General features: G+C 36.3%; 3 protein-coding genes, 1 long non-coding RNA gene and 1 pseudogene across 5 annotated transcripts; 2 read left to right on the forward strand and 3 right to left on the reverse strand.

Annotated features, from left to right (window-relative positions):
* The first annotated feature begins 44310 nt into the window (after positions 1–44310).
* Positions 44311–92634, forward strand: LOC132286947 (vacuolar protein sorting-associated protein 41 homolog). Its single transcript, XM_059789390.1, has 19 exons — positions 44311–44765; positions 57727–57996; positions 58102–58314; positions 58515–58775; positions 59324–59456; positions 59522–59612; positions 66767–66869; positions 73704–73807; positions 73881–73974; positions 74080–74235; positions 74324–74386; positions 74553–74618; positions 74861–75061; positions 77659–77736; positions 77822–77941; positions 78030–78110; positions 78219–78304; positions 91813–91894; positions 91987–92634. The coding sequence occupies exons 1-19, from the start codon at positions 44496–44498 to the stop codon at positions 92410–92412; spliced, it is 2898 nt and encodes a 965-aa protein (XP_059645373.1). The 5' UTR covers positions 44311–44495; the 3' UTR covers positions 92413–92634.
* On the reverse strand, positions 79447–82668 carry LOC132286948 (uncharacterized). The gene is made up of 2 exons (XR_009472902.1): positions 82356–82668; positions 79447–79870 (listed from the first exon to the last, which is right to left on the reverse strand). It is a non-coding gene; the product is annotated as an uncharacterized LOC132286948 (long non-coding RNA).
* A 4996-nt stretch (positions 92635–97630) lies between the features above and the next one.
* LOC132284139 (protein GAMETE CELL DEFECTIVE 1, mitochondrial-like) lies at positions 97631–102350 on the reverse strand. Of its 2 annotated transcripts, XM_059786210.1 has the most exons (5): positions 102137–102332; positions 101686–101816; positions 100804–101528; positions 98372–98561; positions 97631–98143 (listed from the first exon to the last, which is right to left on the reverse strand). In XM_059786210.1, exons 3-5 carry the CDS (start codon positions 101493–101495, stop codon positions 97925–97927), a joined length of 1101 nt encoding a protein of 366 aa, XP_059642193.1. In that variant the 5' UTR covers positions 101496–101528; positions 101686–101816; positions 102137–102332; the 3' UTR covers positions 97631–97924. The 2 variants fall into 2 exon arrangements, with proteins under 2 accessions (XP_059642193.1, XP_059642192.1); XM_059786209.1 differs by lacking the exon at positions 101686–101816 and having other exon boundaries at positions 102137–102350.
* A 7390-nt stretch (positions 102351–109740) lies between these two features.
* Positions 109741–110412, forward strand: LOC132282210 (MDIS1-interacting receptor like kinase 2-like; annotated as a pseudogene).
* Positions 110413–117321: 6909 nt separating this feature from the next.
* LOC132282211 (MDIS1-interacting receptor like kinase 2-like) lies at positions 117322–132809 on the reverse strand. Its single transcript, XM_059783821.1, has 6 exons — positions 132120–132809; positions 131323–131617; positions 122566–128285; positions 122043–122410; positions 118044–118962; positions 117322–117878 (listed from the first exon to the last, which is right to left on the reverse strand). Exons 3-6 carry the CDS (start codon positions 124727–124729, stop codon positions 117511–117513), a joined length of 3819 nt encoding a protein of 1272 aa, XP_059639804.1. The 5' UTR covers positions 124730–128285; positions 131323–131617; positions 132120–132809; the 3' UTR covers positions 117322–117510.
* Between the last annotated feature and the right edge of the window lie 11370 nt (positions 132810–144179).

The raw sequence follows: 144179 nt of genomic DNA on the forward strand, positions 1-144179 counted from the left end.
CCTTTAGACACATGATCTCTAAGGAAATGGTATCGAATTTCAATATGCTTGGTCTTTGAATGCTAAATAGGATTTTGGAGATGCATATAGCACTTGTGTTGTCACATTTGATAGGAATTGATCATATACCAGCCCAAAATCCTCAAGTTGCTTAATGTAGAGCGTTTGAGCACAACAGCTTCCTGCAGGCACGTATTCAGCTTCTGCCGTTGATAGAGCCACTGAGTTTTGCTTTTTGCATGACCAAGAAACAAGAGATTGACCAAGAAGATGACAGATGACTAGTTCCACTGGTGCTTTTCCTATCGATTTTGTATCTAGCAAAGTCCGCATCGGAGTAACCAACTAGTTCAAATGAAGTGTGTCTAGGATACCATAAACCAATATTAATAGTGCCACATAGATATTTAAAAATGTGCTTTACAGCACTTAAATGAGATTCTTTAGGACATGATTGAAATCTAGCACATAAGCATATACAAAACATAATGTCCGGCCTACTTGCCGTTAAGTATAAGAGGCTACCAATCATTCCTCTATACTTTTTGATATCCACTTCTATGCCTTTCTCATCCTTATCAATTTTCAAGGAAGGACTCATTGGAGTTTTGGCATGTTTGGCGTCCTCCAAGCCAAATTTCTTTAGCACATCTTTAACGTACTTGGATTGGCAAATGAAAATGTCATCAAGTGATTGTTTGATTTGCAATCCTAAGAAGAAGTTAAGTTCTCCCATTATGCTCATTTTAAACTCGTTTTGCATGATTGAAGCAAACTCATCACATAGTAAACTATTAGATGATCCAAAGATGATATCATCAACATAAATTTAAACAATCAACAAATTGCTTTCAATGGTTTTGGTGAAAAGTGTATTATCAAATTTTCCTCTAACAAAACCATTTTGAAGTAAAAAACCACTGAGTCTTTTATACTAAGCTCTTGGAGCTTGCTTCAAACCGTAGAGAGCTTTGGATAATTTGAATACATGATTAGGCCAATCAAAGCTTTCGAAGCCCGGTGGTTGTTCTACATAAACTTCTTCATCTATGAAGCCATTTAAGAATGCACTTTTTACATCCATTTGAAACAACTTAAAGTTCTTATATGATGCAAATGCAAGGAGCATTATAATAACTTCAAGTCTAGCTACGGGAGCAAATGTTTCTTCATAATCAATGCTTTCTTCTTGATTATAACCTTGAGCAACAAGTCTAGCCTTGTTCCTTACAATGTTTCCCGACTTATCTTTCTTATTCCTAAATATCCATTTAGTGCCAATGATGGTCTTTTCTTTAGGTGTAGGCACTAATTCCCAAACTTTGTTTCTTTTAAATTGGTTAAGCTCTTCTTGCATTGCTAAAATCCAAGACTCGTCATTTTTAGCTTCATGAATGTTTTTAGGTTCAAGATGAGAGACAAAAGATACATAATTGCAGAGATTTTTAAGTTGTAACCTTGTGCCTACCCCTTTGGATGGATCACCAATTATTTGATTAATGGGATGATCATTGACAAACTTCCATTCCTTAGGAGGGTTATCAATAGAGATATTTTCACTTGCATTACCTTTTTGGGGATTATCAAGTTTGAGATTTTCAATGTCAATGTTGTCAACATTTTTGTCAATGTCAATCTTCTCATCATCACCATCCAAGGGGATTTTTGGCCATGGAAAATCAGATTCATCAAAGACTACATGAATTGATTCCACCACAACTTGTGTTCTTTTGTTGAACACTCTATAAGCTCTACTTTTAGAACAATAACCAAGGAAGATGCCTCCATCCCATTTAGGTTCAAATTTTCCTAAATTATCTTTATCGTTAAGCACAAAACATTTACATCCAAAAACTTTAAAATAGGCAATGTTGGGGTTCTTTTGATTCCTAGGGAGTTTTCTTGAGAATTTTTCTAACAATAACCCTATTAATAACAAAACATGAAGTGTTAACGGCTTCGGCCCATAGAGATCTAGGAGACAAATGCTCATTAAGCATAGTGCTAGCCATTTCTTGAAGAGACCTAATTTTCCTTTCAATCACTTCATTTTGTTGAGGAGTTCTAGGTGCCGAGAGGTTATGATCATATCCATTTTTGTCACAAAACCTTTCAACATCTTGGTTGTCAAATTCTCTTCTTCTATTACTTCTAATGCATGTGATCTTACATTCCTTTTCATTTTCCACTCTTCTACAAAATCTAGAAAAGATTGGGAAGGTTTCATTTTTGTGTGTAAGAAAAAATACCCAAGTGAATCTAGAGAAGTCATCGATAATGACATAAGCATATCGCTTTCCATCAAGACTAGCAATTCTTTCCGGCCCAAATAAATCCATATGGATTAACTCAAGTGGTTTAGAAGCAGTTACATCCTTTTTCTTTTTGAAAGAAGACTTGTTTTGTTTTGCCTATTTGACAAGCACCACAAGTTTTGTTTTTGACAAAGTTAGTCTTTGGGGGGCCTTTGACTAACTCAAGTTTAGACAATTTTGAAATTGAGTCCATGCTAGTGTGACCAAGTCTTCTATGCCATAACCAATTATTGTCACTAGATGATACAAAACATTTAACATTTTGGTCATGCAATTCACATAAGAGCAAAGTGTATAGATTTCCATTTCTAAGAGCATTGAAAATTTGAATTCCATCATTTTCAACAATGCATTTATCCGATTTAAATATCACATTAAAACCTTTGTCACATAGTTGACTATTGCTAAACAAGTTGTGTTTGAGACCTTTAACAAGAAGCACATTGTCAATGGATAGGCTTGAGGATATACCTATAGTTCCAATGCCGATTACCTTTCCTTTGGAGTTGTCACCAAATGTAACATTTCCCCCGTTGTGAGGTCTTAGTGCTGAAAATTTTGAATGATCACCGGTCATGTGACGAGAGCAACCACTATCGAGGAACCATTTGTCCTTGAAGGTGGGAGAGGACTTTATGCACACCTCATCGTCATTTGCCATAAGGCAAAAGTTAGCTAAGTTGTTTGTAACAAAGTTATCATCACTTCCGGAGGTGAGAGAGTCGTCATCTTCCCATGAGGCTTTCATAGATTTCTTCTTGGATTTTTCTTCCTTTTCCTTTTTATAGAGAAAGCAATCAGCTTTGAAGTGCCCCGGTTTTCCACAATGGAAGCATGTGGATTGCTCCTTTTGAGAGGAGTCACGTGATGATGATGAAGAACTCTTTCTAAGATTGCCTCTTTTATTGTATTTCTTCTTTTGAAGATATCTTTTGTTAGAGAGAGTGGCAAGGGTAATCTCTTCATCATTTTCAATAGCTTCTTTAGACACTTCTTCATTTGTGTAGGCTTAGAGAGCGGTTGTCTTGGATTAAATGGCTTCCTTTGCTGATTGGTCCTTCATAGTTATTTCATATGATAGGAGGGACTCAAGGAGCTTGTCTAGAGGTAGCTTCTCAATGCCTTTGGCTTCTTGAAGGGCGGTAACCTTTGAGTTCCAACCTTTTGGAAGTGCCCACAAGATCTTCCTAACATGATCGGAAGAAGGATATACCCTACCAAGATTCTTCAAAGGGTTAATAATGTTAATTAGTAAAACGAGAAAACATTTCACTAATTGATTCATTTTCATTCATGCTAAAGAGTTCATGTTGATGCACAAGTCTATGAATTTTAGTATTCTTGACTTGACTAGTTCCTTCATAGGTGACTATGAGTTTGTCCCAAATTTCTTTGGCCGTGTCACAATCACAAATTTTATTGTACTCATCTTTACTTAATGCGCAGTAGAGATTGTTTTTGGCCTTGGAATTACATTGAACTAGTCTACGGTCATTAGCATCCCATTCGGATTTTGGTTTGGGAACTTCATGTCCTCCTACTATTTTAGTTGGAACATTGTTTCCAAAATCAACAACATCCCATACTTCAATGTCAACATTTTCAAAAAAGACTCTCATTCTATTTTTCCAATTACCATCAAATAAGGGAGGTCGATTGTTGGACTGTCCTTCTAAAGAAGACAATGAGCCAATGTTGGACATGGTCGTATTCTAAGACGCTTAAGTCGTATTGATAGAATTTAGGCTCTAATACCACTTGTTGCCCTAGAATGGACTATTTGGGTTTGGGGGGGTGGGGGTAAAGAGGAGAGATTGAGGAATTGCAAACATAGACACAACGATTTTAGCGAGGTTCGGAAACTCCTACTCCACGGCTCAAGATCCCTCTTGAGACTTCCCAATCCAATATGGCTCCTCCTTACGGGTGCAGAGCAAACCTTGAATAGAACTGATTCCTTTCTTCTTCTAGCTAAGAGACAACCTCTCTTAGTCTTTACTTAAGGCTAAACCAGCCCTTTACAATAACCTTGCTAAGAGAATTCCTTCTCTTAGTCTTACAATGAAGTATAGAAGTGTTGTACAAATATCTCACTCTCTCAACTTGTAATTACAGTGAACACTCTCTAGAGAATCAAATGATACAATTGAAGCTCACTCTCTTTAAATGATGTAAGTGTGAGAGAAAAAATATCAGAAGTTTAGCTTAGAGAATCAATGAATGAAGGATGGCCAAACATTTTACTTTGCAATATGGTATGAATAGCTCGTTTTAAATTGAGGCTCAAGCACACCTTTGCAGACAACTAAACTCAGCGTATATAGACATCTTCCTTGGTCAAGAGCCGTTGTAAAACCTCCTCTTGATTAAGACATGACATAACAACATTTGGCAGAGAAGCTTCTTATGATAGAGATACCTTGTTTGACAGAGGTGCTCTGTGCATTGGGCAGATATCAGATTTAGAATCATGTGTATGGCTCTTTTATAGATAATATAGTTGTTGACCTCAAGACAAGAACATTAACACAGCTAGAAGACAGTCAACATGTCAGTATACACGTGAATCAAACTGCAAAATCATAAAGTGAAGCACGGGTTGAAAGATGAAGGATTTCTATAGCATATCTGTTTGACCAACAAAAGAAGTCGACTTAGTTGAGAATTGAGTCGGCTCAGTTCAAGAACAATTCGGCTCGGTTAATAACTTTGTCGGCTGAGTTGTGTATTTTCAAGGTTCTGAAAGTGATAAGCCTCGGGCTGATTGAGTCAGCTGGATTGTTAAAGTGAGTCGGCTCAGTTGTGAACTGAGTCGGTTGGATTGTTAATTGAGCCGGCTGAGTTGTCTTTTGAACTTGATGAGCCTCGGCCTAATCAATTCGGCTGGATTGTTAATTGAGTCGGCTCAGTTGTGAACTGAGTTGGCTGAGTTGTCCCTTAGCTTATTTTCTTGCTGTTCTGTGATGCCTCAGTATTTGGATGCTTAGTGTGAATGATTGGCAACTTAATTTGCATGAATGTGATGATTTGAAGTGTGTGAGTGATGTATGATCTTAGAATGAGCTTAAAATGATCTCACAGATTCTTTACATTGTTCCTAAGTCACTCACCATCCTGTCTACCCCATAGGCAAGCTTTGCTGTTCTTTGAAGTTGCATAGATTTCCTTGTGCCAGTTGCGTTTTGCTTTGGTGACAAATTCCAGAGTGATTTCAGATTCAATGAATTGGAATTATCCTTCCTTCCTCACGATGATCCTTTTGATCTGGAATTAAACTTCAATGTAAACATTAGTACATTGAACATCATTAATGGTTTCTTATCATCAAAAGTACCAGATTGCCCTAAGGAGAAATCCGTAGAGTCAACACCTTGTATACATAAAATTGATACCTTGCAGCTGGTTGTGAACCTTGAATACTTTCTTTTTCATTCTTCTCTTTTTATTTCTTGGAAGTAATTAAGCTCTTAACTATAGTTTATAACATTAATATGGTACAGAATTAATGCTGGTTTGTAGGGTTCTATGCAAAGGCTTCGCAGTGGTACAGAACTCATGAATGGTTGTGCTTTGGAAGGGTTTCTTGCAAAGACTATGCTCTGCTCTGTGCTTCTTTTTTTTTTTTTTTTTTCCTTTGTCAATTCTCCACTTACAGTGCCATTCGTAATTCTGCGACTTTTGGGCTTAGTGCATTTTCGTTACACAAGTGGTTCCAAAGAGGAGGGTTGTGGTAGGATGAGATTTTGCTTAAAGGCGGTATAACATTTTGATGGAACTTGTCTGCTTATGGAGAGTTGCCTTCAGTTATTTTTGCACAGTGTTAATGCTGTTTCTCTTCTTGACGTCTGCATGGTTTCTTGCTCAAGTACTTTGGAATTTTCTTTTTAATAGGGGTTATTTTTGTGATTTCTTGTCTGTTTTCTCCTCTCTTGATTGTAGCCCCTTACTTGAAGGCGGTATAACATTTTGAAGGAACTTATCCAGCAGCAGTTTGCGCGTAGGGAGTTGGAAGTTATTTATGCAGTGTTAATGCTGTTCTCTTTCTTGGTGTCTGCATGGCTTCTTGCATAAGTATTTCAGTATTTTCTTTGATAAGGGGTTTGTTTCCTTATTTCTTGTATGTTTTCTCCTCTCTTGAAATGTACTTGCATGTTGCAGAAGGACCATCCCATTATCTTTATTGTAGAACGTCATTCCTTATTCTTGAGAGGAAATAAGATTACTTTTTATCTGAGTATTTAAGAATAATTTCAATGGAAAGGCAATTAATTGTAAGATTGTATATCTCATCTCATTTTCTGTGTTTTTTTTGTTTCAGTCGATAATTTTAGCGTTGGAGTTTTTAGCTTTAGAACTTGTGTTTTTTGTGGAATTATAATATAGAATTATAGAATTCTAATAGCAAATGGATCCATAAAATCATCAAATTAATTAGGCTATGAATTCTCTTTCCCTTCAAGTTTACCTACTACAGTACCGGAGTGAATATGGTCTCCACTAGACATACGTAACGCTTTAGCTACTCCCTCTTGAATGCATTACAATAGCAGTAGCCACTAAAATGGCTGGTAGTTTCAAAAAAGCGAATCGGTGGAAATCGGGGACAATGGTTTTGATGGTGGTAGATTCCTTCGAATCAGAGTTTTGGCTGATCTTCTTAAGCCTCTATGTTACGTCGTGCAATCCTTCTGAACCTGAATGGGAAAGAGGTATGGTCTTTATTTATAATAAGTGTGAAAAAATGCCATTGTTTTGCTAAAATTGTTGTTTTCTTGATCATATCATCAAAAACAGCCGTGAATGACGTGTTGCAAGAATTAGATCTTCTTGCAGCTTGTCCTTTGTGAACATACAATCTCTAGAATTTGTTTTGGAAGCGGTGGAATTGATGGGAGTCCATTGAGTCTTTCGATGCCCCACAATTGAGAGTTTTTGTATGTATGGTTGCGAAGAATCTTTTTTTTGATAGTACGGGTTGACGGGCATCTTGTTTTATGGGAGCGTTGACTCAGGGTTTATACTGTAATTTCAGTTGTTGATTCTTGAAGTTAGTGTTATGTCATTCTTCTCCTTGCAAAAGGTCTATCATTTTAAGTGAAGATTTAATCCTTTCTTTGCTTTTTTAATTATCTCTGAGTTCGTCCCTTTTTGATTGATCTCTGGGTGATATATCTCGTATTCTTCCAATTATATAAATTTTTCTTTTCTATGCTAAAACATACATGTCTCTGTATGTGCATTTATAAGCCTTTTATCAATACTTTCCTATTGTATGCTAAAGCTGCAGCTTATTATATCAATTCTTCTCCTTGCAAATGGTCTATCATTTTAAGTGAAGTTTTGATCCATTCTTTACTTTTTTAATTATCTCTGAGTTCTTCCCTTTTTGATTGATCTTTGGGTGATATGTCTCGTATTCTTCCAATTATATACATTTTTCTTTTTTATGCTAAAACATAGCCGTCTCTATCTGTGTATTTATAAGCCTTTTATCAATACTTTCCTATTGTATGCTAAAGCTGCGGCTTATTTTTTTGTTTGCAGTTCCATTGTAGAACACATGCATGAGCAATATTTGTAGAACTTTCCGGGATTTGTTTTGCTTCTTATTCTTTACTGTCTGTATTATGTCTAGGAGTAGGATATTAAAAAGAAATGTATAGAGTTCGTACTGGTCATAACTGTTTTCTTTGTGCCGTTAATAATGATACTACTGTTATTTTTATTTGTCCATATGATTGCACAATCTTCATTTATTTGTTTATGTTGACTGTAGGAATTTCATGCAACAATTTGGTTGTTTGGCAGCTATTTTAATTTTTGTTGAGATCAACAATTCTATAAGTGAGGCATAAGACGAGAGAAGCGTACGGATGAAGATGTCCCAGGAACTTCACATATGAAAACTGTGGCACGAGAAAAGTAACTCCTCTTTTTCTTAGGAGGTTTGAGTTTTCTTGCCTTTACCCTCTCTGTTGGAACCCTGTGTTTCAATGTTGTGGTCCACCAAGTTCGGCCAGCTCGGAAGTTCTCTCTGTAGGGACTATCATCTTGCCCGACTGATTAGACTGGCACGCTGTAGGTTCCCCAATGTCCTTACTTCTCTGGTCTCTGCTGAAAACGCCCTAGCCTTTACCTAGCTAATGTGTCTTTCATGGCTTCTCCAAATTCCTTAATATTAATAGTTTCATCTTCAGCTTGTGCATCCTCATTCTGTCAAAGGCCATCTTCAAACTCGCAGCACAGGAAGGCAGGGAGAGTTGCCAAAATCAAAGTCTAACCATCTCCTCCTTGCTTCTACTGGAGCTGCATAAGAGGTATCTCGAGCTTGAAGTTCCATTCACTCACATTTCTTGCCCTTGTTTATATCTCCTGGATTTGTTTTGCTTCTTATTCTTTGCTGTCTGTAATATGACTACGAGTAGGATATAAGAAAGAAATGTATGGAGTTCGTGCTGGCCATATCTGTGTTCTTTGTGCGGTTAATAATGATATTACCGTTATTTTTACCTATCCATATAATTGCACAGTCTTCATTTATTTGTTTATGTTGACTGTAGGAATTTCATTCAACAATTTGGTAGTTTGGTAGCTATTTTTACTTTTTGTTGATCTGTTGAAAAAATAAACACAATATTAGCTTTAAAATAAAGCAAAACTCCGCGGTATTTTTTTTAAAAATGATCTCAAGCACCGGAGGTTCCACTGCATGAGTAGCTTATAGAAAGTGCGAGTGCATTCTCTTCTCCTCTTCAATGGCGATCGCCATACCCTGCTGGTGGTATTCTCTCTCCTCCAAACGCCTCTTTGTCAAGAGCCCTAATCTGTGTGAAAAAAAACCAAGGTTTCAAAACTATAGTTTAAGATGATGCTCGCTCAGAGAGATGGGAAGTTTCTTAGGGTGGTTGTCCCCCTCTGTCAAGCGGATGATCACCGAACCATATCATCCAGAGCCGCTGATTTCAGACCAGCGATCGTCAAATCAACTACCCTCTTTTCTTTTCTTAAGCATATATATTAAAGTGGCTATAAAACGCCCTTTTCTCTTTCTCTTAAACTCTGTAGCTAGGCTGTGATGATACGTATTCTAAGAAATCAGTTAGAAATCAGACGTTATTAATTGAAAAGTATAATCAATTTTGATTCTTTATATTTTTGACTATTTATCTTGTTTGTTTTGTATCTATTTGTGATTTCATTATTGGAAATTGTGTGTATTATCACTGTATTGAAGGTGATTGGGGGAAAACTAGGTTATTAGATTTCAATGATTTATTTTGAAAATTTTAAATTTCATGGATTTGTTGTTTTTCGTTGCTTATTATGAGATTAGTAGAGGGGTACATTCAATCCCTGTTTGTCTATTAGTTCTCAGAACTTCGCTTCAGTGCGGAGTAGAGCAGTTTGGTAGCTTGCAAGGTCATCACCTCTCCGCTACATTTTCATTTTACTGTTAGTATATATTTTTCCACCAGCAGGGGAGTTTTTTTGCCCTCTCTCCCACTCTTTGAGTAGGTGGTGGTCGCTCTTTGCTTTTTCCATTGTTTGCAGTCATGTTGATGAACTTGCTGAAAGTTAAAGAGCCTTTTTGTGTGGCCGTACTGCATAATGTTATTGGACTATATCCTGTAATTAATTGCAAACAAAATAGAGAATCTAATAATCTAAGTGGATGTAAATCGTCATTCTCTCTCTCTCTCTCTCTCTCAAACTGTATAGCGAGGCTGTGATGAACTGATGATATGTATTCAAAGTAATCAGACGCTATAACGTATATTGGCGAGGCAACTCTGAGGGTCTGTGAAAGATTGGTTCTTTCTTGTCCTTTCTTTCACTGGGCAATTGTTGTTTGAGCCATAGCGGTGTAGCACATTCTCTGATCAAAGGCGAATCTGAGCCACTCCGCCTCTCTCTCTCTCTCTCTAGAAATGCTTTTTATTTTTTACTTGAGAATAGATTACTCTGACCTCTCCTCTCTTGATGAATAAATTACTCTGACCTCTCCTCTCTTGATGGTTTGATTTAATTACACTCGAGTCAAAGTTATTCACACCAAACAATCCGATCCTCTACAACCCCAATTCATGAAACCATACCAAATAGCAGAGTGCTTGCGATTGCACGGACCCAACTGCAGAGGTAAACCCTAAACCCTAATCTCTCTGTGCATCTCTCTTATACAATTGTGTGCCAAACGACCTCTACCTTTTCTAGCTCTCTTGTTAAAACGCCCACCACCACCACTGGAAAATGGAGCAGTCATTCATCATGATAAAATGGCCCAGCCACGCTAGGTTAGTGTTAGTGTTCCCTTTCTTCTCTATAGACACATATACCTATATATATATATATATTACACACGCACAAATCTGGATATGAATATTTGTGTGTTCTGTCCCTTACCAATTATGAATATGCCACTGTTTTGCTTTAATTATTTTAAGATTTTCTGTTGATTTTTTGAATTTACCTCAGTTTTGTACATTAAGTTCTTCGAACATGTATGTATATATGTGTATGAATGTATGGATTTGTACATACAGCCACAACTTTAATACAACTTCTTGGGAAATTTCCATTCGCAATTTTTTCAAACAAGATGAATTTGATATTCGAATTTTCCATTTTAGGTTGGTGAGATTAAGGCGTGAATCACTTGCAGTTAGGCTCTCATGCAGTTTCTAGTTGTAACTTTTAAGTGGTCCATATTTGGTCACATCATTCTTCAGCTTACGGACACTAAGGCCGTGTTTGGCCAATTACACCACTATTTATAAGTAACATTTCACCACCATTTATAAGTAAGATCACATAGTCTAAAAAATAATGTCACATATAAACATAACTCAATTCAACATATCATTTATGTTATTATTTGAAATTAAAAGTGGTGATATTTCCTTTTACAAATGGTGATGTTACGTTTTAGATTCTGTGATGTTACTTATGTAAAAATAGTCTAAAAAGTAACATTAACACCATTTATAAGTAACATCACAGAAGTCTAAAAATAATATCACATAGTCTAAAAAGTAACATCACCACGTTTTGAGGGTGAAAGATATTTATAAATGGTGGTGATGTTACTTTTTAGACTATGTGATATTACTTTTAGACTTCTGTGACGTTACTTAAAAATGGTGGTGAAATGTTACTTATAAATAGTGGTGCAATTGCCAAACACAGTGTTAGTGTCTATTAAGTGGAGTAAAACGTGGTCAAACCAATACCACTTACTGCTCACTATAGGAAACAGCATGGGAATTGCACAGCAGGTGATTTGCGCCCGGTGAGATTATAATCAGATTTTAGAAAAAGGGTTTCTCACCGAAAGGTATAATCAATTTTGATTCTTTAAATTTTGGGTTAATTACAATGACTCCTTAAGATTTGTTATAATGACAACCATATACAAATTGGCTCACTTTTGAACAATCACACCCCTTCAGGTTTGATCCCTTCACAAAGACACCCCTTGAGTGTCTGACACATGGTAAAATGACCTCAATAACCTTTGACTTATGATGGGACACTGAAATTACCAATTTACCCATTTTTTATATCAACAACCTACCCACAGAGCCGTCGCCGCTATCACCACCGCCTCATCTTTCCTCTCTTCAACCTCTTTCTTTTACATACACACACGTACACATTCATACAATTGTAATCCAATCCATTCCTACACTACCCAAACCATCCCCAAATTAATCACAATTTTTTTTTTTCTAAACCAGTTTTAATGGACACCATTGCCCCGTTTGGCAACAAATGGGCCACCATTGCCCGCCTCCTCTTGGGTCGAACTGACAAGGCCATATATATCCACTGGAACTCCATTGACGAGGAGATGTACTTAAATCAGCAGCCATTGAAGAGATTGGAGAGTGCGGGTTATCCCTTTTTAGTTTCGAGTTTATATTTCAGACCGGGTATGATGTAAGTGAATCGAGCCTTCGGTGAAAACGCAAATGGATTTGGTGATGATGCAGAATCAGATATGGGCTTAATATCTTCATCATCGAGGATATCGATCTCTACTCAGCAGGAGCGATATGGCGGAATACCAACAGCGGAGGCAACAGTGGCACCGTCGCTGTAGAAGACGGATGATCTGTTTGGGCCGTTCAACAAGGAGTTCGTGGCAGGAATACAATCGCCGCCGGTGATGGCCTAAGCAAGGCGTTGGATTACACGCTCCGAGCTTCGAATTTGTTCGACTGGTATGCTGTCGGCAGTGAGCATCTGCATTATCTCCGGATCACGATTTGTATGGATGATAGAATATTCTTCTTCATTCCAGAAGTTAGAGAGAGTATGTGGAATGAACAGACACGCCATTTGTTTAGGGTTAGGTGAGATCTTGATAGAAGGGTAAATGCGTTTTTTAAAAATTCTGATATTTTGTCATTAAAATCAATTAAATACTGATGGGCAATTTTGTCTTTTCAAATCATTTAAGGGCCTGTTTGGATAAAAATTGATCAAAATTCTGACAAGGGGGTGTCATTGTTCAAAAAGGGCCAAACTTATATTTGACTGTCATTATGACAAACCTCAGGGGGTGTCATTGTAATTAACCCTTAATTTTTTTACTATTTATCTTGTGTGTTTTATATTTATTGGCAATTGTGTGTATTATCACTGTATTGAAGTTCACTAGGGTTTCAGGGGAAAACTAGGTCCAATGATTTATTTTGAATTTCATTGATTTGTTGTTTCGCGTTGCTTATTATCATAGTAGTAGAGGGGCTATGTTATGTGGACTCAGGTACGTTTGTCGGATACAGGTTTGTATCCATTTGTCGGACATGTCAAATCTCCATATAGAACACAAGAACATGAACATGGCTAAATATTTCATTTAATTAATTATTATTTTTTTATTTTCTAGAGTAAAGAAATGTTTTTTATCTAATAAAATGTTCAATATAGACATTTAACTCATTTTAAAGTAATAATATAATATGATTGAATGATTGGATGCGCTTTTTAAGTATATGTCCAACCAAAAGTGTTGGATACATTCCATACCCATGTTCGAGCATTACGTGTCTTGAGTACTTCATATTTTTGAATAGTTCATATAACATGGTAGAGGGGTACATTTAATCCTTGTTTGTCTATTAGTTCTCTGTTCTTCTTTTTAGTGTGGAGTAGAGTAGTTTGGTAGCTTGCAAGGTCATCTCCTTAAGATCACATGTTTAAATCCCTTCTCCGTTACATTTTCATTTTATTATCAGTTTCTAATTTTCCTCTAGCAGAGGAGTTTTTTTTTTGCCCTCTCTCCCACTCTTTGAGTAGGTAATGGTTGCTCTTTAGTTTTGCCATTGTTTGCAGTCACGTTGATGAACTTGCTAAAAGTTAAATAGGTTTTTGTGCGGCTAGACTTCATAATGTTATTGGACTATATTGTGTGATTAGTTGAAAATAGAAGGTAGAATATAAATATCTAAGTGGCAGTAAAATGCCATTATCTCTCTCTCTTTCAAACTGTATAGTGAGGCTGTGATGATATGTATTTGAAGAAATCAGACGCCAAATTGTAAATTGCCAGGCAACTCTGAGAATTTGTGAGAGATTGGTTCTTTCTTGGCCTTTCTTTCACTGGGCAATTGTTGTTGCAACCATTGCAGTATAGCACATTGTCTGATCAAAGGCGAATCTGAGGATCTATGAGAGATTGGTTCTTTTTTGGCCTTTCTTTCACTGGGTAATTGTTGTTGCAACCATTGCAGCACATTGTCTGATCAAAGGCGAATCTGAGCCACCCCACCTCTCTCTCTCTCTAGAAATGTTTTTTTATTTTTATTTATTTTTATACTTGAGAATAAATTACTCTGACCTCTCCTCCCTCGATGTTTTGATTTAATTACCCTCGTATCAAAGTTACTCACACCAAACAATCCGATCCTCTACAACTCCCAATTCATGAAACCAAACCAAATAGCAGAGTGCTTGCGAGTGCATACCCCCAATTACAGAGGTAAACCCTAATCCTCTGTGTTACACTTGTGTGCCAGCATTTTCTAGCTTTCTTGTTAAAACGCCCACTACTGGAAAATGGAGTAGACATTTATCATAGTCAAACGGTCCAGCGAGGCTTGGTTAGTGTTGGTGTTCCTTTTCTTCTTTCTATATCTATGTATTTCCTATATATATATATATATATAATTGACAAATGGTTGAAAATATACTTTTCTTTCATATATTTCAAGGATATTTATACAGAATACACAAACCTATTTAAGGTAAGTCAACTATACAATTAAATTGAAAGCTAATACATTAAATTCTAGATAAATAAGGAAAAATCTAGATATGTAGATATTTATATAGTTGTACATGCTAATTCTCCCCTCAAGTTAGTGCATAGATATCGCACATGCCCAACTTGGATAGTGATGTATGAAACGAACCATTAGTAACACCATGAGTTATCATATCAGCCAGCTTATCCGCACTCTTAATGTAAGGAACCTCTATCACACCAAAATCCAGTTTATCCTTGATGTAGTTTCGGTCAAGTTCAATATGCTTAGTTTCATCATGTTGCACTGGATTATTAATAATATCAATAGCTGCCGTGTTATCACAAAAAATCAACATAGGTATTGCATGATGAAGAGCACGATATTCAGCTTCTGCACTAGACAACGATACCACATTCTGTTTCTTACTCCTCCAGGTCACCAAATTGCCTCCAACGAATGATATATACCCTGAAGTAGACTTCATATCCAACTTGGCTCCCGCTAAATCAAATTCTGTATAACCCACAATGTCTAGGTGTCCATGCCTGGAGAACATAATACCTTTACCTGGAGAGGACTTTAGATAAGCCAAAATACGATTCACTGCATTCATGTGTTGGTCATTTGGATTGTGCATGAATTGGCTCACAACATTAACTGTATACGACAAGTCAGGCCTAGTGTGAGTCAGATAAATTAACTTCCCCACTAGTCTCTGATATCTATCCTTGTTTGTCGGAATCTGATCAGGATAGACAGCTAAGCCATGATTACTTCAATAGGAGTGTCTACATGAACACACGCAGAGTTACCTGTTTCAGCCAAGAGATCTAATGTATACTTTCGTTGAAAGAGAAAAGGCCCTACTTGGACCGAGACACTTTAATGCCCAGAAAGTATTTCAGAACCCCCAAGTCCTTCATTTTAAATTCCTTGGCCAAATAGCTCTGAAGCTTCTCTATCTCATTAGTGTTGCTACATGTAACAATCATCTCATCCACATAAACGATAAGCAAAGTAATATCATCACCATCCCTCTTATATAAGAAAGTGTGATCTGCCAAAGCTTGCTTAAAATCATACTTCTTCATTGAGTAGCTCGACATATTAAACTATGCTCTTGGTGATTGTTTCAACCTGTATAAAGCCTTCTTTAGCTTGCATACCTTACCTTCTTCAGGTGTAAACCCCGGGGGAGAATCCATACACACTTCCTTTATCAAATCACCATGAAGGAAGGCATTCTTCACATCAAACTGTTGTAATGGCCAGTCCAAATTAGCTGCAAGAGAGAGTATAACTCGAATAGTGTTCATCTTGGCTACAAGAACGAAGGTCTCTTGATAATCAATCCCATAAGTATGAGTGTATCCCTTAGCAACTAGTTTAGATTGTCCCATCTGACTTATACTTCACTGTAAACACCCACTTACATCCCACTGTCTTCTTTTCTTGAAGTAACTCGACCAACTCCCAAGTAGAATTCTTCTGGAGATCCTTCATTTCCTCTACCATAGCAACCTTCCACTTAGGATCTCCAAGGGCATCTTGAAAATGACTAGGAACAGACACAGAAGATAACTGAAGGGTAAAAGTTAAGTGAGTCTTAGACAGACGGTGATGGGAAACAAATTAATATATATGATAGACAACATTTTTTTTTTTTTTTTTTTTTGATAAGTAAAGATAGGATAGACAACATTAGAAGAAGATTTGGAAAAACCCAAGCTATTAGGTTCTTTACGATCACAAAAAAAATACCTCCTACCCTGATCGCTAACTTGTGGATTCAAGGCAGCAGTCTCCACAGAAGTTACAGGGATATAATTAATATCTGAAGTTGAAGTTAAAGGAGAAGAAACATGTACTTCAGAGTTAATCCTAGATAAGGATGGTAATTTGACCCGCCTCGTTTTTGGCGATTTTGGGGGACCGTTTTGCTTATTTGGGTGGGGATAGTTTGATACAATAAAAATCCGCGTGGGTTTAGTGCGTGGGTGCGGGGAGGTTGCCCCATCCCGTTTAGATAGACAAATTACTTAAGTACCCTTATTTCATTAATATATATTTCCCACTATATATTAAGTACCCCATATAACAACATTAAACTAACAAATAAATTTTATTAAAAGGAAAGTTGCAATGATGAAGAATTGAAAATGAGGGGGAAAAAAAGAAGAAGAGCAAATTATGGTCTTAAACGGAGCGAGGCGGGTACCCATGGGGTAAAAATGTTAAACGGTTACGGGGATGGGGTGAAAAGTTCTCCTATTTTTGCAGTTTTGCGCGGGAACGGGGGCGGGGTTTTTAAACGGTTGCGGGGGCGAGGGAGGGTACACCCACCCAAACCCGTCCTCGTTGCCATCCCTAATTCTAGAATGTTCATCTGATGGCACGGTAGTATCATCAACAGGGGTACTAGAGTTAGAAGGAGGCGGCATGACAGTGGCATTCTTGTTCCTTCTCACATATACTTCTTTGAACAAATGGGCTGGTCTTTCACTTATTTTTTCATTGAACTTAGTCTCACATGATCAAGAGTTTCTAAAGGTTCTCATTTTTTCATAACAGCTGAATCCTCCACCTTACCTGAAATCCACAACCTCTTTTCTTCCAGCCATAACCGTTCATCTTCCTTACTACTAATCTCCCCCTGAAGAGGAATCAGAGATACATCCCCAGAAAAATAAGACTCTCTTTCACTAAACTGAACATCCATGGACACATAGCATTTACTTGTAGGAGGATGTAAACATTTATTGCCCTTTTGTGAACTAGAATAACCAAGGAAGACACACTTAAGAGCACGAGGGTTAAGCTTATCCCTATGAAGAGAATGTATAGGAACATAACACACACAACCAAAAACCTTAGGACAAAGATTTAATGCAGAAGGAATATTGTGAAATCGGGATAGCATTCTCAATGGAGTTTGATATTTAATTATATGAGCAAACATTTGGTTGATAAGAAAAACAACAGTCATGACAACCTCGCCCAGAAACGTTTAGGAACATTTATAGTAAAGCATAAGGCACGAGCCACCTCTAAGAGATGACGATTCTTACACTCTATTATGCTGTTTTGTTGTAGCGTGTAGGCACACGTTGTCTGGTGGATGATGCCATGTTGTTTGAAGAAATCAGTAAGAGATTGATATACAAACCCACGACTGTTGTCAAAATGGAAAACCTGAACCTAAGTATGAAATTGTGTGACAATCATTTCGTAAAACTGAGGAATAACATGTATACTATCACTCTTAGATTTCATCAAATAAACCTAACTCACTCAGTATAATCATCAATAAAAGATATAAAGTATTTATGGCCTGAAGCAGAAGGAGTAGAAAAAGAACCCCACACATCTGTGTAAACACATGAAAAAAGAATAGGACTTTTATTGAAACTTACTTTAAAAGAAACACGATGGTTTTTAGCATAAATGCATTGTTCACACCCTAAACTAGAAGCAGAAATATTGTAAAACAACTTAGGAAATAAACGTTCTAAATAAGAGAAAATGGATATCCCAAACGACAATCCCATAAAAATATCTTCTCTCTGTCAGACTCTCTCTCTACTTGAAAACCACGGCTAGGTTCAGATTTCAACTCCTTTACCCCATTCTCTAAGTAATAAAGACATTATCTCCCCTTACCAATGCCAATCATTATCTTCGTTAGATTGTCCTGAAACACACAATGAGTAGAATGAAATGTTACAAAACAATTAAGATTTTTGGTAATTTTGCTAATGGAAATAAGGTTGTCAAAGAGATTAGGTGCAAGTAAAACTGAAGACATGGAGAATGTAGGAGAAAGTGAGACATTCCCAGCCCCTGTAATTGGCATATGAGTCCTATTAGCAATCTGAACAGACTTAACATGTGAAGGTATTAGAGAGTCAAGTATGGAAGAGTTACTAGTCATATGATCAGTGGCCCCTAAATCAATAACCCAAGTGTTAAAAGCAGTAGAAATAAAGGCCAAACCAGAATTACCTTCTTGAGAAGACACTCGAGATACATAAGAAACAGAAGATGGAGTAGTGTTGGTGATAACAACTTGAGCAAATTTCTTGTTGTTCTTCTCAGCTTGCTTAAGCTTGAATCACTCTGGATAACCATGATTCTTCTAGCAAACATCAACCGTATGTCTCGTACTATTGCAGTGAGTGCAGAGACGAAAAGTAGAGTCGGTAGAAGGGGGAGCTGATCGGGAACTCATTTGGACTATAAGAGCTGAGGCCTTTAAGTGATCCTTTATTGCCATGGTGACATGTCTATGTGCTTCACGATGAACTAAAGAAAATGCTTCTTCCAGGCTTGGTAAAAGAGAGGTAGCTAGAACACGACTACTAACTTGATCCAAACTGTGATCTAAACTTGCAAGAAACATATAGACCCGATCCTCAGAAATACGCTTCCTCTGTTTCTCAATATCATTTGGTCTTCGACAATCAAGTTCCTTGAAGATTGACTTCAGCTCATTATAGTACTCTATAAGAGGCCGACCATCCTGACGCAATTGAAATGACTTCTTCATCAGTTCATAAACCTGAGAAGAATCAGAGACATCAAGATAGCTTCTCTCTACTGTATCCCAAATTTCATTGGCTGTTCCACACTACACAAAGCGGGACATCAGATTAACAATCATGGAATTGATAAGCCAAGACTTGACTAGGGCATATTCAACCTCCCATTCATCATAGCTTGGATCATCCTTTGCAAATGCAACCTTTCTCCCTGTGATATACCCATTTTTCTGTTTACCAGCAATATGTATCTCCAAAATCTGAGACCAAACACGATAATTAGCACTATCCAATTTAATAGGAATGGGAGAAGAAGTTTCATGAACAGTCATCGTGGAGGACTTCTTGCTGTCAGATGAAATCCCAGTTAAAGAAGAAGAATCAGTGGTTGTTTTGGCTGCCATGGATCGTGGCTAACACTGATTATTCAGAGGTATTGAAGACAAGTAGCAGCAGCAACACAAAGAAGATTGATGATGTAACGACCCACTCCACCACATGGTATGATATTGTCCCTTATGAGCCTGAACCCGCACAGTTTTGTTCTTGGGCTTTACCCCCAAAAGGCCTCATTAAAATAAGAGTGGCACACCTATATATAAGTACTTCACCTTTCCCTTTCCTTTTCCCAGGCGATGTAGAATTGTGCACCCGTAGCTCGCTAGTGTGGTAGCTTGTCAGTGTCTCGCACCCGCCCACGGCACACCCGCCCACAGGGTCATCACAGATGACGGCTGTTGCAGGTCTTTAGAATTAGGTTACAAAAAAAGAAAAGAAAGTAGCGAAAATTCCTTTCTTTTTGCTCTGATACCAAATTGACAAATGGCTGAAAACATACTTTTCTTTTATATATCTTAAGGATATTTATACAGAATACACAGACTTATTTAAGGTAAATCAACTATACAATTAAATTGATAGCTAATACATTAACTTTTAAATAAATAAGGAAAAACCTAGATATATAGATATTTATATAGCTATACACATTAACTTATATATATCACACACAAAAATCAGGATATGAATATTTGAGTGTTCAGTCCCTTACTAATTATAAATTGGCCACTGTTTTGCTTTGATTAATTTAAGATTTTTTCGTTGATTTTTTGAATTTATCTCATTTTTGTATAGTTAGTTCTTCGAACATGTATGCATGTATATATTTGTACACACATATATATATAGTGTACATACATCCATTAGTTTAATACAATTTTTGGGGAAATTTTCTTGCGGAATTATTTCAAACGAAGATGAATTTGATAGTCGAATTTTCCATTTTAAGTTGGAGAGATTTTAATCAGTTTTATATAAGTGTTTCTCATTGAAAGGTATAATATATTTTTATTCTTTATATGTTTTACTATTTATCTTCTTTGTTTTATATCTATTTGCAATTATATGTATTATCTGTATTTGATGGCAACTAAGGTTTCAAGGGAAAATAAGGGATATTAGATTCCAATGATTTATTTTGAAAAGTTTAAATTTCATGGATTTGTTGTTTCTTGTTGCATATTATTAGAATAGTACAGTCAATCCTTGTTTGTCTACTGGTTCTTAGTTCTTTTCTTCAGTGCGTAGTAGAGCAATTTGGTAGCTTGCACGGTCATCACCTTGATATTATAGGTTGAAATGCTGTCTTTGTTACATTTTCATTTTATTATCAGTTTCTATTTTTCTGCCGGCAGGAGTTTTTTTGCCTTCTCTCTTCCACTCTTTGAGTAGGTGGTTGTGATACCCCTAGATTTCCGGATGCGGGTTGGCCAGGCCCACACCCGAATACCCGAGTATATAAAAAACAAATGGTAATAATCGAACACAGAATACAAACATGATAAATAAGAATAAATAAAATTGTTGAAAGAAAACTAAAATGATAATCAATTAATGAAATCCTCAGAATAAATTTTTATAAATAAGAAAATATTCTGATACATCCAATCCTCCATTACTAATACAACTCGAGAATCCATACTATGTGGACCCCTAGAAAATCCCAACTGAATAAACGACTATATCAGAATGCTGAAACATAAAGAAACTCCTAAATAACATAATCCGGAAGAATGAAGTAGACGATCCCTGCTCAGCACGAACAATCCCTACTCTTGACGAATACCTGATAAATGAAGGTGGGTCAGGCCCACATGCAACTTTTACTCTACTACAATCCAAGCAGAGACCTGATACATAGATACATCCTAGATAACTCAGCAATAACTAAAGTAGTCCATATATGTATAAATACACACTATAGGACGCTCACTAGCCTATAGTGTAGTCTCAGCCTGAATAGAAGGTAACATGTAAATCGCACATCACGGTGGCATGTATACCTAGACCTACCAGGGAACATCAACTATGTCTAGTTACTCATCCTAGGCGATATACGCACTCTAACCATGATCCTGAGACTCAAACTCATATCACGGTACCATAAATATATATATATAAATCATTCCTAATACAAAAATATAAAACAAACATCCAATATGTCGTTCAACTATTTTAGTTGACAAGACATGAATCTATGTAGGATTTAACTGTTTTAGTTAATCCATATCGTATGTATGAATAGGTAGGAATTAACGCTTTGATCTAATCCATCCCTAATATGCCACCGTCCTATACCGATGCATATAATGCATATGATCTATAAATGATGCAACATTTAAAACAATACATCAAATAAAATCCATATAATCCATATAGTTGATAGAAATATAATTTAATGGTTCATCAACCAAAATCCAGAATAACATCCCTGTTATTGATAGAACAGTATTTAATGGTTCATCAATTAAAGTCCAGAATAACATCTATGTAATTGATAGAACAGTATTTAATGGTTCATCAATTAAAGTCCAGAATAAGCATAATAAAATCTAATAAGTATATGACCCTATTATGCATCTAATATAGATTTAAAAATCATATTTCAGTCATTTAAACTGCTAAAAGAAGATGTAATGTTTGTGTCAATATATATATATATATGTGTGCATATGTGTATATATTTGTATGTGTGGTGTAATTTAAAACAAAAAGAAAAAAGAAATTTGGTGGGACCCACATGCACTTAAAATGGTCATGAGACCACTTTTTGTTCTAATTTTTTTTATTTTTCCCGTAAGCTTCTCTCTCATTCCAGAAGCTCTCTACTTTTTTTTTTTTTTTTTTCTTTTTTTGGTTTCAAGCTTCAAGGCTTGATGGCTCCCTCATCTCTTAGTATTTTTAAGTGCCGTTTGAGGCAAAACGAAGCCCACGACGAGCTCTACGCATCCATACCATCAATTTCAGTTTTTGTACACCCTTTGGATTTCGAAATTCAAGACCTACTTTTAAGGGTTTTGTGCAAATTTGAGGTAGGGGCTCTTAATCCACAAGTTTCTTGCTCCTATGTGAATTACATCTTCTAATTTGATGCTAGACATGTTTACTTATGCTAGTTGTAGTTTAAAGAAATTATAGCATGTGTATGTGGTTATGTGAGAACTTGTTTTAAATGTTTTATGTGAAAATTCATACTTATGTGATGATTTATATATGTTCATTGTGCTAGATGCATTGTTGTACAAGAGCATGTTATAATCCCTTGAGAAATTTTGCGAAATTATGTCTTGCTTACTTAAATAGAGTTGAATGTGAAATGATGATTAAATTCATGGTATTGATGCACTCATGCACTTACATTGGGCATGAAACGGGAAGAATGAGTTTGAAATGAAAAATGAGATTTTTGGGAAAAATGATTTGATGAAACGGTTTTGAAAAAAACCCGGTCGCCGTGGGGGTACCAAAGGGTCGGAGTGTTAATATAGCCTAGAGGGGACTAGGGAGTCGCCCTAGCGTGGTTGAGCTAGCTGGGCCCCATAATGACGCCGCGGGGGTACCAAGGGTCAGGGACACTAGCCAATCCTTCTCTCGTGTCGCTGTGGGGTCACCAAAGGGCGGGTTATATTAACAGTTTAAAAGTGATGTTTGAGAACAGAAAATGGGGAGTGACATTGGCATGCATTTGCATTTCATGGCATCGTGTGGGTTGTACTTGAGTTTAGTTGGAATGTTGTATTATTTTCCGACATTGTATGATCCTCATTTCCTATTGGCCTATTCTTTGTATGGATTTACGGGGACACAAGAAAAGTGTCTTAAGCGTCACCTACTAAGCATATTTGCTCACCCTACTATTTATATTATTTTTTTCAGGTCTTGGAAATGAACCGGTGGACGACAATCCACCTCAAGCTTGAAAGTTGTTAGAAGGTTGTTTGCTATTTTGTATTTTGACCGTTTTATGTATATTCATAGTTGTGGGGATGTAACTAAGTTAGAATTCATAGCCTTGTAACTTAAGAACGAACTTATCTTTTATTTGATGTAAATGAAACTAATGGAATTATGGTTTATGTTTCCATGCAATTGTATCATGTAACGTTGTAAGACAGGGACTTTAAATATTAATCTTGTATTTTGGGACTGTAATTATGATAATTTAGATTAATTGGTGTGTGGATGTTCCACCATGAGAGGAACTATGTTGAGGTATAATGAACGGATGAATGGGATACTGGATGATTTTATGTGTTTTGTGTATTGGGATAGGTTGTTGAAGGCCCATTTTTAGGGGAGGTTATGCCGATTTTTTTTTTTAAAATTTGGCATTAGCTAGGGTCGTTGCAGAAGACAAGACGATTAAATCATTTACATCCGTTAACAGCATGTAAAAATTGTTTAAACTTTCATACTGTTAAATCCACTAGCATACAGATGTTAATTATGCTATTTGAGTTTTAATATATCATAAAACACAGTTTCGAATCCTTATTAACAATCCAGAACAGTCCAAGAACTAAAAAAAAAAAATACCAAAACCATACTTTAAAAAAAATCCCGCAAGTTATTATGCAAGAGAGTTTGCTCTCAAAATGAGAGAACAAGCTCCTTACACAAAGGAGCTGGCTCCCTAACCTTGGGAGCTGGCTCTGTGCTTAGGGAGCCAGCTCCCTAATTCCATGGAGCTGGCTCTCTCTCTCACAGAGAGCTACATCCTATTTTCGGTGCTCTTCTTCGCCTTCGGTGGTGTTTAAACCCTCTGTAACTATTTTATTATGACTCATAGGGTTCAATATATGTCCCATAGATTATATAACTTTATTATGCATCACCAACATGAATTAAAACAAGTTTATATTCAAGAAAAACAAGATTGAATCAAGAACATAAATTAACCGTAACACAGTTTTTAATACGATTCAATTCAGTTCAATTCCATTCACTTCAAACATGATTAAAAGATCAATTTTAATGTCGATTTAAATCCTAGAGACTATATAGGCATGCACAGAACACAAGTCAAGGGGAGAGAGTAAGAATAAAACTTGCATTTGATTTCAGTTTTGAAACATTAACGTCGTCTTCCTAATTTCTCTTCGGCGATCCTTGGCCGCTGTCCAAGCCTCCTATTGCTTTGGTTCTAACCCTTGAAGAGCCTTCAACCTTCCTTTTTGGTCTGGCCTACAATCCTTGACCAAAACCCTAACTTCCTCTCTTAGTTTCTTTATTTTTCTTTCTCTTTTCTCTTTTCTTTTCTAAGTATAAAATAACTCCCGTATAAACCTAGCCTCCTTTTCGACCGACTTAAATACATATATATAGGCAATAATATACACATACAACATAAAACCCTAATCCTAGTTTAACCCTAAGTCGGCTTATACAGAAAAGAAGAACAAATAATCCTACTATAGTAATACTAATACTACCCTTACATACGACGTATTTATATATAAATATAGCCATTATAAATATAATATAGTTATATATAATATAATTATATAATCACCTTATCATTATATATAACTAAATCCTCCTTATCATTATTAATTAGAATAATAATAATAATCACCTCCAGTACCCATGGGTCATACTCCCTACCCATGAAGGTCTATCCAAGTAGTCCATGTGACCCATTTAGTTGGTCTATTACTACTATCCAAAACCAACTTTTTTTTAAAAAATAAAATTAAAATAAAACATAAAACAATATATCATTTAAACCTAACAACTTAATCATTTAAGCCTAACAACTTAATTACAATTAAACCACACAATCAAACAAGCAATTTACACACAATTAAATCACACAATTAAATAAACAATCAATTAAACCACACAATCAAACAATCAATTTAAACACAATTAAATCACATAATTAAATAAACAATCAATCAAATACACATATAGCCACATAATCAAATAAAGATGCATAAGAAATAAAAATTTAAAATTTCAATTATATCCTTTTAAAAACTAGGGTATTACAGGGGTGGATTCTCTTTACTTTTTTCCTTATTTGCAGTCGCGTCGGTAAACTTGCTGAAAGTTAAAGTGTCTTTTTGTGTGGCCCAACTTCATAATGTTAGTGTGCTATATCCTGTGATTTGAAAACAGAAGAGAGTACCTATTTATCTAAGTGGCTATAAAATGCCCTTCTCTCCATCTAAAACTGTGTAATGAGGCTGTTTGAAGAAATCAAGCGCTAAATCGTATATTGGTGAGGCAACTCTGAGGGTTTATGAAAGATTGGTTCTTTCTTGGCCTTTTTTTCACTGGGCAATTGTTGTTGCAGCCGTTGCGGTGTAGCACATTGTCTGATCAAAGGCGAATCTGAGCCACCCCACCTCTCACTCTCTATAAATGTTTTTTTATTTTATACTTGAGAATAAATTACTCTGACCTCTCATTTCCTGATAGTTTGATTTAATTACCCTAATCTCTCTGTGTTTCTCTCTTATACACTATTGTGCCAAACGTCCTTTACCTTTTCTAGCTTTCTTGTTAAAACACCCACCGCAAACACTGGAAAAATAGCAGAGTGCTTGCGAGTGCGTACCCTCAATTGCAGAGGTAAACCCTAATCTCTCTATGTTTTTCTTTCATACACTTTTGTGCCAGACGTCCTTTACCTTTTATAGCTTTCTTGTTAAAACGCCCACCGCAAACACTGAAAAATAGAGTAGACATTCATCATGGATCATGATCAAACGGTTCAGCGAGGCTTTGTTAGTGCTAGTGTTCCATTTCTTCTCTTAATATCTATGTAGACACATATACTATACGTTGGCACAAAGATGACTCTAGCTTGCACCTCTTACTGTTTTGATGATAACAAACAAAGAAGAAAAATGTATTTAACTTGTTTTTGTAAAGATGCAGCAACAGGAATAATCTTAAGCAAATGCAAGGATGTACTTTGAAATAGAAAGCACAAATGATAGCCATTGATCTCATCAAAAGGGTAATATTAGAACGATGAGAGTTAGATAATGTATAAAGTAATTAGTCTATACCTTTGATTCAAAGCTCTGGATTCTTCTTTGCATGCATCATATAAATCGGTTTATTACATAACATATGGAACTAAAGTCTCTCATATATGATCTAACCGAACAGATGGCTAATGTAACCAATAGGATGATCTAAACCAGAAACTATGTTCTCAGCACTGACTAAGTGATCGATTAAATCATCATGTAACTGATCAGTTGCTGTCAAATAACCGAACATATCAGCTATCCTATTGTTTAGATGGGAATATCAGAAAGATGTATTTTTTATCCTTTCCATCTAATCACACATATCAACTTATATGTGAAAACAGTTCAACACAAAGTGACCGCTCAGATCAGTCCATTTAACCGATAAGATGAATAAAACAGAAAACTAACATTTTTTATGAAGTTCATCAAGTAACCGAACACTTCACCGATCTAACTAATCAGATGAGTCCAAGTGACCGATCAGATGATTCATGTATCCGATCAGATAGAGTATTTTAATCAAGCACTTGAAATTCTAGGATCTGAACCTATCGATCACAACTCTGATCTAACTAACCAGATGTACTAAATGACCGTATAGATACTATATGTTACTGATCAAACCAAGTGATCGCATAGATGACTGCATGTAACCGTTCAGATGAGCAAAAAGTCAAATCTTACCTTCATATCAAACGGTAATATTGGCCTTAATTCACATTCTTAATTTAAGCCATCTTGTCATATTTCTCTCCCTCTTCGGCCGCAATTTTTTTTTTTTTTAGATCTATTTTTTTTTTTTCTCTTCATTTTGGTTGCCTTTCTTTGAGATTCATCTTTCGTCGTATAAGACTTTTATGTCGGCCTTGTTAATGGCCTTCTTTTTATCCGAACATTTTTTTTTGTTTTGACCATTTTGGAGTTTTGGGTTTGAGCTTGGGTTTGGATTTTGGAGTTACTGGAAAAGGATTAGTTGTTCTCCTTATTGTCCCCGACATAACCCCGAAGTTTCATCGCATTTGGAGTGGCTCTGTTTTGATGTCATTTGAGATTTTCATCTCAAATTGAGGTAAGGGTGGCTTATGCTTGAAAGTTACATTTTCTTTGGGTCTTTTGGGATGTGGGGAATTGTAAAGCATGTATACTTGTTATATGGAAATGTGAGCCTAATTATTTACTTAGTGTATGTTGATGTTTATAATATTTATGGCATAAAATTGTTATTATTTTGTCATGGACTTACATTGGGTTTTGGAAATGTTAAGCATGATAGGAAGAGGTAAATTTTGGTATTTGGTTAATATATATTTGCCTAATTATGTTTTGTGTGTAGATGATATCATTATGGATATTTTTGTGCATATGTGTTTGTATGTCTAACGACTCGAATTGGGGGTCCGAATCGCTAATCGGGTCCTTAACCAAACCCGAGGACACACTAGGGGTAAAATGGTCATTTTATAATATAAAAAGGATAATTTATCCTTAAACTAGTCAAATAAAGTTTAAAACAATCAATCTAGTCGTTCTATGATGTTCGAAGATGTTTTACAGTCATTGGTTATAATTTCTCAAAAGTGCCCTTACTCGGTTCAAGGGAAATTCTGACACTGTTCCACTAAAATAGCCATATCTCTCAACGTGTATGGAATTTGAAGATGAGGTTGGTCTTACTAGAAAGCTAACTCAAAATCCTTAAATATGGACTCAAGAATGACCTAATTTGGGTTTTGAAAGAAGAAGTTATAGCCGCACGAAGTCAAGTGATCTAGGCTGTCAAACTGTGAAAGCTAAATAATGTACTGGGGGACTTGAACAGGTTCAATGGGGCTGACCTGGTTCCAGATGACCAGAACCTAAAAATTTTACCCAGAAAGGCCTAAAACTGAGACACATACATATGGGCACCCCCTAGATCCATTGGTGACCTTATTCAAAGTCCAAAACTGTCCCAAATCATAAATTTGATGATGAAAACAACACAACTTGGTACCAATACATTCAAATGAAACCATACATGAGTCTATTACGACATTTAAAGTTAATCAAGTCCGTCATACATCAAAATATGGCCTTAAGGCGTTACATGGATTTCGAAATTATAATTAGACCACGAGATACAAGAAGATGGTCTCAGAACCATTTCTACCCATGAATTAGATACAAAAGGCACCTAATACAATTTATAACAAAAGGGTATTATACACATCAAGAACAAAAGAGTCCAAGTCTCCGTCAACCCGACTAAACTTGTGGTGGGTTGTCGTCCGCCACTTCCCTTCCGTGTCCTGAAAAATATTATATATAAAGGGGTGAGCCAGCCTCTCAGTAAAAGGTGCCTAAGACACACTTCTTGTGACCCCGTGAATCCACATAAGAAATAGAACACAGGTGAATGGGATCATGCCTCAAGAATCAAGTACTATAATATAACATCAACACTTATATATAAACAAGTCATTTGACTACCAAGTGCAGAATATACCAATGGAATGTCATGCCATGCAATGTCACTCCCTCTTTTTCTGAAACAATACCGTTTCACCTTTCAAACTGTTAGTGCAGTTCGACCCATGGCTACTCCATGACGACACGAGACGAGGGTTGACTAGCTATCCTCGACCATATGGCAACTCCAAGGTGTCGCGGGTCTAGGTAGCTCAACCTCGCTAGGGTCTCTCCCTAAACTCTCTAGACCACACTAACACCACGGACCACTAGGCGACTCCTAGGCGTCCGGGTTTTCATAAACACATTTCGAAAATACATCCCCAAAACAATTTCATTTGTTTTACAAAATGGTTTTCCCTTTTTCTTTCCCAATGATTGTATAAATGCATCATGCTTCACAATTCGCTAACCAACAATAAAATCCCACATAAATTACAAGTTTTCAACCACATACTTATATATCATGCTTTATAATAGGACATCTTAAATATATGAAACATACCATAGCAACTGTGCGATTCTTTTTGGTGCTAGGGTTTCCTAAGGTTTCAGGAAAGAAGACATCACGATAGAGGAGGGGCAACCCTCCTTTCTAGCGGGAAGTGTTCCACCTTCGGCCAAACCCACTGTAAGTCGCCCTTTATGGAGTTCTTTGTTGTTGAATTTAGTTTCTACTAGATTTACTCCGTTAACTTATTATAGTGAGTGTCGAGGAAAGGATTATGTTACTGTTGAAGACGAAGATATTGTTGAGGAGTTAAAGTATTGGAAGAATTCCGTGGTATGTTATGTTCTTGGGAGCAAACCCTATTATCCATATTTTAAAGTGTACGTTCAGAAGAGATGGCATAAGGATGTGGTGGTTGTGTCCATGAAAGATGGTTTTTTTCAGGTACGGTTTCCATCAGAGGAGGATTTACTTCAAGTTCTATCGAGATTCCATATCTTCCAAGGTCGTGCCATTATTCTAAAAAAGTGGCATAAGAGTATTTAACTAGAAAGAGATATTCTGGCTACTGTCCCTATTTGGATGAAATGGGTTATGAAGAACTAGCCATTAGCATAAGGGGTCACGGATTTGATTACTATCCAAGAAGTGGAAGTTCCAAATGATGCCCAAGAAGATTTGGAAGGGTTTACTATACAGAAGAAATCAAGAGGAAAATCAAAGTTGGAACAACCAGTTATTCAAAATCAGATTATTTCAAAGAATGTTTTTCAAGTGCTTGAGGAAAGTGCTTATAGAGAAGAGGTGGTTTTGATAGACCCACTACATGAGACATCTAAGAAGCAATGTTTTGATGCAGTTAGTATAACTTCCCCAGAAAATGTGGGAAAGATTATTGATGATTGTGTTGTATCTTCTCAAGAGGTGGTTTTGGAGACACAAGATGATAACTGTGAAGTTGTTAGAAGACAATATCATAATGAAGGGAATCCAGTATCACATGGTGATGTTTCATCGTCAAAGAAACAGAAAAAGAAAAATAGGAAGAAGGAAGTGAAAATTGATTCTAGTGTTAGAATTACTAGGGGTATGTTGGCAGGTGGGGTTGTACCACCAAATTCCATTTCTCAATGATAGGGCTTTGGAATGTTAGAGGTCATCGTCAAAGAAACAGAAAAAGAAAAATAGGAAGAAGGAAGTGAAAATTGATTCTAGTGTTAGAATTACTAGGGGTATGTTGGCAGGTGGGGTTGTACCACCAAATTCTATTTCTCAATGATAGGGCTTTGGAATGTTAGAGGACTCGATAGGCAATCAATGCAGAAGGAAGTTATTGTTTGGTTGAGTTGTTCCTCAATTTATTTATGTGGGTTGGTTGAGACCAGAGTTTTTATTACTAAATTCCAGAAGATAAAGGATAAGATTAGAAGGAATTGGGAATGGACTAACAATTACAATGCGGATGATGGAGGCTGTATTTGGTGTGGATGGAATTCTCTGAAAATTGATGTGAATGTTCTTTCATCTAAAGCTCAATTGGTGCACTTGAAGGTTTTGGTTAGAGGGACGAATTTAATTGTTTACGTTACATTTGTGTATGCTAAGAACACTGATGGTGAGAGAAAACAGCTGTGGAAGGACTTGATTGATTGTGCTCAGACAGTGGATGGTCCATGGTTGTTATTGGGTGACTGGAATGTTGTTAGATTCAACAGTGAGAAGAAAAGAGGTAGAGTACATCCTCCTAGAGTGTTTGCAAACTTCAATAATACTATTGATAAGCTGTTTTTAACAAATATTGTACTACCCCTAGTTTTCAGAAGGATAAAATGGGAATTTAATTTTGATTTTAATTGCATTTTTTTAATTAAGTGTGAATTGTTGTTTTATTTTTATTTTTTTAATTGTTTAGTTGTTTTAAATATAGTTATTGAATTATTTGATTAATTGGTGTTAACTGTCGTGTGTTAAATTATGTTTGTATGACTTATTTAGTTTAGGGTTTTAATTTATGAAATTAGATTAGCCGATAGATGGTTAGACTGGATTAGGATTAGGGTTGTCCATAGGTCTATATATATATAGAACATTATAGGTCGGCAAGGGTATTTTTTTGGTGAGACATCTTTTTCACGTAGTAGAAAACAGAGAAATAGAGAGGTGAAGGGAAATATGAAGGGAAATTGGGAGAGGTTTCTAGCCATGGATTGAAGGTCATGTCAAGGAGGAAGGTAGGGTTACTGTAGGATAGAACTAAGTAGTAGGAAGGTTACCGGTAGTTGTCCGTTCGTCAGAAACTCCATAGACGGCGTTGTAAGGTTTCAAACCGAAACCTAAAGGTAAGTTTCATTCTCTCTTTCTTGTAAACTTGTATTCTGTGCATTCTTTTTAGTCTCCAGGGACTAATTCAACTTTTAAAATTAATGGTTGACGAATAACGTATCAGAATCTGTTTATGGTTTAAAACACTGAAATTGGTTCTTGCATAAAACTATGTTGATTAGGGTTTTAAACTTCTATAAATTAATTCGTAAGGAATCCAAGGAGTTTCTAGGATGGTTTGGACTATAATTGAACACTGGAAACTTAAAAACGGAAATTTGATACTAGATTATCAGACTGTAAATTTTGTTGTGTCTAAAAAACTGAAACCTGTTTCTTGCATAAACTATGTTGTGTTTAGTTTCGATTTTTGTCAATTGGTTTACACTTGAATATGAGGGGTTCCTAGGGCTGTTTAGACTTTGATTGAACCATGAAACTTTAAAAAAATTCAGAACTGAAGGTTAGAGTTCACCAGTAGCAGAGAGGAAGATCAGAGGAGGAGGGAGGAGGCTCTCGGGGAGAGAGCCGGCTCCTTAATGAAGGGAGCCGGCTCCCATGGAGAGAGAGCCAGCTCTCCATGTAGAGGAGCCGGCTCTAGGTGCTTTAGAGGCGGCTCCCATGATGGGGGAGCCACCTCTCTTGAAGGAAAACACCTACGGGTGTTTTCGAGTGACTTTCTGACTTAAGGGGGCCAAAGGAAATTTCTGGAAAATAAAGGGGAGTTCTAAATAATTAGAATTAACCTATAAGCCTCTAAAAATAATTAATATATAATAGTGTAATAATCTTTGGAGGATTCATGAAACATAAACTTTGTATTGGCATGCTGTGGAAGAGAGTTTAATTTGCTAGTTTATGTTAGCGAACTTAAACGGATTGCTAAGGAATTATGTGTGGGATGGTGTATCAATTATATATACAACTTAATGAAGGCTGGAAAGGTTGGTCTAGGATCTGGTTATAGATAGCTTGAGCTTTAAATCCTAAGTCACATGCTGTCAGAAGTTGAGGAGGTGTTACGTGCCAGTTGTGCTTTAACCATTTAAAATGGACTAATATGAAACACCATTAGGGTTTTATTTACGGTGCGGATTGGACTTCTGCGTGTCATAAGATCATGCACAGGTTTAAAGATGGAGGATTAAATAGACGTCATATGATGTAGTTACTAATTTACACGCCGTCAAGGATTAAGGAGAAGTTAGTTACTAACCTTTGTTATAGTAATGAACTAGTATGGAAAAGGATGGTTTGGGAATCATGCATAATGTGCTCAGGTTTTACTTCTGACAATCATTATACCGTGCTATGGATGTTAATTGATGAACTATTTCAATTGCTGTTTATCAACTGTATGGATGTGAATAATATAAATTGTTTATCAGTACTTTAACAGTTTATTTGGAGGATTTATGATTCTAATCATATATTGGATGCATGATAAGATCGTAATAATATCTGGTTTCTATTATGTTGGTTTCTGGATATATTGGATGTTCATTTGAGTGTGCATCATTTGTGGATCATATGCATTATATGCACCGGTATGGGACGGTGGCCGGAGGGACGGATTAAATCAAAACGCTAATCCCTACCCATTCATACATACGAAATGGATTAACTTAAATAGTTAACTCCTATATGGATACATGTCTTGTCAACTAAAACAGTTGAACGACATAATGGATGCTTGTTTTATCTTTCTGCATTAGGAAGGAATTTATATATATATTTATGGTACTGTGATACGAGCTTGAGTCTCCTGATCACGGTTAGGGTGCGTATATTGCAAAAGTTGAGTAACTAGATATAACTAATGTTCCCTGGTAGGTCTAGGTACTTGGCCGCTGAAAAGCGTGTTTTATATGTCACCTTCTACCCAGGCTGAACTATGTTATAGGCTAGTGAGTATCCTATAGTGTGTATATATATATATGGACTATTGTAGATATTGCCGAGCTATCTAGGATGTATCTGCGTATCGGGTTTATGTACGGATTGTAGTAGATTGGAACTTGCATATGGGCCTGACCCACTCCTATTTTTCAGGTATTCGCCAGTACCAAGCTTAGAGTTTGATCGTGTTGATGCAGATACAGACACTCACTCTTCCGGTTACATAGGTTTTCCTTGCTATTTTGGTTTTGGATTTTAATTCTGTAAATTTATTTAAGGATTTGGAATTAGGGGTCCGCTAGGTGGATTCCCGAGTTGTACGGATTTAAATTATATTAATTTATTATTCAAGGTTCGAGGATTTTCATTTTAGTTTTCTTTCAGATCATTATTATTTTATTCTTAATTCAGTTTTTATTCCTGCTTGTTTATATATTGATTGTTTGGTATCTTTCGGATCTGTGCTCGGACTTGATCACCAGTGGCTCTAGAATAGAGGGGTATCATAGATATGCACACTGCTAATGGCCTCTATACTTGGTGTAATAACAGATTTAACAATAGAAGGATTTATGCTAAACTTGATAGGGGGTTGATGAATGAAGAGTGGTCTCTCAATTTTCCTGATTCACATGTTCTTTTAACTCCCCCATTGACATCCGATCACTTGGGATTATGTATTAATATGCTAATAAAGATTGCTTCAAGTCCAAAACCTTTTAGGTTTTTACTGGTGTGGGATAAGCAGCCTACAGTGAAAGAGTTGGTGGCTTCTATTTGGACTAAGCAATGCAAGATGGATGCTATATCAAAGTTGTTATACAAGTTAAAACTTTGCAAACAAGCTGTGAAACAGTGGAATATAGAGAAATTTGGTTCTGTTTTTGTTGAAGTGATATCTTGTAGAAAGAATTTAGCTGACTGTCAAATTATTTTGGCAGAGGATCCAATGAATGAGGAACTAATTCAAAAGGAGGATAATTGTAGGCTTCAACTGGAATCTGCTATCTCAATTAAAAATATTGTTCTTTCTCATTAATCAAGGATTACATGGGTGAAAGACCAAGATCGATGCTCCAAGTTTTTCTTTCAGAAAATTAAACATCACAGGGTTAAGAACAATATGACAGTAAATCAAGATGCAGGGAATGTATCTACTGATCCTACTGTGATTTGCAGAAGATTTGTTGATCATTTTCAGCAGGCCTATTCAAAGAGTTCTTCTATGTTATTTGATCTTGATCCTAAGTATACTAGGAAACCTTTTGGCATTGAAGATAATGGCTTGTTGGAGGCTACTGTCACAAAGGAGGAAGTGAATATTACAGTTTTTGGAATGGGGGCAGATAGAGCTCCTGGTCCAGGTGGATTCACAGCCAGGTTCTTTTAACAATATTGGTCCATTGTTGGTGAGGAATTCATAGATGCTATTATTTTGTTTTTCAAGAAGCCGGTATTGGGAAAGGGCACTAATAACACTTTCATCACGTTGATCCAAAAGAATAAATATGCTACAAAGGTGGAGGATTAAAGACCTATTTCATTGTGTAATGTGTTTTACAAAGTGGTGGCTAAGATTTTAGTAGCATATTAGCTAAGGTGCTAGGAAATGTTGTAGGCAAGGAACAATCCGCTTTCATTCAAGACAGAAGGATTCAAGATAATATTATTATGGCTAATGAACTTATGAGAGGTTTTGGGGCTAAGAGGGCTAAACATACAATGGCATAGAAGATTGATTTGAAGAAGGCTTATGATACTGTGCAATGGCCCTTTTTATTTAAGATTTTGAAATTATTTGGCTTTGGAAATCAATGGATAAGATGGATTCAGGAGTGTATCTCCTCAGTTTGGCTTTCTATTTTGATAAATGGATCTCTTTATGGATTCTTTCAACCTAGTAGAGGTCTTTGCCAAGGCTGCCCTCTGTAACCTCTGTTATTCACTTTAGTGATTGATTATTTCTCAGGAATGATGGAGTGGGAAGTGAATAGAGGTAAAGTGGTTCCTTTATAGGCTGCTATACAAGCTGGAATTCTAATCACACATCAGTTCTTCGCTGATGACATGCTGTTGGTGGTGAGAGCTAACATGGGTAGTATTCTGACAGTGAAAAAATTACTGGTGCAGTTTGAAAAGACCTCTGGTTTAGCTGTTAACAAGGATAAATCTGAAGTGTTTTTGACTAAAATAGTGAGAAGAAGATCTGTTATCCTTAGAACTCTTGGGTGTAAAGCTAGTACAATGCCTTTTACCTATTTGGGAGTTCCAATTTATGATAAATTGTTAAGAAGGGTTGATTGTCTAAGTTTAATGGACAAAGTTATAGCTATAACTTCTAGATGGAATGGAATGCACATTTCCATGGCAGGTAGAGTGGAGTTAAGCCGAGCAGTCATTACTCCAATGGTTCAATGTTGGACATCTGTTTACTCTTTACCTATGGTAGTTTCAAGTATCATTGAGAGGAGAATGAGGAATTTCATCTGGGGTCATGTGGAAAATATGAAAAAAATTCATGGTTTAAGGTGGAATAAGATCACAGTTCAAAGGAGGAAGGTGGGTTTGGATTGAGGCGAATTATTGATATTGACATAGTTGTGAAAATTTGTCTTACATAGGATTTTCTTCTATCAAAAGATAAAATTTGGGTAGCTTGGTTTCAGCATTGTTACTTGAGCCGATCTACTTTTTGGAAAGTTGTTCCTAAAGGTACTAATTCATCTGTTTGGAAGAGTATTCTTGTTGTCAGAGATTTTTTACAAGTTAACTGCAAATTCAAGATTGGTAATGGACAGAAAATTAGAGTCTTCTTGGATCCTTGGTGATGAGCGCTGAAAAGTGCGCAATTAAACCCCTTAGGCTTAGGTATTTTAGGACCTTTATCTATTTTATTTTCCCGTCTTAGACTAATTTCATGTTATTACCCTTTTTAGGTACTTATTCCAAAAATGAGTTAATTCAGCCAAATAAGAGCTTAAAAGAAACAATCCCAAGCTGAATGGAAGAAATGAGCAAAGTGGAAGGAAAATGAAGCAAAGTTTGAAAATCAGCAAGTTCGATCGATCTCAACATTTCTTCGATCGATCCAAGCAACATCTATCTGGACACTTCAAGATGGATCCAAGCCTTTATCCTTATCCAAAAGATTCCACCATCTTCGATCGATCCAACATTTTTCAGATCGATCGAAAATATTCGATCTTATCCTCACCTACCACTCTTGTCTCTTGCCCAAAATATCCCAAAATATCTCAGAGATTTGTCTTTATTCAAAAAGGCGCCGCCAAGGATGATCGATCTTTGCAGTATTCGATGGATCTGACCAATGTTTAATCGATCTCAACACAGTTCGATTGATCGAAACTCCTCAAGTCCGAATTAAAACAAAGACCAGCTCATTAAAAGTTGGCTCATAGTGTAATCATTGTAAGGACCCTAGTGCATGAATCCAAACCATTAGGTGTGACACTTGAGCCTCCTATATAAGGATTTTGAGCCATTTTTTTACACATAGCTTGGAAGATTGAACATATCTTCAAGACACATATCATATCTCATATCTTGGAGAGGAGGTTAGAGACTAGAGAGCTTTTATACATCTTTGGGAGTTCTTCCATTCTTCTAGGGTTTTCATCAAGAAGGAGGTCATTCCTACCATGGAGATAGCCCTTGAGGGTTGGATGACTACTTTAATGAGTGGCTAGACATCTATTTGGGGCTAAAGTAGCCCCTAAGTTTGCTTCCTAGACCTAGTGTTTTGTATATTCTTGGGGATTTGTTTGTAATAAATGTTTTGATCTTGGATTTATATACATATCTTGTGGTTTCTACTTGATGTGTATGGATTTTAATGCTTTCAATTGATTCTCTATCTCTAACTATATGTCTATGTATGCTAGAATGGATGATTCATATGCTTTTCTCTAGATTTAGTGGAGTTTATGCATGTCTATGTGTATGGATGAAGTTAATCTAGAGATGGTCAAAACATAATGTTTAATTGAACACTCTTGTAATTTATTTGATGGTTCACACTTGTTTCTTGATGGATTGTGCCACACCTTTAGCTTACTTAGTTTAATTTTCATATATTTAGTGTAGATGTAGTGTAGTTGCTTTAGATTCATAGATAGGTGGACAATCTTTTCTTGTTCCTTGGTGTTCCATATTTATGAATGCAAAGGGTGTATGTTTTTAGATAGTTGTGTGTGCAGAAATGGTGATTTCATTGAATGGATTTTGGTCTCATTTGATAGGTTGTGCTTTCCATTTGAATTGGCTAGACAAGCTATACTTATTTGCCATCCATGCCTAGTTTCAATTAATGTCACACACACACACACACACACACACACACACACACACACACACACACACACACAAGTTACAATTCAATTTTTCCCATTGATATACAATTGCTAGTGTCTAGTGAAGTCAAGTTTAGTGGTGAGTTCTAGTATCCCAAGTCCTCTTTCTATATCTTTTACCTACATTCTAAACTGTTACCTTTTACTTGCTTTAATTTCAATTGTATTGTAGTTTAATCAACCAAACAAACCATTTTTTAATCATTTGACCTACTAACCCTATACATTGTTTCCATTGCAAGCACGCCTATAATCTCTTAGGACGATCCCTACTCACCCTAACTATATTTTTAGTTAGAGGTAGTAGTGGCTTTTATAAATTTAAAACTTGGCCACATTGCACACTCACACTCTTAGTGCATCTTTAAACATTGGTGCCCGCGACGAACCACCACTTGGTGTGATGGGAAGTTCTTGAGTGAGCTTTTTAACCACAGGTTGTTGGGGTGTTTGAGCAGAGATAAAAATATTCTTATACACGAGTTTATTAAGGATGGACAGTGGGATGAAGACACATTACGAAATACTACAAAGGAACTGGTGCAGCTGTTCAGGAATCGTTTGATTAATGAAGGTGAGGATATGGTTCAGTGGATTAAACCTTTTTTGTTTTAAGGTTGCTTGGGATGCTGCTAGATTGAGGAATCAAGAGGTTGAATAGGTTGGTTTATGTTGGAATGGAGGCCGGCCTAGGTGGTCAATGCATTCAGTTTTGGTTGCACAAAGCTGTTTTGTTTTATGATCTTATGAAGAAAAGAGGTTTTGCTCTTGCAAGTAGATGCTATTTGTGCTATACAGAAGGAGAAACTTTGGATTATATTTTTTGTGATTGTGATTACACGTGGAAGGTGTGGAGCTTTCTCTTCGAGGTTTGTGGATGGATTTTGCAAAGGGTCCATGGAATTAATGATTTGCTTGGATAGTTTACTCACCATTTTCAAAGGCAGTATACAAGGAAGATGGCTATAATGATTTTTACTGCTACTCTTTATTTCCTATGGTGGGAGAGAAACAATAGATTACATAATAAATGTGTTAGAGGAGTTAAGGATTTAGCTAAATCTATTTTTTGGGAAGTGCTTGATGTCTTGGGGAGTTCTATTTAGGATATTTTGTAATCTTTCTTGTAATGTTTTTTTGAATGTCCTTGTTTAAGGATATTGAGTGTCCTATTTAAGATTTTCGTTGTGTTTCTTATGAGGGTATGCCCTCATATTGTCCCTTGTACTATCTTGTTTATATTTTAATATACTCCTTCATTTAGGGAAAAAAAAAAAAAAAAAAAACATACCATAGCACAACTTGACAAATTTCATCATGGTAACTCAAGGAACGTGTAATTAACCAAATTCTCATATAACAAACATCATCACATAGAAACCCTAGATATCACATGATAATCAATCAAATTAAGCATTTATTGGGATCAAGTTAAAGGGATATTCACAAGAAATCAAAGAGTTTTGTGGATTAGAACACTCCTACCTCAAAGGATGCCAAAAGCCCCAATTCCAAGCCCTAATTTCAAAAATCCCAAGATTGGTCAAATAGTGATTTGCTCCGATCAAAATGAAGAGCTTGACGAGCTCTCCAACTTTGCCTCAAACGGAAATACCAAATTCTCAAAGACTTATTCTTAATCTTGATTTGAAGATATGAAGTGAAAAAAAAAAAAAAAAAAATAGAAAATTGAGGGAGAAAGAGATTTCTTCAGAGAGAGAAAGAGAGGCTGAGAAATGGTTCAGCCAAATGGCTTTAAGGCCATTAAAAACATTCCATGTGGGCCCCACAACATATATATAAACCAATTAAATCACCACCACACAATTTAATAAACAACTAGTGGGTCCCATCTTGGACCCCCCGACCTGAAAAACAGAAAAATGCCGAAATGACAACCATTGCATTTTCAAGATTCCTGAACTCAATGGAATGCCCCAACCAACTCTCAGACACACTCAGCACACCCCACAGTGTTTGGCACGCAAAACAAGAATAGACGAAAATAACCTCAAAAAATTAAAAAATTCTAGAAAATGAAAAATGGTAAAAATTGTAAACATTACAATATGTATTTAAAGGAGTTGGTTAAATGTTTGCTTGTATAGTTTAGATATCCTTGTTGCATTGAGATTTTCTTCATCATGTGTGAGTTATGGTGTGCGTGCCACTTTGGCTATGGGTTCATTGTGGTTATCATTGGGTTCATGGGTTCATAGCACGACATTCATGATATATATATTATTTGATGTATACATGATATCTATAGGGTGCAGAAGGGCACTCATTTGTTTCTAGGTGTGGAATTTGATTCTGGCACAACATCATTTTTAGGTGCGGAATATGATTCCGGCACAATATCATTTCATATCATGTTATTCATTGTGTGAGTAGAATCATGGTGAGTTTATGGGTTGTGTCGAGTTCATATTTCATGGGATTATGTGGATTTGATTATGGTTATAGTTTCGTTGTTGCCATTATGTGATAATGTGCCTTATGTGGTTTATGGTTTATTGTATTAGTCATTTTATGACTTGGTATTTTGGATGCATAACTTGATTATGTGCCTACATGAGTTGAGTCGAATTGTCATGCTACGGAAATTAGAGTTAGGGTGTATGATCCCCTTTTTTTTAAATTTTTTTTTAAAATTTTTGATTTTTTATCTCACGAAACTTAGGCTTTAAGTTGTATAACCTTTCATCCTTGGGATGCCGAGCATTTTTGCATGTCCTTGGGATTTCAAATAACGCATTTATTTGTATAATCCGTTCCTTACTGAGCGGTTGTGCTCACCCCCTATTATACAAACATTTTTTTAGGAAATGAGTCGCTTTGGACGACAATCGGAGTTAATGACATGTATGTTTTGATTTATTTGCATTTACATTTGTTGTATGTGTAATGCAATTTACAATTTGGAGTTGTACACTTAATGATATATTTTATCTTTTTAGTATGTAAGCCTATATTTTGCTTTTAAGGATGTATGTTGATAGGGTTTCAAAATAATATAATTGAGGCCAAAGGCCACTTTGTTTTCACTATGCACATTTAAAGGACCCCCTTTGTATCAAAATATGTATTTGTGTTATTTCACGCATTCTGATGAGTGTTTATATCATGCAATGCTTAGTTTTATTTGGGATTGACCTTAGAGGCCTTAGGTGTCATTTTTTTGGCAAGGGGGAGCAAGGTACAAAAAATTGGGTTTTCTCTTTTTAAATTTTTGTCATAGTTACTATTCATCATTTTTTTTTTAACAACCGAACCGACTACTCTAGGACATTTAATGGTTATTTGGGTGTATTTGGACACTACATATTCAATTTAGACCTTGGGTAACCTTTCTGGCAGCCTACTTTCAATTCTTGGGCAGAATTCGTAGCTACTGTTCATGTGTTGGACAAATTTTTCACCCGATCCTGCAACAGTCATAACTCCCTTATTTTAGATCGAAATTAGGTCATTCTTGAGTCCAAGTTCAAGGATTTTGAGTTAGATTTCCAATGGTACCAATCCCATATTCATATTCCAAACCTACTGAGAGATATACTTGTTTTAATGAGATAGTGTCGGGATATCACTTGATCGGGACGGGGTACTTTCTCGAAACCTTGACTTCGAGTCTTAGGACCTCCTTGGATGTATTAAATTGTTTAGTTTGGATTGAGATCACTTAATTTGACTTGTTTAGGGTCAAATTTATGATGTTTTGGGTAAAATGACCACTCATTTTACCTTTATTTTGGTATGTTGTCCGTTTTGATATTAGCTTTCGCTTTTGTCTTGAGACTTTTTATGAGGCTCTCTTGTCTTCCTAGAGGTGATATTTACCTTTAGTGACATCTTCTTTATTTTTGTTTCCGCATTTCTGACTCAATATTGGGTCGAATTTGGGGTTACTCGCTAGCGTTCTGAGTTCTTGAAATTCGGGCATTTACATTTGCATTAGTGCTTCTTCCGCTCTACTGGCTTAACATTCCTAACACTCTTCAAGAGTTGTGGACTAAGAATTATATATTGTATTTGCACATTTGAAAGTGAACTACACATTCAAAATGGAGTACTAGATACAATGAGATTAAGACCATTAGTTTATGAAATATCAGATGTTACTAAAACATTGAAGTCAAGTATGTACTCTAATCAAGTCTAGAAGCTGGTAGAACCTACTTCAAATATATATATATATATATATATTTCTAGAAATTAATCTACTTCAAACTTTTAAACTTAATTTTTAGTGCAAAAACACCTTTAACTCTTTAGCCATGTAAATATGGGACCACAAGTCCATTTGAATGTAATTTTTCCTTGTAATATGTTTGGCGACACTGAATTGACGCTTTAGATTAGAAAAATTTTAGTACAAATTTTAAACTAAGCTTTCTCAAATTTCAAATTTAATGTACCGATTCAGTACTCCCAAACATAGTATATTGCTTTAAAGGGATATCTGTTGGTGTTGTTTTTTTTTTTTTTTTAATTTATTTATTTATAATTTTTATTTTCGTTAACCCATCTAGCTCTTACGAGGAGAAATAATTCCAATTATAACATGACACATAAGTAAAAATATGAATAGAATTAATGCATTTACTTGCATTCCAAGTTTGCGATTTATCAAAATTATGTAGTTTCAAGTGGTGATTATTTTCAGCCTGTGCCTAATCCCATTGTCAAGTCTAATTAGACCAAAATAAAAAAAATTGATTATAAAACCAATTTTTATTTTTTTATAACATCTTATCTTGAAATACTAAATTATTAGAAAATTTGGAAGCCCCATCTGAATTGACCACAAAGAAAAGTGACCACGGTTGGTAATCCCAAACAAAGTACTAGAAACTAGAGGAGGATAAATGAAAGACAGGTGGCAAGTACCTTTCGTCATGACTCTTTTGTCTCGTTGCAAATAAATAATACTTTCTGTGACCTATAAAAAATTGTCATTTTTAGAGGATTCTAACTCTTCCAAGTTAAACCGACACGATTCACAAATAAAAAAAAATTGTCTTGTTTTTTTTGGGACTTGTTTTTGGGACGAAGACAGTAATAGAAGCAAACTGTCTAAAACTGCACCAAAGAGGCATGAAACGACTAGGTTAGCCGAAAACCTAACCGACCCAACTCCCTGTATAAATTAAACAAGTCAGCACCACAAGCTCTCCAAACTACTCAAGTGGACGGACCCAGATGTTCTATCCTTTGCTTCTCTCACTACTCAACTCTATCGGCTGCACACTAAACAGTCTCTCTCTCTCTCTCTCTCTTTCTCTCTCTATATATATACTGTATATTAAGGATTTGCTATCTTAATTTAATAGTTTATTAAAAAATTTGTCAAAATTAATTATCAATAAATAATTTTTAATAAAATTTTAAATTATAAAAATTTTTAGACTGTCACATGCTCAAATAAATTTTTTTTTTTTCCGATAAAAATCTCAAAAATTTATTTTATTCTTACTAAAACTCTGACCCTCATCATTACTTTATAATAGGAGTGTAACTTGAGTTGGGTAACCCAAACTCAATTTGAGCCTAACCCATTTTTTCACGGACTTGGACAATCATTTTTACAATTAAGGTTGGGCTTGGGTTAAAAAAGTTCAATCCGAATTTAATTAGGGTTGGGTTTGGGTTGAAGTGCTAGCAATCTAAGCCAACCCGAACCCGAATTCTAGTAGCATTTTCATATATATTTTTACTTTTAAATATATTATGTATAATATTTAAACTATAAATACTTTTTTTCTTTTTAACTTCTTTTTTTAAATTTTAATTTATTGTATGTTAATATTTAGGAGAATTAAATTTCTAAAAATTTGTTTATAATTTATTAAAAACCTACAAAAAGTCTTTAAATTTTTTCTTGTTTAAGAGTAATTTAATCTAAAATTAATTCAAGATCATATTAAATTTTCGATGTAAATATTAGCCATACGAATAATTCAAATTAACTCGAATTTTTTACACGAAATTTAAGCCTGAATTTAAAAGTAGAAGGATGGGTTAGGCTTGGGTTGAGTAGTTAAGATTGATGATAGGGTTTAACATTTCATATAGTAAATTGAACTCAAGTTATATCTCAAATCCGTCCAATCCATGCGAATTACAGCCCTATTTTATAATTTCATATTACATGCATTCAAAATTATGAATTTTTTATTTTTATTTTTTATTATTATTATTTTTTTTCAATTCAGTTTTAAATGTGAGTAAGCTTTATGCTACCTGATGTGGCAAAAAGTTTAGGTCCCAGTATAGATTCGGCTAAAATTTCGGACTTCCCTGTCGTTTTATGTAGCAACGCTACTCGTTATAACCTTCCTAAACCCAAAACAGCTTTTCCAGGAAAAAAAAAAAAAAAAAAAAAAAAATAACCTTCCTAAACCCAAAACAGCTTTTCCAGGAAAAAAAAAAAAAAAAAAAAAAAAAAAAAATCCCAAAACAGCTTTTAAAAGGAGACCCAAACCAAACCGATCCCACTGTCTCTCAATCATTCGCTTCAATTCAATTCAATTCAATTCTCTTCTCTTTCCTCTCATTCCAAATTTAACAATGTCTCCGAAGCTATCAGAGAATGGAATCAAAGGAGATGACGAGAGAGAGGAAGAGGAAGAGGAAGAGGAAGAGGAAGATTTTTCAGAAGATGACGAAGAAGAAGAGGAGGAGGAAGAAGAGCCGAGGCTCAAGTACCAGAGAATGGGGGGCAGTGTGCCTTCTCTTCTATCCAGCGATGCAGCTTCGTGTATCACCGTTGCGGAGCGAATGATCGCTCTGGGCACTCAAGATGGCACTGTCCATATTCTCGATTTCCTCGGCAATCAGGTTTATTATTATTATATTATTATTAATATTATTATATATTTATTTTGAATTTTATTTTGTACTCATCAATTGAATTGAATTGCCTTTTATTGAGGATATTATTATTATTATTATTATTTTATAGTTAATATTTGGATCCTTACATTTACTAGTTATTAGCATTGCAAATTGGACAATATAGTTTCATAGCTGGTGTTATGGATGTCTTTTAAGAGTTTCTCTTCAGTCATCACTTTGTTGCGCTTAAGCTGATTCAAGTCTCTAAATTGTTTATAGTTTATTCTGTTTGGGATTGGAAGTCTTTGGTAAAATAAGCCGGCTGTTTCACCACTCATTTGACCCTTGGACTTATTTATGACTTACTCCTGACATTGCTATTAGGTGGCCTTTTATTCTGTGGAGAAGTTTGCCAAGGCAATAACTTGGTCTCCTCAAGGAGGCTGCTGAATCATCTATTCTATCGAGTTTAGGATTTTTATTAGACTGCCACTTGATTTCTGACTTGTGTTTACCATTCCGGAAACATCTCTAATGTGTATTTGGCTTGTGTTTTATTTTTATTATATATATATATATATATATATATATATATATATAAACAGCCACAAAAGTTCAATTTTGTGCTCAACATATGCGAAAATGTCTACATTATCAAAAGTAAAAAATTAAAGAGTTAGAAACCAAAACCACCTGGGAACATATGAAATTAGAACTATTAATTGATTTATCCATATAAAGACTCTAGCACTTCAATTAGGAACATAATCAAATAGAATTCAAACCGATGTTGAAAAATTGCAAATCCGGTTGGAGAGTAGATTGTGATAATTTCTAGAAACAAAGGTTTCACAAGTGATGGGCTCAAAATAAAGCTTTAGAAATAATATAAATTGGAACTAATATAACAGTAAAATCTCTCTCTCTATATATATAAGGCAAATTGAATTAGCTTTGAACCACTAAGCTTAAAAGACTTAATAAATGAGCTATAATATATATTGCGGTAAATTCAAATCTAAATATTTCCTCAATAAAAGAAAATTATTATAGCTCATTTATTAAGTCTTTTAAGCTTAGTGGTCCAAAGCTAATTCAATTTACCTTTCCCCCCTTTCGAAAGATATTGTTTTTTCCATCCCGCTAATCTTTTTTCATACCTGTTAATCACCGGATCCCAAGTCCCCACTCTACTGGAGGAGATTCCCAAAGGTAATCCCAGATAAGGGAGTGGAAAAACACCTACTCCACACCCAAGAACAGTAGCTAAGGAGGAAATATCAGAAACTTCCCCCACTGGGACAAGCACACTCTTTTCAACATTAATCTTAAGACCAGACACTGCTTGGAAGCATGTAAGAATGCACCTCAAATACCTAAGTTGGGAAACATCAGCATCACAAACCAAGGTATCATCTGCAAACAATAAATGGGATATCTCAATCTGGTTAGCAACATCTCTGCCAACAGTGAACCCCTTTATGTACTCCAAATCCTCTGCTTTTTTCATTAATCTACTCAATCCCTCCATGACAATAAGGAAAAGAAAAGACGACAAAGGATCTCCTTGTCTCAAACCACGCGAGCTCAGAAAAAAACTAGTAGGAGAGCAATTCACAAGCACAGAGAACATAACTGACGAGATGCAAGATTCAATCCATTTTATCCATTGATCCCCAAACCCCATTCTCCGAAGCAAGTAAAGAAGAAATTTCCAATTCACGTGATCATAAGCTTTCTCGATGTCAAGTTTGCATAATACACCAGGAACTTCACTCTTCAACCTGGAGTCGACACATTCTCCTGCGATAAGAACGGAGTCTAAAATCTGTCTACCACCAACAAAAGCATTTTGTAACTTTGAGATAATTCCATCCAAAACATTTCGCATTCTAAGAACAAGGACCTTGGCAATAAGCTTATACATACACCCCACTAGACTGATTGGCCGGAAGTCCTTAATGTCAGAGGCGTTGCCCTTCTTAGGAATAAGAGTAATGAAAGATGCATTTAATGATTTCTCAAATGTGCCATGAGAATGAAATTCCTGAAAAGTGCCCATTACCTCATTATGCACCACCTCCCAGCTCTCTTCAGAAACCGCATAGTGAATTCGTCTGGTCCTGGAGCTTTATCACCATTACAACTAGATAACGCCTTGAGAACTTCCTCTTCAGAGAACGGAACCTCAAGCATATCACTATCCAACGAAGAAATAGCATCGAAATGCAAACCATCAAGTTTTGGTCTCCATTCCAAAGTCTCGGTATAGAGCTGCTGATAAAAAGAAACAATACCCCCACGCACCTCATCTTCTTTCCGCAACTCTAAACCATTCACACGAATACACCAAATGTTATTGTATCTTCCATGAGCGTTAGCAAGCCTGTGAAAGAATTTAGTATTACGGTCACCTTCTTTAAGCCACAAAGCTCGAGATTTCTGACGCTACGAAATCTCCTCCATAGTAGCAATCTCAGCAAAAGTTGTCTGACAAGACATTCTTCTAGAGCGTAGAGATTCCGTGACTTGCCCTATCTCATCAAGACGATCAATCTCAGCAATATCAGCCATGACTTTATTTTTTTGCCATTCAAGATTCCCAAACACATCTTTGTTCCACTTTTTAAGCTCAAATTTGAGAATCTGAAACTTCTTCTCAAGCACGTAGCTAGTAGAGCCAGTAAACGTTGCTTCCTCCCACTAGGACTGGACCTTCCCTTGGAAGTCCTCAGCTCTCAACCACATATTTTCGAAACGAAATGGAGTCCGTCTAGATCTCATACCTCCACAATCAAGAACTAAGGGCACATGATCAGACGTGACTCTAACCAATGCTGCCTGAGTGACATCCAGGAACTTCTCCTCCCAATCTCCAGAAATCAGGAATCTGTCGAGCCTCGATAAAGTAACTGAGTCTCTGCCGCTAGACCAAGTGAAAGTTGCCCCTTCCAATGGCAAATCAATTAGAAGGTGACTATCAATAAAGTCGGAGAACTGGGTCATCTCCGAAGACCACCTCCTCCCTGTGGATCTCTCAAATGGAGACCGAAAAGAATTGAAATCCCCGCCTAAGCACCAAGGCTATGACCACAATTCCTTAATGTAGCTAAGTTCCGACAAAAAAAAAGGTCTATCACAATCAATAACGGGTCCATAAACTCCAGAAAAGACCCAACTAAAATTATCATCTTCAATCTGAAAAATGCATGACAAAGAAAAAAGCCCTTTCCAGATATTCGTTCTGGACATCCATCTACGATCCCACATAATAAGAATGCCACCTGATGTACCAGAGGCGTTCAAGGCTTCCCAATCCATGAACCTACTTCCCCAAAGGCTTTTAACCACATCATCAGAAATAGAAGCCAACTTGGTTTCTTGCAAACAAATAACATGGGCATTCCACTTCTTCAAAGCAACTTTAAGAGCACCCTCTCTTATTTCTGTTTCAAATCTTGTGCTCTGTTGCTGAACAAATTGAAAAAATTCAGAGAGATTTTCTTTGGGGTGGAAAAGGAGAGGAGTTTAAGTATCATCTTGTTAATTGGGAGCAGGTTTGCAAACCATTGAAGTTTGGCGGGTTAGGTATCCGGAAGTTGGTCCCTTTTAATAGAGCCTTATTGGGGAAGTGGTTAGGGAGGTTCGGTAAAGAGCGTCATCGACAATGGAGAAGAGTTATTTCGTGTCGTTTTGGGGAGGAGAGTGGAGGTTGGTCCTCTTGTCTTGTTTCTATTACTGGGGGTGTTGGCGTTTGGAAGTTCATTCGGAAAGGTTGGGATGTGTTTTCCACCCATATTCGGTTCAAGGTTCATAATGGTATGAATGTAAGATTTTGGGAAGATTTATGGTGTGGTGATCAGTTGTTGTCTTTTTCCTTTCTTCGTCTCTTTAGCATTGCCGAGAATAAGCATGCTTATGTAATTGATTGTTATCATCTTGATAACAGTGGAGTTACGTGGGATGTGCGTTTTAGGCGTTTTTTTCAGGATTGGGAGATAGCAGAAGTTTGCGTCTTTTTGGACCTGTTGTATAGACAGAAGGATGTTGGCAGAGGTTGTGATGATCTTTTGTGGACCCCCTCTCTTCATGGTAGATACGAAGTTCGATCTATGTTCTTGTGTTTGTGTAATTTTATTGGACATAATTTCCCATGGAAGTGTATTTGGCGCTCTAAAGCTCCTATTAGAGTTGCCTTCTTTGTTTGGATTGCTACCTGGGGAAAAATTCTAACATTAGATAATCTGCGTAAGAGAGGTAATACCATTGTTAACTGGTACTGTCTCTGTAAAGCTGATAGTGAGTCCGTGGACCAACTTCTTTTGCGTTGTCCTCTTACATCTGATTGTTGGAATCTTATATTCAGTATTTTTGGCGTTCAGTGGGTAATGCCTTAGCACTCTTTCCAATTAATTAACGCTCGGAGAAGCTGCCTTGTTTCTGGTTATGCTCGTGATTTTTGGAGGGTCGCCCCACCCTGTGTTTGGTGGTGTATTTAGAGAGAGCGAAATAACAGAAACTTTGAAGGGAAGGAATCGTCTTTTGCAAGCCTTAAGTCTCTTATTCTTCGCTCTCTTTTCTGTTATGTTAGAGGCAGTGCTTGCTCCTCGATTGATGGTTTTTTTGTTCTATCGGACTCTGTTGGTCCGTAGGTTTCGCTTTTGCTCTTTCATTTTTGTGTATTAGGAACATGTTCCCCTTTTGAACGTTTTTCTAATATATTTTTACTTTAAAAAAAAAAAAAAAAATGCTAATTCAATTTACTAAAACATCAATGCCGATGGTTGTCTATTTAGGAATATTGGATCTATTCTTATTTTTAACTCTTGGACGCTTTTCCTATTGCGCTGCGCCATTTTGGGACAAGCAGGGGTGCAAATCTTCTACTAGTATGTAGACGATTTTGTGGATTGATGGATTTACCTAAAGAACCTTTCCTCTCTATGGCTGATTAGTAACTAATCTTTCTTGTGTTTGTTCGCTCTTTCATATGCTTGAGGATTTGTTTTTTGATTATTTTTTATATTTATTTTTTACTAACTCTCAGGGATTTCACTTGGAAAAATTGTATTTTAGTGTTTAAAGTTGTAAATACCAGTCTTTTGGCAATTTTCCACTCCAAACTTGTTTCTGGCGTTTATCACGGTCACGGGCACTTAGCTTCCTCATCAACGTTATCTTTATCTTTAAGAAGTGCTTGAAGGGCTTTATAGTCTTGTAGAGCATTTGACCGCTAGTTGTATGAACCATAAGTCGAAGACGTGGACTTAGCATCGAATCAAACGTGGACATGGTGTAGTGGACGCAGGGCCATACTGGGCGTAACATAACAGAATTGATTATCTCTATCATGAAATTTTATTGACTTTGCAGACCATCAGATGTGCAAACCATTATAACAAATATTTAAGACTTCATCTGACAGAGGGGTTCTTGTCTTATCATCAGAATGTTGTGGGGGCCACACCTTTTTCATATTTTTTCATAATAGTGAGTTGGAGCTGGTGGATGCATTCTTAGGGGCACTATATAGCTCTTATATGCATGAGGATTGGATGGACTTTCTGAAGTGGAACCTTTATAATGGTCTATTTAGAGTGAGGTTATTTTATAGGGTTTTATGTGAATGAGAGAGGTCAAGTTCTCCTCGAAGGTATTTGAAGGCTAAAGTGCCTTCTCAAGTGTTCCCCTCCCCCCCCCCCCCCCCCCCCCTCCTCCTCCCTCTCTCTCTCTCTCTCATGTGCCTTGGGCTATGTTACCTGGACTCGCCGACGACGGCTAAAGTGTCCATGTCGACACGACACGACACGGACACCAACATGGGATATGTGTCCGACCCTCTGTTCTTCAACCGGACACGGCTGATGACGAAAATAAACAAAAGGCTGTGTAACTTGATGCTTGTGACGATTAGGGTTTTTAATGGTGTTTTATTTATTAGATCTGCAGCTATACAAAGCTTCCTGGTTCAACAATGGCTCTGATTCAAATCGGTGGTCTAAAGGTTGAAGACGACTTCTTGTTTGTGAAATCGCACGCGTTGACTTTGCATGTACCTATCTGAGCGTGGTTTCATGCAATTGTTAATACCCAGCCTTTAATGGCCAGGATGATGCCACCAATTTACCTATTTATTTGGATCTGAAAAGATACAGACAATAATGGGCTTTTAATAAAAGTAAAAAATTCAATGCCTTACAGCTGGAAAGCAATACCTATAGCTGTGCGTGGTATACAGCTGTTACTTTACCTTTATTAGGAGTTATGACTGATATACATATTGTTTATATTGTTGAGCTGGGCTTCCTTGTTAATTGTGCTTTGACTTGTATAGGTCCAAAGGTCAAGACTAAGATGACAATACAGAGGCATATTAGCCCAATCCCAAACTTGCCCAAAAGGAGCCCTTAAAATTTCTGATTACAGGTTCCCATCAAATAGTAACACGGGAATGCATATATATGACTATGGCCATGCCACTAATCAAATGAGGCAAACAAATGGAAGTAATAATTATAAAATGTTTATAAAAAATTACAATTGATATATTTATTTTTTTAGTTTTATGATTGATGTCTCAAACATAAAAAAATCTTCCAATTTTTTTTTAACTTTCCAAAGTGTCCAAGTACTCGTGTCCAATATTTGGACACTTTTGAGCCGTGTCCACGTATCCTGTAAATTGATAGATTGACGAATCCGACCCCTAGACACGCACCCGTGTTCGACACCCGTACCCGAGTCCGGGTAACATAGGCCTTGGGAGGCTATCTTGATGATGGATAATTTGGAAATTAAGGTAAGATGATAAGAATTGGTGTTGCATGCACAAGGAGAATGAAGAGCCATTAATTGCCTTAAACATTCTTCCCGCTAGTGTGAGTTGTAGCACAACTTTCTTTCTTTCTGTGTAATACAGTGGATTACACAATAGTCCACGGAGGATCTTCTTTGTTGTTGTTGTTGTTCTATGACAAGATTTGGTCAGGATTAGCAGATTGGCCATTTTATCATATGTGGAATGTGCAGTGAGTGAAATAGGCATACGTTTGAGGATATGGAGATTCTTGTTTATATGACTAATTTGGACACTTTTTCTTTTAGTGCTCTCAGTGTTTTTACAATGTTTATTATTTGTAGTTCTTAGGAGACTCATCCTACACGGAAGGATTCTAGTTTAGCAGCTTCTCCCCTTGTAGTTTGTGCGTACGTAGGGCACACTGCCTCTGGTGCTTTTTTATTAGTAGTATATTCTTTTATATGAAATGTTATTTAGGACATACATAGACTTCTGTAGTCATAATCGTTGGCATTTGCAATTTGCATCAAACTACATTTCAAGTCTTCTTATTATTAAAACTATGTCTTGGTTGTTCTTAGAACTTTATCCTCAAATAGTGTGTTGTCCCCAAGGTTTCAAACCAAGTGAAACTTGGTGATTTTGACGATAATAAATGATTATGTAAGAATATAATAGTCCACTTGAGTGTGATGTAATTCAGGAAATTATTTAAGCTCAAGTACCCACTAGCATACAAATTGGATCAAGCACATGGTGAAGGAACTCTATATTGAAGATGATGTTCAAGACCATGGGGTTGTGTGGTTGGTGAGAGCTAGAATCAATGTAAAGTGATGGTATGTTGCATGATGATTCAGGCTTAAGACTTGGGACTTAAAAGTGGTCTTGAAGACAAAACTTGATTTTAACGGCCAAGCTTTTCTTGACTGTACGTGGATGTCTGACTACAATATGTAAGTTAATCACTCAAGAAGTGAATATTGTTGAATCTCTAGGTCCCATAAGAGAAAAAGAGATCAGCCCATGCTTTCAAGTTGAATTTTAAAATGAAATGGTTAGGAGGTTATTCACTTGATTTCATTTTTGAGTGCCAGAATGCTTTAATTCAAGAACCTACAAAAAGTGGAAAAGGAACATTACTTCTTTTTTCACTTGAGACCCCTCTTCTTTGGCTTTGGCTTTTGTATAGTTCTTGGGATGCGTTCCCCTTTTAACGCTTTCTAATACATTTTTACTTATCATAAAAAAGGAACATTACATGTTTGTACAAGCCTTCCTTAATCCTTGTGACGTGGCCGTGCTGATGGATAAGATCAAAAGTACACAGGACAGGCCATGGGACATCTACGGAAACCACAAGGGACGTCTTCCCCTTAACGAGCTGGCTTACAGCTAGGAACTCAGTTTCTCAAGCTAGACCAGCCAAACGGTTGCTAATGCAGAACAGACGCTTGTGTTGGAACCTAAGTCACACAATCCTTTCAAACGGGTGCCGCTTTCACGCTCTACACGCAAATTGGCGCTCTTAGAGCAAATTCTTCCATAATTCATGAATTCAATTTTGTCAATTCACGAATTCAATTTTGAATCCTTGAATTCAAAACGATTTCTCATTCATGTCTTATTTATTATTGAAGGCAATTACCAAAATTTACCTAATACTAAATAAAAACATTTAGAAATATGCAGAACTAAGAATAAACCTATAATACGAAAGAAGAATAACAAATCCTTGTCATGTTGTTCTTTCCTTTATATTGATCACTTTTGTTACGTTATTAAGTCTACAAATATTAAATGCGTGTGTATAGACATATATACATTCACAAACAAATTATACCCATAATTTTTTAGTTTTACTTTAATTTTAGTTAAGACGTTTATTTTATAATTCTTTAAAGCATTCATTTCATGCACAAAAATTTAAACAATATTTCTTTAAGAATTTAGAATAAATATATAGATTTTTGAGGTTGCATTTCTTTACAAATAAAAAATATGCTATAATTTTTGTATTTTAATTATTATGAACTTAAAGAATTCAGAGGTTGAAAGTTCAAAGAACTAGGGCTGAAATTTGGAGCTTTGATAGTAGAAATGTAGGAAATCAAGGAGAATAGAATAAGAGTTGCCTATTGGCATCACACCATCATGGTTAGAGAAACAGATTATGGTTCAAAAGAGAGAGAGAGGATTTGAAAATAAGAAAAATCCTATTGGCATCACACCAACATAAAACAATAACCTATTGGAATCACTTCAACAGGGCCTAGGTATCACACCTAGAGAAGGCCTCACCCCCTCAAAATTTGTGAATCACGCACAAAGAAATCTCAAAGGATATTTTTTTTATTTATTCATTCACTGATTCACCAAAATTACATTCTACCCCTTTTATAGCATCTTATGATCTTTCGATTACCTCATTACCCCTAATTGAGGCAATCAATACTTTACTCTAACATAATAATAGTAATCACGCCAAAAATGAGGTAATCAATTTTTGACTCTAGGATTACCCCATAATTGAGGCAATCAATTGACCCTTGGATTACCCCATAATTAAGGTAATCAATACTTATCTAATAGCATAATTAAAGTAACTAAAAGTTGACCAAGCTCCCAATTATTCAAAACTTCCATGTGGACCCATATTATCTAACCTATGCGAGCTCGAGTCTTAAAATTCTCCTTTTTGTGCCTTTTATACACCTTTAAAGATTTCTGCCATTGTTCTCCATGACTTATAGCTCAGACACATTTCTAGTGGCTATGAAATTACATTTATATTATTTCACACAAATATTGAAAACATTTTACACATATAATAGCATACAAGATTACAAGCGCTCTTGAGGCACTCCTGCTCTGACCAAATTTTAGATTTTGTCGCTTTCGTCCTTCCGATCTCGCACCCGCACCCGCTCCCGCTCCCGCTCCATTTACACCTGTTTCCAAACAGTCTTGAAGCTCTCTAACATCTAGAATCTGGACTGAGACTATATACAAGGTTCCCCTCTCATATTTATTATCACTATAGCTATCCATTGTGAACTTCATTGAAAAAGCTTTTTTGGCATTCTTGTGAAATCTTTTCAAAAAAGCTAGAGACAGATTTGAGGGAAAACCTTCGAAAAGAAATCGCAGCACTTTGAATCTTCATTGAAAATCATAAAAAGTCTTTAGATATCTTACATTAGAAGTTGAGCTTAAATCACTTGCTTCATCCATTACTCTACAGAACAAGAGTGCTTGATTGTTTATCTTTCTTTTGAAAGAAAACTTGTAGTGAGGTTTTCATTGTATTATCAGTTCAAAAATGGGACATCATTATATGAGCTGAATATTGTAATATCTTGAGAAAGATTGGATTGAAGGTCAGTGTGGCCTTCTGGAAGTCTCGGGTGCTGCTCACTCAACAAGGGTTGCTTGTGGAGCAATTGTAAAGGTTCTCTCTTAGCTTGGGAAAAGAGATTATAACGTTTTCTTCTCTGCCTGGTAAAGAGAAGTGAGATTGTGATTTGGAAATCCTCAGGAGGTGCTCCTGGAGGCAAGGATGTAGGTAGGCAGGTGCCGGACCCTGTAAAACTTGGTGTCTTGAGTTTGCAATTTCTCTATCACTAAACTCTTATTTGTTGAGCATTGCATACTTTGTTTCTGTGCTTGTTTCGTTTTAAAACTGGTAGCGCAGTATACACCCAACTGACTCCATTTCACCTTCATATTTTATTTTATGCACAAGAGTTTGAGCACCCAAATCCATACTCGGTGGACACACAAATACTCCATTGACAGACTCTGTTTTGTGCTACGAGTATTTGCCCCAAATCTCTAAAAGTTGCTAAGAATGTTTAAAGACTCAATCTTCTTAAGTCATTGTCGGGGCAACCTAGTGGTTTTGTGCAGGTCTAGAATAGAGGAGGTTTGTGGTTTTGTTAAGTACTGACATCTGCATAGAACTTCATGAGATCCCTTAAGAACATGAAACCTGAGAATATTCAAATTAATTCCTACAACCAAAAAAATCGACAAACAAGAAAAAAGAAAGCATTGGACTAAATGAATCTGTCATGTAAAAATTAAAGATAGTGTTGTTTTCATTGGGATAAAATAAGATTTTTTATTATTATTATTTTTTTCTTTCCGAATTTATAAAATAAGTTCTTCGGACACAAAAGTATAAATTTGTGATTTTTTTATTATTATTATTATTATTTTCCCTTTTATTTTTGTTAAGTTACTGATTAAAACAATTGATTTTGAGGTATTCTCTCAATACGCGAGAGCTTGCACCAGGAACAACCACAGGAATCTTTCCTGTTAGAAAAACACCCCGATCTCCTAAATAATATATATATATATATATATATATATATATATATATATATATATATCTACAAATATTGTCTATTTACATGAAAGCCCCAACTCTATGACTAATTACAATATTACCCAACACTTCTCCTCAAGCTAGAGCATATATCTATCATTCCCAACTTGTTGCATAATTCCAAAAATTAAGACTTTCCCAATGCCTTGGTAAATAAATCTCCTAATTGATCTTTGGATCTTACATAACTAGTGACTATCCTTTTACTCATCACCAAATCTCTCAAAAGTGACAGTCTACCTCTATATGTATAGTTTTCTCATGAAACACCGGATTACTAAAAATGTACATAGCAGCTTGATTATCACAAATCATTCTCATAGGCTTGTCATTGGAAAAACCATCTCTTGTAAAAGAGATTTTACCCACATCATCTTGCAAGCTGTGTGGGCCTTTGTTCTATATTCTGCCTCTGTACTTGATCTAGCAACTACATTTTTGCTTCTTACTTTTCCATGATACCAAATTACCTCTCACAAATGTGCAGCACCCAGGTATAGACATCCTATATCCATTTGGCTTCCAGCCCCATCAGCATCTGTGAACCCAACAATATCCATGTTTTTAGAAAGCTTAAAGACAAGCCCTCTACCAGGAGCTCCTTTCAAGAATCTTAAAACACGATATATTGCATCCAAATGAGGTTGTCTAGGTTGCTGCATAAATTGACTTACCAACCCTACAACAAAAGTTATGTCTGGTCTAGTCACAGTCAAATAGATTAATTTTCCAACAAGTCTTCGATATCTACCTGGATTGTCAAGAAGATTTCCCTCACCTGGACTACAACTTCATATTTGAATTCGTAGGAGTATCATTCAGTTTTGCTCCAAACAATCGTGTCTCACTTAATAAGTCACATACTTGCTGCATAAATTGACTTACCACCCCTACAACAAAAGTTATGTCTGGTCTAGTCACAGTCAAATAGATTAATTTTCCAACAAGTCTTCGATATCTACCTGGATCGTCAAGAAGATTTCCCTCACCTGGACTAAAACTTTATATTTGAATTCATAGGAGTATCATTTGGTTTTGCTCCAAACAATCGTGTCTCACTTAATAAGTCACATACTTACTTCCTTTGGGATATGCAAATTCCTTTTTAAGATGTTGATACCTCTTTCATTTTTTTTTTTGATAAGTAAAGTAGTATAGAAAGTGTTCAAAAGGGGAACGCGTCCCAAGAATACACAGAGGCCAAAGACAGAGCCAAAAGAGGGATAATCGACCCAAGTCTTTCATATGAAAATGCTTGCTCAAAAAATGTTTCTGTACTATTTTTATCATTCCTTGTCACAACAATATCATCTACATAAACTGCTAGGATGATGATACCACTTTTGCAATGTCTTACAAAAACGGAGTGATATGATGTAGTTCTTTTCAATCCATATTTACTCACCACATCACTAAATTTGTCAAACCAATGAAACCATGCCCTTGGAGACTGGTTTAATCCATAGATAGCTTTCTTTAATCGGCCAATTTTGAATATCTCCATGTAAAAAGGCATTTTTAATATCCAGCTGATAGAGAGGCCAATTTTGAATAAATTTGAGTGGTGGGTAGCATGATCACACTGCCTGTGAGCTTCCCCGAGGTCATATGTTGGCCTTTAGACCATTTAACTACTTTGTTAGCGCAATAGAACAAATGTTTTGCTATGTGTTTATCATTCTTAAGGCTGACAGTTGGTTCCATTTCAACCAGTAATGTTATTTCTCACAAAGTAAATTGATGCTTAAAATAATTGATTTTCTTTTTTACAGGTTAAGGAACTCTCTGCTCATACTGCTTGCGTCAATGATCTTTGCTTTGACATAGAAGGTGAATACATTGGAAGCTGTTCAGATGATGGCACTGTTGTAATCAACGGTCTTTTTACTGATGAGAGAATGAAATTTGAGTATCATCACCCGATGAAGGCCATTGCCCTGGAACCAGATTATGCAAGAAAATCATCCAGAAGATTTGCTGCTGGCGGTTTAGCAGGTCATTTATATTTGAACACAAAGAAGTGGATAGGCTACCATGACCAGGTTGTTCTAGGTTTCTTATATGTACCTGTATTGCTATAATGATCAGAGTAAAAAATCCTTAGTAGATTTTTTGGTTCCTGAGTACAATATTTACTTACTTTCCAGGTTCTGCACTCTGGTGAAGGTTCAATTCATACTTATCAAAAAAAAAGTGAAGGTCCAATTCATGCGGTGAAGTGGAGAACAAGTCTCATTGCTTGGGCTAATGGTGCAGGTGTAAATATTTATGATGCCGCTAACGATCAGCGTGTAACATTTATTGAGAGACCATGGGGAAGTCCACACCCTGAGATTCTGCTCCCTCACTTAGTTTGGCAGGTTAGTTGAACATTTACATCAGCAGATTATTGTGATATATGCATGCATGAATGGAGACACTGCAATTGCTGTGGGCTTGTAGTGATAGTCTAAAAGAACTGCAACAGCAGAGTTATACTATTTATTTTGACAAATCCCAAAACACTGGGGTAATAGTGTTAAATGCTTGCCATCACTTACTGTCATTCCATCACATTCAGGATGATACTCTCTTGGTCATTGGCTGGGGGACGTATGTGAAAATTGCATCGATAAGAACAAATCAGAGTAAAGATGCCAATGGGACATATAGACATAGTCAGGTGTCTGGTATGAACCAGGTGGATATCGTGGCATCTTTTCAAGCCAGCTATTTCATTTCAGGAATTGCTCCTTTTGGTGATTCTTTGGTTGTTCTGGCTTATATTCCGGGTGAAGAAGCCGGAGAGAAGGAATTTAGCAGAACTGCTCCATCACGCCAGGTAATTGTCTTCCTCAGTAGCATTTAATGAAGCATGGAAAAACGTATTTCTGACTTTACACTCTCTAAATTTTGGAGTAATTTTCAGGTTGAAAATCAGAATTTTTTTGCCTCAATGCTTTGTTTTTTGTCTTAAGACAAATCTTTTCTTTTTATCCTTCATGATTGGATATGGGCTTTTCCTTCTCTCTCTCCCCTTTACTTTTTTGGGATGGGATTAATTTTGGCACAATGGCACCTTTTTTTTTTTTTTTTTTTTTCCTTCAAAATTTGCAAAATTGACCAAATGTTCATTTTATGCATATGGCCTGCTTTCTTGCATGATTGTCTAACATTCTATCATGCTCCATATCACCTATCTTGTTCCGCACGAATCTTGATCTATTATATTTTCCAAGTATTTCTTCTACAAACCTTAATGGCACACTGTCCTTTTCTTTTTCCTATAATTGTTTTCTTGTAGAAGGCGACAAGATGCTCTCGGTGACTTTTTGCAGAATAGTGAGAAAATGTGATAATTTCTAATATGTGTGAATTTATTCTAAGCAGGGAAATGCTCATAGACCGGAAGTACGTGTAGTTACATGGAATAATGATGAGCTTGCAACAGATGCACTTCCTGTACACAGCTTTGAGCATTACAAAGCAAATGACTATTCCCTTGCTCATGCTCCATTCTCAGGTAAAATGTACTTGCATATATAAAATTCACATTCAAGCAGTGACAACACGTGTGTTTTAATGCAGGTAGCAGCTATGCAGGCGGTCAGTGGGCTGCTGGTGATGAACCATTATACTATGTTGTATCCCCAAAGGATGTAGTTATTGCAAAACCTAGGTTAGTGTAAAAATGAATTCTGTTTTATGAGCTTCTGTAGCACATGAATTTGCCATTGATAATATATTTCATTGATGCATATGCAATCTATGAAGTAAGAAAGATACTTTTTCATTTGGTAATTTTTCGCTGCTAATAAGAAGTAAGAAAGATATTCCTTTTCATTTGGCAATTTTGTCGCTGCTTAATATGAAGTAAGAAAGATATTCCTTTTCATTTGGCAATTTTGTCCTTTTCATGAGATGATTTGCATGCTATTACTGGGATGGGCACTCGGGAGCGACAATGGAAGGGGATCTGGGTATTGTTCCTTGGGATGGTTGTGAGCCTCCGGAGGACGATCTGTATGCTCCTTTAGCAGCTGTGGGTCCTGAGGGAGAGAGCGTGTTCACTGCTGATGCTGAGGGAGGAGGAGGTACGGATGAAGATTGGGTGAGGGAAAAGGGTGTGGAAGTGGGTCTTCTGCTGGGAGTGTCTTTTGAGGGAGAAAATGACATGGTTGTGGGCATGTTTCATGAGGTCCTGAAAAGCCAACAAAAGGGAGGAACTGGAAGCAAGAGGAGACTTCCTTCTGAAATAGGGTTGAGGGAGATGCAAAACCTCTTTACGATTGTCAATTATGAAGGGAAGAGTGGAGGGTCTATGTGACAACCTTGTGGGTGGGTGTGCCGTGGGCAGGTGTGAGGCATTGGCAGGCTACCACACTAGGCAGGCTACCACATTGGGCAAGCTACGGGTGTACAATCCCACATCGCTTGGGTAAGTGAAAAAAGAAGTGCTTTTATGTGGTGGTGTTATCTTCAATTGATATGAGGCCTTTTAGGGTAAAACTCAAGAGCAAAACCGTGCGGGTTCATGCCCAAAGCGGACAATATTATACCATGTGATAGAGTGGGTTGTTACAAATGGTATCAGAACTTGACCCAGCCAGAAATGTGGCCAACGAGGACGTTGGGCCCCAAAGGGGGGGTGATAGTGATGACCTTGTGGGCTGGTGTGAGGCACTGGCAAACTACCACACTGGGCGAGTTACGAGTGCACAATCCCACATCGCCTGGGTAAGGGAAAGGTGAAGTGCTCATATATGGTGGTGTTATTTCCAATTGGTATGAGGCCTTTTGGGGTAAAACCCAAGAGCAAAACTGTGCGGGCTTAGGCCCAAAGCGGACAATATTATACTATGTGGTGGAGTGGGTCGTTGCAGTCTAGGGAAAGCGGGAGAGGGAAGAGGAGAGGGAAAGAGACTTCAATTGTTTCTCTATGAAGCTACACATTTTATCATGGAATGTTCGGGTATTTAATGATTCGGACAAGAGGAAGTTGGTAAAGTTGTCTATTCGTAAATGGGGAGTGCATGTGGTATGCTTGCAGGAATCCAAACTTGCTTTGGTGTTGGTTGGATTTCTAAAAGCCTTTGGGGTGGGAGATTTGTGAAATGGAAGGCTTTGGATGCTATCGGCACTTTGGGGGGGTGTTTTTGTTTTGTGGGATAGTAGATGGGTTTCTATGGTGGATTCTTGGGCAGGACGGTTCTCTTTGTCGTGTGTTTTCTCTTTGGAGGAGGATGGCTTCCGGTGGGTCTTTTTAGGTGTCTATGGCCCAACAGAGGATAATGTTCGTCACTTGTTTTGGGAAGAGCTCGGCTATCTAAGAAGGAGATGGTTTTTGCCTCAGTGTGTTGGACGGGACTTCAATGTGGTGCGTTCTCCCTTAGAGAGGTCGACGGGGGGTCAGTGGACTTCGGAAATGGAGCAGTTTTTAGGCTTTATTGTTATTTTTTTTTTGATAAGTAAAGGCTTTATTGATGAGTTCCAGTTGATTGATTTTCCTTTAGAGGGAGCAACATTCACTTGGTCAGTGGCAAATGGTCTCCTACTCCCTCTCTCGCTTGGATAGATTCCTTGTATCCAGGGATTGGGAGGAGAAGTTTCCTGATGTGATTCAGGTGGCTCTGGCTTTGGCTCGACTTACCTCAGATCATATTCTTTTAGTTTTGGACTGTGGAGGGATGCGGAGTAGAAGCTCACTCTTCAGATTTGAGAATATGTGGCTGTGTGCTGAGGGTTTCAGTGACAGGGTCTGCTCTTGGTGGGAGGGGTATAGGCTGGTTGGCACTCCAAGTCATATCCTTGCCGGAAAATTAAGGTTCTTAAAGGAAGACATCAAGAAATGGAACAAAGAGGTCTTCGGGAATTTGGAATGGAGGAAGAACCGAGCTTTCTTCGAGATTGCAGAGATTGATTTTAAGGAGGGGCAGGGAAACCTAGAGGAGTCCTTGAGAAGTAGGAGGCTGGAGTGCCAAGCTGAAATTGCTGAGATTGCTATTATGGAAGAGATCCCGTGGAGGCAGAAGTCTAGAGCCTTGTGGCTTAAAAAGGGTGATAAAAATACGAAGTTTTTTCATAGACTTGCCAACGCTCATAGAAGGAGTAATCATATTGGGAGGATGCGGGTGGAAGGGGAGCTGTCGTGCAAAGATAAGGAGGTTTGTAAGACGATTGCTGATTATTATCAGAAGTTGTTCACAGAAACCTCTTGCTGGAGACCTTTCCTTGGGGGGCTTCAGTTTGACACTATTTTCGGCGAGGATTGCATCGGTTTGGAGGAGCCTTTCTCGGAAGAGGAAGTGTTGAAGGCTTTGAAGAGTTGCAATGGGGATAAAGCCCCGGGTCGAGATGGTTTTTCCATGCGTTTTCTCCTTGAGAGCTGGGAGGTGATGGGCACTTTTCATGCCCATGGGCGGTTTGAGAAAAGTCTTAATGCTACTTTTTATTGCTCTCATTCCAAAGAAAAAGAAGGGGGGTTTCATTCTATCAGTTTGGTTGGAAGCATTTATAAACTTATTTATGATTCCCAAAATGCCTTTGTTGGAGGCCGCTAGTTTCTCGATTCGGTGCTTATCGCAGGCGAATATGTGGATTTCAGATTGAGTAGCGGGGCTGTAGATGTTCTATGCAAGTTGGACATTGAAAAGGTGTATGACACTATGACCTTGGAGTTTCCTTCTCTCTTTGTTGGAGAGGATGGGGCTTAGTGAAAAATGTAGGAAATGGATTGAGTTTGCGTTTTTCGGTCCTTGTGACTGGAGCCCCTACGGGGTTCTTTCAAAACTCGAGGGGTTTGAGGTAGTGGGATCCGCTTTCTCCCTTTCTCTTCCTTATTGTGATGGAGGCGCTCTCTAGATTGATGAGGAGGGCGGTGGAGCTAGGATTTACGAGAGGATTTAGTGTGGGGAGGGATACGACTAGTCAGTTGGTGGTTTTTCCTTTGACGTTAGCTGATGACACTTTAGTTTTTTGTGATGCGGAGGTGTCCTAGATTAGATTCTTGAGATGTGTCTTGATTTGGTTCCAAGTTGTCTCTGTCCTGAAAGTTAATGTGGGGAAGAGTGTTTTGGTGCCGGTTGGGGAGGTATCTGATATTGCTGCGTTAGCTGAATGCCTTGGTTGTTGCATTGGTCATTTCCTATTTCCTATTTGGGCTTGCCTCTTGGATCGTGTTCAAGTAGGGTGGGATGTTGGGATCCTATAGTGGAGAGGTTTAAGAGGCGGATGGCGGGATGGAAAAAGCAGTATCTTTCAAAGGGTGGAAGGGTCACTTTAATGAAAAGCACATTGTCAAGTCTTCCTACTTATTTCCTCTCTTTTCAAAATTCCCTCTTCTGTGGTGGAGAGGATTGAGAGGTTGTAGCGATGAATTTTTTTTTTTTTTTTTAAGGGTGTGGTGGTTTGGGTATTAAAAGATTGGATCCCTTCAGCAAGGCTTTCTTGGGGATGTGGCCTTGGCATTTTGGGATGGAATGGCACAGGCTATGGAGAAGGGTGGTTACGAGTCATTTTGGGGAAGGGAGTGGAGGTTGGACTTCCTTTGAGGTACGCTCTCCAAGCGGCGTTGGGGTTCGAAAATCCATTCGGAAAGGGTGTGATGATTTTTCTAAACACATTAGATTTTGACTCAGGGATGGAAGGAGGATTCGTTTTTGGGAGGATGTTTGGTGTGGGGATCACTCTCGAGCTCTCACCTTCTCCCGTCTCTTCAGGATTTCCACGGATAGACATGCCATGTTGGTTGATTGTTATCGCCTTGATAGTGGAAGATCGTCTTGGGATGTTCGTTTCAGAAGGCACCTTCAGGACTGGGAGATTGAGGATGCCTGTAGTTTGTTGGACTTGTTGTATCGTCGGGAGATTATTGGTGGAGTTTCTGATTCCTGGAGTTGGGTTCCTTCATCTCAGGGGCATTTTTCTGCTTGGACTTTCTTTAGCTGTCTGAGTGAGATGCCAAGGGCTGTGTTTCCATGGAAGACAGTTTGGTGGTCCAAAGCCCCTTTAAAGGTGTCTTTCTTTGCGTGGACTGCTGTCCTGGGAAAGATTTTGACTCAGGATAATTTGAAGTGAAGAAATCAAATCGTAGTCAATTGTTGCTGCATGTGCCTTAGAGATAAGGAGACGGTTGATCACCTCCTTTTACATTTTTATGTGGCTAGGGATTGTTGGGACTTGTGGTTCAGATTATTTGGGGTTCAGACTGTTCAGTGGGTTATGCCTAGGTCTTCTAGAGGTTTTATCCAGGCTTGGAAAGGGTGTATAATGGGGTCAAGTTTGGGACATTTGGAGGTCTACGCCTTTGTGCGTTTGGTGGTGTTTATGGCTTGAAATAAATAGGAGATCCTTCGAATGAAAGGAAACTCCTATTCATGTGCTGAAATTCTCCATTATTACCACTCTTTTTTTATTGGGTTGTAAGGAGAAACTATAAATCTTTAAAAGAGATAGTTGATTTTTTGGACTCTTTGAGAGTTTAGAGGCCCCATTTGGCCTTGTGTAGTTCTCTTGAGATGTGATCCGCTTTTGATCGCTTTCTACTACATTAGAAATATAAAGAATCTGACCCCACACCTTAAAATATCTGCTATTGGAGTTATCTCCCCCACCTCCCCTACCGGAACAACGACACTCTTCCTAAGATTGGCCTTTACACCTAACACAGCCTGAAAACACACTTGGACAAAACGAAGAGACCTTAACTGGGCCTTATCTGCCTCACAGAAAACAATCACGTCTTCAGGGAAAAGAAGATGAGAAATCTCCATCGGACTAGAGGAATACCTGCACTCTAAAGTATCCCAGATCCGAAGTGTAATGGCGAGTCGGTTGACCATCTTCTTTTGCATTGTCCAGTGGCGGTTGAATGTTGGAATCTTTTATTAGGTCTATTTGGAGTTTACTGGGTCATGCCTAGATCTACAAGAGGTCTGATGGACACCTGGAGAGGGGGTTGGGCGGGAGCACAAGTAAGAGGGTTTTGGAGGATGGCGCCCGTGTGTCTTTGGTGGTGTCTGTGGAGGGAGCGGTATAGAAGATCCTTTGAAGGAGAGTAATCTTCGGTCATTGTTCTCAAATCTTCTGTTATTAGCTCTCTCTTTTTTTGGAGGTTCAGGTAGACTTTTTTCCTTTGCTGAGGAAACTGTTGAGTTTTTGGCTTCCCTGGTGCCTGAGGGTACCTAGGCTTTTGTGGTCTTGTAGGGACGCGTTCCCCTTTTGAACACTTTTAATAAATTGCTTATTTATAAAATAAATAAAAAAGTATCCCAGATCCGCAACCCTCTTCATCAATATGCTAAATGCCTCAATCACAATGATGAACAAAAAGGAACAATAGGTCCCTTTGCTGCAGCCCTCGTGAGCTGCCAAAGAAACTGTAAGGCACTCCATTCACCAACACTGAGAATCTCTTGGTGGAAATGCAACACTAGATCCATCTCCTCCACCTCTCTCCAAAGCCTATCCTCTCTAGCATGTATAGCAAAAAATCCCTACTCACATGGTTGTAAACCTTCTCAACCCCCTATACTTGTGGGAAGTTAAGTTTGAGATGTTTGGAGGGAAGCCCCCTATGCTTGTGGTGGACTTTGTGGTACGAGAGGAATAGGAGATCCTTTGAAGGAGAGGAAGCTTCTATTGGGTGTTAAAACACTCCATCTTGAGTTCTCAATTTTTTTGGGGTAAAGAGGTGGTATTGTAAATTTATAGAGGATGGTGTAGGTTTTGTGGATGGTTTGAGAGTATGGTGGGCCTTTCGTGTGTTCTTTTTCAGTTTCGGTCGTTCCTCATGCGAGCGCTTTTTATTTTTGGGGCAAAGAGGTGGTATTGTAAATTTATAGAGGATGGTGTAGGTTTTGTGGATGGTTTGAGAGAATAGTGGGCCTTTTGTGTGTTCTTGTGCAGTTTTGGTCATTCCTCTTGCGAGCGCTTTTTACTGAAATTTACTTATCAATATATTATATATATATATATATATGTATGTTACGTATATTTCATGTCTTCGTATGTGAACAATATTAAAAAAGGTTGTTTCAACTGTAAAGTTTCTAGTTTTTATACTTCTTGGAACCTTTATTTATTTATTTTTTTATATATATATATTTTTATAATGATACAAACTAAGAGGTTATTATCTGCAAATTGCTCGTAGGAATCATCATTTTTTGATTTTATGTACAGACAATGAAATAAAAACCTCTGGTTTAATTCTAGTTCATGTTTCTATTTGAAACTAAAGAAAAAAAAAAAGAAAAGAAGGGCAAACCCAGTGCACAAGGTACCCGTCATTGCCTCTATTGCAGGGTCTGAGAAGGGTCAGATGTACACAGCCTTACCTTCGCATGCAGAGAGGTTGTTTCTGTGTTTCGAACTTATGACCTCCGGGTCACAAAGCAGCAACCTTACCATTGTGCCGAGGCCCACCCTCTTCTATTTGAAACTCTTTTTGATAATTATATAAGATAAAACATTATCATCTACAAATTGCTTGTATGAATTATCGATTTTATTTTTATTAATTTATTAAATCGAACTAAATAAAACTGCTGCTTTAATGGTGAATTATTTTTTTAAGAGTTAGAAAATTATTATACTAATTATACAATGAAGTAGTATTTTTCCATTATTTGACGAGTTTAATGAATTCAGGTGTATATTGATTTAAAGTGAGTGGATGGCCTAAAAATTGATATCAATTTGTGTTATGCTAAGGTTACGAGAATTGAAGTGCATTTTTTATTTTTCTTCGATAGTTTTGCTGCCTTACACTGTATAAGTTGAAAGATTGTAAGTTTATGTTATTTGTAAATTTGAAGTGTTTTTGATTGTTAGGGATGCAGAAGATCATATTTCTTGGCTTCTTCAACATGGATGGCATGAGAAAGCTTTAGCAGCTGTTGAAGCTGGACAGGGGCGAAAGGAGCTTCTTGACGAGGTATTTTTGTTCCATTTTTGTTTATTTTATTTATTCTTGGTGGTGTTACATCCTATATAAAATTATTGATGGTACTAAATTATTAGAAAATAACATGTGATGAAATTACTATAAATGTTTTCAAAATGTTAAATTTTGTAGGAGATATGAGTTGTAATAGAAAAGAATGGAAAAAGAGAATTCACGTGGCTGACCTTATGGGGACTAAGGCAAGGATGATGATGAAGATTGTATTACTTCCTAAAGAAAATATATTGATATAAATACTCAGCAAATCATATTCCAACAATTGTTATAACATTTTGGTTCGGCCATCCTCACTTATAATTTTCTCCGATGTAATTTTCTCTGATGCTTTTTTGCTTCTTTATGTGCGCAACTGAGAATCATATTGAAATAAGAAAAGGGAGAATGTAAAGGAAGGACGAGGTATTGTCCATGGAGACAAAGAGAAGAAAAAAAAAAGAAAAAAAAAAAAAGAAAAACAAAAAAGAAAAGAAAAACATTTAGCTTGTAGTATATTTGTAATAAAACCAAACCTGCTAAATTAAAAAGCCCGAGGGTTTTAAGTTTTAGTGCCCTCTAAAGAGTTGAAGTATCTTAGCCCTCCTCTCGCTAAAGAATGTGCCTCATTGGCACCCGTCTACCTTTGTCTTGGTGGCATTGGGTCTTAACTCCCAAGCTTCAAGGCAAGGTTTCAAGGCTGGTAGAGAGAAGAAAGAAGGAAAAAAAAATGCTCCATTGGGCATTGGCTGACTGATGATTATTTCATTACAATTTTTCATGATTTTATATCTCTATAGTTTTTTTAATGTTTCATTACCTTGGTGTTAAGTATTAACATAAGATGTAGAACAGCAATTACCTGACTTAACTATTCAGCAATTCATCCTAGAACCTAAGGTTTGTGATTGCATTTGCTGGTAACCTATTTTTATGGCAACAATGTAACATGGTCTCTCTCTCTTCTCTTCTTTTCTTGTTGGAAGTCACTTCTATGTGAAGTATCAGTTTTGCCAATGGTCGCGAAAAAGTACCTAAAATTATAACCATGAAGCATCCATTTTATTTGTACATATATTGACGCAGGACAAGTAGTAACCAGAAAGAAAGTGATGAGAAAATAGAAGAAGAAGTAGACTAGAAGAAGGGGATGAGAAAACAGACGAAGGGGGGGTGAGAATAGAGTGAATAGATAGACATGATAGACTGAATGGTTGTGAAAAGCACGAACAAAAATGGGAGAAGGAACAGAACACACAGAAAGAACTGAGGGAAAGCAATAATCAATAATCTCCAAAATCGAATTGTTTGATTACAAAGGAGCCTTTATATAGGCAAAATCGTAACAGAACCTTAAATAATAAAATACTAACATGTCTATTGTATAGCATAAAACGGAAGCGAAGAGATGAATTAAACGAGAAAAACACAGATATTACGTTGTTTAGCCACTAGGGCCTCCATCCATGGCCCAAAGGGTCCAAAGGGCTACATCACTTTTATAATACTCTCTCAATTCATACACAATACAATAGGAAACAACATCAATTACTGAAAGATTTTCCTCCACTGATTCCTCCATTAAATCTTTAATGATGTCCTTAAAATTAAAACATTACTAAAAATAACCATAAACATAAATAAAACCCTAATTCACTAAAATCCCTAATTATATCTTTCTTTTCCTCTTCTCCAATGATAAGTGCGGGTCATATGTGGTTCTAGCTCTTGGGTTATACCTTGTTCTCCATCAATTCTCCTCACCTGAGAAGAACTTTTCTCCAAAGAGTAAAGCGGAAAGTACTGCTCTAAAAAACTCGGATCAACATGGCAAAACTCATCGGGAGTGCATGTGACATTTGAAGTTGGATAACACATCCATCGTGAATCACTCTGACGGTCGATAACATCCTTAAGCTAATTCAAATGCCATAGCTGACATAATGGGATGACAAGTGCTACTGCTGCAGAAAAAATAATGCCACCCGTAGAAGCACAAGCTAACAACACAAGAGGCTCAAAGGTACCTCGGTTAGGCATTAGATACTCCACATGAAAAATTGGACTAATACTAGTATCTGTTGACAAGTCAAATAAATATGCATTAGGTCCAGACTTATAAGTGATGTGGAAATGTTGAATGCCTTGGGCTTCCAATGCATTGAAGGAGTTATAAGGATAAGGTGGTTGTGGTGCACAAATTATAAGATAATCTCCTACCAAGAATTCATGATTCCTATGATGAGCATATGCAATAAATTTATAATTTTTATTATTCAAAATTATTTGCCGTCTTATATCGGCATGAAGCTCATGAACATACTCAACAAAGGATTCAGAAATTTTAAATGAACAAGCATATGAAGACATAGGTTTAAGGTTAATGGACTTACGAAGAAGACAATCATATATAATCTTAGGACATTTGTTAGATGACCAATTGACCAAACAAAGATAGACATACTCCATAAGAGGCAACAATGAGTTCCCAATATCTACATGTGCTCCCACGAGACACTGAATCAACTTTCCTAGACTTTGCTCAACAATTTTAATTTTTCTTTTAGTTTTGAGGACAATATGCGGAGAAAGATTTCAAATTGGTGCCCATAAATGTCCAAAGTGTTTTCCAAAAATAGCTTGCATATTTAACGTCCCTATCTGAAATAATAGTAGTGTGCGAGTCGTGAATTCTAACATACTCTACATGATTATATAGAATGGGATGATGTGGGACACTAGATTCAGGTGGTTGAGACTTGATCACATCTCCAAATGGAACGTAGACAACTTCTTTTGCCATATCTTTTGCTAACATGATTTCGTCAAGGCTGAGGAGAAGTCCTATTTGGTGCTCTAGATTCCCTTCCTAATGGCTTTGTTGGTTTTGCAGGGTTTAACCTGATAGTTTTACCATTGCACTTGAAGACATGATTATTGTCTCTACTCTGTAGTAGAATGGATCGCACCAACATTGTTAATCCGAGGGCAACCAAGTATTACATGGGCTACCTCTGTAGATAGGATGTCACACCATATGCCATCAAAATAGTCACCCATTTGAATAGGAACTAGACATCTCTCTATGACTATCAAGGAAGTCCCATTTATCCAGGCTATCTTATATGGTTGCGGATGAGGCTCGGGTTGAAGCCTCATTCTAAAAACACCTGATTTAGACATTGCATTTATCGGACTTCCTTTGTCAATGATGATTTGACAAACTTTTTCCATACATTTGAGAAATGTACAAAACATGTGTTAGAGTTGTTTCAAATTAATTAGCAATTAAATTACTACAACTCCACCTGGAGTTTTAATGAAGTTTTAAGTGAAGTTTTACTGAATTCTTAATAAAGTTTTAGTTACACCTGATCTATTAAAGCACCTTAACTAATATGCTATTTATGTGGAAATTAAGTATCGCTTCATCAATACTAAGTTAATTACATCCCCACTTCTACTAGTATAAATAGTAGGCCTGCAAATACTACAATATACACACTCAAAACAAAATAAGAGTGAGAAAAAGAGATTGAAAAAGTGTTTTTCAAACTATTGAGTTTGAGTGTGTGAGTTTTATATTTTCAGTTGATCGGACAGAGATAAATACACATGTTCATGATGAGAAGTTTAACCTTCATGAACATACATATTTTATAGAAGGATCTGTCAGGGGCTGATCGAAAGGTTATGGTAAAACCCATATGGATCAAGGCATTATAGGTAGCATATAAAAATTTTTACTGGTCTTTCATATCTGTTGAAAGAAGAGTGGTATCTTAGAACTGATCCCCATTGATATTTTAAAATGGACCGAGTATGTTGGTGGAAAATGCTACCTTATCAATTACATTATTGATGCTCATTTTGAATATACTTATGCTTATTTCTTGAAAGTTACATTGTGTTTTGAATTTATCACTTCTTCGTCCAAAAGTGATATATTTGTCAAAATGAGCTACTCCATTAATGGTATGTTTACATTTATGAAATGCTTCCCTTGCTAAGTTTTTTGATTCATGATATTTTATAAACACGATTACATGAATCTATGACCATTAATTCGAGGGATAGCCAATGGATAATCAAATAGTGAGATAAGGCTCATGTGGATCAATGCATTTTATGCAGCATGTGATATTAAACAGTTTTTCACAACTATTAAAGGACAATAATCTCATGGATTTGATCCATATTGACATATTTGAAATGAGCAAATTATTCTCGTGAAAGAAAAAAAAAAAATTGCTATGTTATCATTTTTATTGATGATACTAATTTCTTCTAAAGCTCCTTAATAGAGGCATGATAATTTTGAAAAGGCAATTATTGCAGCTGCATAAAAAGGCATCTTCAATAGATTCCACATGATTTCTGGCATCATTAGCTGCCTATAAAATTCTGAAGTTGAAATTTTGGCATGGAGGATCTTCAAGAGGCTAATGTGATTCTAGTGATCAGAATTTTGACAGGTGGTCTAACAATTTCGCAGTCCAATTAATTAAGAAGATTTTGAAAAATGTTTACTTATTTTTTAGACACTGCAATCTTTGTTCTTATTGATCCTAGATTGGAGCTAGTTTGCAATCAAGGCATTGCAGTAAATTTAATTGAGAAAATAGAAGAAGTAGACTAGAAGACGGGGATGAGAAAACAGACAAAAGAGGAGAGGAGGGGAGGGGGGGCTGAGAACAGAATGAATAGATAGGCAGGATAGACTGACTGGTTGAGAAACAGGAATGGGAGAAGGAACAAAACATACAGAAGCGTTTGGTGTGCAGGAATGAAATAGAATGCAAGTGGGAATGGAATGAGAATGGGAATGGAATGGAATGGCCATTCTCATTATCTTGTTTGGTTGTAAACATGAAATTTATAGGAATGGAATGATAATAACCATTCTAGTGTTTGGTTGGACCAATTTTAAATTTAGAATGAAATAATTTTCAAATTGAGTTCTCCAAAATATCCCTGTTAGTAAAAAATAGATTAAATTAACAAAATGACATTCTTCTAGAATTTTTTAAAAATAAATGGTGGTAGTAGCGGTGGTGGATGGTGGTGGAGGTGGAAAGCGGTAGTGGTGTAGGTGGTCGTGTTGAAAGGCGGCGGTGTTGATGAAAGGCAGTAGTGGTAGAAGGTGATGGTAAGATGGTAGTGGTGGAAGGAGATAGTGGTGTAGGTGACGATGGTGGAAGCCAATGGAGGTGAATGTGGTGGTGGTGGAAGGCAGTGGAGGTTGCGTGGTGGAAGGCGGTAGCGCTGGTGGTGATGGAAGGCGATGACGGTTGTGGTGGTGGAAGGCAGTGGCGGCGGTGGTGGTGAAAGCCGGTGGTGGAAGGCAGTGGCGGTGGCAGCAGCGATGTTGGTGAAAGGTAGTAGTGGTGGAAGGCGGTGGCTGTGGTGGAAGGTGGTGAAAGGTGATGGCGGCAATGGTGGTGGAATGCAGTAGTGGTGGTGGTGGAAGGTGGTCACGGTAACGGTGGTGAAAGGCGGTGGCAGCAGCGATGGTTGGGGCAAAGAAAGGCGGTGTCAGTGGTGAAAGGTGGTGGCGGTAGTGGAAAGCGGTGGAAGGCGGTGAAAGTTGGTGGTGGTGGTGAAAGATGGGGGTGGTTGTGGTGGAAGATGGTGGTGATTTTTGGACTTGGAACATGAGGGTTTTTTGAGAAGTTGATTTTTCAAAAAAAAATTTACTTGGGAATGGAATGGTCATTCCATAGGTTTAGTTGTGAAATGGATTTTCATTCTAATTGAATGGTCATTCCCACTTTAAATTGCATACCAAACAAAGGAATGGTTGGAATGGGCATTCCATTCCTGCACACCAAACGCAGCATGAATGGTTGAGAAACAGGAATGGGAGAAGGAACAAAACATACAGAAAGAACTGAGGGAGAGCAATAATCAATAATCTCCAAAACTGAATTGTTTGATTACAAAGGAGCCTTTATAAGGCAAAATCATAACAAAACCGTAAATAATAAAATACTAAAATGTCCTTAAAATTAAAACATTACTAAATATAACCATAAGCATAAATAAAACCCTAATTCACTAACATCCCTAATTCTATCTTTCTTTTCCTCTTCATATGTGACTAGCTCTTGGGTTATGCCTTGTCATCCATCATATATATTTCATGAGTGGCAGGAACAAGTACTGAAATAACATTTACACTACGGGAAAAGGAGATGATTTTTAAATAAGAGTTTTACGGTTCATACTGTCTAGAGTTAATGGTTTGGGTCAAGGTTTTGCCAAGCCTATTTTTTGGCTGAACAGGGTTCATATCGCTAACTCTAATAGTTGGGACAAGGCTTTGTTAAGTAGCTTAAATTTTACAAAGTTTAGCATGTTGGTGTTGCTTGAAAGTTTCACACCAAGTTTTTATTTGTGTGTTGAATATGTTGTCATAGTCAAATTTAACCTGTTTCTGTGCTTCTAGATACTATCCTCTTTTTGTTTCCCGATTTCCTTCTTGTCAATGTTTCCTGTAACCATAATGTTGCAGTTCAATGGAAGCCCGGTTGCAATTTTTGTTTGTTTTTAATTTTTTGCCTTCAATTTTTGCCTGATAGTTTGTTAGTCCATTATAATTGATTAAATAGTCCTTTTGTAGTTCTGGCTTCCAGCTTCTTCTGGTCAATCTATCTTTTAATCATGATGTTGCCATTTCGTGATTATGTGATTACTTTTCAATTTTTGAAGTTTTAAATTTTATTTTTTGTTGGAGAATGTAAAATAGCCAAATATATTACCTATTTTCAGTTTTAGTTGCATTTGCTAGTGTAGTATATTCAGTAGTGTTCCGATATTGTTCTATTATAGGTGGGGTCGAGATACCTTGACCATTTGATTGTGGAAAGGAAATATGCGGAAGCCGCGTCTTTATGTCCGAAATTGTTACGAGGATCTGCTTCAGCATGGGAGAGGTACCAACTATTATGTAATATATACTCTGCTGTAAAAATATTTTGAATTACTAGAAGTCGGTTTTTTTCACAGATGGGTTTTCAACTTTACTCATCTCCGCCAGCTTCCGGTACTGGTTTCGTATATACCAACAGAAAACCCGAGGTTACGTGATACTGCTTATGAGGTTTGCAAGCTACAGTATTTCCTACAAACTTATATTTGAATCTTTATGTCCCCTTTTTAGTGTCCCAATTTGAGAACAAGTTCTAAGTTATTTCTTAAGCTACAGGATGTTCTTGTAGCTCTGGCAAAAAATCCATCTTTCCACAAGGATCTCTTAGCAACTGTTAAATCTTGGCCACCTGTAATTTATTCTGCATTGAATGTTATCTCTGCCATAGAACCTCCGCTTAATACTTCATCCATGACTGATGCGTTCAAAGAGGTCAGTCTTAATCATTTTATTTGTCATGTTTGTTATGAGTTTTGTTTATATTGTATCTTATTAATTATGTGTTTCTTTACCATGTTAGGCACTGGCGGAGTTATATGTAATTGATTCACAGTATGAGAAAGCTTTCATACTGTATGCGGATGTAAGTGCTCTACATGCAGATTCATGCACAAATGTAGCTGTCACTAGAAATAGTTATACTCCATGAAATGAGCACATAAGATGTTCTTTGAGAAAGCAAGTTGTCGCTATATTCCCTGTTTTGAATTCCTTCTTCTTATCATTGTTTTTATTGCCTTGCTTTTCAGCTTATGAAGCCTGATATATTTGAATTCATCGAAAATCATGACTTACATGAAGTAATTTGTGAAAAGGTATGATTTTTATCAGTTCAGTTGAAAGTATTAGTGAAGCTATATGGTTCTTTTGGAGTGGTTTTACTGATATTTTCATTATCAGTAGAACAAAGTCATATCTATATCTAAAGAATTCTCAATATCATGACAATTGAAAACTCATAATATTTTTCATTCTTCCAAGTTGTTCATATTTGAAGTATTTGTTGAATCTGATTTGTTTAACACGACTCTTTGTTCTATTGCCTATGTATTTTCAGGTTGTTCAACTGATGACATTAGATTGCAAACGCGCAGTTCCATTGCTGATCCAGCACAGGGAGTTAATTACTCCACCTGAAGTTGTTTCGCAACTTTTAGCTGCAGGGAATAAGTGTGACTCCAGATACTTTTTACATCTATATCTGCATTCACTATTTGAAGCTAATCCACATGCTGGAAGGGATTTCCATGATATGCAGGTTTGAAGAAGAGACTTAAAATTTTATAATACAATGCCTTTTACATTATAGTTGGTTTTCTGTGTTTAACTTCTTGATCTTCTCTGAGTTCGGGTCATAAAGGCTTGTCATCTGTATCTCGTTTCTCATAAATATAGGGTTGAAATGATGAAAGCACCACTTATATAAACATGAAATGATGCTTTTATGAATTGACCTGCAATGGATCATGATCAATAATATGCTTATGAGGTCCACTGTTGAATGCACCTTCTAGACAGAATTCACTGGGTTCTGTTGGGTTAAGTTTTCCTTCTTCTAATTTGGAACTATATGAGCTTTCACAATTATGGTTAAAAAAATCTGTTCATGTTGAAATTTGCTCCTGTGTTGAACTGATAGTCTTTCAGATCATGAGAAACTGTTTACCGTGTCAGTGTTATCATTGTCTTGGTCAAAGTTTTCATGTCTTGTGTATTAGTGGCATATTGATATTTGGTTCATTCAATGTGAGGCACCAGTCTCTGCAACTTTGCTTTTGCATCTGCTTGGGAGATATGTAAAATAAATTTATCTTGTTAATAGTATGCTGTTCTGTTGCATTTGGTAAAATGTGAAAAAGCCCCTTAAACTATCAACTTTTTGCAAATACCCCTCTACCATGACAAAAATCTCTTGAACTATAAAAAATATACAAATTAGTCTACAACCTAAAACTACTGTTACTTTTAAGGTCAAATTTTAAACAACGTTTTTTTGTTTTCCTCTCTTCTCTCTTGAGTTCCTCTGTTTCTCTTCGGTCCTATTGCAATTTACAGTCTTCTACTACGGCGTCTTTTGAGATCTGTTTTTCTGCTTCTTTCTTCTGGTTATCTTGGGCTCTTCAATGAGAGATGGTCAGAGGTTGTCGTTTCTTGAGGCTGCAAGGCTCCCTCGTCTGGATCTGCAAGGAAAAGTGGAGAGCGTGACCACAAATAGAGGCCATGTTCTCAAGATGGACGAACACAGTACCACCATACGCAAGACGATTCTCAAATCGTGCCTTGTGGGGAGCTTCAACAGAGATGTGGTTGGAGATGGAAGTGTGGGCTACGAAGACATGGAGAATTTCGTGTGGAGTACCAACAGCCTGTAAATGCATGGAGTACCAACAGCCTGTAAAATGCCTCAGCCAAGACCCCTTTTGGCCAAATGCAATGAATTAACACACAGCCACCAAGCATTCTTCTCTAAGCTTTAAATGACACCCTTTGAAGAGATGTCAACCAAAAAAAAAAAAGACTTCAGATCACAAAATATAGGGCTGAAATTCCGAAAAAGGAAAACAACCCTCAAGCAGCATCAAAATGCAATGAGAATTCCACCATAATTACCAGAAAATTCAAGCGAGCCAGTTGGTATGGTCCTCGACCTGAATATGCTGAAGTCAGCGGACGCTGACGTCAACCTCTTCTGATTATGGGCAGCAACTGAATGCGAATGAGTTCTGGGCTTGATTTGGATCTGATACCAAGTTAGAGTTGAAGAAACTAGGCTTTGTAGAAGTAGAGAAGAAGAAGAAGAGGAGGAAAAGAGAAGAGTGTTCTGTGAAAGGTGAGAGTCAAAAGTTAGGGTTGCCCCACACCTCTCACCAATTATATATTAAGTAGACTAAAATACAATAGTGCCCTTGATGAATAATAGAAATAAACTCTAACAATATATAACAATATGACAATTATGTATACAAAAACACCTTTTAATTGTTTGTTTGTTTTTTAAATTTATTTTTTTATTTTTTATGAGAAATGCAAGTAATAAATGGTGTGATATGTTTAATTTATGGTTTGAGAGTGAAGGAGAGAGACTAGGGTGATGTTAGATTGTTGAAGGGAGAGAGACTTGAGTGGTCAAGTGGGTTTTCATAGGAAAGAAGAATACACTTGGGGAAGTGCATGATTAAGTGGCTGGAGAGTGCGAAGGCACTCCTTTTTTTATGATAATGGTTGGATGACATTTCTCAGGTGACACATTGTGGTACTGCAAGGTGTCTCACACAATGTCGTAAAAGATGGTGCTGTCTTGGGCCAGATGCACTAGACGTGTCGCGATGCTTAGTGAGATGACATAGTCTCTCTCAAATGTTGTAATGTGTTGCTTATTCAGATGGTCACCTAGTGAGGCATTAACTCTTTGGTAAAATCATTGCCATCTAGATTGCAACTTCAAAACACGTATGTGTGCAAACGCTAGACATAATAGTTCTCATGTCATGGGTGATCCAGTTCAATCAGTGCTCAAATTCAGTTGGATTGAGCTGTTCTCCTGCTGGCTTGACCTCTGATCTGGGTTTGAAAGTATTGCAAATGTTTTGCCACTTGGCACCTGATTTTCTATCACCTGATTTATTCTACAAGATGCATTCATCAGTTAGGTATCTGATTAGGATTCTTATTTTCTGATATATCGCTTTTTCATTGTTCATTTAATCCATTACACGATTCACTGCTAGTGTTACTTAAGCTTTCATTATATTTTCACTTCCTAAATTGCTCGTCTGGTGTACTTAATTGTATTTATGTGCAGTTATGTTACATGCATTATCTAACAGTTGTGCTTCTGTTTATTAACTGTAACAGGTGGAGCTTTATGCAGACTATGATCCTAAGATGCTGCTTCCTTTTCTTCGTAGTAGTCAGCATTACACACTTGAGAAGGTTTGCAGAGTGAATGGTGGTAAATTATAATCTTCCATGATTTATATTTTGTGTTGACATTATTATTCCTGAAATTTAATCTCAGGCGTATGAGATTTGCGTAAGAAAAAATCTAGTGAGAGAGCAAGTTTTCGTCCTTGGCAGAATGGGAAATTCAAAACAAGCCCTTTCAGTTATCATAAATAAATTAGGGAATATAGAAGAGGTATCTTTCATATATCCCTTACGGTTTTCTCTCTGTATTCTTGTTCTGAATTTTAGTAGTGATGGGTAAGTGTCATAACTTTGTACAGGCTATAGAATTTGTGGGTATGCAGCACGATGATGAACTTTGGGAAGAATTGATCAACGAGTGTATTCACAAACCTGAAATGGTATTGTTATATACAGATTTTGAAGATTAAATGCGCATGAAAACATTATTAGTGTTTATCCAAATGTTACTTTTAGTAGTCTTCACACATGTTTCCACTAATTGGCAGGTAGGCGTGTTGTTGGAGCACACTGTGGGAAATCTGGATCCTCTCTATATTGTAAATATAGTGCCAAATGGTTTAGAAATACCTCGGTTAGTATGATCACAAACTGTTCGTGTTAGTTCTAGCAGTTCGTATTATTATTATTATTATTATTATTATTATTATTAATTATTATTGTTGTTGTTGATAACTTCCAGTTGGTTTCATATGTTTTCCCCAAATAGAACTGCTAATTTTCTACCGCAATTTGATTATAGATCTTTCTTCAGATGGCGTTGTCTGAAATTTACAACTTATCTTTTGGTCTATAAATTATGAATGGTTCAGTATGGAATTTGTGTTCTATCATTTGGTGGTGGATATTGCCTCATTATTTTGAGTTAACCATAGTTACATAATTAGGAGCTTGATCAATGGATATTGATAGCTGTAGTAAGTACCAGACAAGTAGGTGTGAAAATGAAGGTGATAGGGTAAGGACCGGAACCTAGGTTCTAACAGAGATTATGCGCAAGGTCCGTGATCTAGACCTAGAAGGAAGGTGAATAGGTCTTGTTGGTTATCTTAACTTAATTTTTTTTAACTACTTTTTAGATTAAACTAAATTACGAAGTAATGTAAAAAGAAAAAATAACACTAAGTCTCAACTCTCAATAATCAATCAAACCATCATGCCTTACTCATAACACATCCAATCATAAGCAATATGAAGTAAAATAAACATAAGGAGACACCAAGATTTTTATGTGAGTAACCTCAAAGAGAAACTCATGGGATCCAGTCTAGTCAGGTCAAAATCCACTCTAAGAAAGAGATAAAAGTAGGCTAACAAGTCAAATACCCAGTACGCCTAGTGATACCATGTCATTTTGCTGACATGGTTTCGCCAACCAATTATATCTTGACATGCGGTGTGGGACTCATCAAAATACATGCATAAATGCATTTGAATTAAATGTCTTGTAAACAAACTACTTGTATGGACTATGGAGTGGACCCAATATTCTTATATGATGGATTTAATAAATTTGGCGAAGAAACCAAGAAAGGTGGGAGCGAGTGAATTGGTTCGTATCTAATTTTCTTTCTTGTAGAAGAATGTAACTTTCAAGCTGAATCAATCAACTAAATTAGAACACAATCAACACAAATGTTTGTAACACGGTAAAACCCCCCAAAATAGGGGAAACATCCACGAAGCCTTTACGCTTTAACAAAGGTGCACTATGAGTAAAGGACACTCAACTCTCTTTAATTCCTTTATTCTAAACGACAGTAGTTCAACTAGCGATTCACCATTACAATCAAAGATGGCACCTAACAGTACACTCACAACATTCACTACAGAGTACTGGTTGGTACTGTACAAATATCACCGAGTCTCACCCACTAAACAGCAATTATAAGATACAAAAAGAGATATCAACAGTATTCAATGTTCTGATGTATGAGCAGCTTCATTTGATGAAGAGAAGTCTTGCTCTTGAAGATTGAACTTGCAGAACAATTTATAGTTGCAGTACAGAGCACCGCCATTTGAATGAGGGTTTTGTGATTTGGAAAGCTTCCTCAATCTTCTATTGATCTTTCTGAGAGTGTCAATTTAATCTTTCAAAGAATGATAACAATTTGTCTCTCAAAGTTTCTGAAAAGATCTGTTAGAAACAAAGAGAAGTTATATAGTTATAAGTTTTAGGGGTAATATAAGAATTTGAACTAGCCATTGGTGACAACCTTTCAAATGAATGACTCACGAAATTACATAAAAACCCTTTCAATAACTGAAATAACCTAGAGCACTAAGCTTCCCTTAGATGATGATTCTTTAAGAGTAGAAATGGTATACATTTCAATTACAAAAGGAAATCCTCCCCACCCCCCCAAAAAAAAAAAAAAATCCCTAAGCACATATTAAGCTGGGGTTGGGATAAAACCATTTTGTTTTGACCACCAAAAGAACAAAGCAAGCATAGGACCAAACAGAGCTTTATCTGAATCAAGAATCTCCCCCTTTGTTTTTTTAATGGCAAGACCTCAAAACTTAAACACAGTAATTGAGCCATCAAATTTGCCTGACAAAAGAACAGTAGTAGCAAATAGAGCAGTAGTAAAAACCAGTGTTGTTAAAGGCGCGCCTAGGCTCAAGGTGCAGGTCTATGCCTATTGTCATCCCAAGCGCACTTATGTTTACTAGGCATGTGCCTCGGTTGCGCCTTGTCCTATTTGTCAGGCACGCCTCACTGTTTTTATTATTATGTTTTTTTTTTCAAAAAAATGATTATTCTATTTCTTAAGCCAAAAAGGTACTTTTGGCAACTTAATAAACAAATAAGAAAGCTCAAGCGCAGGAGAGAATACATTTTTGTTCAAAAGAATAAACAAATAAGAAAGCCCAAGAGTCAAAGGGTCAACCAAACCGAGAAAGACTGAGACTGTGAGACCAATGACGAAGGATGAAGTCACATCAGTTCTTTCTTCTTCTTCTTCTTCTTCTTGTCTCTATTCTCCTCTACTCCTCTCTTCTCATCTTTGTCTACATCTCTCTCTTCGTCTAGTTCTCCTTTTCTTTTTTTTTTTGGGCTCCGTTTTATATCCTTTTTTTCTTTAACACTTTCTCTCTTCATCTACTTCTGTCTCTGCGTTTTTTTTTTTTTGGCTCTAATATATATACTTTTCCCTTTTCTTGTTAACAGTTTTTTTTTTTTTTTTTGGTTCTATGTTTTGCTTTTCAAGAAAACAAATTTGTGCTATGTTTTATGGTTCTTGTATGCCTGTATAGTTGATGGATTTACTTTTTTATATTTGGTATTAATTTTTGGAATATTGATATGACTTACGAGATATGACTGCTTTTATGGTAGTTTAAATTTTCAATTGTGTGCCTCGCTTCACTCAGGCTCGCACCTTGGCCCTAAAGGACCTCTAGCACCTTGAGCCTTTAATAACACGGGAAAAAACTAACAAACTCGACCCCTTTTTTTCATTGAAAGATAAGGGAACATGCTGAAAAAAAATGTACCAAGAAGAGCTGAGACAAACTCCCCCTAAAAAATAGCTCCATAAACCAGAAATGTGAAATCAGAAAGGGGAGTGAAGGAGCAGTGACTAGACCTTTTCAACAACACCTAGGGCTGCCCTTAGTGTGTGAAATCTAGTGGCTGAGAGAGCTTTTGTCATAATAATATCAGCAAGTTGTGCATCATTAGAGATTATATCCTTTTGAACATAAAGAAGTGATATTTAATATCAATGTGTTTACTTCTGCAATGAGGTGCATAATTCTTGCTTATAGAAACTGCCCTTTGATTATCACAGTGAATAATATTGGGATTTTGAAAAATAACTCCTAAATCTGTTAGGATATTTCTCATCCACAGAACTTGAGAACAGGCCTGAGCTGCAGAAATATATTATGCTTCAGAAGTTGATAAAGCTACTGAACCTTGTTTCTTTCTCGCTAAGCCAAGAAACTAGATTGTTACCTAGGAAGTAACAGCTGCCTGTGGTGCTTTTCCTATCTGGGATAGAACCTCTCCCCAATCAGCATCTGAGTAGACAATTCATGAGAATTACTTTATTTATCATGATGACCATAAGACAGGGTGCCCATAATATACTTTAGTATTCTTTTAGCTGCTTGCAAGTGTGAGGCCTTGGGATTGGACTGGAATCTGGCCACTAGAGCTACTGAATGCATAATATCTGGTATAGATGCAGTGAGATAAAGCTGGCTTCTTATTATGGATCTATATAGAGTGGCATCAACAGATTCTTCATTTTCATCTAGAGTAAGTTTAGTACTCACACACATGGGAGTAGACACAGGTTTGCTCTCAAGCATATTGAATTTCTTAACCAACTCTCTAGAGTACTTTTCTTGTGAAATGATAATGGCAGACTTTTGTTGATAAATTTGAAAGCCCAGAAAGTATCTAAGCTCTCCTAGCATAGATATTTCAAAATTAGAATTCATGTGTTTTGCAGACTCTTGAGTTAGAACTTCATGTGATCCACAAAACATTATATCATCAACATATATTTGTATGATCAAGAACTGATTGTCAGTTAACTTAAAGAGCTTCATCAACTTTACCTCTAATGAAATTTTGAGCAATTAAAAAAGTGTAGAGTTTTTCATACCAGGCCCTTGGTGCGTGCTTGAGGCCATATAGAGCTTTCTTCAATTCGTAAACATGAGAAGGATGATTTCCAAGGACAAAACCTTCTGGTTGCACAACATACACCACTTCATGAAAATCTCCATTTAAGAGTGCTGACTTTTCATCCATTTGATATACCTTGACACCCAGTGAGCATGCAAATGACAGCATCATTCTTGTGGATTCTAATCTGGCAACAGGGGCAAAGGTTTCTGTTGGAAAATCTGCCAGAAGACTTCCAGCCTGTATTGGCTGGCACAGATCTGCCAACTGTTGGAAATCTGCCAGAAGACTTCCAGCCTATATAGGCTGGCACAGATCTGCCAACTTCTAGAAGATATACAGCCTGTATAGGCTGACACAAATGTCCAGCTGTAAATATTGACTATCTAGGATTTAGTTGATTTTTTCCATATTAGTTTAGTTGTCTTTCTTCCGGTCATTATTAGGAGATTGTAAAATTGTGTATATTCATATGTTGTCATTATATGTAGAAGATGTAAGAAAGTATTATCTCAATTTGAGGTTTGAATGCAAACATGGTATCAGAGCTCGAAAATTTGCTACTATAATCGTGTTCTTTCTTTCTTCTGTGCCTTGTGCCTTCATTGCCCAGGTTGTATTTTCCAGATTCATTTAAAATCAATGGTATATTTTCCAGATTCATTTAAAATCAATCTTGACCTTCATTGTCAAGACAGATTTCCTTAATTTGGCCTTCATTGCCTTTCATTTTATCCTTCATCCTGTTGATTAGGGTGATTTTCATTCATTTCTTTAGATTCAAGTCTTCCCTACGTCTTTGTCATGTCGGGTACATCAGAAGTTAACTCCTCTGTTACAAATTAGTCCACAAACCAACAGTCTTCTCCTAGTGAATTCCAGAATATATCAACCATCTTCAAACTCAATGGAGGGAACTATTTAGAGTAGTCATAGTTGGTAAAAACCTATATAAAGGGAAAAGGGAATTGAGTCATCTCATTGGACCAATGGTGAGTAAGGATGATCCTAAGTTTGCTGCTTGGGATGAAGAAGACTCTAAGATCATGTCATGGTTGTGGAACTTGATGCAGCCGGAAATAAGCCGCACTTGTATGTTTCTCCCAACAACAAAGGAAATTTGGGAATCTGTTTGTCAAACCTACTCCAAAGTGAGAGACGCAGCACAAATCTTCAATCTCAAGACAAAGATCCTTAACACCAAGCAAGGTAATCTTTCTGTTACTTAGTACTATAATGTTATAAAAGGCTTATGGCTCGAGTTAGATCAATACCAGAATCTTAAAATAAATTGTAGCACAAGTGCTGCAATGCATCAGGAGTTTATTGAAAGTGAGAGAGTTTTTGATTTCTTGGTGGGTTTAAATATGGAGTTAGATCAAGTAAAGGTTCAAATCCTAGGGAAAGAACCACTACCGTCCTTGAATGAGGCCTTTGCAATTGTAAGGGGAGAAGAAGGCTGTAGAAGTGTCATGTTAGAAAAAGGAAATTTTGTGGATAGTTCTGCCCTAACTATCTCTAAGAAAAATGGAAATGAAGGAGGCGTGGCTGCCAATGTTGCAAATTCTGGAAGATTTGAGGATAAGAAACCGATTGATAAAGATTCCCTTTGGTGTAGTTATTGCCGGAAGAATAGACACACCAAGGAGACTTACTAGAAACTTCATGGTAAGCCTCCAAATTTTTTTGGGAAAGGAAATGGAGGTAGAGGAGGAAATTCAGGCTACAAATTGTTGAGTTTGTGCGTAGCGGTATGGTTGTGGAATATAATATGGATAAATAACCTATAGGGTGGTGAATAGGTTTTAACTTGCTCCTTTATCCAGTTTTTCCTTATTTTAATTTTACCGAAACAAAACTAAAATCAAACCACAAAGCAAAAATAAAGTGCAAGTAAAGTAAATAAGGTTTGAGAGATGATACTAGGATTTTTAGCGAGGAAACCCCAATTGGTAGAATAGACCAATTGTTGCTGGAAAAACCTCGTTGGACTGTGCAGTCCAAAGATAAACGATCCACTATGTTTGAAGTAAAGTACACCGAACTTTGACTTAGGCTTACACCCTATCGTTCTACCAAAAACCAATTGCTGACAATCCTTGACTTTGCGACTTTCCCGTCCAATAACTCTCGACCTCAGGCTTACTCTTGATATTTGTAGAAGAGTTGCAGGTAGATCAAACAACACTCCACGAATGCTTTGACCCCTTCAAAGTGTGATTACTTCACCCCTTTTCTTCAATATTTGAATTTGACGAAGAACGAATGAATTCTGCTTTTCGGAATTTCTGAATCTTCAATTATGCTCCAATTCCGATGAGATAGAGAACAATACTACTAAATCACTCGTGTTTACGTGTGTGCTCTCAAAAATAAAATCAGAAAAAATCAGATTGATTTTCTGAATAAAAATCTCATAAAGATGGCTCTCAATTTGGATCTGAATTTTGTATGCAAAAGCCGTGAATAAACCTAGATGACTATCTAGGTTTATATAGAGTTTAGAATGTCCCAATCCCTCTGAAAATATAGAAAAATTCGTGCATAGGACTTGGAAAGAAGTCTAGTCCAAAAAGGAATCAAACAGAGCAAGAAAGAAAAGTTTCCAAACTGTTCAGGATGCCTTGAACCGGTTCAGGATTCTTGAACTAGTTCAAGAAGGCCAGCAAGTATTTCGAATGATATCTTTGAGTCAACTGGTTTAAGGATGCTGAATCGGTTCATGATGGCCAGACTTGAATTTTTCTCAGAATCCTAAAAGTTAAACCTGTTCAATTATTCTTGAACCAGTTCAAGAGGGACAAAATGTATTTCTTCCAAGAAAAAACTTCCAAACTCTTTCTAAGTGTTCTCATTACCTCACAAAACTTCCTAAAGCATTGTTCTCATCATCCCGGAGTCTAGTAAACCATGAACACTTGAACTTCTTCAAATTCGCATCCAATTTTCAATCTTGAATTTTTGAATCAAAAAATTACAACTCGATCGGACTTGTTTTGACAACGAAATTAGTCAATATACAAAATATATATTTTGCACATTCTCCCTAAAATATATATCTCACAATCTCCCCCTTTGGAAATTTCGTGACAAAACCCTAAAAACAACATGTAATCTACCCAAGCAGAAAAAACAAATTACAATGATTATCAAAGAAATAAACTGCGGAATTTTTCTTGAATCTCATGAAACTTCAACACATGTAGCAACCTGTAATATCCACATTAGCTCTCCAAAACTATCCGTGAAGCTTAATCAAGAAAGATAAACAATAAACATATATCAATATGTGAATATATATACATATATATATATATATATATATATCTCCCCCTCAATTCTAGAAACTCTCCCCCTAAAATATGCACACTTCTCCCCCTTTTTGTTACAAATTGACAAATAAAGCTCAACAAAGAAGGAAAAGAAATAATGTGGGAGAATTAATAATAAGAGTAATCAAAACTATCATCCATGCATAAGATATTGCAATATGCACAAAAACATGATGATATATAGTAGCAATGGAGCCAAAGACAAGTATCCAAGATAACACATGTTCCATCCACATGATAAATAAGACCAATCATGCTCAAAATCACACACATGATATCTCCATCCAATTAAAAACAAAAATTCCTAATATAAACTAAAAGGAAAATCTTTTTGGATTTTTTTAAAATTTTTATTTTTATTTTTATTATTTTTCTAATATTTGACCAAAAATTATGAGATAGCAATTTCCATGAATTTCAAGCATACATGAGATTCAAAAATTTCTGAAGAATTCAAGAGAATTTAAATACATGAAATTTTTTAGACATCACAAATTATTCTATCAATGATTCAAATCAATTCTCAAGCATGCAATTACAACATGAAATTCAACTTGCAATTTTTATAAAAATTTAGAAATTTGTCTAGCAAAGTTCATATGTATGTGTGTGCAATCCAACCTCATCAATTTTCAATCAGATCACATTGATCAACTGTCTAAACCATATTGATCGAAAAATATCAAGATAAAATTGTTTTGAGCAAATTTTACTAAGCAAGGCGGCTTTCACTCTAAAGATTCCCTATTTCGACATGTCTCTGCCTTTCTTTTTACTCAATTAGCTCCTCTTCAAAGTCTAGGAGCTTTCGATCTAATTTCAATAGGTAGCCTTTTCCTTAGCAAAGATTTTCAGTATTCTTTTGAATTTTTTTTCCTTTTCTTTTAATGCTGAAATTTCATCAATTTTTTTTTTTTAAACACATACTCTATTTTTTTTTTTTTTTTTAAACCATAACCTTTATAGCTTTTATGAGCAATATGACCTAGTCAACTTCACAATGATTTTCAAATAAATTTTTTAGAGTTGTAATAGTGCACATGAAAGATATGAATTCAAGAGACTCATCTATAAAAATAAAAAAACAAAGCAAATTGTCTTTCACCATATAGATTACACATCAAGAATCTTTTCTTCAAATAATCACATGTCCCCAATTTGCATTCAAAAATAACTAATTCAAGAGAAATAATTATCACTCATGTATTGACAAGGAAAACATGATCATCACTTTCTTATGAAAGAAAAATAATGTAAATCCTAAACTACAAGACGTGGTCCAATGGAAACAAGATATTCATCAAAGCATAGTCCATGACCATAAAAACTTTTTAGGATTTACTCTGGGGGTTTTGCGCCCAATGACCTATTGGAAACAAATTTGATAGCATCAATAGGCACATATAACCTCAAATCCTCTTTCTTCACCCAAACAGCTTTCACCTTCAACTTTTGATGAGATTTTTGTGGAACATCAATAACCTTCTTTTTCTTATGTGAATTCCTTTTAGCACGAAAATTTTTAGGTTTATTTCAATTACTTTGCTTTCTAGCATGAAACCTATTTTGTGCAAAGGAATTATAACTATGAAAATCAGAACAAGAATTATCCCTTCTCCTCTTATAACAATAGTGTTGACGTGTCTAGTTCTACCACAATAAGAACAATAAAGCACCTTGGACACTATCTTAGCATGCATAGGCTCAACAAAAAGTTTAGACTTAACAATAGACACATTCAAGTTCTTGGGTTTAACAAAAACAGTTTGATCCTCTTTACTAGATGAACCTTCATTAAAACCTAATCCAATTTTATTACTTACATGCTTACCAACACTAATCATCTTATCAAGCTTAATCTGCCCAGAAGCAAAAGAAATCAAATTTTCTTGTGACTTTTTCAATTCAAGCTCAAGAAAATTAATTTTAGCAACAAAAGATTCTCTAACATAATTAGCTCGACTTACCTCGCTCTCGAGAATTTTTACAAAGGACTGATCTTTACTCCTTATATTCCTACAAAGTGTCAGCTGGCTAATATCTTGACCAAGGGACTCTCAACTCAGTCATTTCAAACAATTATAAGCAAGCTGGGAATGAGGAATATTTTATTCACCAGCTTGAGGTGGACTGTTGGAAAATCTGCCAGAAGACTTCCAGCCTGTATAGGCTGGCACAGATCTACCAACTGTAAGAAAATCTGCCAGAAGACTTCCATCCTATATAGCCTGGCACAGATCTGCCAACTTCTAGAAGATATATATAACCTGCATAGGCTGACACAAATGTTCAGCTATAAATATTGACTATCTAGGATTTAGTTGACTTTTTCTATATTAGTTTAGCTGTCTTTCTTCCTGTCATAATTAGGAGATTGTAAAATTTTGTATATGTATGTTGTCATTCTATGTAGAAGATGTAAGAAAGTATTTTCTCAATTTGAGGTTTGAATGCAAACAGTTTCATCATAATCTAATCTAGCCACTTGAGCAAAACCCTTGGATACTGGCCTTGCCTTATTCCTGATAACCTTTCCATTTTCATCTAGCTTGTTCCTGTACATCCATTTGATACCAATGACAATTTTGTTTCTGGATGAGGCACAAGTTCCCATGTACTGTTTTTCTCTATTTGACTCGGGTCCTCCTTCATAGCTTCAATCCATTCACTTATGCCCTTGGCTTCCTTGTAGCAATGTGGTTCTATAGCTGAAAGTAGAGCAAAGTGGCTAGTGTCCCCCCATCTTCTAGGATTTTTCTTTTTGTTCTTGTCATAACTCCGGTTTCCTTATTGACAATAATGTTTTCTTCTTGGAACTTCTTTTTGAAGATTTGGATGATTAGACTGTGTCTGATCCCTTTTCTGATCTGTTGTCTGTAGAAGATAGGTTATAATTCATCACTTGCAGCCTTGGTATTTTCTTGAGGTATCTTCTTGATCATCAATTCTAACATGAATAGATTCAACCAGCTTATTTGTCCGTAGATTATAGCGTCTGATTGCTTTGCTCTGTGGAGTAACACAAAAATATTCCTGCATCAGATTTTGGTCAAATTTACCCAGAATATCTTCATTATTGTAGATGAAACATCTACTACCAAAGACTTTGCTTTCCCATGCCACAACTCATAAGGAGTCTTGGTTGACATGGGTCTAAGAAGGACTCTATTTAGAATGTGCACAGCTGTATTCACAGCTTCAGTCCAAAATCCCTTAGATATATATCCTTTAATCAAGCAACATAGTTCTAGACATCTCTTGCACCGTCCTTTTCTTTCTTTCTACCACTCCATTTTGTTGAGTTCTTACTGCAGAGAACTCCTTTTTGATTCCATGATCTGTACAATAGTCCTCAAATTCGTTGCTTGCAAATTCTCCACCAAAGTCAGATCTCAATCTCTTGATCCTGCAGTTTTCTTCATTTTCTACAATATTCTTGAATTTCCTGAAATGAGTTAGTGCCTCTCATTTATCTTCTAAAAAATAAACCCATGCCATTCTACTAAAATCATCATTTAAGAGCATAAAGTATCTGCTGCCGCCAATACAATGTAACCACACTAGGTGCTTTAACTTGTTAAATGCCCTTCCAATCTGTGAGCTTGCTATGCATTGTTAGACTTATTCCTTAACAGCTTAAGTTTCTGAGGCCATTGGTAATGTTACCGGATACATGGTATTGGAGCCTTGTTCCAGAGATGCCCTGGGTTTATGTTTCTCTGTCTAGATTGGTTAACCTGCTTTCTTTGTCCGTGCAAGTTTGCGCTCTATGGTTTCTGTTTGTTTTGTCTCTTTGAATGTGAGACGGGGTCGTATATGAGGGATGGTGTAGGAACTTGATTTTAATTGTTGAACTCATTTCATTACAGCTTACCTTTAGGGAAAAACTGATGGTCTAACAGAAGGGATGCTTGAGGGTCTTTTTACCCCTAACATCTTAAGGAAGGACCTAAAACTTAGCACCTCTCTCCTGAAACCTTCCACCACTATGTGTTCTCTTTTCTTTTCTTTTTTACCTTGTCAAGAAACTGACTCACACACCCACTTTGCTCCTTAGGAGACTTGAACCCTCAACCTACTACTTTGAAAGGTGAGGAAGTACCTCTAGGCTACAGCCCTTCATGGTCACTATTTGTTCTCTTTTCCTTTTGGAAAGGCTAACTTGTTACCAATAAGAAAATGCAGACATTGATTTCAGCTCCGAGTCTTGCTAAATAGGTATTACATGCGACATCCATCTTTGAAACACTTCGATAATTCATTATAGAACACTCCTTATCTATTGCTGCAAAATGTTAAGAAACACAAATTTTAGAGCCTCGCCATTACACCAAACAATACATAAAAACCTCTCAACCCAATATGATTACTGATAGCATTCCTAACTTTACTTATAGTCCACACTCTATTACTCCTAATGCTATACTCCTTTCCATCACCCTTCTTCACAAGCTACATGGCCTCCACGTATGTGCATTGCTTACCCAAAGATTTGTCAAACAACCTCTGCTTCCTAGTACCTACACCCCATACATTAATGGGAAAGCAAACAACATTCAATCAATCTAATGGTAGTTAAACTTTTATCATAAACCTTCCACAGGAGATGCTTCTGAAACATTTCTAATCTCCCAGCCACAGAGGGAGGACCAGTGAAGTTGGGATGGATATATATTGGCAAACTGGGAAAGGTAAAATTATGGTTAGTATATCTCCCTAGGAACTCTACTTGTCCCTTATTCGTCCTTTTTGCTTTAGAAGACAAAATGAAAGGCAATCCCTAGCAGGATGAAGTGAAGGAATTCAATCCTATACCCCAGACTATAGGCCAAGCTTTCCACATCCTTTACCTTTCCGTTGGGATTTAGTTCAATGTTGGCTAAATTTTATTTGAATCACTAAACTCCTCAAAAACAAGGTGAGACAAATGTCAATTTCCTGAGCTGTGCCACCTTTGCCCTACAGAAAATGATGGTTGTTACGACAAATATGGCAAACCAAGAACACAATCAAGAATTACGAAAGAAAAGTACACACACCACATACAAAGATTTACGTGGTTCAGCACAAGCCTACTTCTACGGACCACGGTGAAGATCCGACGGAGGAGTTCACTATGCGAAAAAGTGGAGGTTACAAGTTTCAGCCCCCCCAAACCCTAATTCTCTCTCTTTCCGGCAATTTTCAGTGTTCTCTCGTATCGCACTCCAAACCCTAAATGCCCTTATGTACTGGGCTGCAAGAGAGTTCTAAACAATGGTCCAAGACCCACAAAGCCCATTTTCGGATTGAATCCGGCTGGAAAAAAATTTGAGCCACAACATCACAATGGTGTAATCTGAAAATTAAATATTTTATATACAGTAAAAGGGACTTGTTTACTGAAATAGTAAAAGATGACTCGGAGGACAATCTGTTCTCATGTTTGTTTAAACTATTACTTCCACTTATACAGTAAAAGGGACTTGTTTATTTTAATATACTTGTAAATTTAAATTTTTTGCTTTATTATATTTTCCTCCTCTTTATAATTTTCATTCGTCTCATTATCACTTGTAAATTTTGTTCGTTTCACATCTGTTCCATGTCTTGGTTTTCAGGGTTAAACTGTAGCATTGCTCTTTGAACTGAGTACTCGGGAAATTTTATTTAGTAATTAGGAAAGATCAATACAGTGGCCGCAGTTGAACTAATTTTTGGCGAGGAACTTCTCTACCATTTACATTGATACAAAATTTCTCTATGCAGAACCATCCTTTTTCTTATTTGGTTGAGTGAAAGTTGTTTTAGTTGTTGACCTATACATTAAATTTGATGTTTTTAACTATTCACTTTTGTTAAATTATAAATAGTAATGGACTAGTTGTTTGATAACTATAATTCCTTTACTGTGATTAGAGCTGTGTATATTTTTTCTTATATGATTGAGTGAAGGTTGTTTAAGTTGCAGACTTACACGTGAAATTTGATGTTTTTAACTAATGTTTCAGAACTTTAATTCCTTTATTGTGATTAGAGCTGTATATATATATACATAAATATATTCTTCTTTCCCTGGTGAAGAGCTGTGTATAATTTATTCTGTCTTTGAGCTCCTTTCAGGCTGAGGGATCGTCTGGTCAAAATTATCACAGACTACAGGACAGAAACTTCTCTTAGACATGGGTGTAACGATATTCTTAAGGTACTCAGCTGCAGTCCCTCCTTTCCCTAATAATTGCCGAAGAAAACAATTTAAAAATGCTTGACAATTGCATTTAACTGTGAAATTGGCAGGCTGATTGTATTAACTTGTTAATTAAATACTATAAAGAAGCAAGACGTGCAGTTTACTTGAGCAATAAAGAAGATGAAGCTCGTGCTAAAAGGGATGACAATAGGGCCTCTCAGTCAACTGAGAGAGCACCTAACGTGAGAACCATGGAGGTTGAGTCGAAAACTAGGGGAGGTGGACGGTGTTGCATGTGTTTTGATCCCTTATTCATACAGGATGTGTCGATCATTGTATTCTTTTGCTGCCATGCCTATCATAGAAATTGTCTTATGGATTCCACCAATTCTGTAAGTGCCAAAAAAGAGGCAGGTGCTACTTCTGGAGAGGCGATATCATATTATTATGAGAATGGTGATTTTAACGACATCGATACCCCTTCAAGTGCCTCTCCGATGCGTTGTATTTTGTGTACTACAGCTGCAGGTTGAGAATATATTGGTTGGGGTAGGGGATGAGGTATTTTTTGTGTGTATATGTGTGCATATGTGTGCTGTTTATTAGGTCTTGTTGTTATGCTTCAATTCGTAATAGGCCTTGTATTTATTATTTATTATTGATGTCTTGTCTTGGACGTCATGATGGCTTTTTAAGAGAGCTGTTTCTTGCATGCGGATGTAGTTTTTGCAGTCCAAAAATGAAAGGTTTTTGCACATCAATTGAGTTCATAATTTGATTTCCAGTATCGTGATGGGTGAAAGGCGATGGGAGTTGTTTGAATTGTTGGTAAAAGAATGAGACTGGGGATCTTTCAGCCAGGGGTGTAATGCTTAGGCACAACATATTAACACAACATGAAATAGGTGAGTTTTGAGTTTAGTGTAACAGTGTTTGGGTGATAATCATGTCGATTTGATTTGACACTCTAATTTGACAAGTGCATGTTTAACCCTATAATTAGTTATCATTTGGTTTTAACTCAACTTGTTCGTTTTTTAAATGACTTGAATAGTCATTTGCAACTTTTATTTTTGGGACAATTTTATTTGCAATTAATGTTGGACTTAATTACCCAAACTCAGATTAAATTTCAATGCAAAATCAATTTGGATTGGGCTCTGTTAGGGGTCAGGCAGTAAATTTTAACTTGTATCTTTAGAGATGTATATATTGGAAAAGTTAACCTCCCCTCTTTTTATGGGAAGCTTTTTCCCAATTTTTGTTGGACAATAATTTAAAATACCCCACCATTTCATCATTCCACGTTCTCTCTGAGTCTCTCACTCAATTCCATTTCTGAGATCACGCATCTGCCGCTTTGCCTTCTAACCTCATCACCAATGTGAGCCACCTTGCCGCTGCTGTCATATGAATCTCGTTGTTGCCAGGTGTTAGATCATAGGCATTGTCGTTTTGTTGGAATAGTCATTTCATTGGAGTTGTGGTTTTGGGGTGGAGTGGCGGTTGGGGTTGTGGGGGTGGGATTAGTAATTGTGGCTGTTGACTTTTAACAGAGAATCAAAAGAAGAGTAAAGTATGAGAGGATGAAGAAGAAGTGGAGGAAGAGGAGGAGAGAAATAGAGAGAATGAAAGAATACTTTCATCCTTTCATCATATTCTATTTATACTAAAAAGTTTTATAAACTACACAAGCACTCTACATTATATAAGTAATAACAAATAATTCCCCCCATTCCCAAGTCGGAGCAAAAATATCTATCATGCCTATATTGACTGAGATATTTTGAAAGCAAGTCTTGCACACTTCCTTAGTCAAAACACTAGTAACTTGATCAAGTGTATTGACGGATAGAGTACAAATTAGCCCAAAACAAAACTTTTTCTTGATAAAGTGTTTATCAACTTTAATGTGCTTTGTCCTGTTGTGTTTATTGTGGTCAATGCTAATAGCAGCCCTGTTATCACAATACAACTTCATAAACTTATGAATAGGAACCCAACTCATCCAACATAGTTTGTAGCCATAATGACTTACAAACTCCATGTGCCATGGATCTAGCTACTGCATATTATTTCTTGCTTCGCCATGAAATAAGATTTCCTTCAACAAATGTGCAATATCCTAAAGTAGATCGTTAATTTGTTATAGATCTTGCCCAATCAGCATCCGTGTAGGCTTCAACACACAAGTGGCCATGACAGCCAAACAATATCCCCTTACCCCCTTGAGGAAGCAGAGAATATGATAAGCTACCTCCAGACGAGGTGTACGTGAAGCATGCATAAATTGACTAATCACACTATCAATGTAGGCAATATTCGGTTGCGTGAGAGAGAGACAAATCAGTCTCCCAACCAATCGTTGAAATCTTCCCACATCATCTAATGGGTCTCCATAAAGTGTATCGGTTTTAGCCAACATGTCTAACACAAACTTCTATTTAGAAATAAACATCAATTTTTTTGGATCTGGACACCTCGATGCCTAAAAAGTATCTCAATAATTCGAGGTCTTTATGACACACACCAATCCCATCCAAAATTTTCCAATGGACCCATCTCATATTCCATGTGAAAACTGAGTGGAAAGGAAAGGAGTGAGCTGATACATGAAATTATACATGGACAGTGCAATATTGTGACTTACAAGAACAACTTGGCAACCATCTCGGTTAATTAACCCATTGTTGGAAACATGAAATATGCTTAATTGCACTGGAATTAAAATTAAATAAATTAATTAAAGTTTTTTTTTTTTTTTTTGAAAGGAATAAATTAAAGTTTTGCCAAAGTAACAATAGTGTATTCAACCAAACAGAAAAAAGGAACAATGTTGTTGTTATAGTTAAAATACTTAAGAGGAAGAACATGAACAATGTTGTTGCACGTGGTTACCTGACAAGTGGTCCTGTTATATGTGTTTTTAATTCACGATGCAATTGTACTTCCAACATTTTAGTCATTAATTAAGTGTGTTTTTTAATAACAAGAAGAAAAAGGAAATGACATGACAGTATTAGTTGTATATTTATGAAAAAAAAAAAAAAAAAAAATAGAAGAAATAAAGCTTGTCAGTTGTCACATTTGGACATATAACTAGAGGTTGGGAAAAGAGGAGTAATTTTTCATGGCATGTTTGTAAAATACAATGGAGTGAAGATAAAGTAAATGAGATTGTTTAAAAGTAATTCTTGGTACAAGCATTTAAAGCAACATCATCAACTTACATCCAGGTGACTAGAATCTCATCAACTATATAAATCACACCCCACATTTTCTGTCATGATCTATATATTGTCGCTGTCTTTCGGTAATTCTCCTGGAAATTGGAACCCATCTTCTCTCTCTAAATTCTATATCAATAAGAGTCATCAGATTATCAGTGCATGTGAAGAAGTTCAGGCATTGTTTGCAATAATATTGCCTTTGTTCCAGCTAGGTTCATGTTTGAAGACCATGACTTCCAAGGTCTCTCTCTCTCTCTCTATCTAAATGATCAATAAATTAATGGGTTCCTAATGTTTATAGATGGTGGTGCATAACTGCATATATGCAGGTGTACGTACGTTTCACCCCTCCTAATGAGGAGATCCATGTCGTTTTCGGGTGTCGAAAGGTGTGAAGAAGTGCATTGATCAGATGATATGTCTGATGATGGATCACAAGTACTTGGAGAGAAGAAGAGGCTAAATATGGAACAAGTGAAGACACTTGAGAAGAGCTTTGAGTTGGGCAACAAGCTTGAGGCTGAGAGGAAATTGGGGTTGGCTAGGGCTTTGGTTCCAGAACAGGAGAGCAAGGTGGAAGACCAAGCAATTGGTGGAGAAAGACTATGGCCTCTTAAAAAGACAGATTGAGCTACTCAAGGCTGAAAATGATGCCCTTCAGGTTCAGAATAACAAATTTTGTTAGTATTTTTATTCTAAATGAGTGAATCATGACGATCATATGTTTTTTCATGTTGACATACTACACAGAAATTTGAGTTCCCAATTCATTTGGGTATACTTAACTTTCTTATTGTTGGTTTTTCTTCTTGAATTGGATCTTGATGACTTGATTTATTGGCCTGTGACAATAATACGAGTGTTGATATTTCAGCTTACTTATGTAGAAGAAGTTGATAACAATTAATTTTGCTTCCGTTTCATATCACAATTCGTTGGTAGGACAAGCTATTTAGAATCAAAATAATTCAAATGACAAATTTCTCACATGACTTTCTCGATTTGACTATTAGGTCTGAAAATTATTGTCCTTTTCATAAAGTGAAGAGAACATTAAATTATATAAATCTTGATTATTGGAGAATCCTTTTCACTGGTTTATTTTTTTAAAAAAAAAAATTTGATTTTAAGAAAAATGAGTTCTATGCGTTCCTAAGCTCATTTAAAGTCGATATTAATTTTTCAATTCACTTTTGTTTGGGTTGATAGTAGAGCATGTTTCCGAAAGTGTACAAAGAACCCACCATTTCTTATTGCCTTAGGCCTTAAATGGACTTTGGTTGTATATACATGTTTGTTTGATACAATGTTTTCGTATACATTTTTTATTTTTTATTTTTTATTTTTTTCTCCATTGAAAGAATAATCCAAAGTTGAGTTTATTAATTTTCTATAGGAGTTGATGCTTAATCTTATTTGGTTGGTTCAAATGCTGCAGGTAATGGTTGTAAAAGGCAGAGGATGGACTGAAAGTGGACCCATTAATCTCAATAAAGAAACATAGGGTTTTTGGAAGAATGGAAGTGATGTCAACTTAGGTGGCACAAGAGCACCGGAAGCATTATATTCCAATCCAGATAACAAACACATGATGTTCCCTTCACCACTTAAGTCTAAAGTTAAACCTTAACAAGATCAGACCTCCAATCTCAGAAAATTGATCAAATGGTTCCAGATGAGAACTTCTGTAACATGTTCAGCACCGGCATCGACAATCGGCCGGGTTTTTTGGCCATGGCCAGAGCAGCCACATGTTCATTGAACCAAATCCAACTCTCTCAAAAATACTTGATTTGTTTTGATATGTAGGTTTGTGTTGGCATTGGATGCACCTCAAGATGAAATTTTCATGGGAACACTTCGTTTTGAAATATACGCTACATTACCATCTATTTTCATGATTGAAAGAGAACCTGTAGTAAAGTCACATCAATAATGTGGTAATAAAGATTTATGTTACATGCTAAATTACATCTACCAATGACTGGATCAGGGTCTACTGTTCTGGCAGGTGCACTAAAATAAAGGACATTCTCTCCAAGCAATTTTATTTATTATTCTCAGTTTTAATTTGTTGTTAATGGTCTCAAAAATTGTATTGAAGTGCTCTACTCATGCCCATATTTCATCTTTTTGTCATGGTCTAACTTAAGCTGGTTCATCGAGTATTGGCAACTTGGTCCCGAACTTCTAATTTGGCAACGAATTTTCTGAACTTTATCCAAAAATTACCATCTCTCCATTGTCATTTGTTGAATGTTGAAGTCACCAGCATTTCACGTGACAAATTAGTATGAAAACCCTATTTATATCAACCAATATGTTTTTAAATTATCAAAATGTCCTAATTTACTATTTATATTGATCAAAATGGCCTACTTTGCCGTTTATATTCCCACTTATATTGACAAAAAGAGTCTCATCTCACGTGGAATTTTGGTCAAAAAGCATTTTATTCAACATAGTAACATTCAGAGCCTCAATTTTCATTCCTAAAACCACCAAAAATCCAAACAAATGATTTTCCATCCAAAAATTGCTTTACTGACATTAATGGTTAAAGTATCAGTTGACACATTGTCTCATTTGGTTCTGATAAAAAAAAAAAAAGTGTGTATGAATTAAAGATTGACTCGTGCATCTAATGTATGTGTGCAGGTGCAACAGCATTAATTCTAATAATAAGAGAGAACCAAGGGTATGTAGATCAGAGTGGTGCCTAATAATTCGAACCATGAAATGAACATCACCAGATTGACAAGATCTTTGAGGACCTGTGATAATCAAAACAAGCTGCCCTTCCCTCCTCAGAGCATCATGGGAGAATCTTGCGCCGACGTCGAGGAGTCTCTCTCTTCACATACATCTTCTCCATCTCATTCAGGGGCCGACTAGATCCATCTGGCACACTTATGAATTTCCATCCGCCGCCGGCTCCACGCTTACCACGAGGCCCCAGTTTCTCAACCATGAAATTCCATCCATCAGAAGGGCGCCTCCTGCTATATTTATGAACTTTGACTTTCCCTGCCATCTGTACACAAACAAGACCACATCATCTAACGTTTCAAGTAGCAAAATATAGGAAATTTTATTAAAACTTCAATCATGATTATCATAATTAAGTAGGCAGGCATCGTATTATCTTTTGATTATTATTATTATTTTATTGTTTTTTGAATAAGTAAATAAGCTATGATCGCTTGCCCGCCACATCTTTTTCATTTTCATTTCCTTTTTATTAGGGTAGAGGCAATGATACCTTCATTTTGTTAAAGTTCATCTTTTGAACAAACTCCTGATATAACATCTCATCTTCCTTCATAGAGATCTCATAGTGCACCTCGTCTCGGTCACGCGGGGTGCCATCCCAACCCTCGGGCATGACCTTGAAGTCTGGTTTGTACGGCAGCGAGGCAATATGAAATTCCCTGTCATGGGAATTAAAAAATCTGCAGAAGAAACAAATCAGAAAAAAAAAACATTAGACAAGTGACCAGACCAAGTCCAATTCAGTATCCTAAACAAGTTTTCCAACCAAGTACTAAAAACATAACATCAACAGATTCTATCAATCAATTGATCACCAATCGATTCCATAAATTATTTTATGACTAGAACAAGCATCTTTTGAGAACATTTGTACATTTCACCACATGGCATGCACTCATTACAAATTGATGATGCCAAGTACAAATCAGTACCCTAGGACAATTTTTCCAACCAAAGAATTTAAATAGTTTTCATACTTGGTACATTATGTGATGCCATTTCGCAACATTACTGTTATTTATGATGTTGTGTGTTACTTTCAGTATTGTCTCCATTCAAGATGACGAGTATGTACCCCGCATTAGGCAGGAAAACAAAATGATAGGATACCAAACCAGTCCCTAGTATAAAAGCACAATGTAAAGTTGAAAGATGATCATCCCATTCACCAGGCCACTATCCAACAAAGAATGAGAAGATAATTTATAAGCTACAAAACTTCAGAGTGCAGTATTGAGCGACAGATATTATACGTTTTCAACAATGCATTGCCCACTACTATCATTAGGTACAGATTAAAACCTACAGTTTACTGAGGTAATTAGTTCCACACGGTGGATCTACACACATGTTAGAAACATCTAGGTGTGAAGATAAATTTCAGTTGTAATATCTACCAGCTTAATTCTATTACTGTACTACCCAATGTTTGCCACGCCTATGCAGTACTAGGAGGGAAAGATTATAGATTAAGCTAATCTTTGATATTACTTTCCATAAAGTGAATGCTTTAAGACTCAAACTTGTGTCCTGTTTGTCAGCTAGAATAAAATTCAACAGGGACCTACAGAATATGACAAACTATCAACAGTACCATCCTTTTGACTCTTGGCTATTTGTGAAAGGATAAAAGGAACTCTGAGTCAAGCATTCCCTGTGGTTAGTCAGTCTTTCTCCTTATCGCTTGATATTTGAACTTCTTAGAAGTTTGTAAATAAAAATGCAAAAAAATAAATAAATAAGAGAACTTTGTGTACAATTACTTAATATACTGAATTATTTGGTATGCTTATTAGGAACATGTCCAACGAGATTAAGGAGTAGGAGACATATGACATATCTAATCCACATTTTCGAAGGATTGTCTATCAATCTCTGTGAAAGAAGGGTGCAATGGAGAATCAATATCTGTGTGCGAGACTCGGTTTAGGTTCAAAAGTGGTCTTGGTTACTTCATACATTTTAAAATAGTTCATGTAACATTATTAAATAATGGAAGAGAAAATTCCACAATAGGTTAAAAAAATACAATTTTACAATAATGTCGGAAGAACAAGGAATGATTCAATTAATTTAATCTCTAATGGGCAAACATATATCTAAATATATATACATGTTTTCAACCTGCAAAACTATTAGAAAATCAAGATTGAGCTTTTCCAACTGGTAAAAAAAAAAATTTTAAAAAAAAAATGAATGGCATGGAAATGCAAAGAAAATAATAAGAAGACTAATAAGTTTTAGATCTATAACTCTAGTAATCATGAAGCATGACAACATAAATAAATATAGATATATACTTTACACAAATGCACACATACATATAAAAATAGATACATGTGTATTTTGTACTTATGTATGTGCATGTGTGTGCATAGAAAAGTTTTGAGCCTGTCATAGTCTAATTCTTACTTTTATATAAAGTCCAACTTGCACTGTTTATTGTAGCACACCAATATTAAGTTACTTTAGACATTCCCTGTCATATTCTCATAGCAGGTTTTCAAAAGTAATAAAATCGTTGAAACATAATCTAATATGGAGCATCGTACGCGGCGCGGGGTGGGGGAAGAAGTGAAGGATGAGTCTTATTATAACTTAAAATTTTAAAAGGATAAAAAAAAAAGTAAAGAGCAAAGCCAGTACACAGAAATATGGCAGAGTGGGAACTTAAAACAAAATGCATTCTAAGCCTTCAAAAGCTTCAAGACTGACAATTCATAATCAAGATTATTACGAGTTTCTTTGTAAAGACACCAAAGAAATCAGAAAAGCACAGCTTCCATATATATATATATATATCACAGTTTCTTCCTCTAAAATTAATCCACCATCCACCAAACTAGCTGATGTTGTTGACGTTAGAAATTAATAAATTATTAACAAATATAGAAAAAGTAATGATTAGATCTAATGACTTACTCGGGGCAAGTGTCCAGCAACAGCTCCACAGAGTCATCCAGAGGGTGTCCAAGCTTTTTCTCCTCTTCTTCTTCAAGTTCTTTCAGCCACAAAATCGCATGCACCCTCTGCCTCATAATCCTATAATCCTTTGCCAACTTCTCAACCGTATATACTTCTGGGTTTTCCTTGTGAAGCTTGTACATCTCAGCCTTCTCAGAGTCCTTCAAATACATGCCTCTTGCTCCAGGCTCTCGCACCTGCTTCAACAATACGCTCATATCCTGCATCCTGTCTTGCCATCCATCAACAAACTCCTTGCTTTTGCGGTTCTCTTCCTCCAATTCCTTCAACTTATCCATCTCCTCAGAAGTCCATCTGGAGGAAGCAAACTGAGATGCGGTATTATCTCCAGGACCAGGACCAGGACCAGATGAAGTAACCTGGTGGCCAACCACCTCTCCGTCAAAATGCTCCTTGGTCAGACCCGTAGACCAAGATGATGCAACATCCCAACCCAAATCATCAGAACTAGTAGTTCCATCAAGTTTTTTCCACCATTCACCTTCTTCATCTCCACCACTGCCCGACTTACTTGAAAAGACTCGAGCACTTGGCAAAACCTTCAGATCCAATCCTTTCGTCACATTTCTCACTGTATTAGTGCTTGGAGTAGCAGATATTTTGGAAATAATATGCTGCAGAATTCGCATCTTTTGAACCTCCTTAGTACAAACAACTGTGTCCTGGAATTGCATAATCAAAAAGCAAATAATGACTAATAAGTGGAACTTAAAATCTGGCATTGAGAAAATCAAGGAAGTGACAAAAAAAACATTATATTCCCACCCATAGATTGCTTTGCTGTTTCAGTTTCAAAAAAAAAAAAAAAACATGACTCACCCAATGCTTTAAATTTGAGAAACAAAATACTTGAAAGTTGTCTACTCCAAATATTTCTCAGCAACAAAACAACATACAGAAAGTGCACCAAGTCAGCCCCGGCAGGTACGGAATTGAGTACCGTTTGTTTGCTAAGAGAAATGAAAGGAAAGCCAAAACCAATGTTTAGTGAAAAAAAGAAAAAAGAGAGACAGAATTAACTCATCTAAGTTGAGTAAAGTTTAAAATAAGCTGAGATGAGTTTTCTGCATTTTCTCAGCAAACAAGCAGACTCTATAGGCACCCAAACACCCAAATTTCAAGGCATAGAACATCTCTTGCCATTAAAACATAACACCATTGTCAAAATTCACGCAATAGATAGAATGTGAGAGAGATGTGATCAACTCAATTTGCCCCAATTTCTAGGGTTTCCTTACATATAAAAATTTCTAGGGTTTAAATATGGTACCTTTTGTGTACTTGAGGACACAACTAACGTTCGACGGTGAGAGAAATCGGTGGTGAGGGCTGTCTGACCGTCGGCGAGCTCGCAGCTTCGATCGTAAAGGAGAGGGCTGTCAAGTTTTGGAAGCAGAAAGATGATGAGTGAATGATGAGAGGAATAGGGGGGTGAGACTAACCGAGCAACCCAAGTCCCGCCCGAAATTTTTACGGGCGCTATGAAGGTATTTGACATCATAAAACGGATCGGGTCTAACTGATTGTTTTAGAATCGTTTTTGAAACGGTGCCTTTTGACTTTTGGGTCTGAAAAGTGGCTTTAGCATGGTGCAACTTGAGTTAGGCAACTCAAGCTCCATTTCGATTTTTTTTGTGAATTTGGACAATTATGGCGAACCTGAATTATAATAGGTTTATTTATATATATATTTAATTTTAAATACATTATATATAATATTTAAATTATTATTACTTTTTTTCCATTCAACTTCTTTCATTAAATATTAAATTATTGTATGTTAACATTTAAGAGAATTAATTTTCAAAGTATTTGTTTGTAATTTACTAAAAATTTAAAAAAAGTCTTTTAAATTCATTTTTTTTTTAATAGTAATTGAATCTAAAACTAATTCAAGATCATATTAAATTTTCGATGCGAAGATTAGTCTTATGAGTAATCCAAATTAATTTGGATTTTTAACCCGGAATCTAAGCCCGAGTTGCAAGCTTGAATTTAAATATAGAAGGATGGATTAAGCTCGAGTTAAGTCGTTATAGTACAGAATTATAGTCTAAATATTGGATGGAAAAAGACTTTTTTTTTTTTTTTCTTTTTGTTTAAAAGTAATTTAATTTAAAATTAATTAAGAATCATATTAAATTTTTGATGTGAAGATTAGCTATAAGAGTAATCTAAATTAATCTGGATTTTAAACCAGGAATCTAAGCCCGAATTGCAAGTTTGAATTTAAAAATAGAAGGATGGATTAGGCTCGAGTTGAGTCGTTATAGTACAGAATTATAGTCTAAATATTGGATGGAAAAAGACTTTTTTTTTTTTTTTTTTTCTTTTTGCTTAAAAGTAATTTAATTTAAAATTAATTAAGAATCATATTAAATTTTTGGTGTAAACATTAGCCATAAGAGTAATCCAAATTAATTTGAATTTTAAATCAGGAATCTAAGCCCGAGTTGCAAGCTCAAATTAAAAAATAGAAGGATGAGTTAGGCTCGGATTGAATAGTTAGAATTAAAATTAGGGTTATGGTTGGACTTGGGTATAACATTTCATATAATGAGTTGGGTTTAAGTTATATCTCAAACCCACCCGAATTGCAACCCTAATTTACAAACAATTTTAGCTAATTCTTTTCCAAAGAATTTTATTTATTTATTTAACACAATAACAAAATTAATTTCGACCATAATTTTCTTTCTCATATCAATTTTCTTTCTATTGATTTAGGCGGCATAATTTTCATTTTTGAATTATAATTTTTCAACATATACACTAAGGTTAATGTTATAAAGAAAATTATATTATAATACTCGTCTCACAAAAAATATCCACTTTTTCATTCTTGACTCCCTGAAAAATAAATATTCCAATTGAAAAATTAAAGTATTAATTTTTTTTTTTTAATAACATTACCAATTTTTATATTAAACTTATAAGAATTAACCATTAAATTCATTTGGACCTATAGATAGATTTTATGGGTCAAGTACAAAAAAAACACGTATACTTATTGTGTATATCACATTACTCCGGTACAAAAAATTTCAATTAGGTGCAATCAAATTGGTAAAAAAACAAAAAAGGACAATAAACAGTTTGTCGTTCCCATTCTGTAATTCAGTTTGGGTTAAAGGAAAGTTGAATTAGAGATACCAAAGTTCTCTTCACTAAACGGCCTTCAACCTTTCCAATACAGACCAACAAATTCATTATCGCTGACCCAGCCCATTCATCTGCGCCAGTCACCATTCCGAACCGGCCAAGTTCTGCCCACCTTGCCGCAAGTCAGCCGCAATTCATCCACAGCCGAGCTTCTCCTTGATCGCCGGCGCCGCGCCACAAACCCACTGCCGTTCAATCTCACCAAGCACCGCTGCAAGCCCACTATCGTCTTCATCCTCGCCGGTCTGCCATCGCCACCGCCGGTCAGATTATTCCATGCCGAGCTTTCCACATCCGAGCTGTCCTCAGTCGAGCAGTCCTCATCATCGCCGCTGTCAGTCAACCGCAGTTCATTCACAACTGAGCTTCTCCTTGCCAGCCGGCGCCGTGCCACAAACCCACTGCCGTTCAATCTCGCCAAGTACCGCCGCAAGCCTACTACCGTCTTCATCCTCTCTAGTCTGTCATCGCCATCGCCGGTCAGATTATTCACGGTCGAGCTCTCCACATCGGAGCTGTCCTCAGTCGAGCAGTCCTCGTCACTGCCGCTGTCAGTCAGCCGCGCCCATCATGGCCGCCATTATCCGAAGTCGAGCCCTCCACCGGCAAGCTCACCGCGAGTTGATTCCGACAAGGATGGGGAATGGCGATGACGACCAGAAATTGAGGATAGCGAGGAGTGTTAAATCCTTGGTGCTTGATTGCGCCGGCGCCAACATCTTTCTAATGGAGAGAGAGAGATCACCGGTTGGCGACTGCCAAACCGCGCCAACACCTGCATCGATGATGGAGAGCAGAACTGGATCGGTGGTGGCTTTTTTTTGGTGCCGGAATTACCCTGTTCTTCCCCACCGACAAAGAGTTCTCGGATCTTCCGGCGACTTCGAAGTCGCCAAGTTTCTCGGATCTGCGAAGCCGTTGCTGGGGACTGAGGCGATGGGTGCCAGTGAGCAAAGACAGTGCAGGGAACTTGAAACGGCAGTGAAGCGGCGGTGACGGAATGGACCGGTTGTGGAGAAGACGGGCTCGGCCGTGGATGACTCGGCGGTGAGCTCAACCCGTGGAATCGGTGGCCGGCGAGTAACGAAGTCAAGTTAAAATTTTAAAGTCCAGTCCAATTAAAATTTTAGGGCTTAAAACTTCAATCTAAAAACAATTCAATTCAACTTCCTCAATTTGGATCCTAACTGACTCGAAATTTTTGTTGGTTTAGAGTTCCCGCCATTGATTAAAAAAAAAAAAATGATCTTCCCTACGTTCGATTGGGTTTTACACAGAGTGATATTTAGGTGAGAGTGAAGGATGGGTGTTTTGGGTATACTAAAAAGGTAAAATGGATATTACATCAAATAATTTATGTCAAATTTTTAACAAAGGAATAATTTTGTACAACTTTAAAAAATTAAAAAAATACTATTTGGTGTTTTTCACTTACCTCTAAATTTTATAATTCATTTACAACAAGTACAATAAAAAAATATTAAAATTCATCTTTTAATAAAGATAGATTTTCATATATATATATATATATGAAGGGAATAATATATGGTACATTACTTATAAATAAATAAATATATATATATATAGTTGGTTTAAAGTAAAAATAAAATTTGAATTGACTTTGGATTATTAGCATTTGAAGTTAAATTTCTTCCCTAAGTTCAGGTTGTAATTTTTCAACTCAAACTCAATAAAAAATGGTTCTAATTCGTAAAAAATTGAGTTGGTTTGGGTTGTGATTTCTGAACTCAAACTCGATCCTAATAACAGATCCGTTATTTTTCTTCCTAAACCGCGACAACCTCACGCTCTGCCAGAAGATCCTCTCTGAAATTCCTCATCTAAGGTTAGCTATGCTCGTCCTTTCTTCTTCGATCCCAACCAAAACAAAACTAAGTGATATATATATATATATATATATATATATATATATATATATATATATATGTTCATATGTGTACGTCTCATTATCAGCCCTAATCTCGCATTTATTTTGCCAAAAGAATTTTTTCTTCAGTTTCCTAAGTTTTTCTGATGATTGAGCGACGCCGGTGGCCGCCTCCACTGGGACGAACGACCGTCCCATCGAGGTACTTTGATTTCTTACTCTTTTATGTTTTTCTTTTTCGGAAATGCTTAATTTTGGGAAATTCGCAAAACTCATTCAGTTGTTTATTTTAATCTTGATTTTGGATTTAATTGAGATGCCAAACGGATTAGAACATTTCCATTGTAGCAGCTGCATACCATTGCAATTTATATTTATTGCAGTATTTTTTAGCTAATGGATTTTGGCTGGCACAATGGACGGTAAAGTGGTTCTGTGCCATTCATCGTATATGCAGAGATCTTTGTTTATTGGTTAATTTACACAAATCTCCAGTGTGTTTGTTATAATTTGTTATAATTACATAAACTTTTATCGTGTTTTGAAAATTACTCAGACCTTTTTTAATTTTGAAAATATTTTACATAAACTTCTTTTATTAATTACTCAGACCTTCTCTAATTTTGAAAATATCTTACACAATACACTAATAGACTTGTCAAAATTACTGAAATACCCTCTCTTTGGCATATGAAATTACTAAACTACCCATCCGAAACTCTGGGCTCTCTGAATCCGCCACCGGCAACACCATATATTTTCGATGACAAAAAATTCACACAATTCACATACCCTTTTGGAACACAAATATAATTAAGGTAGCCCTCAAACTCCATAGCGCCCATAGCGCGTGAAATTTTTACTGTGACGGAGTCTTAATATTTTCCAAGATTTATTTTTGCGACACATTCATTCCATTTTCACGAGGAAGAAGAAGAAGTATAGCCCTAATCTCTACGGGTTTCTTGGTTTTTGCTTCTTCTTCACGACGCAATCTCCTTGAAAATTTGATAGTTGATTGCCAGTAATTTTTAATCGTTGCAATCTCTAATCTGTACGAGTTTCTGGGTTTTTGATTTCATAGTATACTGCGCAATATATATACAAATTGTGTTTTTTATTCAATGGATTATCGAAGCTTTCAAGCGACAACAATGGTGGTGAAAGGAAGGCACAATCGCCGACCACTAACAAATTCTGTTTTTTATTCAATGGATGATTATCGAAGCTTTCAAGCGACAACAATGGTGGTGAAAGGAAGGCACAATCGCCGACCACCAACCCAGACCAAGATATATATATTAATGAATTTCCACCACAGCCGACCACCAACCCAGACCAAGATATATATATTAATGAATTTCCACCACAGCCGACCACCAACCCAGACGAAGATCTCGCTGCCGTGAACCAACACCGTTGTAAACCCAGACCAAGATTATCACCGCCGGCAGCCGCGAACCAATATATCAACATCGTTACTAACCCAAACCAAGATTATCGCCGGCTGCCGTGAACCGAACCTCAACACTGTCGCCTTAACCCCAAACCTCATTGAGTCACTGCCACCATCGCCGTAAATCATGTCGGCTAGATTATCGCGGGCTGCCGTGAACCAAACCTCAACACTGTCGCCTTAACCCCAAACCTCACTGAGTCACTGCCACCATCGCTGTAAATCACGTCGCCTAGATTATCGCCGGCTGTCGTGAACCAAACCTTAACACTGTCGCCTTAACCCCAAACCTCACGAAAGTGACCACCATCGCTGTAAATCACGTCACCGGTGAGTAATAAGAAGATGGATTTGAAACCTGAATCCCAATCCCAATCACTCAAAGAATCCATCAAATCCCAAACTTTCTTTTTCTTTGATAGGTAAATCCTAATCCCAATCACTCGCGTTGGGAGCCTAGCCGGATACGATGGTTCTATATGTGTATTATATATATATATATATATATATATATATATATATATTACCTATAATATGTAGGGACGATGGTATTTTAAAAATTTTAGTAAAAATAGTAAATGACGTCGTCAATTTCCGTCGTTGACGGCCGTTGACTCTAACAAAAAGGAGGTCTGTGTACGATATTTTCAAAATTAAGAGAGGTCCGAGTAATTTCCGAAACAGGAAGGGAAGTCCTTGTAATTATGGCAAATCATAGGGGACGTTTGTTAAATTACCCTTGTTTATTTTATTAGTTGTTCATTTATTAGGCATTTTTAACTGATTTTTTTTTTTTTTTTTTTCTTTCTTAATTTCATGTACATATGGGGTTGATCACTTTTGGCAAAAGTTTAGTACATTATGGGGCTCTTTTAACTCATAAAATTTTAATGAATACATGAGCAATATGGTTTCATAAGAAATGCATTCAAGCTAGTTGGAGTACAAAACATATGAGGAAATTTGATGGTCAATGATCTGTCCCTATTTTGCATTTTCTAAATTCAGAAAAGCTTGCTACATTTACCTTCATATGCTCAAAGATGGTTGGAATTCAAGAGTCTAAATGTGCAGAATTATAGTGATTGAGAGGCTCACATTATTTTTTTATTACTACTGATTATTAATATAAAAGAAGGTTAAGGTTGGATGATCTAAGTGGCATAATATTATTGGTAGTTAACTTGTGACACAGTTACTGGGAGAGTTTGAAGTAAAATTATAATATTTGATATTAAGTTATTTATAAACAAAATAATAAAGAATATAAAATTTTGAGTTCTTTCCGGATTCTAATAGGAAGAATATTAATGAATACATATTTTTGAGTGTTTTTATTCCAGGTTAAGTGTATATAGTAGGTATTCAATGCATATATATTTTATTAACTTTTTTTGTAACTTTCTATTTCTTAACAGGGTACTAAAAATTGAACAACCCAAGCAACCGAAAAAATTTGTGAAACCCGTCGTACCAACGTGGATTGAGATGCAATGGGTTTGGACTACTTGGGTTTGAGCGGGGTTGAGGGGTTAGTATGTCCCATCTTGCGTGGGCTAACTTTTTACCCGCCCAAGTCTCACCTCTAAGAGCATAAAAACGACGTTAGAGGTGCGAGAGAATTAAAAGAGCCTTGTGTTTACAAAAATACAATGACTAGAGTCTAGAGAGAGCGAGAGGGGATAATTAGTAATGTGTTTGGTATTTGGAATTTAGGAACATTAACACTTATGGAATTCACTGGAAAAAACGTTTATGGACATAATTAAATAAATGATGTAGATAGGGAAACATAATAGCATTAATAACATGATCTCTTAATTCCAATTCTAAATTACACCTCTCCACAAACAACCTGAGCGGACCCATTCCAACTGGTATTGGGAATTTGTCTAATTTGCAAGACTTATTTTTGAACAACTATTTGAACTCTAGCATTCCACTACAAATAGCTGATCTTCAATTGCTAGCAATAATTGACCTGAGTCATAATTTGATCAGTGGAGAAACACCTTCCAAACTTGGTGACATTACTAACTTAACATTCTTGGATCTCTCGCACAATAAACTCTCTGGTAGCATTCCTCATTCTCTTATTTCCATACATTCCAGTGACTTGTTGTACAATGTATTAGAGGGTCGAGTCACAGAGGATTTTCAGATCAAATTTAATGATCAAGAGTTGTTTGTTGGCAACAAAGGTTTGTGTAGTGAGGACACCACATATTTGCCTTGCCTTCCATTTCCCACAACCAGCGGCTCCCTAAATAAAAGAAGAAACCAGTTTGTGCACTATGTCTCAAATTTTCTTCCTATCACATTTTTCATTACCTCAATTTTATGACTATGGTACTATTCTCGACTTAAGATGAAGAAAGACCCAGCCTCAACCAAGAGTAACAAAGCATGGAATTATATTCTTAATATGGAATTATGATGGAACAATTGCATTTGAAGACATCATTGAAGCAACAGAGGACTTTGACATCAGATACTGCATTGGGAGTGGAGGTTATGGGAATGTTTATTGAGCACAGTTGCCTTGAAGAAACTTCATCGTTTGGAAGGTGAAGAGCAAGCTTACGATAGAAGTTTTAGGAATGAGGCACACATTTTATCAGAAATAAGGCATTGAAATATTGCGAAGCTCTATGGGTTCTGTCTGCACAAGCGATGTATGTTTCTGGTTTATGAGTACATGGAGAGGGGAAGCCTTTTTTCGGTCTTGAGAAATGAAGTTGACGCATTGGAATTGAATTGGACTAAAAGGGTGAATGTGGTGAAAGACATTGCCCATGCTTTGTCTCACACCATGATTCCACCCATTCTTCACCACGACATTTTGAGCAGCAACATTCTTTTGAATTCAAAATCGAACGCTTGTGTCTCCAACTTTGGCATGGTTAGATTGTTGGATCCAGATTCATCTAATCAAACCGTGTTGGTAGTAAGGGTGGCAATTCATGTTGGCGTGTCGTGTTCGTGTCGACACGATTACGACATGAACAAGATTAGAGTCGATACGAACACGACATTATAATTAATCATGTCTAAGACCCTTGACACGAACACGACACGGTTATTATATGTGTAACACGACACGCGTAACCAGTTTAATAAATGATCAAGACTTAACATGAGACGAAAAAACATGTTGAAGTCATTTTAACACGAACGCAACATTTTTATTCTACACGTTTAGCTAAATGGGTTATTTTTTATATAAACACGACACGTTTAGTTAATTGGGTTAATCGTATCATACTTAGGGGTGGCAAATTACAACATGACCCGCCAACACGATTCGAACACGACACAAGATAAGTGAGTTTGGGTTGACTTTAAACGGGTTTGGGTCATAAATGGGTTGACACGATTAATCCGTTTACTTAACCGTGTCGGGTTATGATTTAGGGATTCAATCCGTGTAACCCGTTTATAACCCGTTTAACTTAACATGTTATAATCGTGAATATAACATATGTAATATGTTACTTGTTTAAACCCAATTATTATGGATAGTTAAGTCATTTCAACATAAACCTTGTCTATGGTTTATGATTTTTCTTCTTATTTTGAATATTTCGGTTAATTGTGACAAATTATTATTATTATTTATTATTTTATTAAATATTAAATGTCTCGTTTTGATAAACAGGTCATTAAATGAGTTAACACGTTTACCTGTTTAATAAACAGGTTGGGTTAGTGTTGAGGGTTCTTGACACGAATATTAAATGGGTTGGGTTTGGATTTACCTGTTTATATAATATCGTTATATCGACACGAAACGATTATGACTCACGAACACGAATTGTCACCCCTAGTCATAATCGTATTACAGGGTCAAATACGAACACGTTTAGCACAAACCCAAACTCTCTTATTTCGTGTCGTGTTCGTGTCATGTTAGTGTGTCATGTCAAATATTGTCACCCCTAATTGGCAGGCACTTATGGATATGTTGCTCCAGGTATATCAGCCTTCTTTCCTGTAAAAGGGAAACTATTTTACTTACATAAACCTTTTAAAAAAAAGAAAAGAAAAGTGCACACGGCCTTTAATCAATTTTTATATATAAAAAAAAAAAAAAAATTATTTTAATTTTAGAGTAAATGTTACAGTAACATAACTAGTGATTAACCTAACCAATTGAATTTAATTTTAGAGTACACGTTATAGTAACATAACCAAGTGATTTAACTCCAAATCAACTAGATTCTTCAAGTTCCCTATTTTTAGGATACTCTCATTGAGGTAATTGCCACTGAGATCAAGACGGATTAGGTTTGGGAAGGAAGAGAAGTTAAATTTCCCCAACTTACCTCCCAATCTAAGGCGATAAGGTAGATTACTCTCCCTAACACTTCGAGCATCATTGCAAACTATAGTATCCCATTGACAATGATCACTTGAGGTGTTCTCTGTCCCTATATCTCGATATCCCACCAATCACTACTATATAGAGCTTCCACTTCCAATTCATTTGATGGTGGTGATGATAATTTGGACGTTGGGACCACATAAATAGCAGAGATGGTAACATTAATGGCATAGTAAAAGAATAAGGTAGGGTGATCATCCTCTAATTTCAGTTCTCTAATGCTACTAATATAGTCTATAGGGTGATCATCCTCTAATTTCGTTTCTCTAATGCTACTAATATGGTCTACCTTACTCTTTTACCATGCCATTAATGTTATCATCTTTGCTATTTATGTGGTCACAACGTCCAAATTATCATCATCACCATCAAATTAATTGGAAGCAGAAGCTCTACATGGTAGTGGCTGGTGGGATATCGAGACAGAGAACACCTTAGGTTAATCGTTGTAAATGGGTTGGTATAGTTTGCAATGATGCTGGAAGTGTAAGGGAGATTAATCTACCTTAGATTGGGAGGTAAGTGTAACGACCCTAATTGATGCCAAAAATAAAAAAAAAAAATTCGACATGACCTCCGCTAAAAAAATCGTCCTACAACAACCTGTTTAAAAGCATTTTTTAACCTGTCCCAACACAATAAACATCTAATACATTCCATGGTGGCACAACCACATACTATATCATCCAAGTATCATAATTACAGTCCCAAAATACAAGATTAAGAACAAATGTTTATGCTTTACAAGCCCATAGGTATAATTATAATATTCAAAATCCATAAGTCATCGTACAAAATACATTATGCTTAGTCTTACAAAAATAGAGTGACCCAAGTACAAAAACAACAAAATAAGCTCCTAATCCATACTAAGTCTGTGGTAGAATGTCATCCGCCACTTCTTTCCCGTTTCCTGTAAAAAATGTTAAATAAAAGGGGTGAACAAAATTGCTCAGTAGGTGGTGCCTAAGACACACCTCTTGTGTCCCCGTGAATCCAAATAAGGAATAGGACAATAGGAATTTGGGGTTATGCAAAGCCGGGAAAACACAATATCAATTCTAAGTTCAAAGCAAATAAATTTCGTGCCATGAATGCAATGTTATGCATGTTACTCCCCATTTTTAGAAAAATATCATCACTTCACAATCTGTTAATATAACCCGCCCTTTGGTGACTCCGCAGCGACCCGAGAGAAGGATTGGCTACTATCCCTGACCTTTGGCATTTCCACAGCGTCATTTGGGGCCCAGATAGCTCAACCACGCTAGGGCAATCTCCCTAGTTCCCTCTAGGCTATATTAACACACTGGCCCTTTGGTGACTCCGCGGCGATTGGGTTTTTCTCAAAAACCGTTTCATCAAATTCTCTCCAAAATCCCTCTTTCATCTTTTTCAAATCATTTCACCCTTTTTATACCCCATGCCTTGAATGCATGCTTTGAATGCATGTTATATGCCTTGTTAATACCATAAAAATTTGGGAAAAATTAATGTTACACAACTAGCATGCTTCTTCATAACAATTTTTAACAATTTAATGAACACAACAAGCATAGAAGATCAACAATTAGGCATACTTTCCATGTAGAACAACAAATACACATAATAGCATGCTTAATATACACAATTAAAATCATTTTAGAGATTATCAGTTCAAATCTAGCATGATTGACAACAATTAAAGTAGGGAAACTCACAAAGGAACAAGAGTTTGAGTATTAGAGACCCCTACCTCTAAAGCAATGAAAAACCCCAAATTGATGCCCTAGATTTCGAAAATTAAGGAGTGCACCAAACTAGAAATTGCTCCTATCAACTTGTAGGCCTCGCCGTGAGCTTCAATTTGCCGCACACGGCACTTCAAAATACCAAGAGATGAGGAATTAATCAAGCTTAATTGTGTAGAAGAAAAAAAAGAAAAGCAAGCGGCAGAGAGGGAGCAAGCCAAGAGAGAAGAAAAAAGAAAAACAGTGGGTCTGTCATGACCCATTACCCATCTTATGGACTTAAAATTAGAGTGGGTCCCACCTATTTTTTTTTTCTTTTCTTTTCTCTTTTTCTTTTGCTTTTAAATTACACCTCACACACAAATATATATATATATATATATATATATATATATATATATATATGAAAAACTTAAACATTACAGTAAGTTGGGAAAATTTAGGGCTTGCTTGGTTTGTAACTTTGAAAACAGTTCTCAAGAATTCAGGAAATAGAAAACAGTTTTTAAAGAACAATAAAAGATAGTTATCTGAAAATAGGCTTTTTTATAACTGAGTTTCAGAAAACTGAACTAAGCAGAGTATTTTGTACAGTTTTTTGAAAACAGAAAACTGTTCTTAGGGTTACAATGACCTTAACTTCTCTTCCTTCCTAAACCTTATCCGTCTTGATCTCAGTGGTAATCACCAAGAGTATCTGAGAAATGGGGAGCTTGAAAAATCTGATTGATCTAGACTTAATCACTTGGTAATGTTATTATAACATTTACTCTAAAATTAAAATTCAATTGGTTAGGTTAATCACTTGTTATGTTACTCTAGCATTTACTCTAAAATTAAAATTCATTTCTTTTTTAATAAAAATTAATTAAAGGCATGTGAACTTTTCTTTTCTTTTTTTAAAAGGTTTATGCAAGTAAAATAGTTCCCCTTTCACATGAAAGAAGGGTGATATACCTGGGGCAACATATCCATAAGTGCTTACCAACACGATTTGATTAGACGAAATCTGGATCCAACAATCTAGCCATGCCAAAGTTAGAGACACAAGAGTTCAATTTTGAATTCAAAAGAATGTTGCTGCTCGAAATGTGAAGAATGGGTGGAATCATGATGCATGTAAGACAAAGCATGGGCAATGTCTTTCACCACATTCACCCTTTTAGTCCAATTCAACTTCATTTCTTCAAGACCAAAAAAGGGCTTCCCCTCGCCATGTACTCATAAACCAGAAACATAAATCGGTTGTGCAAACAGAACAACCCATAGAGTTTGATTGTGTCTCGCAACCAACTGAATATGGGTTATGTTCCCGTATATCCACGTAGGCCTCCAGCCTATGTGGATTATTCCGATGATGAGGAGTTCGGATTTAGTGATCAAGGTAGACGCAACAATCGTGAATTTCAGGTAAAACTTTATTCACTTACTTTCAATGGAAGTGTTATTATTGAATATGTCTTGGACTGGCTTGAAGAAGTTGATGAATTTTTTGATGTACTTGAAAACAGGTAAGATCCACTTGTTGTTTAAATGATGAGCTACAATTTGGTGAAAACAAATACGGATTGACCGAAGGAGGCAAAGAAAACAACCTGTGCGGTCGTGGTACAAGATGAAACGATGGCTAAATTCTTGCCACCAAATTATGAGGAGCAATATCAAAATTTTCGAAAAGAGAGTCCATCTAACAAAAAGTCTACAGAAAAAGTTTACAAAAAAAAGAGTGACATCAAGGAAGATGAAAATAATTTTGTTCAAGTAACAAGTGATGTTATTGAGATTGATCGGAAGAAAATTTGTGTTGCTCCACTTCTTGTAGTTGAAGACGATGCAGTTAATGAATTTGGCACTGCATAAGAAGAAGACGGCGACACTAACTTCCTTACTGAGAGCGAGCAATATGAATTAGTTGATGACTGGGTTAAAGGAATTTCTAAATTTCATGTCCAGGACTTCCTGAAAGAGTCGGGGCAGCATGGTGAAAATCCAAATATTCTTAACGATGATAGCTCACTTGAAGTTGTCCCGGGGAACAATTAACAAATCACCCATGTGTCCTCTGGCATTTGGAGTTGTTCCTTATAATCCCATTCATGGAGACACTCGCCATCTGTCAAAGGCCAATTTACGCATGCTGCCTAAACAGGTTTTCCATCCAGCACCAGTATCTAGCTTTCATGCCATTGATGATAAATATAATGTTTTATATATTGAGGAATGAAGGGAATGAAGGAAACGGCTGTTGAAGCCCCTAAATAAAGGTGAAAGTTATGTAATGAATTCTCCAAATCTTGTGATAAAATTATTGTCCTTTAATGGTGTTGATTGGGTGGCCCATGTCACAATCCGGTGTCAACATACTGGCCTAGAAGCCAAGCTCCCATGCCGCCGAGCAAATCACAAGGCGATTAATGGAAATGTTTTATTCTAGCAAGTTCATTGGAGCTGTCTTCAAATAGGTGGATCCAAACTTGTGAATCGCTTAAGTCATCAATGGTATAAAATTTTGTTCATACTCATATATGATTGGTCCCAATGAAACTGGAGGACGAGTTTTTTTTTTCAAAATGAAGGGACTGATGTAGGACGGTTTTAATTAATTTTTTATTATTTTATTTTTATTTAGTTTTGTAATATTTAGATTGTTTAATATTAGGTAGTTTTCCTTTTATTGTTGGTTTTCTTAAGCAGTTAGTTTTTTTTGCTATTAGTTTTCTTTACAATTTTAGGGTTTTATTTCTTATAAATATAATGTACTGCAAGAGCAAAAAAATTAATCAATTTTATCAATATTAATTCAATTGCTTTTGCAAATTTTCTCCACTTTGTAGATTCAAAGTACCTTACTTTTGTGAATTCAAAGTAATTCCATTTTTTATGAACGAATTTATCACTTCTGCTAAGTCAATATGCCGAAAAACAACACAATGAAGTTGAAATATCTAACATGAAGGCTCATTAATTCAGGAAGAGCTTGAGCTCTGCCACGTCCTATTCTTATACAGTGTAGCTTTCGGACAGTTTTTTTTTTAGGTAATTTATTAATAAAGCAATGGACAATATAATTTTTTTGCCTATCTGATACTCCGTATTATTTACCTGATAAAAAATTCTTTTATGCACACTTTTCATACTTACATGATAGAACATAAAAAAATATTACTTGCATACTTTTAAAACTACAGCGGTTTTTGCACTTCATCCTTAGATTAGTTGATCACTATAATTCAGTTTGCTGAAGAATAGTCAGCTTGGACAAATTAAGATTGATACAGAACAACCAGATTGGTCAACAAGAACAGATGAATGGTCAATGTCATGCTGTGGACTTGGTATCATTCGACAAAAATAATGCATTTTTTTTAAGCCAACCATTTCTGACTTTACAGAAAATAAAAAAGTGGTGGACCTTGACTTGGCACTAAGAGTCATCTTTTATTTTTTTTAAAGGAAAAATGAAAAAGATAATTAACAATAATAAAACGTGCTCTCTTTCCTCTGTCATCTGTCTTTCATTTTTAGAAACTGACCTACAAATTTGTACCGCAATTGGCATCAATTAGAAAAGAAAAAAAAAAAAATTGCGTTTTGAGTTTACATCCCAATTTGCGCACTTGATACATTGTTGGACTATGAGATTCTCTTTGGACGGAATTGGTATTATCATATTTTTCACCTAGAGGCAATTTTCTCGACTTCAGGTGAATCAAATTCCAACCTTTTACTCAGTCTCTAAAAGCAGCTACCATGCTCATAACCAATGCAAAACTCTGACTAGCTAGCCATGGGAGATATTGGTCTCCTCAGATTTAACTAATCTTTTTTCAATTAAGAAAACATTTAATTTGTATGTTTACAACAAACCTACTCTATCATTTCGTACATTTTATTGTGTCACCAAATATTTTTGGCATAATGGATCAATTGAACGGATAAACATCTTGATTTGTAATACAAATGCATAAAGTCCAGCAAGAAATTAACCCCATCATTCCATATTCGGTATTGACTAATACAAGGATTAATTGATCACATATTTATTTTGATTCATTAGCTGCCACAGCGAAATTCCCGGAAGAGATTTAGCTAGAGACTTGCAAGTAAGAAACTCTTGAGAAACCCGTAGCATTGTTGGGCGAGACTTTGGTTCAGAACGTAAGCAAGCAAATGCCAATGTAGCAACCAAAACAACATTTTGTGCAACCAGTCCATGTGCTGGAGCTGGGAGGCGGGCATCTAACACATCACTTAGCATTATATTTTGATTAGATGTTGATGCCAATGACCGGAGAAGTTCTCCCGGATGCTTTCCCAAGAGTGTTTCTAGTGCCACCATCCCAAAGCTATAGACATCGCATTTTTCATTCACGGCCATGGTATAGGCAAGTTCTACACAAACAATAAAATCAGCTAATCAATTGTTATAAATGGTTCATGGCGTTTAGGGATTTGATTCCGAATAAGAATGCTCACTTTAAAAGCTACTCAAGAAACATTACTAATTAAACCAAGTGATGAAAAAAATGTTGAAATTGCATATGAAAAATAGTTCACCTGGGGCAATATATCCGCAAGTGCCTGCAAGTATACTTTGGTTTGATGAATCAGGATACAACCGTCTAGCAGTGCCAAAATCAGATACAAAGGCCTCGAATTCCGAATTCAACAAAACATTGTTACTTGATAAGTCACGGTGAATAATTGGTGGATTGCAATCATGATGCATGTAAGACAAAGCATGTGCAATGTCTTTAATGGTGTTCACCCTCCTACTCCAATCCAATTCTACAGCTTCATCATCGTATCTTAGGGTACAGAACAAGCTTCCTCTTTCCATGTACTCATAAATTAGGAACATGCAACGCTTGTGCAAACAAAATCCGTAAAGCTTGACAATGCTCCGATGCCTTATACGTGTTAACATTTTCACCTCATTCTTGAAGCTCTTGTCGAAAGCTGGTTCCTCAGCTTCTAACCGATGTAGTTTCTTCAACGCAACTACTTTGCCATTTGGCAGCTCTGCCTTATAAACACTGCCATACCCACCTGTTCCAATGCAATATCTTATATCGAAGTCATCTGTCGCTTTGATCATATCTTCATACACAATGCGTCCATCATAATTCCACACTGAGAATATATCTCCGTTATTTGTTGCCCTTTCTTCAGATTGATCAGTATCTTTTCTAACCTTGTTATGGCAGAAGAAAATAGTTCCAATGATTAAGAAGGCAAGGGAAATGATGATGACAGGCAAACTCATGACTAATGATGGCTTTAATATAATATATGATGCTATTGAGATAATATTAAGGACTATCCATACTACTGCACAATATTTGAAGACCGCCATCTTTATTTGCAGAGTGGATAAATGGAAGAACGCCATGTTTATTTGCAGAATGGATAAATGGATGGATGCATTTGGTTGCTGTACGTAGAATATATATATATATATATATATATATATAAATTATATATAGATACAGGGTAGGATGAAAGCTGAGGAGACTTGTAATTAAATCCACACGGACACTAGGCAAAGGGAGTCAAACCAGAGACTTTTGGCTTCGTCCCTTCGTGGCCAATGAACTCGTTATTAAACTATTCAGAGATTGATCCATTATTCAAACTCCAACCGTCTCATTCAATTAACTCTTAACTTTGGGACATCAATTGAGGAAGAAAATTTTCATCCACAAGTTAAATGCCACAAGAGTTGGGGAGATCTAACCTTGATATTGTGGTGTTGGGATCGCCATTGAAAGGGGATGCCAAGAGCTGATATTGCTGTTGTGACCAGATCGCTGATTGGAAAGGTACCGTGGTTGTGCGGCTGGTTTAGGGTTTTGTTATGAAATAATTATGTAAATGATCTGACACAAACAATCTAACGACTCAGATAAAATTTAGTGTTGGGCTATGGGCTATTGCGGTAATGGGTTTTATTTTTTAATGGACTTTTAAATGTAAATGTGGTAATTGGGCCTGTTAAAGATTTGTGAGCTTGGGCTAAAATAGCATTATTTGATTATTTGATTTAGGGTTACACATATAAGAATTTAAACTATTATGACTTTTTAAATAAACAAGTTTGTTTATGAGCTTAACAAGTTGAGCTTACTGTTGTTCAAGTTCGACTTTTTTATTAAACGAGTTTAAAAAATGAATTTAAAGTTTAACTCGTTTACTTAATGATCGTGCTCGAATAGAGATTCTAACGAGCTGAGATTTAACTATTCGTGAACAGTTGACATATTGTAGTGATGCCAAACACTTGAATACACGTGTTGTGGATACATGGGATAGAAAGACCAATTGAAGCTTTAATGTTCCATGGGAAAGTGCATAGCTCATCAAAGAAGTGTCCCAAGAAAGAGACTTCCCTGCACATTAACCAATTATATCTTCTCATATAAGTTAAAATACTTTACTTTAGTAGGTCCAATTACTACGTGTCAATATTTAATCAAGTAATCAGAGCAATAAAGTATTTCTCCCCAAGAGACATAGCCCCCGGGTTCAATATTGCTAGAAGTGTCATAGAATTGAATATTTTAATTTTTTAGTTGGACAATTAGGATACTGTATGAACACATTTGAAACATGGCGGAAAAGTTTTGTAATTATTTTTCTTAGAAGAATGTGATCGGATGCAATTTAAAATATATTGGAATTAATTATAAAATAAAATAATATTTTAGAAAATAAAAATAAAAAAACAAATTAAGCTTTAAAATAATTTGTGGACCCTCCTTCAAAACGCTACGGTCATTAATGGCCTAAGCTATACTGTATAAAGATTGTGGTTCACATATTCCTTTTAAATTTCACATTTGTTAGATCATTTGAACACTGCAATTCGGTTTGCTTTTTTTTTTTTTTTTTACTAGGTAAACAAAATCAAATTTCTTCAACTTCTTACATGGCATAAAACCTAGCGGTCTGTAAATACTACAGTTATTGCCAGCCCAAGGCAGAACTCTAAGCAGCAATCACAATTTTTGTAAAATGAAATATCTCTTCACTCCATTGAAGATACTGATTACTGTTTGTCAAAATTTAAATGGATATAGAGCAAGGTATAGATGACCCGTAATGCGTGGCCACCGTCATGCACGGGTTGATTTTTGACCATCCCGTGATTATTGGTCTTGACTCTTGACACAGGACCATGGAGTCAGCCCAAAAATATACTTGGGTCTTCCTCTGCACTAATTGCCGCCAACGCTATTCATGATTATTATCAAGTCATGAAGAAGCTGGTCATTTCCACAAACTCAACCCATTTTGATGCTTCAACAAATATCAGATTGGAACCACTCACCTAAATTATTTTGTCAACATCTCATTGATAATTTAAGCTCAAACTCACGAAAATTAAATTATTTGGGTACCAAAATTTAAGTAAATAGGTTCATAATGGGTAACAAATGAGTACTCACTCAATTCAAAGATCAATAGTGGACTAAGAGTGGGTACCGGCTTCAACAAAATCCTATATTTTCTTCTCTTTCTTCTCTCTCCTTTGTTTTCTCTCATTTTTCTATCATACAAATATAATAAAAATTGTAACACTTGAAATTAAAAAATTAATGTAAAAACTTTTTTCTTTTTTTTTTTTTCCTGTTACTCAACAATTATAAGAGTAATAATATTACTAGAAGTGTAGGTGTTCCAATATTATTAATATTAATATTTTATGTTTTTATCTCTCCTCCTATTCTCTCTTCTCTCTTTTTTTTATCCCTCCTCCCCCGTTTCTCTCTCTCTTTTCCTTGTTTATTTATTTATTGGCGATGATAACTCTCAAAGTAAGTTGTATAGTAACTTTTTTCCAAATAAATAAAAGGAAAAAAAATGTAACAAGTGAGACCCAAAAATTAATAAATTTAATATAAAAATAATTTTTATAATTTCTTGTGGAATTCAACAATTAAAATAATTTCTAAGTATATTTGGATAATTGGGTTGCGTATGTGTTAACTAGTCCTTTTAACACCCAACATTTTTTTTACCCATCATAAATAGGTTGATAATAGGTTATTGACCCACTATTAACTAGCCTATTCATGATCTGCTCATAACCCGTCCAAACCCACCCAATTGTCACCCCTAAATCCAAGGATTAAAATGGCACAAGGTAATCTATTTAGACGGAATTTGTATTATTGCAAATTTCCACCATGTCAGTCTGACTTCTAGCCTTCAGGTGAATCAAATTTCTACCTTTTACGCAGCCCCTAAGCTTCCCTGCTCTGTAATCTGTAAATGCCACCATTACTAGCATCAAAGTTTTATAAAACATATGTCTTCACTCCCTGGGGAAACAAGGAAGCATTTAATTTGTATGTTTATCACAAACCTACGCTCTATCATTTCATACTTTTTACTGCTACTCTGCCAAATTTAATGGATCAATTGAAAACATGAAAATCTTGATTTATTAGACACTATCATACAAATGCATATAGTCAAATAACTAGTGGAATTACAAGAAGGAAGAGATTAACCTATCATTCTTTATTGACTAATACAATGATTACTGGATTAATTGATCAAATGCATATCTTGATTCATCAGCTGCGACAATGAAACTTTCGGTAGAGGTTTAGCTAGTGAGTACTTGAAAATAAGAAACTCTTGAGAAACGCGTGACATTGTTGGTCGGTATTTTGGTTCAGAATGTAAACAAGCAAATGCCAATGTAGCAACTAGAACAACATCCTGTGCAACCACTCCGCGCGATGGAGGTGGGAGGCGTGCATCTAACACATCATTTAACATCATATTTTGAGTAGATGCTGATGCCAATGATTGGAGAAATTCTCCTGGATGCCTTCCCATGAGTGTTTCTAGTGCCACAACTCCAAAACTATATACATCGCACTTTTCATTCACCACCATAGTGTAGGCAAGTTCTACACAAACAAGAAGATGGTTATTCAATTGTTAGAAGCTACTTGAGATTTTATTCCAAATTAGAAAACTCACCTCAAAAGCTACTTGAGATGTTACTAATTAAATCAAATTTTTTTTTTTTTTTCGCAGAGGAACGGATCGAAGAATTGTTCACCTGGGGCAATATATCCATAAGTGCCTGCAAGTGCAGATTGATTTGATGAATCAGGATACAACCTTCTAGCTGTGCCAAAATCAGAAACAAACGCGTCCAATTCCGAGTTCAACAGGATATTGTTGCTTGATATGTCGCGGTGAACAATTGGTGGATTGCAATCATGATGCATGTAAGACAAAGCATGTGCAATGCCTTTAATGGTGTTCACTCTCTTTGTCCAATTCAATTCCACAGCTTCAATATCATATCTTAGGGCACAAAATAAGCTTCCTCTTTCCATGTACTCGTAAATCAGGAACATGCAACGATTGTGCAAACAAAATCCGTAAAGCTTGACGATGTTCCGATGCCTTATATATGTTAACATTTGCACCTCATTCTTAAAGCTCTTGTCGAAGGCTGGCTCCTCAGCTTCTAACCTGTGAAGTTTCTTCAATGCAACTACTTTACCACAAGGCAGCTCCGCCTTGTAAACACTGCCATAACCACCTGTTCCAATGCAGTATCTAATATCAAAGTCATTTGTTGCTTCAATTATGTCTTCGTATACAATTCTTCCATCATAATTCCACACTGAGAACATATTTCCGTTCTTTATTGCCCTTTCTTCTGATTGAGTATCTCTTCTAAACTTATTACAGCAGAAGAAAATAGCTCCAAGGAATAAGTAGGCAAGGAAAATAATGACGACAATCAAAATGAAGGTCCCGGGTGACTCGACTGTGTTACAAGGAGGGAAACCTTGGACAAAACCACATAAGCCTTTATTTCCCCATAATTCCAATGGGTTGGATCGTAGTTGAAAACCTTGTGGGATTTCTCCCTCAAAATCATTGTATGACAAGTCAATGGTTGGCCTCGAATAAGAAAAGTTAAATGAACTGGGAATAGTGCCTGAAAAATTATTGTGAGAGACATCCAAGTAATTTAACTCCGCAGAAGTTTTTGCTAGAATAGATATCTTTCCACTGATGAAATTATGACTGAGGTTCAGATAGTGCAGCATAGAAAGATGACTAATCTCTACCGGAATCCTTCCCCTCAATAAATTATCACCCACTCCCAAGTACTCTAACCGTTGGCAATTCACCAGTTCTTTTGGGATGGTTCCACTTAACAAATTTTGGGAAAGGTCCAAGTGAACTAAATTTGTCAATTCTCCAATAACTGGGGGAATGGAACCGCTGACATAATTGGAACAAACGTCAAGGTAATTGAGGTTTGACAACCGTCCAATTTCTGTGGGGAAAGAGCCATTCAAATGATTTGAAGAAAGGAACAAAGATGTCAGAGTTTCAAGTTTCCCTATTTCTGGGGGGATGGAGCCATTCAAATGATTTGAAGAAAGGAACAAAGATGTCAGAGTTTCAAGTTTCCCTATTTCTGGGGGGATGGAGCCGCTGACATGATTGGAAGAAATGTCAAGCTCGAGTAGTTGGGTGAGGTTAGCCAAGGAAAGAGGTAGCGAACCTATAAGATAATTGTTAGAAAGTTGAAGAGATGTAAGTTTCCACATCCTTCCAATTTCTGCGGGGATAGAGCCACTGACATTATTGAAAGAAATGTCAAGCTCGAGTAGTTGGGTGAGGTTAGCCAGGGAAAGAGGCAACACACCTGTAAGATTATTTCTAGAAAGTCGAAGGTAATTGAGTTTGGACAACCTTCCGATTTCATACGGGATGTTTCCATTGAGCCCACAGCCGCTGAGATTGAGACTTACTAAGTTTGGAAAGGAAGACATGTTCAATGTCTCCAGCTGGTGCCCCTCTAATTCATAGTAGGAATAAGAAAGGTCAATCCCAATGACATTTCCAAGCTCATTGCAAGCTATGCCTTTCCACTCACAATGACTTGCAGAAGTGTCAACTGGAACAGTACTGTACCCCCACCAACCAGTGCGGAGAAGAGCCTCTGCCTCTGGTGATGACGATGATGGTGATGGTGATGGTGATGGTGATATAATAGAAGATGTTGCCATTAAGATAATATTAGCTGCTGCTATCCATACTGCTACTACTACAACTGTATAATATTTGAAGGATGCCATGTTTGTTTTCACAATGGATTTTTGGTTGCTATAGAATATATACTGCTTATTACAGAAGACTTGTAATTCGGCCCTCACACAGGCAAAGGGAGTCGAGCCAGAGACTTTTGGCATCCTCTCCACTAATTTCTGCCAAGTTTCCTACTAAACTTCGTGTGTATTGTGTGATAATACCAGTGGTCAAGCTTTTAGAAAGTATTTAACGTTCAACCAGTCAATCTGTAATTATATCACGACTTATTTTAGATCGACTGGTTGAATTTATCTCTGAATTGTGTTTTCATATATCGGTTTCTGCACAAGTGTCAATTAAATGAATTTTCAAACTAATTTCAAGGTCACAAACAAAAAGCTGAATCAAATAGGCCATTACATTTTGCTTTAGTTAGGAGCTGAGATTTTGGGCATGCGGTTGCTCATGAGCTTGTTGGCGTTTATTAACTCGACCATTATGATTATTATTTGAGGGTGATGGATATTGTATTGAATATCTTTTTGTATTGGGCTGCTTCTTAGAGTTCTACTCGAGAGAAACAAGAATTTTACTGAAATTAGGTTCTAAAAATCTCAATGGATATGAATCAAGGCCAATGGTTTAACTGAGTATAAGTCAAAATGAGCAAGAAGGTAAAAATGAGTTCATTCAAAGTCATATGATGACTAAATAGTTAATTGTGAGTCACAATTTTTCAAACGAGACGATTTATTTTGGGACAGAGGTAATAGAAGTTTTCTCCACGGCATACTAGACCAGGTGTTTTCGTCAACTCAAACTGATTGATGCTTATGGGCCACAAAGTATGTCTCCTTTGTGGCCGACCCATAAGCATCACCTTGAAAAACATAGAAGGAGGGAGTACCTGACAAGTCTATAGAAAGGGACTCCAATAGAAAATCATTCCTGTAAAAAACAAATCACTTGGATCAAGTCCAATCTGATCCAAATACGGCAAGACCTATATTCAATTCCATAATTCTATGTATTTTAAATTATATTCGATTTGCCAGTTAACCCAATCTCAAAAAGGATACATTTATTTTGGGTGGTAAGTAACAACACTTGAGAAATTTCTATCTCAGTTGGAAATCATCCAAATTTTGTGGTTTTTTCTTTCTTTCCTTTTTTTTTCCCTAAATAAATTATGTTATTCTTTCTAACCAGGCTATTCCATGTAGTATATGTATATGTAATCCTTTTTAATAATTTTGTACAATTTTACAGGTCCATATTTCATAGAAAAAGTGATAAGTTGATCCATCATCCAAAGTCGAACCAGTGAATCTAAGAGTAGAGTACTACTAAGTTGGTCTAATGGTCCCTTCTATGCTGTGACTCTAATTTATTTTGTTGCCTCATTGGTTCCCGATGGCCTTTTGTTTCTTTACTATAAAATATGTTTATTTACCATCAAAAAATGATATTAATAATAATCAAAGAAATAAACTTATTTTAGTTGGAAAAGCTATATGATCGAATTCACATTTAGTTGAAAAACAAAAGAGAGCATTTTCGGATCGATCAGGAAGTTCAGAGTGTTGGTTCAATTTGTCCGGCAATAATATTTACGAACTCTAGAAACCAACAAAAATATCAAAAAACCAAAATATTTTATGAAATTGGGTTCTTCCCTTAATTGTGTTTTCGTATATCTGTTCCTACACAAGTGTCAATTAAATGAAAACTTTCAGACTAATATCTAGTTACAAACAAAAAACTGAATAAAAAAGGCCATTACATTTTACATTAGTTAGAAGCTGCGATTTTGGGCATGGCCACTTGGCTATATAAATGAAAAATAGCAGTCGAAGGAGGATATTATTATTTGGATATTGTCTTCAATTTCTGTTTTTATTGGGCTTGTTAGAGTTCTTCTATGAGAGGAATTTTACTGAAATTAGGTTTAAAAATCTCTGTGGATGTGAATCAAGTCCAATAGTAGGTTCAAACACATACAGTAAATATATATCAAGAATTCAAAAGGATTATGCCAAACTGAGCAATAAATTTAAATTTAAATTTTGTGACCCTCTGTCATGTAAAAGGTAGAATGAAAAAAATCCAAAGCAATATGATGACTAAATTGGTTGTGATGAAGTTTTCTCCACGGCATACTAGACAGCCGATTGATGCATTATTAAAGTGTCTGTCCTTCGACCCACACTCAACGCTTTGGAAAAGTCATAAGGAGTAACAAGTCTGCTATAGAAAGGGACTCCGTTAGAAAATTGTCGGCTCTGAAAATCATCCTGATCATGCTCTTTGTTTTCAAACAGTCGAGAAAAAAGCTAATTGAGAACCTATACATTGAACACATTAGATGAGATGGAGGAAAAAACCTAAATCACTGTACAACAAATCATGGAGAGTCAGTCCAACTTCACCAATTAACTTGCCCAAAAATCGGTTCTAAGGCTTCAAGGAAATATTTATGTCAACAAGTCCACATATATATGAGCACACATAACTCGCACCAGAGCCTTGCCTCTCACATGTCTGTTCCCGCCTTCCACCCCCTTGGCCTGACGTTTTCGTCGGCACACTTTCGGCTTTGTCAAGCTCTAATACCATTTGTTACGGCCAAACAAGCACTATAACCCTTAATATTACCCCCATGCCCTTATTTCTCATACACTTACATATGCATGCACACTTAGCCACATATGAAAAATAAATGCACTAATATAAAAACAAGACAGTGAAAATAAAGTCGAAAAAATTCGCGAGCAAGAAAACACGGCTCCACATGGGAGCTCCCGGGCCCGAAAATTCAAAATGAGTAAAAATGTCTAAAACACATTTATGAGAGTTCTAAACTCGAAGAAATGATCAAAATGAATCCCGAGACCCACGTGACACGTATTCCTATGCACATAAGCATATAATATTAAGGGTAATCTAGGACCTCACAACCTACCCAACTAGTAAAAATTTCGTCCCCGAAATCAAGCCGTACCTGGAGAAGAAAACAAGTTGGGATACCTCGAAGTTAGAACATATTACTTCTAGCCCTAGAGAAATGGAATTGGAGGATGCCATGATGTGAAATTAATAGATTAGTTTAATTTCACTCTCCTTTGTTACATATACATATACTATTTACATGCATCAAAGATGAACCACCACCACCCCCTCTAATTTTATCTATCTATATCCACGTTCACCCTTGCCCCATCTTGTCCGACAACCCACCGGTGAACTCGTTTTTACTATTCTCCTCGTGACTACCGGCGGTGCCGCAGCGGTCACAGGAGTAGCTGCCGGCATACGCTACCACATGGTTGTGGGTTTTCTAGCAGCGACTTGTATCGCAATGATCTTACTGTGGGTCATCATTATTGGCGACCCATTCTGCAGATAAAGGATGGCGACCAGGTCGCCATCCATGGAGATCAAACCAACCTGGTACAAGGAGAAAGGGTAGCGATCTTCTAGTCGCTGCCAGCACCGAGAAGAATAGAGCCAGATCATGTGTATGAGAAGAAGCAGCGACCATGGAGGTCGCTGCTATCAAAGTTCTGGTGTCGAGAGAGAAAAGGCGACCAAAGTGGTCTCTGGTGATGAGGAACCAGGTCACTGTGAGGGGACCTGGTGATCGGAGCATAGCAGCGACCTTTATGGTGGCTGCGGGAAAAGCTGGAGTCGCAATACCAAGGCCATCGTTTGCAAATCCTGCAGAATTCTTCAGTTAGAGCAGGTCCAGGAAATGTCAATTGATTGGTTTCATCCTTAGGAAGAGCTCCAAGGAAATCCATGTTTTGCTAGATGCATATATTTAATGATATCCTTAATTTTGGGGTTAATTAAGGCAAGAAACAGCAACTTCAAAAAGCTAGGGTGGTTTCTGAGGTGAAAATAGAATTGAAGCCAATACTTCCTCAAGCCAATTACTGGCAAGGCAACAACAGTTGAGCAATCCCAGAGTCTATTAGTTTGCTGTCGTGAGAACAATTTAAGTTTTTTTTCTTTTTTGTGAAATAGCTTCTGTTGTAACTTGTTCATGTTACTTTTGAGTTCAAGATCAGAAACAAAAAGAGAAGTAATCATTACTGACACGAGTCTCTGGTGCACTGAATTAGTCATTGTGTGGAAGCCTTGATCAATTGGGACTTACAAAACAAATCATAATTACGAAAACCCTTGTAGAAATTATTTATACAGATCAAGATAAGTAAGAAACAACAATGATGAATAAGGAACAATAATAAGACCTGTATGTTTCTGCAAAATGTCTCTCAGGACACATTTAATAACAACCAAACAATGCAAATACAAGGCTTACTACTTCATATATTCAACAAAAAGTAAAACACAGGAAAGTTTGTCCACATGTTTTTATTTTTTATTTTTTTTGACTTCGGACAACAAGAGAAACTAGTAAGAACAAGGAGAAGAAACATGAGAACTTGGGTTCAAGTGCAGTGAATTGATGGCAATAATCTAGAACTGCAAAATCAATACAGACATGGATCTTTAAATTTGATAAATTGAATCTGAAACAAGGTTTGTAAAAGCCTAGTGCAGAACAAAATTAGAATTTGGGAAAGATGAACAATTAATGAGTTTACTCATATTACTCAAAAAACTGTATTGCAACTAATGATAGAACAAAAATTGATGATATTTGCTTGCCAGCTTTGTGTTTGGACCAAATTTGCTTAAAGGATTTCTAAATATTCAGATTCTACTCATTTTACAGGAAGACTATTAAGCAGCCACTCATTTGGCACCACAACGCGGCCAGTGTGTTAGAAGTCACTGTGGAAACAGTTTTTCTATATAATTATGGTATAGTTGGCCAATTATACCTTATCAATAGGTGTTTCTTTAGGCTTGTTAATGAACTCTGTTCCAAGTCTTGATGCATTCTGCTAGCAAATGATATATATATAAAGAACAATTTTAAATTTTTAGGTCAAAGGGTATTCAAGTCATTTCAACCTTTTTTTTTAAGTCAACATAAAGTCAAAAGGGTAGCAATGTCATTTTACATGCAAAAAGGGCTTTGACACCGTTGAAAAGTGACGCTTGGGGTGTGAGTGAAAAACGGACCAAACGTTTGTAATGTGAGTGATAGTAATTTTCGAAAGTTGTTACAATGTGATATTTGGCCAAACCTGAGGGGGGTGTCGGTGAAATGAACCCTAATAGATTCAATTGCATGCAGCAAATTTGGTTGCAAGGCTTATCATACTTAAAAGAGTCTATAAAGGAGTTTGGCCCTGATTTGGACACCTGAAATCAATATCTTGTATTTTTAATGTATCACTAGTAATGACATTGTGAAATCCACTAGTAATTTGGTTTCTATCCTGTTGCCTTTTTATCAAATATTAATATTAATATATATACATATATACATAACATTTTTTTTTTACTGAAGCTTCTCTTTTTTGTCAACTAAAGCTACGCGAGTCCTGTCAGTATGGTTCTTTTATCTACACTTCATGCTAATTAAAAGGATGTGAACCAGTCTAGAAAGCTACTTGATGAGAAACACTTCTTGAACACAATAAGATGAGATGGAGGGAAAAACCCAAAATGACTTTGTGTAAAATTTCTGGCTAGAATGGTGCTGGAGAGATTATTGTGAGAGTGGTTCACGTATTCTAGCTGCAACCAAATTTTCTAGTCTAACTAGTTGTCAATTCATTGATGAAGTTATAAGCATGGTTCATATAGCATAGAATATCAGAGATATTAATAATGTCTATTGGAATGCTAACTTCAGCTCTATAAATTAATACTCATTACCAAGTGCTACAACTCATCAACAATTCCCAAGTTCTTTTTTGGATGGTTCCACTTAGAAATCTTGGGAGAGGTTAAGATCTTTAGAGAGTGAAGTGTGGAGATTGGAGAGTCAGCAGCCCAACTTCACCAGAAAATTAGTTCAAGGATTTATTAATATCAACAAGTTCATATAATTGGAAAAACTATGAGGTGTGGTACCATATATTTTGTTACTGGACAAGTTCACATAGGTTTGACCATTTAAATTTCACATATGTTTTGGATCACTACAATTTGGTTTGCTCACGAATAGTCAGGTTGGACAACATTTCAATAATAGTCAAGCGTGAACATGTCATCAAAAAAGGTGGGTGGGGAGTTTTGATATATTGCAGGACTATGGTATTCTATTAGGACTGTATTCGTATCAGGACAATTTTCACCGTGTCAATATGAATTCTTATCTTCAGGTAAATCAAATTTCTTCAACCTTTTTTACAAAGCCTCTACCTTCTCTGCAAAAACTACCATTACTTTCAGACCCAATACAAAACTCTGTGACTAGCCAAAGTTTTATAAAAAGAGTATGTCTTCAATCCTTGGGAGATACTAGTCTCCTCATATTTAAATTATCATCCATTTTCAATTAAGAGAACATTTAAATTATGTATGTTCACAACTATGCTCTATCTTTTCATACTTTTTATTGACACTCACCATTATGTTTGTTAACACCTATACTTTTTATTGACACTCACCAAATGTAATTGATCAATTGAACTGACGAACATTTTGATTTATTTGACGCTGTAATACAAATGCACAAAGTCAAATAATTAGTGGAAATCCAGCTAGCAAGAAATTAACTCTGTCATTCTAACTAATACAAAGATTACTGAATTAATTGATCAAAAATGCATCCTGATTCATTAGCTGCGACAGTGAGATTTTCTGCAGAGGTTTAGCTAGTGAGTACCTGCTAGCAAGACACTCCTGAGAGACACGTAGCATTGTCGGCCAAGAGTTTGGTTCAGAATGTAAGCAAGCAAATGCCAATGCAGCAACTAGAGCAACACCCCGTGCAACCACTCTGCACGCTGGAGCTTGGAGGCGTGTGTCTAACACATCAGTTAGCATTATATTTTGACCAGATGTTGATGCCAATAATTGGAGAAGTTCTCCTGGATGCCTTCCCATGAGTGTTTCTAGTGCCACAACTCCGAAGCTATAAACATCACATTTTTGAGTCACAACCATGGTGAAGGCAAGTTCTGCATCAACCCAAAAAAAAAGTAAGCAAGTGATGCATGAATAAGAAATATACATGTAAGAGGAACAAACTTTTACTTATCCTTTGCTGTAAGAAAAAAGAAAAAGAAAAAGAAAAAAAGAATGACAATTTTGCAAAATTAAATATTATGGAATTAATTTATCAATTTGTTTCATCCATAGTGAAGCATTTACAGATACTTTTAATTGTTTTTCCTTGTAATGTTGTAAGGATAGATTAAAAGCTAAAAGGCAGCCTCTGACTAGACAGACAGAATTAATTCAAACAAGATCCATAAATTTAGTACAGTGGTAGAAAGCTCGAGCTCATATGAAAAGAGAGAAGTACTAAATGTACCATGAAGTGTTAAGATATTAGGAAAGAAAATTCTTAGAGACTGTTGTCAATTGACATGATTTTTTGTAGCACATCACTAATCAAGCTATAAAACTATTCAATTGGCATTACAGATGGAAGTTCAGGAAGCTGTAATATACATATACCTGGAGAACCATATCCTTAAGTGCATACCATCGAGGTTTGATTGGACGAATCAGGATCCAGTAATCTAGCAGTGCCAAAGTCAGAGACACAAGCATGTAGTTTTGAATTCAAAAGGATGTTGTTGCTTGATATGTCACGGTGAACATATGCAATAGTTTTGCTGCAGGCCTCATCATACTAAGGGTGAAGTGTCCATATCTATCCTTTCTACTCAAAAGGAGTCCAGTACAGCTATATATATATATATATATATATATATATATATATAGTGAGACATTTTATCAAACATGTGGTGGGTGTAAGACGTGGTTGATCTTATTTCAGGTGAAAAAAGATCTATTGTCGTCGAAGTCCGTAGCGGGAATTCATTGTCGCAGTCGGTAGCGGAGGTTGATAATTGAGTGTAAAGAGGTCGAACCACCGTCTCTTCCATACTTGTTTCATCTAGCCTATCGACTTGTTTCATCTAACTTCTTCTGGCCATTGTCACCGGGACTAAAGTGATTAAAAACACTGACCACTAATTGTCAATCATATCATTTTCAATAAAGAATAGAAATAATGTGTTTTGTATATATTACACTCTAAAATCTAAACCATTGTTTTATCCTAAAAAGTGCACAAATTGCTCTCTCATAGGATCCAACCAACTTGTCAACTATTTTCGTTTTTAGGTTTTAAGATAATAATTTTAGGTTGACAAGTTGGTTGGATCCTATAAGAGAGCAATTATATATATATATATATATCTCGTTAAAATAACAAGGATTAAATATATATATATATATATCTTTTAAGACAATAATTTTAGGTTGACAAGTTGGTTGGATCCTATAAGAGAGCAATTATATATATATATATATATATATATATATATCGTTAAAATAACAAGGATTAATTGGAAAAAAAATCCCCAAGTAACGGTTGCCTAGTGGAAAAGTGTTGTACCCCTACTTATGTTATTATAAAATTTATTTTTAAAAAAATTAAAGCAATATAATTTTGTAAAGAATTTACATAAAGTATTTTGATAATGTATTAATAAGTAAAATGTTTAATACAAATATTATAAAATTTAACTAAAAATATGAGTCTTTTTTGTTATGTTCTAAACTTGTAAGAAAAACAAAATTTATGTTCAAAACTTGTAAGAAAAACAATTTTTTTTTTTTTTTTTTTTTTTTAATGTTATAGATGTGTACGTATATTATACACATATAATTCGCATTTATTAAGTATGTTTTGTAGAACAACTTGAATTATTATACTAATCAAGTTTTAACGTCGTTCATTTTCAACCCATACTTCTCGAAGAGAAATCATGGATACAATCAGACCCATACTTCTCGAAGAGAAATTATAGATTCAAGCCTTTGGAGGCGATATGTGTGAATAAATTGTTTTACCTATAGAAAAAAATAATAATAATAATAATAAAAAATAATAATCGTAGATACAATTAAAGAAAATGTGCAATGACAAATAAGTTATTGTAAGAGAGATCTCCACTAATTAGATTAAGACTCAGGTCAATAAGTCATAGCCAAGGAAGGTTAGCTATCTGAGGCGGAATGCTGCCAAGTTAAGGAGTTGTGACTCAATTTTAAACATTGCAAATTAGTCCAACTCTTGATTTCAATTGGAATTTGGAAATGTGTCGGGTTTAGTGGCAACTTTATTTGTTTTTTTTTTTATTTTTTATTTTTACGTGTTGATTAATGATTGATCGGGACCATTGGTCATTGATCCTGAAATCATATAATAACTTCTACTAAAATATTATATATTTTTTTGATAAGTTAAGAGTCAATATATTTAATTACTCGGTATAAAGATGAATAGAATAGTGAATTTTTTAGTAAGTAAATACATGTAAATTTTTGTTTTCTTCTCAACAGATGGTGAAATCCGAATTATTTTCTAAACTTATAGGTTGATTCTGGGCAGACTGGAAAGAATTAGCGCCAATAACATGATCAACAAAATTGTAATAGAGCCATGAAGCTCACATTTGCTGGCCAAAAAAAAAAAAAATTACCTTGCAATGTTTTGTCAATAGAAACATTTTTTTTTTTTGGTTAAAGTTGTCAATAGAAACATGCGTCTACCCGGAAATGTTAGAAAATGTCATACCTAATAGAAACTGCTGTATAGAAGAATGATATTTTTGTAGACCATAAAATTATTTTATTTCACTAATCAAGCATGACACATTCCCTTCCACACGGAGAAGCGTATCTGCGATTAAAAGTAAAGTGTAGCTATAAACATCACATTTTTCATTTACGTGTTGGCAACTTCTACATAAACAATAAAGATAGTTACTCAATTGTTAGAAAATATTTCACAGAGTTCTGGGATGTGATTCTAAATTAGAATGCTCACCTCAAAAGTTACTCAAGAGACATTACTAATTAAACCCCAAGGAGTCAGGCTGAAATATATGAGAAAAAGTCTTAACTAATAGAAATTGCTATATATCCAGAAGCATGATATTTTTATAGAACATAAAACTAATTTATTTCACTAATCATGCCATGACTGATGACACCACTCCCACACGAAGAAGGGTAGATACAATTAAAAGTAAGGCGCATTGACGCACCTGGAGCAATATATCCATATGTGCCCACCATCACGGTTTGATTGGACGAATCAGGGTCCAACAATCTAGCAGTGCCAAAGTCAGACACAATAGCGTCTAATTTAGAATTTAAAAGAATGTTGTTACTTGATATGTCCCGGTGAAGAATGGGTGGACTGCAATGCATGTAAGACAAAGCATGGGCAATCCCTTTAACCACATTCACCCTCTCAATCCAATCCAACTCCGCAGCTTCAGTCTCACTTCTCAACACCAAGAAAAGGCTTCCCTTCTCCATGTACTCGTAAATCAAAAACATACATCGCTTGTATAGACAGAACCCATAGAGCTTCACAATATTTCGATGCCTTATTTCTTATAAAACGCGTGCCTCGTTCATAAAACTTTTATCGTAAGCTGGCTCTTCGCCTTCCAACCGATGAAATTTCTTCAAGACAACTACTGTCCCACTAGGCATTTGTGCTCTATAAACACTCCCATAACCCCCGGTCCCAATGCAGTATCTGATGTCGAAGTCCTCTGTTGCTTCGATGATGTCTTCATATGCAATTTTCCCATCAAAATTCCATATTGAGAATATATCTCCATGCTTGGTTACCACCCTTGGTTGACGCTGGCTTTTCTTCATCTTAAATCGAGAATAGTAGTACATTAATAGTCCTAAAACTGAGGTGAGGAAAAATGTGACAGGAAGAAAAATTGTGACATAGTGCACAAATTGGTTTCTTCTTTTATTTGTGGAGCAGCTTGTTGTGGGAGGTGGAAGGCAAGACAAAAATCTGGTGTCGTCACTACACAAACCTTTGTTGCCAAGAAACAACTCCGAACAAGTTAATTTGAGCTGAAAATCCTGTGTGACTCGACCCTCCAAAAGCATTGTAAGACAAGTCAATGGAATCTATGGATAGAAGAGAATGAGGAATGGTACCAGAGAGTTTATTGTGCGAGAGAACCAAGTATGTTAAGTTGGTATTGTCCCCAAGTTTGAAAGGTATCTCTCCATTAATTAAATTATAACTAAGGTCAATATATGCTAGCAAAGGAAAATCAGCTATTTGAGGTGGAATGGTGGCGTTCAAATAGTTGTGGTTCAAACGCAAATCTTCCAAATTAGACAAATTCTCAATATCAGTTGGTATGGGTCCGGTCAGATTGTTTCTGGAGAGGCCTAAAAACCAGAGTTTGGAGAGTGCTCCCATTTCAAGTGGTAACGAGCCAATGAGTTGGTTTGAGTAAAGGTTCAGATATGTGAGTTCAGTTAATTTAGTTAAGTCTTGAGGTAGGGTACCCTTTATGTTGTTATAGGAAAGGTCCAGTGCAGTCAAGCCTTTCATATTTCCCATTTCATGAGGTAAGCAACCATTGAGTTGATTTGAAGCAAGGTCCAAGTACGTCAATTTGGACAACTGGCCCAAACTTGATGGGATTGGACCTTTGATTTTGTTATAATGGAGTCTTAAATTGACCAGATTCCTCAAATTCCCTACTTCCGAAGGGATTGGGCCTGTGATTGCGTTATTACTAAATCCAAATCAATCAAATTCTTCACCTTCCCTATTTCTGGAGGTATGGAACCATTGATTGCATTGGCAACAAGGGAGAGAGATACCAAATCCGTTAAATGACCTAAAGTAGAAGGAATTGGACCCATGAGTTGGTTGTCACTAAGGTCTAGATCAACCAGATTCTTCAAGTTTCCCATTTCTGGAGAAATGGAATGTCGGATTAGATTCGACTGCAAGGAGAGTCGGGTGAGATTTTTCAAAGAAAACAAGGCTAATGGGATGTTTGCATCGAGTCCATTGTTACTAAGGTCCAGTGAGGTCAAATTGGATAAGCTGACAAGACTAGGAGGGATTGGACCAATGAGCTAGTTGTTACTAAGGTTGTTATGAAATAAGGATTAAATATGAGTTTATGAGAACAAGAGAAAAATAATAACAAGAAAAATGAATAGGCACACACAAAAGGGACAATGATTTATACATGATTCACCCTCACAAATAGGGTTATATCCACGGGCGATGATGATTCGTATCACTATAAAGAAGAAGATTACAAACTGAAGAACGTTTTGATTCTTCCTCACAATAATCTCTCTTCTCACATCACTCACTCACCAACAAAGAAGACTCACTCAAGACTCAAGAAATACCCTAAATAGTATATGGTTTAAATAAAGAAAAAAACCCACCCAAAGACAAGCTTCAAGTGTCACTTGAAGATTGCACACACAAAATGATTTTCTCACACACACAAAACCAATATACTCTCTTGATCCGAATATTGTCTTACTCTTGGATGCCTCTTGGATGCTTCAAACTATGGAGGGCAAAGGCTATTTATAGCCAAAATGGGACACCAAAATGAGACTACTTGGTGACCACTCAAAAGACTTGTTGGGCACACATTCTTGGATGCCAAGAATCTTGATGACATCATGGGTGATGCAAGCCTCAAATTGAGCCATATGTTCAACAAATCTCCATCTTGGCGAAAATTCTCCACCTTGGCAAAAATTTCGAATGAGCCACAAAACTCCATCATTGGCAAAATTTCTCCGCCTTAGTAGAAATGATAAGACAACATCATAAAGAGTCTTTCTTCAACACAATGTGAGTAATAAAAATAGCGCCATCATCATCTCCAACAGAAAACAAATTAATAAAGAATTTTAGTTAAATTTGAGTCATCCTCAAACTTAACCCTCGGGCTCTCATTCTTCAACCCATGCATGTCTTGCGCAGCCACAAGCATACCTTCAGTATTTGTGTCAAACTCTAAATGTTTACCAAAAGCAACCTCATAAATTCCAAGTTTGACATCTCCTTCAGCAACCTTCTCCAACCGCCTACAAACCACCGAATGGTAATGAAAAGTCATCTTTTTACCCTTATGGAGAATAGGACGTCCTTGACTTTTCCTCACATCTCTGTTGTGACCAACTACTTGCCTCCCACACATCTTAATGACACTCGAATGGACTATCTCATTACCACCAAGATTATTGCAAGTCAATATCACATCTGTCCTCATGGGTTTGCCTCCTTGTAAGGACTGCTGCAATTTCGGTTGCCATCTGCAAACGGATTTCATTCTCCCACCATGTTGTGTAGTCCCCTCACAACCCTTTTGAGAACTAGGATCGTAACTCCTCTTTTTATCTTTTCCTTTGCCAATACCTTGTTGAGTGAGCAGGGTCTGCATTTTAATGCGCCAAAGACTAAAACTAATCTTGCCATCAAATTTCTCAATCTCGTATTTTGTCGACATCTCAAAAATTCCCTAAAAGCTCCAATACCAGTTTGTTATGAAATAAGTATCGAATAGGAGTTTATGAGAACAAGAGAAAAATAATAACAAGAAAAATGAATAGGCACACACAAAAGGGACAATGATTTATACGTGATTCACCCTCACAAATAGGGTTATATCTACGGGCGATGATGATTCGTATTATTATAAATAAGAAGATTATAAACTCACTCAATTGATTTGTTGGGCACACATTCTTGGAGGCCAAGAATCTTGATGACATCATGGGTGATGCAAGCCTCAAATTGAGCCATATGTTCAACAAAGGTTTAGCTCAATCAGATTCTTCATATTCCCTATTTCTGGAGGGATTGGTCCACCAAGGAAATTACTACTAAGGTCCAGTGAGGTCAGATTGGATAAGTGGCCAAGAGCAGAAGAGATTGGACGGAAAAGGTGGAAGTTTCTGCTAAGATTTAGAGAAACCAAATTCTTTAGATTCCCTATTATTTGAGGGATAGAACCAAAAATTGCACCCATTGAAATGTCAAGCTCTATTAATTCGGTCGGTTAGCCAGCGAAAGAGGGAGCTCACTGTAAAGATCATTGAAGGACAAATTGAGATAGGTAAGTTTTGAAAGCATACCTAATTGCTTTGGGATACTCTTATTGAGTCCATTACCACTAAGATCAAGATGAACAAGGTTTGGAAAGGAAGAGAAGTTAAATTTCCACAATTTACCGGCCTTTTAATCTACAACAATGAGGGGGATTAAGCTCTGTGACACTTCCAGCATCGTTGCAAACTATACCAGCCCATTTACAATGATCACTTAAGGTGTTCTCTGTACCGATATCCCACCAGCCACTATTATGTAGAGCTTCTGCTTCCCATGCATTTGATGGTGGTGATGACCATCTGGAGGTTGCCGCCACAAAAGCAGTAGAGATGGTAAATGTAGTGGCAAAGTAAAAGGGTAAGGTATAGCATATTACTAGCATTATAGAAATGGAATTGGAGGATGACATGATTGAAGGATTCAATTACATGGACTAGGTTGATCACTACAATTAACTTCGTGATTATTATCAACAGCGCCAAGTAAATGAAGGCCAAAAATAATGGCCTGCCTGGTCTTTTCGACAAGTCAATCTAGTCAATGCTTTAACGTTTATATATATATATATATATATATATATATATATATATATATATATATATCATATCATATTGGATTAAATTTGCATAAATGAGATAATCTAAACTCCAAAGTAATATAGTCCACTAATTGGTTTTTGATGAAGTCTCTATGGCATAGGGTCTTTTTCGTAAAGTCAAGCTGATTGATGCATAATTAATGTATCTGAAAAGGGAATGATTTTTTTTTTCTTTTTTTTTTTTAACATTAAAAGGGAATGATTTTTCCTTCTTGTCACAAAGTCTCTGTCGTTGAGTCGTCACCATCAGCAGCCACTTTGGAAAAGACATAAGAGGGAAAAAAAACACCAAAATATGACTTTCCGTGTAATTTCTAGTCTTGAATAAATTACCTGCAACGAGTATGTGGGATTAGTCCCTCCAAATCACTGTACAAAAGATCAACAGCAGGTTCTAAATGAATTAGAATGGTGCTGGAGAGATTATACATTTATGTTTTATATTCAAATTGTTGACATCATAATTATTAGATGAGGATGCCAATTAAAGATACGTGGCATATATTATCATTTAAATGGCTAAAACGGCCTAAAGTGATTTTCCAATTATAGAATTTCTCTTGAAAAAAAAAAAAAAAAAAAATTATAGAATTTCGAGAAGACCAAGGTACTTTTAATAAATATACGTTTCAAATGACATTTAAGATATAACTAACCTAATATTAATATGTCATGAGACAATTAAAAATATGTTAAAAATTAATTTATAAAATATGCAACTCGATATTTAATTAAACATGCAAATTAAAGTAATAAAATAATAATAATAAATAAAGAACCTGGACCAAGGCTAGTATTGAAAACTATTTCTTTAAGACAGTTTACGGCCTGCATGGACTCTATGGCGCTTGTTTCCTAGGATACAATGATCTGCATCCAACAGTAGTAGCATTGCAAACTCGCGGATACAGCGAACTACCTCTGTGTAGTACTTTGTCTAACTCAAAAAAATGTATATTGTAACAACACTAAAATGATACCTATTATAAAAATAAAAAAAATTCGATATGACCTCTGCTAAAAAGGGTCATACAACAACCTGCTGAAATGCATAAAAAAAAATGGCCTCTCTTAGACCTTCAAAACTAATCTAACTTGTCCCAACACACAATGCAAATAATATAATACATTCACAAAACAACAACATCAATAACCTCCTCAAGATAGCACATCATCATCATCCCATTCATCCAGAACAAAGGAGTACCTGTCTTATATATAGTCTCATGCTTACATACTAGAATTTTACTCCAATTACATCAACTTACAGTTCATGAAGCAAAATAACAATAACAAGAGTTCATAAGTCTCTATACCGAATATAACAAACTAAGGTTTTACAAAAAAAAAAAAAAAATGATGGGACTTAGATACAAAAATAGCAAAATGATCCTCTAATCCAAATTAGGCCTGTGGTAGAACGTCATCCGCCACTTCTTTCCCATGTCCTAAAAAATGTTAAATAATAGGGTAAGCATAAAGCTCAATAGGTGGTGCCTAAGACACTCCTCTTGTGACCCCGTGAATCCAAATAATGAATAAAAATATAGAAAATGGGATCATGCTATGCCTGGAGAAAATACAACAAATTACAAGGCCAAAATGGACAATATGATGCTATAGAATGCTATGTCATGCTATGTCGCTCCCCATTTTCAAAATCACTTCCATTCTCCACTTTTTAAACCGTTAATATAATTCGTCCCTCAGTGACTCCTCGGTGACACGAGAGAAGGATTAACTACTATCCCTGACCCTTAGTAACTCCGCGGCGTCATTTAGGGCCCAGCTAGCTCAACCACGCTAGGATGATTTTCCCAGTTCTCTCTAGGTTATATTAATGCCACGGCCCTTCGATAACTCCTCTACGACCGGGTTTTTCGAAAAAAATTCTTTAATCAAAACTTTATCCCAAAACCCTTTTTTCATTTATTTCAAATCATTTTGCCATTTTTTTATGCCCAATACTGTGCATGAATATCACATGCTTTGCCAATACTATGAAAATGAAGAATTTATACTACACAAATTAACATGCTTTCTTATAGCAATTTCCAACAAGTTAATAAATACCATAGGCATGAAAATTTAATACTTAGACATGTTTTACAACATAAAAATTTTTAAAATTATATTTCATACTTTCTAATCACCAAACTAGCACTAAAGGCACAAATGGCTTGAATTAATCAACAATTTACATGCTTCATCATCATATATATCAAGCAACACATAGTTACAACTTTGGCACAATATATATATAATAAAGCATGAAATTTCTACAAATCAAGCATGTTAATTCACAATTTAAGAAGAATAATTCACAAAAAGCCCAAAAAAATGTAAATTAGAAACACCTACCTCACTTAGATGCAAAAATCCCCAAAGTGAGTTAAAATTTTGAAATTCCTAGGGTTGGCCAAATGAAGAATTGCTCATATCAACGCGTAGATCTCAACAAGCTCTTCAAATGCCGCAAACGACACCCAAAAATTCTCAAAATTGATAAAGTAATTGAAGATTAAAGTTTTGTTGTAGAAAGAAAAAGAAAAAAGTAAAATGAAGGGAAGAAGAGAGAGTATCGGGAGATAGAAACAGAATGTGAGGTTGTATGGCCTTTTGGCCACAAAATTAAAAATAAGTGGTGGTGGGTCCCACCACTCAAAAATCCTATCCATTTTTTTAATATATATATATATATATATATATATATATATATAACACATAAATATTACATTCTCACCAACTTTAAAAGATTTCGTCTCCAAAATCAAGCCATACCTGAGGGAGAAAACAACTCTGGATACTTGGAATGAACCTCATATTCAAGCTCCCAAGTAGCCTCCTTAACTCCATGATGCCTCTAGGGAACTTTCACTAGTGGTATCGTTTTGTTCCTCAACACCTTTTGCTGTGTGTCAAGGATCTGAATTGGTCCCTCCTCGTAGGAAATATCTTCATCAATGTCCACATGAACCCAACTCAAAATGTGAGATGGATCTGGCTCGTACTTCTGTAGCATCAATACATGAAAGATATTGTGGACTCTGTCCATATGTGATGGCAAAGCAAGTCTGTAGGCAACCTCTCCTACCCGATCCAAGATCTCAAAAGGTCTAATGAATCGTGACGACAACTTGTCACTCTTTCCGAACTTTATTAGCCCCTTCCATAGAGAAACTCGGAGAAAAATGTGGTCTCCCACCTCAAAGGATACCGCCTATCCGCATAACTCTTCTGTCTGCTCTGAGCTGTAAGCAATCTCTGTCTGATCAGCTTAATCTTCTCAGTAGTCTCGAGTACAGTGTCGGGTCCTAAGGCGGCTGTCTCGCCTACCTCAGTCCAACAAACTGGAGACCTACAAGGTCTATCATACAACGCCTCAAATGGTGTAATCTGAATACTCGCCTGATAATTGTTGTTATAGGCAAACTCAATAAGTGGAAGGTGATCCTCCCAACTACCTCCCAAATCAAGTACACATGCCCGAAGCATATCCTCCAAGATCTGGATGGTACGCTCCGACAGGCCGTTCGTCTGTGGATAGAATGCCATACTAAGGTGTAACGATGAACCAAACGCTGCCTGAAGTCCTTCCCAGAACCTCGAAGTAAACTTGGCATCCCTATCTGAAACAATAGCCATTGGAACTCCATGCAACCTTACAATCTCTTTTACAAAAAGAATAACAAGTGCCTCTGCGTCATCAGTTGCCTTAATAGGCAAAAAGTGACCCATACGGCTTCATTTCCCCTCCGTGATCTAAGAAGACTTGTCACAAAATTCATAGCAATCTGCTCCCATTTCCACTGCATTACAGGCAATGGTTATAATAAATCGGTTGGTCTCTGATGCTCGGCCTTCACTTGTTAATAGGTAAGGCACTGAGCCACAAACTGTGCAACATCTTTCTTCATTCTGTTCCACCAATATTGACGTCTCAAATTGTGATACATTTTAGTACCACCTGGATAAACTGTAAAACAGGAAGTGTGAAACTCCCGTAAAACGTCCACACGGCAAACTATGTGAACAATCAATAAACCCCTGAACCGTAGACCCCCTCTATCTACATGCAAAGTCCAATCCTTCACTGTCTCACCACTCGAGATCAAAGTGTAAATGGCATCCAAATCTGGATCATGTCTCTGTGACTCAATCCCTCGTCTGACAAGAGTAGGCTGGGCCACAAGACTAAACAAGAATGCCGACTCACTGTAAACATCGTCATCAAAATACTACAATCCCATCTCTGCCAGATCTTCAAGTATCTTCCATTTTTGAATAGACAAACCGGCTAAAGTCCCACGAGATTTCTGGCTTAAGGCATCTGCTACCACATTTGTCTTGCCCGGATGATACTGCAAGTCAAAATTGTAATCTTCCAAGAACTCAACCCATCGCCTTTATTTGTTGTTCAAGTCCTTTTGAGAGAAAATGTACTTGAGACTTTTGTGATCCGAGAACACCTTGAATCTCTCACCATACAAGTAATATCTCCAACACTTCAAAACAAACACAACTGCCGCTAACTCTAAATCATGAGTAGGGTAGTTAAACTCGTGAGTCTTCAATTGTCGAGATCCAAAAGCCAACACTCCACCATCCTGCATCAACACACAACCCAAACCATCATGTGAAGCGTTACAATAAATCACATAACCCAAGCCACGCTTGGGTATCACCAACACTGGAGCTGTAGTCAATCTTGTCTTCAACTCCTGAAAGGAAGACTCACGTGATTCATTCCATGTAAATTTGATCCCTTTTCGGGTCAAGCGAGTCATAGGCGCTGCCAAGCGAGAAAAATTCTTCATAAATCTTCGGTAGTAACCTGCTAAACCAAGAAAACTGTGGATCTCAAACACATTCTTGGGTTATTCCCAATTTATAACTGCCTCTATCTTCGATGGATCAACTGATACTTCACCTTCTGAAACAACATGTCCCAAAATTTTCACCTCTTGTAGCCAAAACTCAC

The sequence above is a fragment of the Cornus florida genome, unplaced genomic scaffold, assembly GCF_030987335.1.
Source record: "Cornus florida cultivar Cherokee Brave unplaced genomic scaffold, ASM3098733v1 CherokeeBrave_3.0.0_Hap2_Chr11, whole genome shotgun sequence".
Taxonomy (NCBI): domain Eukaryota; kingdom Viridiplantae; phylum Streptophyta; class Magnoliopsida; order Cornales; family Cornaceae; genus Cornus; species Cornus florida.

What these genes read in the sequence shown, in the direction of transcription:
- LOC132286947 (XM_059789390.1), top strand. Translation starts at nt 44,496, where the DNA reads ATGTCTCCGAAGCTATCAGAGAATGGAATCAAAGGAGATGACGAGAGA. An exon ending in GTAGTTATTGCAAAACCTAG is followed by an intron (nt 59,613 to 66,766) that starts GTTAGTGTAAAA and finishes TTTGATTGTTAG; the next exon opens with GGATGCAGAAGATCATATTT. An exon ending in GTATTCACAAACCTGAAATG is followed by an intron (nt 78,111 to 78,218) that starts GTATTGTTATAT and finishes ACTAATTGGCAG; the next exon opens with GTAGGCGTGTTGTTGGAGCA.
- LOC132284139 (XM_059786209.1), bottom strand. Translation starts at nt 101,495, where the DNA reads ATGCGAATTCTGCAGCATATTATTTCCAAAATATCTGCTACTCCAAGC. An exon ending in TTGCTGGACACTTGCCCCGA is followed by an intron (nt 98,562 to 100,803) that starts GTAAGTCATTAG and finishes TTTCTTCTGCAG; the next exon opens with ATTTTTTAATTCCCATGACA. An exon ending in TGAACTTTAACAAAATGAAG is followed by an intron (nt 98,144 to 98,371) that starts GTATCATTGCCT and finishes GTTTGTGTACAG; the next exon opens with ATGGCAGGGAAAGTCAAAGT.
- LOC132282211 (XM_059783821.1), bottom strand. Translation starts at nt 124,729, where the DNA reads ATGCCAAAAGTCTCTGGCTCGACTCCCTTTGCCTGTGTGAGGGCCGAA. An exon ending in TTATGGATATATTGCCCCAG is followed by an intron (nt 122,411 to 122,565) that starts GTGAACAATTCT and finishes TTGTTTGTGTAG; the next exon opens with AACTTGCCTACACTATGGTG. An exon ending in AAGATATGCATTTGATCAAT is followed by an intron (nt 118,963 to 122,042) that starts TAATCCAGTAAT and finishes ATCTATATATAA; the next exon opens with TTTATATATATATATATATA.